At 44.6% G+C, this 144,179-nt stretch overlaps 1 long non-coding RNA gene across 1 annotated transcript; it reads right to left on the bottom strand.

The window, feature by feature from the left end:
* Positions 1-58,105: 58,105 nt before the first annotated feature.
* LOC138297266 (uncharacterized) lies at positions 58,106-112,449 on the bottom strand. Its single transcript, XR_011203985.1, has 2 exons — positions 112,316-112,449; positions 58,106-58,529 (listed from the first exon to the last, which is right to left on the bottom strand). It is a non-coding gene; the product is annotated as an uncharacterized lncRNA (long non-coding RNA).
* Between the last annotated feature and the right edge of the window lie 31,730 nt (positions 112,450-144,179).

The raw sequence follows: 144,179 nt of genomic DNA, 5'->3' as shown, positions 1-144,179 counted from the left end.
TTGTTGCATGCAGGGTTTGGTATTGGGATGGGTGGGTTGTGATGGTGGGGTATATGTGAGGTTGTGGAGTGATGGGGTGAGGGTAGGAGTTTGTAATGGCATGCAGGTAGGGTGGGGGGATATAATAGTAAAGATATGACTTACCAGAGTCCAGTCCTCCTGCTACTCCTGCGAGGCCCTCAAGATGCATAATTGCCAAGACTTGCTCCTCCCATGTTGGTAGTTGTGGGGGAGCAGGTGGGGATCCACCGCCAGTCCTCTGTACGGCTACCTGGTGTCTTGATACCACAGAACTTACCTTCCCCCGTAGGTCGTTCCACCTCTTCCTGATGTCATCCCGTGTTCTTGGATGCTGTCCCACTGCGTTGACCCTGTCGACAATTCTCCGCCATAGCTCCATCTTCCTTGCAATGGATGTCTGCTGCACCTGTGATCCGAATAACAGTGGCACTACCTGGATGATTTCCTCCACCATGACCCTGAGCTACTCCTCAGAAAACCTGGGGTGTCTTTGAGGTGCCATGATGTGGTGTGAGTTATGTGTGGGGTAATGTTAGATGTGATGTGTGGGGTGATGCTTTGAGGTGTGTGGTGTTTTGTGTGTGGATGGTGAATGAGTGATGGTGTTGTGTGCCTCTGGATGCTGGTGTGGTCTTTGCTTTTCTCTCTCTCTCTGCTTCTTCAAAACTTTTTGGTGTAAGGGGTTGTGGGTAATGGGGGTGTGTGTTTTATAGTGTTTTGAGTGTGTGTGTTATGTGTATGTGTGTCAGGTGTGTGTATTTTGAATTGTCCAATGTGGTTGTGTTTTTTAAGTGTGTATGTATGTGTGTATGTATTTTGAGCGCTGCAGTGTGTACCGCCAATGGTTTATCACAGTTGAATGACCCCCACATTGATTCGTGGGTGGTGATAGTGTGGGCGTATTCCTGTTGGCGTGATGGTGTGGGTTTTGGTTCCGCCAATTTATTACTGACCTTTGGTGTGGCGGACTTGTGTGGGTGTCTGTATTGTGGAGGATTTCTCAGTGTGGGTCATAATACCCGTAGCGGATGTATGCCGCGGACATGGTATGTTGGTGGCCATCGGCACGGCGGTCAGCGGCATTTACCACCAATGTTGTAATGAGAGCCGAAGTGTATGATTGTGTGTATGAGTGATTGTCTGAGTGCATGAGTGTGTGCATGAGTGAGTGACTGAGTGTTTGAAAGTGTGAATGGGTGAGTAACTGAGTGTATGAGTGCCTGTATAGGTGGGTCAGTAAGTGCCTGAGTGCATATGTGGGTGAATGGGTGAGTGCTTGAGTGAATGCATGAATGAGTACCTGAATGTATGAGTGTGTGTATGCGTGGGTGAGTGAGTGAGTACATGTATGGATAAGTGAGATAGTGCATGAGTGTGTTCATGATTGAGTGACTGAGTGTATGAGTATGTGTATGGGTAATAGTATGACTGTATGAGTAAGTGACAGAGTGGATGAATGCGTGCATGGGTGAATGAGAAAGGTCTTGAGTGCATGCATGAGTGAGTGATTGAGTGTATGAGTGTTGTATGGGTGAAATTGATTTAGTGTATGAGTGCATGTATGGGTAAGTCAGTAAATGCATGAGTGCTTGCATGACTGAGTGTATGAGTGTATGTATGGATAATTGAGTAAGTACATGACTGCTTGTATGAGTGAGGTAGTAAGTGCATGGGAGCATATATGGGTGAGTTAGTAACTATATGACTTTGTGTGGCTGATTGACTGACTGTATGAGTGTACGAATGGGTGACTAAGTAAATCTATAAGTGTAAGTACGAATAAGTGAGTGTGTGCACTGATGCCTTCATTGATTGAGTGACTGGATATGTTGCTGGGTGTATGAGTGATGGAGTGAGTGCATGAAGGTATGTATGAGTGAGTAACTAAGTATAGTGAGTACGAATAATTGAGTGCATAATTCCTTGTGTAGGTAAGTGTAAGAGTGGAACAGTGTGTGTGTATATGTGAGTGAATGCATGATTTAATATTTGGGTGAGTGACTGAGTGGAAGAATGCATGTATGAGTGAGTGAATGCATGAGTAGTGTATGGGTAAGGGCATTTGCATAGGATATGAACAGAGAAAATTATTACAAATATGTGGCAAGAGCACTGCCTATTTAAAAACACTGCCCATACATATCTGTAACCAATATGTGTATGTCAGAATAACTCTTTTCATAAAATGTCGTTCAACTACAGGGGCTATTGAAAAAGTAAATAAAAATATATTAGTATGTAATCTTCAAACATAGACTACTATTACAATAATCATTAGATTTCAAGAATGCATTGCACTGTAGTACATATATCATTTTGATTGTTTTACTGTTCTCAGCTTATATATGCCTTCATCTTAAACAATGGTGTGTATAAAGCATCCAAGAAAACACAACCACATGTGACTGCTATAAATAGAGAAACCAATTTCTGATTCTCCTTCTAGGAATGCTCCACCCTAGGTTTAAGTACAGGGTCTTAGCCAGTGGGGAGTCTTTCCTTTATGGAAGAAGAAGCCTCACACACCTAATAGCGTCATGCTTCATCATCGCCTCTCTCTCCCCACCCTGGCAGGACAGTGCCACCAGGGCTGACTCAACCCCCCAATGGATTCAATGCCAGAGGGAGTTCTTACATAAACAAAGTATAAAGCATCATCTTTGAACAGTGGGGAAAAACAATCAATAAAGCTGTACAGTGTCTCACTACAAATAAGTGATATTATGCTTCACACTCACCACATTTCATTCATTACTAGTCGTTGGTCTAATTACTACAGTAATCTAAACCAGCTGTTTGTAACTTTTTTTAGATTATTATATCTGGTAAAATATCTGAAAATAATATGAAGTACTCTTGGATTGTACAGATCCAATTGAAAACATAATCTCTGCAAGGCCAAATGATGTCTACAGTGCTGATAATCCATGCTCACAGAAACATATACAGTAGAATTGTTCGTTAAATAGCATGTAGATGTTTGGTTGGAGAAACAAAAGGGGACTTTTTCTTTAGTTTAGAATTAATTGTATCTTTCAAATTTGAGGCTGCTGTAATTGGAATATCCTTCCAGTTTCAGAATATAATTTGTCTATGTTACATTCATTATTATATTGACTTCTTTCTGGAGTATTAAAACGTCTCTTGAGATTTGAACATCCCTTAATAGGCCAGAATATATCTATTAAATAGATAAAGCATGTAAGGAAACATTGTGTCCACTTCTTTTCTCATTATTCTTTTTTAGATCTTTGGTTGGACTAAAAGAATATATTAATTTGGTAGGTTGAAGGCAAGATTCTGTTTGTATTTTAGGATGATGTAATTGCATTCTATCCATCTGCTTTTGTTATTCAAATACACAGTACAGTATCCAGAGGTTATGTTCATACTTTCATGAAAGATGATAACCAAAGCAGTAAAAGTTCTTCCTGAAAATGCTATTTGTCCAGCTTTGAAATTTGTAATATCAGTTTCTAATTTGGGACCATCTATTCTGCATCGTTGCAGCATTATAATAACGTATTTTCCTGTTCTTCGCAGAAATAATATAATAGATATACAGTCTGACCTGCTGTCGTGGCATGTGATATTTTGGTAAGCATTTTTATAGATTTTGTCAAAAGGTACGGCTTTACAATCTGGTAAGGTTACCTAAAGAAATCGTTCACAGTTTATGTAAGTGTTACATGTGCAGTAGTAGCCTTCACACTCATGAGTCCATTTGTAACTGAGTCCAAAAAGATCATTAATATTTATTTCTTCTTCTTCTAAGACTCCAAGCATCACCATAATACAGTCCTGTGCATCTTGCTGAATATTCAGAGTGAATATTATACTTCCAGTACATATGTCTAAAAGACCTCAGATTCCTGAAGCAGAATGTGTTATACTTCTGTCATTCATTAAACTTTACAGCAAAGTATATAGAGCAGAACACATTTTCTCATCTAACTTTTGTTCAAATTGGTTTACTATGTGGGGTAAATTAAATAGTAGGTTGAGAACGACATTGGCATAACAGTTGACACCTGAACTGTTTTCTAACTGGTATCCAGCAATGTCACTGTAATTTTACAGTTTTTTCTTCTTAGCAGTGTCTGTCTTGTCCTTTTGTGGTTTCTATTCTTGGGGGTCTGTCCACTGTTTTGTAATTGTACACATTTCTCATAAACAAGGAACTGCTCTAAAAGAAGAGTGTAAAGACTTCTTAGGGGATTATACTCTCATACACAATTTGCATCAGCACTAACCTTGCTTTCATCAAAGTCAATTAAAAACAACCCAGACAAACTTCTATTCCGTGACAATGCTACTTATGACATTCCTTCTTTGAAAACAGAGCTTCCAAAGTTAACTAAAGCTGCAGCTAACCTTAGACCTTGTGATTTATGGATCGTTAATGCATATGCTAACGACAGAGAAAACTGTTGTCTTCGAATATATGTATTTTACAAGCAAAAAGCATGCAACCCAAAGCCCAATCTTCTTAACATCTTCTAACTGATCTAATTTTATAGCCAAGTATTCCACCTCATCTCTATTTCGAAAACTAGTGAAATCAACAATGTTACCCATTGCACCATTTACTAAGCCTTCCTCAACATTTACATTGTGTTGTATACTAACAACAGTTTTTACAGACATGGAAAGACTTTCCTAGTCCTGCTGTCTTTGAAACTGATTTTTCCAAAGAATCCAACTGTTTATCTGGCAGTAAAATCGTAAGGCCTTGATGTGCCATTTTATCAATAGCTGTACATTCCAAAATGTCTTCTTTCTCCAGTTGAAGTAACTTTTCATTAAAGTTGGAGCACTCTTGAAGGGTTGGTAATAAACAAACCATAGATTTCTGTTCTTTGATGAATTTGAACATTAGTTCTGCTGCATTTATTGTGGATGAGAAGCGAGTATTTATTAGGTGACTTTGCAAATCATGTTGACTCTCTTTTGTAAGAACTCCTACTCTAATGTTTTTCAGTATGTGTCCAAATTCTGCATTCTTGACACAATTTTTTTTATTTATTCTTTGTACTCAAAGTTTAACTATATGTTTACATTGCCAATACTTCCTAGGGAATTCCTTTTTTCACTGAAGAGTTTTGAAAATTGGTTGTCATTTTACAGGAGTAAGTTGGAGTAGGTCACCAAAGACAATTAGATATTTTCCTCCAAATAATACATTGCAGTTTGTTCTGAAAACTTGTTGCATACTTAAGTGTATGAAAGCAAGCATTATGTCTGATACCATGCTTACTTCATCAATGATGAGAAGAGTCACGTTTTCCAATACTCTTGATACTTCATGGCAAGAGTCACCAGATAACTTCTGATACTCAATTTTACTGTTATATTCACCAGGTAGTATTAAGAGTCGATTCCTTTACTATAATGAACAGCTATTTGTATCAGTAGTCTTTTGTAGGTAACTGGTGAGAACTTTAATTAGGAAACTTTTCCTGGTACCACTGATATACAGTCCACTGATATACAGTAATATGGGTATATATGTTGAACAGTCACATCGTTTTTTATCAGAATGAAATCCATGTTAAAATTTTGTTTTAATGTCATTGAAATTTTCTCCCTGTTCATTATTTAGTTGTTCCACTAACTGTTCTAAATTCACAGTTTCCTCTCTCGCTTGCTTGCATTGCAATTTCTACTTCATTCATTGCTATGGCTGCCTCATTTTAAATTATTGTTCTCCAAGAGGATCTTGAGTTGTTAGTGCCGAACTTTGACAGATCTGTGAACTCGCCCTAGTTATTTAATCTGCAATAGTTTCATCTTGTTCAGCCTCATCTTTCAACATCTGAAAGTATGCTGGAAACACAGAACACTGAATGGTATCTTTTACAGCATTGAACGAGTCTTCATAGTCATAGTGTCCAAGTAACTCTGATTCATTTTCCATGGTTTGAAGAGAGTTATAAAAGGGCCAAGTAGAAAACATCTTTTCTGTCTGGAGTTTGGCAACTCAGCTTTCTGTGATTAATTAGGTTTCCTTTGTTGTGTCTTACCAGACAACCATTACATCCAGTAACTGCAAATCTTCCTTCTTCTATTTTTTCTGTGACATTAGTTCTATTGGAGTACTGCTGTAGTGCTTCATAGAGAGATGTATTTTCAAGATGGGGACTTCGTCTTGGGTAGTATGTATCCAGCATGTTAGTCTTCAGAATTTCTCTACTTTCGGGACCAACTTCTGTGAGATACTCTATTTCTGGTCAAGACTTGAATATTTGAGTACAACTACTTGCAAGGCCTAGGATTATCCAAACAATTCCTATAGACTTAGAGGACAAATTGCCAAGCTCAACCTATCTTCACATTCATAAGAACCAATTTCCCTGTGTGAAAGCACTTCCAAGCTAAAACTGTACTATTATATGTTGAGACTCTTTTCTGTTGAAATCTCTTCCCACATCTCGCTCATTTCTGTCTTTTATGCCTTTGTTATGTGAAAAGTGACGCAGTGAGCTATAGCGATAGACTTATCAGCAACAAATCGAATGCTCATATTTACATTCCACATCTTTAGAATAACAGGATTATAGTCATTCTTATATTTTGAAGCTTCTGTTCTTCTGATGTTGTAGGTATTTTTTGATGATTTCCTTGGCAAGGTGTGTCTCACTGCAGACAAAAAGCTATTCCTTCTGAAATGACAGGATGTGGAAATCCAATGAAACATTGTGTATAAAATATTCCTTTTGAGTTGTACTTCCGATGACAATATTTGGCACACCTGTGATTTTGAAATTGAAGAACTTGTCTCAATCTCTTCTCAGCATTTTCATTTGGAATGGCGCATGTCATATATATACTTCTATAAAATATAAGACAGACTCATCAGTGTCTGTACCAAACTTTGGGACATCTTTTACCCATAACAGCATATGAGTATATGGAGCCCCTCTAGCTTGGTACTCGTTGTGCCACAAGAAATCAGTGACTTCACCGTGAGGTGGATTTATTTTGTTGCAGACAAAAGTGATCATTGCCTTAAATTGGTGGTTAAAATATTTGCAAATGTTTGAAGGATCTAATGAACAGAGTTCTCCTGCTGATATATTTTATGTCTGAGTTTGCTTCACACAAAAGTTCAAGAAAGTTATCCCATGCATATTCAGCACAACTCAGTGTTACAAACCAAGTAGGTGATCCTAGATTCCTTAACATGCATTTTAATTCACCATGACATTGATACCAATGTTCATTTGTGCCACATTGACATGCTATCAAATTGATTAAGTTGTATTCAAGGTGTTCGTCTTTTCCTTGAACTTTATCAACAAATTCCCTTGCTGTCATATTCTGGCAGTTTACTCCTGTTTTTAAAATGTGATTTAGTGCCTAGGATAACCCAGACAAGTCGCTCTCAAATAGTGGGTGAAATATAATTGAACTACTCTGATAACGTCTAGGGTCTTCTGAATAATGTCTGTTAGATCTGTATTCAGCTCCTGGCATTTGTATAGGGCGGTCATCATACCTACGGCTAACTGCATTAGGAAACAGGTGTGGAAAACAACAAGCTTTTTTCCCAGAAACGTAATGGAGCTCCTTTTGCTTTTACATTTGAAATAGCTCAGTACCATCTCCATTAATCTCTTTAGAATGTAGAAGATGAATACTTTAGTGCTCATAATTTTCTTCGATTCTTGTTTGATCAGTCTTCTCAATTGGATCTGGACAATTCTGTACCATCATCTATATGTGAAATATCTTGAAAATAATTTACCTTTTTATAGTGAATGTCATTTTGTACCAGATATAATGCTGTTTTCTTCACTTTACTTACATCTACCAACTCTTGCCATGTCTTTTTACTCTTTGAAGGCACACCATTGACTAGAATCACAAGTCCATCTTCAAAATCTCTATCCACATCACCAGTTTCAGCATTCTCCTTAAAATCTAATGTCAAATAAACAGCTCTACCTTTTAGACATTTTTGGAGCTCAGTTGGAAGTAACTTTCCTGTCTTTGGCTCCATGCAAACTATTGCTTGGAATGGGTATACACATTATGGGGGTCATTTTGACCTCAGCGGTCTTTATTGAAGACCGCCGAGGGACCGCCGTGCTGAAGACCGTCATTGGTAGCGGTTTGCCGCTCGGCCTATTATGACCGTTGGCAGCTCTCCGTCCTTTTACGGACGGAGAGCGGCCAACAGCCATACTGGCGGGAGGCGGGGAAGTGGAGGTTGCTCCACCTCCACCGCCACGCCAACAGAACACCGCCCAGCGAATCACGTCCTGTGATTCGCCGTGGCAGTGTTCTTTTGGCGGTGTGGTGTCGGCGGAGCTTCCCCCATGGCTCCCGTCGGCTCCCGTCCCCTCCCAGAGGTTCGTCGGACCAGGTAAGTTGATCGTCCATGATGGGAGGGGGTGGAGGGGTGTTGTGTGTTGTGTGGGTGCATGGGGGTGTGCGTGTGTGTATGTAGAGGGTGGGTGTGAGTGCGTGTATGCCTGCGGGGGTGTTGGGTGTATGGGAATGAGTGCGTGTATGTCTGTGGGTATGTCTGTATGGATGTGTACGTGTATGTTTGAATGTGGGTGTGCGTGTATGACTGTGTGTGTGGATGTAGGCATGTATGTCGGCGTGTGTGCGTGTAAGTATGTAGGTGGTGCCTGCATGTGTGTCATGTGGGTATGGGTGAAGTGATGTTGGGGGTCGGGGTGGGGAGGGGGGTCCAGGCCTGCTTCTGTTGAACACCTTACAATGTTGAATTAGCTAGGCCTTGAAGAAATGTCTATTTTGCTTGAAACGCATTATGTTGCAAGGCTTGCTAAACTGACGGCCATCACAAGACACCACTGCATGCTAGCTTGTGAAATCCTCACTGCTAAAAATACTAACGTATGCACTTATGGTTCCTCTTTTTCCACATATAGATGTATCACAAGACATTTGATTCAGAGGACATTGTGCAAGCTTCTTGTCTATGATTCTAACCCTTATATGGAGCGTTATGAAGAATAAATGATAAGTCACGTGTGCTGTATAGCAAAATTAATCATACGTCAATATCAAGAACCAATGAATTTGTGTATTAATCACAAGACATTTGATTCAGAGGACATTGTGCAAGCTTCTTGTCTATGATTCTAACCCTTATATGGAGCGTTATGAAGAATAAATAATAAGTCACATGTGCTGTATAGCAAAATTAATCATACGTCAATATCAAGAACCAATGAATTTGTGTATTAATGTATTAATGTGTCTGCGGTTTAATGCTATAAAAGATCATGCATTACTTCCTTGTTCAGACTGTTCAAGCATGGTTTGCATGTTCATTCTCCGTGTACACGTATCTTTGTGATTATCATTAAAGCATATATTTCTTTGGAGGTGCAGGCTGGTCTTTGGTTTTGTATCCTGATTCCCCATGGACAGAATTGGCTTCAACACTATAACTGACGTTTTGTTCTCCTCTAATTTTTTATAACTGTACTTACATATAACTTGTCGTTTGCAACAATCAAAGTGTTCTTCTATAAATAAATGAGCTGCAAAATTTCACCATTTAATTCTATTGTCTTCTTCAGTTTTTGAAGACGGATTAACATAACAAGTTTGAGTTTTGTAGTGAGCACCTCAACAGCATATCTAAATACAGACTGTTTTTTCTGAACAGACCGTTTTAAACTTTCTAATTTCTTCATGAAAGTTATCAGGCGTAATAGATATCTCATGTTGTACTACACCGTCAGATTCCATGTGCTCATTTTCTATCAACTCCTCTTGAGGTCCAAAGAAACTGAACTGTACATCATAGTACATCTGTTCTAACTTTGCCACTGTTCCATACAAAAGAACTTTATTAGTTTCCCCTAAACATAGTGCTGGACTCTTCACATGGTAAAGTCTTCTAACTAGAGTATGCATTTGCGAGTGGTGTACAGCTAACATTCTAAAATGATGAAAGGTGCTTTAGCACACTTTCTTCGATAAACATTCTAGTGAATGACCCTGTAGATTTGTGTATTGTCTAACTTTGCATGGATCTAGTCTTTGTAAAGCTGCAATTTTCAGTTTAAGAGTTGTACATAGAAGCTTTCGTAAAAAGTCTCTGACTATGTCAATAGATTCCGGCTGAACAGTACAAATACTACTACACTTCCACTTACATACAGGAGCCTGTCTACACCTTCCTTGCAGTTCTTCAGCTATAATTTCTTCAACATTTCTAAGTACCATTACCTCTTTCTCAATAGGAGAACCATCTTTTATCTCATAATAGCATCCACATTCATCAACTGCATTCACTAGTTTATTCTCCTACAAGTAGATTTTTCCATTAAAGACAGGCTCAGCACTAGAAGTATGCATTCACTCCACACTAAAAACTTTGCAAAAGGTAGTTCTATTTATAAGTATTTTCTTTTGGCTTTGTCTACTCATTGTAAACACAATTTAATTCAGTGTTTTAAATCTATTCAAAACCAAAATAAATAGCTTCCTCTTCAGAACAAACATATTATCAACTATAGTCTCATCATATTCCTTTCTCATATCTTCTCTCCTCGTTTTATACTTCTTCATACTTTTCATTAGATTCTTGATTGCTCTGCTACAAAACATTCTAACACTTATTTCCTTGAACTGGTGCTGCCTTCTAGTCATAGTCTTCACTACTTTGTAGGATTTTTTTAATTCTAATACCATGAACTTTCACTCCTTTCTTAGTTGAACTCAAACTTTCTGGTTTGTGCCCTTCATATTGCTGTCTTTCAAGCTGATCACATACTATTTTAAGAAATGTTTGTATTCCCTTGCAAGCAAGTCAGTTTTTTTTCACTAGTTTTTCAACATTTTGCTCTTTTTGTTTCCAAAGAGGTAGTATTTCTGTTTTTCTTTATTGTTTCAATCTATTTTTGATGGCATTGCAACCCTGTGGAGCTGAGTAGAATCTTCCACCGAAAAACCAATAAAAAACACATTTAAAGTCTGTCTATTTAGTGGTATACTGCATATTTGAAACAGTCTATTACAACATAAAACATTGTGTCATTGTACTTCATTAAATGTAGGTAGCACATCACGCAGATGACTTACCTCTAGAAAAACATAGTTTAAGAATTTATAGAATGTGCTTCTGTACACCTAAATGAGGAGCCAATTATCCAACATACACTGATTTGACAATATTACATCTCACCCATCATTAAACCATAATTCTCATACATACATGCACTATTTGCATATTTACGTGAATGTATGCACATATACACCTTTAATGGTACTATGGCATGTTTTAGTTTATTAGTTCTGTTAGTAGTGGCCTTTATATCTAGGAAAATGTACCCCTCTACTTCTAGTAGTGCAATTATATTTTTTTGTACATCTGCCATTGTGTGACTGACTATCTTAGTACCACTATGACTCTGTAAATCTGTATATAACTGTCTCAACATATATGTCACTGCTTCTGGTAGGGAATAATGAGTTATGTCATTGTGTGTGCAATTGCTTTTCATATTACTGCTTATATCAGTGCTTTCTTAGTATGTCAGTGAATGTAGAAGTATCTCACTTTCTCTATCAGAGGCTAAAACACAACATTCATCCTTTGGAAACATAACTATAATTTCCTTGGAGAGTTCTATACTCTATGCAATGCTTTGCATAGGAGTCTGCAAGTGTACTACTAATTTTTAAAACCCAAAAGTACTGCTCTTAATTACACTGCAAGATGCTTCATGGCATTGCAACAACATATGACAGAAGTGAGATATTTGCACTAGCAAATGGTTTTTAGACTTCACAAACAAGTTTTACTGGTCAATTTCAGTGGCCAGTGACAGAGCAGAGACAGGGTCTGCTCTACTAGACTTCACCCTTTCTGAAAAGTAGTATTTGTCTGGATAGAAGAGAATGTAATGAGTTTGAGACTTGACAGAGGGGTTGTACAGGTCAATTTGACTAGGCAGTAACAGAGCACATACAGCCTGTTTACTACTAGGCTTCACCCACGCCTAAAGCAGTATTTGTTTGGCTACATGCCAATATTGTGTCAGTACTTGCCAATATATGCTAGTGAATGTGTGTGTTCATCAGTACTAGTGCCATGGGATGTTTTAGTACATCTGCTGATATGTGACTACCTGTTTTAGTACCTGTATGGCTTTGTAAATGTATATGTAACTGACTGAAAACATGCATTAGGGTCTGTGTTATTGAATATAGGGGTATGTGAGTGTGTGTGGTAATGACTTTGACAGCACTACATATATAAGTGACATCTGAGTATGTAACTGAATGTAGAAGTGGCTCTGTCAGTTTGCCTGTGCCCGACACACAGAATTGCTGGTTTGAAAACATGAATGTCAGTTGCTTGGTGAGCAGTATACTATGTGTAGTTCTTACCTTAGAGGTCTGCAAGTGCATTAGTAAGTGTTAAAACTGAAAAGTACATTGCTTAATCACTTAAGCTTAGTGCACCATGCTTGATGGCATACCTACAGCATACCACAGAGGCAGGTATTTGCACTAAAACGTGAGTTTGAGACCTGCCAAAGGGTTTTTACAGTCCAACTTTATTTAGAGAACACACAGGCTCTCCACTAATAGGCCTCACCCATGGTTAAACCAGTATTTGTCTAAATACATGACAAGATTGTGTCAGTACTTGCCTATATATCTCGATTAATTTTGGTCTCTACCTGTAGTAGTGGTTGGAGACGTTTCAGTATATCTCCCTGTGTATGAGTGCCTGTTTTCATAACTATATTGCTCTGTAAATGTGTACCTAAATGGCTGATCAAATACCCTAGTGCCTCTGTTAGGGAATACAGGGGTACATATGTGAGTGTGTCTGCAGTTGGCTTTGATAGTGCTGCATATATAAGTTTTTTCTCAGTATGTGAGTGAATGTAGAAGTCTCTGTGTCGCTCTGTCACTGGCTGAAACACAGGATCCTTGCTTTGGAAACATGATTGTCAGTTGCTTGGTGAGTGGTATACTCTATGTACTGCTTGGCTTAGGGGTCTGCAACTGCAGGAGTCAGAATCAGAAAATTACATTTCTTAATCACTTAAGCACTTAGCACTATGCTTGATAGCATACCTACAGTATATCATAGAGGTAAGTTATTTGTCTCAAAACATGAGTTTAAGATCTGACAAAGGGGTTATACAGGCCAAATTTAGATTGAGAACACACACAAGCTCTTCACTATTAGGCCACACCCATGATAAAAGCAGTATTCGTCTAAATACATGACAAGATTGTGCCAGCACCTGCCTATATATCTCAGTGCATATAGGTGCTCACATGGAGTAGTGCCAGGAGACCTTTCAGTACATTTCCCTGCATATGAGTGCCTATTTTAATACTTGTATGGTTTCGTAAATGTATACATAAATGGGTTAAGAAATGCCTTAGTGCCTGTGCTAAGGAATAGAGGGGTAAGTGAGTGTGTCTGCAATTGCCTTTGATAGTGCTGCATATATAAGTTCTTTCTCAGTACGTGAGTAAATGTAGAAGACTCTGGCCCTCATTACAACCCTAGCGGTCCAAGACCGCCAGGGCAGTTCCGGAGGAAGCACCGCAAACAGGCTGGCGGTGCTTCTCAGGGCATTACGACCGCGGCGGAAGCGCCAGCGGTTTTAATCCGCCAGGCAGCCTTTTCCTGGTGGTTTGAACCGCCAGGAAAAGGCTGGCGGTATGAGGAGTCGTGGGGCCCCTGGGGGCCCCTGCACTGCCCATGTCACTGGCATGGGCTGTGCAGGGGCCCCCTGACAGGGCCCTGTGCAGCTGAAAAGAGCGACGGGTGCAACTGCACCCGTCTCACGGCCGCAACAACGCCGGGTCCATTTGGAGCCGGCTCCTGTGTTGTGGCCGAGATCCGCGTTGGGTCGGCGGGGATCTCCAAATGGCCGCGGCGGGGGTGCGCCGCATTGGCGGCCGCCCGCCAGTCCGATCTTGGCGGGCGGCTGTAATGAGGTCCAGACTGTCAGTCTGTCACTGGCTAAAACACAAGATCCATGCTTTGGAAAGAACAATGTAGAGCTTGCCTTACAGGACTGTAATTGCAGAAGTAAGGTTCTAAAACTGAAAAGTCAATTTCTAAATGACTTGATCACAATGCACCATGGTTGATGTCATACCTACAGTGTATCTTAAAGGTGAGTTATTGCTACTAAAATGTGAGTTTGAAAATGACAGAGGGGTTTTACCATCAACTTTAGTGAGGAAGCTAGAGAGCATACACAGGCTTTCCGCTACTGGGCCGCACCCATGATTAAAGGAGTATTTGTCTAAATACATGACAAAATTGTGCCAGTACTTGACTATTTATCTCAGTGAATGTAGGTCTCTACATGGAGTAGCACCTTGAGAATTTTCAGTATATCTGCCTGTATGTGAGTGCCTGATTAAGTACCTGTATGGCTCTGTAAATATGTACATAAGTGACTGAACAAATACCTTAGTGCTTCTGTTAGGAAATACAGGGCTATGTAAGTGTGTCTGCAATTGACTGTGATAGAGCTGCATATATCAGTATTTTCTCAGTACGTGAGTAAATGTAGAAGTCTCTGTGTCAGTCTGTCACTGGCTCAATCACAGGATCCATAGTTTGGAAAGATGAATGTCAGCTCCTTGGTGAGTGGAGTACTCTATGTAGTGCTTGGCTTGCAGGTCTGTAAACCTGTAAAATGCAAGAGTAAGTTTCTAAAACTGAAAAGTACATTTCTTAATGACTTGAGCAAAATGCACCATGGTTGATGTTATACCTACGAAATATCACAGAGATGATTTTTTTCTGCTAAACATAAGTTTGAGACTCGAAAATGGGTTTTCCAGGCCAACCTTAGCTAGGCACTGAAAGAGCAGACACAGGTCCTGCACTACCAGACCTCATGCATGATTAAAGCAGTATTTTTCTACATAAATGAAAAGATTGTATCAGTGTTTGCCTATATATTTGAGTGAATGTAGGTGTCCACTTCTAGTAGTGCCTTGAGATATTTTTGTACATCTGCTGGTATGTCAGTGTCTGTTTTAGTACCAGTGAATGGTGAATACATTACTATGTGAGTGTGTGTACAACTGATTTTTATACTGTTGCATTTATAAGTACATTCTGAGTATCCCAATGAACATAGAAGTCTTCTGTTGCTCTGTCACTGACTGATACACAGGACCCATGCTTTATAAAGATGAATACCAGTTCCTTGGTGAGTGGTATAATCAACAAAGTGCGTTCCTTGAAGGTCTACAAGTGCATGAGTAAATTTCTAAAACTAAAAATTACATTGTCTAAGCACATAAGCCAGGGCACCATGCATATCACAGAGGCAAATTATTTGTACTAACATGTGAGTTTGAAACCTGAGAATGGGATTTTACAGGCCACATTTAGTTAGGCACTGAGAGAGCACACAAAGGCTCAGCGCTTCTAGGCCTCATACATGAATAAAGCACTATTTGTTTGCATACGTGACAAGATTGTGTCAGCACTTGCCTATATATCTACTTGAATGTAGGTTTCCACCTGTAGCAGAGCTTTGAGATGTTTTAGTACAGCTGCTGCTATGTTAGTGTCTGTTTTGATACCAGTATAGCTCTGTAAATGTGTACATAAATGGCTAAACAAATACGTTAGTGCCTCTGTTAGCTAACACAGCTCCATGTCAGTGTGTCTGCAATTTCATTAGATAATGCTGCATATATAAGTACTTTCTGAGTATCTGAGTGAATGTAGAAATCTCTCTGTCAGTCTGTCACTGGCTCAGACACAGGATCCATGCTTTGGAAAGATGAATGTCCGTTCCTTGTTGAGTGGTGTACTCTATGTAGTGCTTTGCTTAGGGGTTTGTGATAGCATGTGTAAGCTTGTGAAACTGAAAAGTACATTTGTTAATCACTGAAGCACAATGACCATGCTTGATAGTATACCTGCAGCATATCACAGTGGTGAAGTAGGTGTACTAAAATGTGAGTTTGAGGCCTGACAAAGGGGTTTTGCAGGCTAACTTTAGTTAGGCACAGTGGGCCAGATGTATGAAGCAGTTTTGCTGGTCACGAATGGCCCATCTGGCTGTTTGCGACCGGTCAAAGGCTTCTGGCCATGTACCATCCCTATTTTGGGAGTCGGTTACTTGTAACTGACTCGAAAAATAGGGATTGCGAGTCACTATTAGAAAGGGGCTTGCCAAGGGCATCCTTCCTAATAGCGAGTCGTAGGGCATGTAAGAATGCTTTCGGACCAGGAGTGCGGTCGAGAAACATTCTCAGTTCCCCTGTGCAAATGGGGATGCAAACACTTTTGAAGAGCAGTCAGTGGTCCCACGGACCACTCCCTACTCTACAAAAATGAAAAAAAAACTTTTCAGTTTTCTTTTTGTAACGCATCCCATTTTCCTTCAAGGAAAATGGGCTGTATTACAAAAAAAAAGACTGCTTTATTTAAAAGCAATCACAGACGTGGTGGTCTGTTGCCCCCAGCAGGCCACCATCCCTGTGATTGTGGCCATTCCCAAATGGGGTGCAAATCGCAACCTGCCTCATGAATATTAACAAGGCAGACGTCTTGAGACCCATTTGGGAATCGCAAACAGTGTCAAACACAATGTACTCCATCCCAGTTTGCGATTTCCTAATAGCAAATCGCAAAGATTTCGCAATTAGGGAAACGCAAACCATTTTTTACATATATATGCCCCTAGGAGAGCATACACAGGCTCTGCACTCCTGGACCTGATTAAAGCAGTATTTGTCTGGGTACATAAGAAGATTGTGTCAGTACTTCCCTATATTTGAGTGAGTGAACATGTCCATCTATAGGAGGGCCTTGAGACATTTTAGTACATCTGCTGCTATGTGAGTGTCTGTTTTAGTACAAGTATGGCTCTGTAAACGTGTACATAGGTAGCTGAATAAAATTACCAGCGCTTGTGATGAGGGGATACAAAAATATACTTCACAAACCTCTACAGTGCATGTTCTTTCATTTCATAACTGAATCCCATACATCTTCTCTAAAAAAGAAATAAATAAGATTACAAGTCCCAAAATTCAAAGCAACACATTATTTTTGAGCAGCACATTATGTATACACATGTAAAACATTCACATCTTCTAGTACATTATTAAGTATAAGTTTAACCCTTACTATGTACATTTTCCTACCAATTAGACCACACAGAAAAGCAGCACATGTATTGTATGCAGTTCTGTGGAACAGATTATGAGCTAACTTTTCACACACTTACTCTGCACCTCAGAGAAACTGTATCTTAGGGCCAGATGTAGGAAGCCTTTTGCGCGTCGCAAACTACGAAAAACACAGTTTGCGATGCGCAAAAGGCTTAACGCGATGCACAGCCTCAAATTGTGAGTCGGTACTGACTCGCAATTTGAGGCTGCAACTCGCAAATAGGAAGGGGTGTTCCCTTCCTATTTGCGACCGCATCGCCATGCTGAGTTGGTTTGCGACCACGAATGCGGTCGCAAACCAACTCGCAGTTACCATCCACTTGAAGTGGATGGTAACACATTTGCAAAAGGGAATGGGTCCCCATGGGACCCCTTCCCATTTGTGAATGCCAAAAAAACTTTTTTTCAGAGCAGGCAGTGGTCCTATGGACCACTGCCTACTCTGAAAAAAACGAAACCAAATGGTTTCGGAAGTTTTTCATTTTGCAGCTCGTTTTCCTTTGAGGAAAACGGGCTGCAAAAAGAAAAAAAAAACTGCTTTATTTAAAAGCAGTCACAGACATGGTGGTCTGCTGTCTCCAGCAGGCCACCATCCCTGTGAGTGCATTGACTCACTATGGGGTCTCCAAACTGTGTCCCACCTCATTAATATTCATGAGGTGGGTCTTTGAGACCCCATAGCGAGTCGCAAAAGGTGTCTGAGACACCTTTCTGTATAATATTTTGCGAGTTGCAAATTGCGAGTCGCTGTGACTCGCAATTTGCAACTCGCAAAATATTTTTTTGCTACATCTGGCCCTTAGTCACCTATAAATAAATATATAGAAGCACTCATTCTACCACACATAGATGGTCTCAGCTTATTTTAATACCTTTCTATATGTTGCATATTCTCTTTCAACAACCTCATATAGAAATATGCATTTGTAATCAACTTTCTTTTTTTTAACAAAATTAAAACTTATAGACATACCTGAAAATTGAGCACATTGGTAAAATACTTTTTTTGCTCTTATCAGATATGTTCAATACTTCCATTAATTGTCAAAACTAAGCATAAGAATGGATGGGCACTCTTACACATAACAACCATAAATGGCAATCTTTTCAACTTTGCACTGTTTGATATTACAGATAAGAGCAAATAAAAGCATACCTTTCAATTTTTAGTTAGGCAACACTTCTGAATGGTTACTATACTTTAACTGTCTCGTACTTTTCCGAAGAACTCACTATGGTAGACTTTTTTTTCCTGATCGCGACGTAATCGCAATGATCGCGACAAAATTGCGAAAAGATGGGTGTCTGAAACCACATGTAGCTTCATAGTTTTGTGAGTTCAACAGCATAGCACACTTTATTAGCATTTCCTCTCTAGAAAGCAAACACTTTTCATTAAATAATGAGTACTAACTCTTTTAAGATTTGGGAAGAAAGGAGTCTCTCTTTAACACCCTACCCCAAATACACTTTTAGCACAGTCTCCTTAGAGGTCACAAGTTGGCAGTGCATTCTACAAGAGGCATATTTGCTACAAGTTCACCTGCAGCAGGTGTGGTTTATTGTATAAAAGCAAAACCATATCTAAGTCTCCATTAGAAATTCTATTTTTCCCAGAGCCAATGAAAAATCTACTTACTAATCCTTTCAAAATACGACCTACATTCAGTCATTTACATACTCACAATACCCAATCAAAAATATGCCTTTTTTAAAACTTGGCAGCACAACTCCATTTTTAAGACATGTCATTTTCAACAGTGTCTCATTCAGCTCCAGACTTCGCCTGCTTGCTTCTACTGCTTCACTTCAGAATGGTTAGAGTGTGGATTGTTGGGCACAGCTATGTGTTTTGGGCTAAGGAGGCTGATAGAAAGTGTGGAATTGACAGGGACTTGGGGTTGCCTATTGAGGACATTAAGTGGATTGGCCAGAGAGGGTTAAAGTGCCAAAATCTGTTGCCTTTGGTTAGAAGCATTTGAGATTAACAACCCCTCACCTCATGTTTGTACACTGTGGTGGTAATGACCTGGGCACATTGACTGGGGTAGGAGTGGAAATTATAATGAAAGCTACTTTTGCACAATTAATGAGACTTTTCCCTTACACTGTCTTGGTATACTTCAACATATGCCAAAGACAGAAATGGAACTGGTCTACTCAATTCTGCCCACAGATAAAAAAAGCCAGGAAAAATGTTAATTAAACTGTTTTTGCATTTCTCATGGACCATAACATGGGCTATGTATACAACAACAACATACACTTTCACATGACTGGCATATATAGGGGTGTTGGTGTGTACTTTACAGATGAAGGCAACAGAGTTTTTCATTCAAACCTGAAACTCTGCATCCTGTCTTACATGTTACTATGTCATACTAACAATGAACACGAAGGATCTTCTTAGGGCCATCCTATTTTCCCAAATAATTGTTATATTTATTGTATAAAATCAAACAAAAAAGTCTGCATATTCGTGATGAAGTTGCGATGGTCACGACTATATCGCAAAAACTGAAAACAAAAGAACGTTTTAAATGCACGCCAGCCCACTCAAAATTTCAACATTTTATATGTATATATATATATATATATATATATATATATATATATATATATATATATTTATATATATATATATTATAGATATATAAAATGTTGAAATTATATATATATATATATATATATATATATATATATACACATATGCAATTGTCAATAACATACACCAAAAGTTAATTTTGTTCTAACTTCACAAACATATCTATGAGTATGTCTCTAACTCCATATATACAATTTTGAAACAATCTTTTATTGATCTAAAAATAGGTGTGAAAGTGTTTGGCTCTCAAATGGGTGTGTGGCAGTCTCACTAGGTCTGTGGATGGTTGTTTGAGGACGTAAGTGGGTCTCTGTATGGGTGGGATGTACTCAGCTTAAGCCTGCAAATGGGCGCATTATGCTTTTAGTGAATCTATGAATAGGTGCATGAGGGTGAGTCTGGAGTTGTGAATGGGTACACAGTGGTGTTACTGGGTCTCTCAAAGGGTTTGTGAGTGTCTGAATATATCTGTAAATAGGTGAATAAGAGTGTGAATGGGTGCATGACGGTATTAGTAGGTCTGTGGTTGGGTGCATCAGGGTGTGTGAGGGTATCTGCAAATAGCTGCATCCGTGTCTGAATGGATTTGCATATGGGTGCATCAGGATGTGAGTAGATCTGCAAAAAGAGGTGAGGTTACCTTTGCGAATGTGTCCATAATAATATGACTGGATCTGCAAATGGGTGCAACAGGGTGTCAGTGGATGTGTGAGCGGGTATACAAGGTTTAGACTGGGACTGCAAATGGGTGCGTCAGGGTGTGAATGGGTCTGCGAATGGCTGCGTCAAAGTATGACTGGGTCTGTAAATGGGCGCATGAGAATGTGGGTGGGTCTGTCAATGGGTGCATGAGGATTTAATTGGATCTGTGAGTGGGTGTGTGAGGGTGTGACTGGATCTCTGAATGAGTGGATGAGGGTGTGATTGGATCTGCAAATGGGTGTATAAGGGTGTTACTGGTTCTCTGAATGGATGCATGATGGTATGAGTGTGTGTGTGTATGGGTGCATCTGGCTCAGAAGAGGTCTGCAATTGGGTGCATTAGAGTGTGAGTGGATCTGTGAATGGGTGCATGACTGTTTGACTGGGTCTGTGAATGGGTGTATGACAGCATGAGTGGGTCAATATATGGGTGCACCAGGCAGTCTCTTTTAGACAACTTGCATGGGGCCACCGGACTACTTAACGGCCCTGGGAATCGCTTCATGCTCCCCGACTGTTAGTTCTTCAGGTCCCCAGTAGTGATTGGACTGTGTCTTAACAACCCAGTTTTGACCACTGTCTGATCTCCCAAAAGGGGATGTTTCTGTGTGGGCCTAGTCATTCTCCCCACTACTTCTCAGCCGGGGCTAGGCAGCAGGGACACTTCCTTTCCTGACATCAAGCATATTGGAGTGGAGCACATCAGAATTTCTCAGCCCCCCCCCCCACAGCAGCTGCAATCTTCCTCAGTAGGTTTTTAGTAGAAAAGGAGGGGAAGGCATATATTTAGTGGAGAGAATCAATGTGTCCAGACTGTGCTGAGTCTCTTTCATCAAACCACCACCTGCTGCCTTGTCCTTGCAGCACCTTTCTTGGGATGGTACATGTGGGTGTCACATGGTCGCATGTCTTTCTCTCAGAGGGCACTATAATGTGGCTCTGATCAGTGGTGCCCCCCCAGCAGTCACAGGTTTATGCTTCTCGTCGCTGCTCAACTCCAAACATCTCAACTAGGCCCAGATATTGCATCCCGTGCAGCCTTTGGATACTCCAGTCATGTGCGGCTCTTTAGCTCTCCGCCTGGCTTCCCCCACCTTTATTAAACATGGACACCACCTATCAGTGGTGGCACAGCTGGGGAGCACAGGGGGAGAGAGAAAGGGTGATATCCCTCGTTGCCACTTCACAAGGCCTCTAATTCTCACCCGTGGTCCTCTGGGCCCCTCACCTCGTGGGACCCATTATCAGCCACACAGTTGTGTGGGTTGTTGGATGAGCGATAGCACCACAACAGGATCATTGATAGCTTACTGGCACTTATTGCGAGCCTCATAGCGTCAGGCAGGACTGGAATATTGTGTGGAAGGTAGGGATTTTAATTCTGAAGCTGCAGAGTTCACTTAGTGTGCACCCATCTTGGCTGGTTTCTAGTCACGCCCCACCCCCAGCTCCTGTGCTTAGTCAAGCATTGACAAGATTAGTTTCTAGGAGAATATATCACCCATGTACTGCTCTGGACTACAGTCTAAGCTGTATAAATCACAACAAAGTTAGCATTCTACCACCTAGTAGCTCTAGATAGTAATATGTGTGCACATGTTTGTTGTATATTATTTACACTTATGAAAAAAGTTGTCAATGACATCTTGACATTAATGATGTTCTTCTTCTTCACTACGGTTATTTTCAGTTGGCAATAATTCAACCTTACTCTGCACCTCTTCATTGGAGTCATCATCATGGATGAAATGAATGTTTCACCGCAGGGCATTGCTGTGCAGCATACAACAAAGCATTGTTATCATGCACACTTTCTCAGGTGAGTAGAGCTGAGTTCCTCAGTAGTGATGCAGACACCAGGAACTTGCATTCAGGAGCCCAAAAGCCAGTTCCACAGGTTGACAATTTCTAACATGTGCCTCATTGTTGGATTTCTCAGTGGAGTAACAATTATGGTCTACTAGTTTAGGCAGAGTCTCCCACAATACATCAAATATGAAAGCATATTTAATCAATAGTATAGAGAGAAAGCACAGCTATCAAATTAGATGTACAAAATATTGAGCATAACACTTATCAACAAGCCAGGCCCTCCCAAGTTCAAGCTGCTGAATGCTGGTATTCTGTTGTACAAAAGAATCATGTGTGAATCAAGGGAGACACACCACTTGAACATTGATTGAATTAAAGTTTGCCCCATTGCCATATACCTGTCCTCTGTTGTGTGGTGACACCAGGTCAATGTGGGTCCCATCAATGTCACCTATTACATGTGGAATGCAACCCAAAACATAAAGGTCTCCCTTCACATTGGTTAATTTTTCGCAACTCCATGGAAATGGAATGAAACTGTTATGGTGTCTTAGCCTTGCTTCCAGGAATTCACTGAGCACACCACAAAAAGTAGCTTGGGCAATCACCTAGAGTGTCCTGGAATGATCCAATGGCAGCAAAATGGAGAACCGACCTATTTTCACAATTGGTGGTATGGCAGATGGATTTTGGTTAAGTGGCTGAAGTTGTGAGTTATGTTGATGGGTTAGATCTACTATTGCCTATCTGTTTAGGTGGTTTTTTAAATTATTTATATTTCTTGCATAATGGCAAGGTTTGGGACAGGACAGAACAGCCTAGATTGCCTTTTCTGCACCCTTGCAGGGTTGTTCTGTTGTAGGAAGATGTCTCTAGAAGAGAAAATGTATAGCTAGATTTATAAAGGGAACTTTATTATAAGTTCTAAGACATTACAATTCGCATACATGATTAGGGCATTTAAATACACAATGCTTACCTATATGTGTAAAGATAAAAGCAAACACATGCAATAAGTAGTTATTCGGCTACATGTGTTACCTTACAATAAACATTCCTCTCAATGGGCTATAGATATACATTCCGAGTTCCATGAGAGTTTCAACTAACACTCACTCATGTGCATATGTATTTTGAAACTACATTTTTACATTTGAAAAAAGAGTTTGTGACATTTATAAACAAGGATATTTTTTTAATTTCTTTTTTAAGATCCTTCAATGGAAGTGTAACTTATAACGTGCTCAGTATATGTGTACAATCCACTGCCGTCACTGTACATATATATATTTTTTAAATATAAATATAAATGATGTCATTTATGAGTCCACTGTGTTCAAAAACTTAGTTTAAGCCTAATAACTGTGAGTTTGTATTTCCAAATTATTTTAACACTGTTATAACTGTGCCTGACCTCTGCCTCAGGACAAACGGAAATAGTAAATCTCATACATTTAACCTGTTGCAACATACCTTACACCTATTGGTTAACATGGGGCGATTGCTTCCAAAATGTCCAATGGTTTGGAATATATCCGTTGATGCAGGTACATGTATCAATGACCTTCAAGTTTTCCAACAGATTCTCACTTGCCTCCGAACTTTAGTGCAGGCCAGGCCCCCTGAGAGTTACCGGATACACCTAAACTATTGGCAACGATGGTGGACCGTACTGCTGACACGGGCCCTAGCATCATCCTCAATTATTTGGATATTCTGACACACACAGGTATACGGGACAGTGCGGAACGAATTAAGCAAATTATAGCTCTAATGTTTTTATTAATCCAGTTCCTTCAAAATTTCACAGATCTGCCTACATTCAAATATTTATTAAATGTAGATGTGTAACAGGTAAAACATATTTATGCTGAAAATAAGTTGACTTTTGCGTTTCTCGTACTGCCTCTTGTCTGTTTCTTGCAACTGGTACTTGGTGCTTCCTTTTATTATGGAATATGAAATGTGTTGTCGATCTTGAGATTCTGACAAACGTTTTACAGTCTCTGTTGGATGTGTCATTTACTTACACTCAGGGTTGAATTGCATTGGCTTAATAAGGAGAAATATTTAATTCTGGAGTGTTCACTTGTTTACCTACATGGTGATGTGTTATCATAGACGTGCATTTACTTTCTGGGTTGAATGTTTCTTAATACATTATGCATGTTAATATAATGTCTTTATAGGCATAAAATATTTTGGAATGTGGATCATAAATTATGCTATTAGTGCAAAAAGAATGTTGTCCATGCTTTAAAAAAAAAGTTATATATAAATATTTGTATATCACAAAAATTAGTATTCTTAAAATCATGTTGCACAGTCTGTAAAATTAATGTTTTGTGATAATTTAAAAAAGATTCTCAGAAAAGTAAACAGCATTACCTTACAAGGTTTTGATATTTGAAATGCCACAATGCTGATATATGTCACAATTCGATATATTATTTTGTATGTTCCATTTCTTAGGTCAGCCCCATATGAAAAACGAAATGTGGAGGGAGCGTCATCACTGCTAAAGTGCGGACCCTGGGGGTCTATAAGAGCCATAGCCTGCACTGCTGTAAGCATTCCAGGAGCGTTGATGCTGAAGCAAGATGCTGACAAAGGATCAGCTAGGCAGGCCCTCCTGGCAGAGGAAGCTGGTGTGGTACACCCTGACCACTCTGATGGCCTGATACTGATACTGCTGGCCCGCCCTGATACTGCTGGTGACCTATCCACTCCTCGATGGGAAGTTGAAATCCGGAGAACAGCACCAAGGGAGTAAGTATGCTAAGTATATAGCCTGTTGTCTGACTTAACCTTTCCTCTCGTAGGTGAAATACATATTCAGGTGCATATGTTGTGGAATAGCAACATAGAGGTAACACATTTTTATGGTGCAATAAGTGTATCCTATGCACCTGTGTTTAGAATAGTATCTATTTTTATGAATTCACTCATTTGCAAGAGATGGAACTTAGTAAGAAGTTGTTTGGTTACAGGAACCGAACATATTCAAAATTGAGGATGTTTTGCTTTTCGATTTTGTGCTATTTATCACCTCAGTATTTGAAAATGTCCAGGAATTGCCTTTTGGCACACAGCAGTTGATGTACAGATCAGTTCAATGAATCTTATCTCCAAATTGTGTGTATCATAGTAAACCATTTTACTGACATATACAAATAGTAACTGTTACTTAATTGTTTTATACCTACCAACAAAACTGTACTTTGATATAAGTGTAAGTATGCAATAAAGAATCAGAAGAAGTACCGGAATATCATGGTAGCCTTTTATTTTACTGTGAGAGATTAATGTTGGCTAGATATCTTCCATGAGGCATACTTGACAGAAACAGCATTTCAATATTTTCATACATATAGGATTGCTCATACTTTTAGCAAAATGTCTAATGAATGACAAATGAATTTCAGGGACAGGATGGAAGCACTCATCACCTGGATGAGGGAAAGCTTCCTCAAGCTGAACTCCAACAATTCTGAGATCCTTATCCTGGGAACCTCCCCATTAGCCTGGGATGACTCCTGGTCGCCCTCAGCACTCGGCAGGACCTCCACCCCTACTGACCATGCACGAAACCTCAGCGTCATCCTTGACTCAACATTCACCATGCCAGACAGATCAACTCTGTCACCTCCACCTGCTTCCACACCCTCCGACTCCTATGGAAGATCTTCAGTTGGATACCAACTGGCTGCCGGAAAACCATGACACACGCCCTAATCACAAGCAGACTAAAATAAGGCAATGCCCTTTATGCTGGAACTTCCAAGAAGAACCTGAACAAGCTGCAACAAATTCAGAATGCCACCAGACTCATCCTAGACATACCCCTCTGAGAACACATCACAGAGCACCTGAAAAACCTCCACTGGCTCACCGTCAAGAAGAAGATCAACTTCAAACTCCTCGCACACCTGCAGAGCCCCCCATGACAGCAGACCTAGCCTCCTTAACCACTGCATCATCTGGTACTCCCCTTCCAGACCTCTTCGCTCATCCCAGCTGTTGCTCTCCAACATACTCCTCATAAAGAAATCCTCGGATGGAGGAAGAGCTTTCTAATACCTGGCAGCAAAAGGTTTGAACACCTTAGCTCCTCACCTCAGACAGTCGTCATCACTGCCTCAGTTCAGAAAGGACCTCAAGACGTGGCTCTTCAACTTATCTTTGAGGACACACCCCTCAGCACCTTGAGACCCTATGGGTGAGTAGTGTGCTTTGAAATACATGATTGATTGAATGATGTCATGATACAAACTTTGGAATTTACAGAGTTGACTTGGAATGGAGGCACAAATGCAATGTATGTCATTCATATCTTCTTCATATGTTCAGATTTAGGGAAAATACTGGTTGCAAGCCACATTCCATAAACTAAGTTTTCTTTGCAATTTGTTTGACCATCGCTGCACATATGTTCCAGCACACAAGTGTGAGTTTAACATTGACATGGTAGATCAACATGTGTTTCCTTAATATTTGAGAAACATAGAGTCAAATTTACAGTTTAAGCACATACCCATCCAGGATGGACATTTGACTCATATCCAGAAGGTATTAACCCTTACTTAATATATATAATGAAGATAATTGAGATATCCTACTGTTAGAAATTGGGTTGTTGGTTGACTGGGTTGTGAGCTCTGATCAAGCAACAACCACATTCCTTTGCAGGGTGAACCACAAAAGTCACAAAATTAACTGGTGCTTAACCCTGGTTAGCTTGGCAAAAAAAGGAGTCAGGCTTAACTTATAGGCAATATGTAAAATACTTATTCAGCACACCTCACAAACAGTAATAATGTGAAAGCAGAACACAAGAAAGCCCCCAAACCGATTTAGAGGGTAAATGGTAATACAATGGTTGACACCAAAACAACGGAAATCCAATCAGTAGCACTTGAGTTATAAACGTTTAAAGTTTTTAGGGAAAATGAGCTCCTAAAAGGTCAATTTGCAAACTGTGGACATCTAGTCATGCGAGATCAGGTTAAAGTTGAAACACATGGCCGACTGAGATAGATCATGGTCTGGATACCAGTAGCAGATTGGCCCATTCAATACTTACCTTTGAACTTAAAAATCTTCCTGTTAGGAATTTTCTGAGAAGGTAAAGTTCAGTGGGGCAAGGCTGCAGGAGGTGTCTAAAGATGGAGCGTAATCGCTGGATAGCCTTGGGAAGATTCAGAAATAGAAGTTGAAAATCCCTAGCAAGATGAGACAGAGGGCTGTAGCCACAGATAGTTCCATGAGTTCTGAGACCCCTTTGGCAAATGACTGATGAAACTGATTTGTTGCTGTGGAGAAGAACATTCAAAAACAACAAGGTGTTCAATAGAATGCTTGAATTAATCTCAGCCACTGGCAATCACTTCGGCCACATTCCAAACCATTGTTTCTTTGCCCACCATGTCACCTTAATTTGGACACAGCTATATGCAAATCAGTCTTGACCCTACTCACAAAGGGAACAGCTCAGCTCAAACTGTCACGTCAGGTCCTCAATGAACCAGAACACAAACAACCTAGGACCGGTTTAGCTCTAGTTAGGGCTCGTCAGACAGGTATAGCTTGGTTTCAGTGGCAAAGTGAAACCAGGACCCATGTCTGGGCATACCTGGCACACATAGGGCAGCAAATGCAAAAATAACAAGGTGATAGATGGACTGCATGAAATAATCTTAGCCACTGGCAATCGCTGAGAGCCGGGTCCAAATCCATCATGTTTTTGCCCACCATGCCACCTCAGTTTGGACCTTGCATAGGTTAACCAGTCTTACCCTGCTCCTCATGGGAACAGTCCAGCCCAAACTGACAGGTCAGGACATCCCTGAACCTGAACACAAGCAACCTAGGACCGGTTTAACCCTAGTTAGGGCTCTTCATCCAGGCATTGTCGTAGGACTCTTACAATGGGGGTAAGGCTGCTTGGTTTAGGGCAGCAGAACCACCATGTGTGGGTGAATGAGTCAGTCCCATAATGACTGGAACCCGTCAGCTTGACCTTCTCAGCTAGCTAGCAGCACCTCACCCAAACCTAGAATGTAAAGGTGATTTGTGTCAGCATAAAAACATGACACTCTGACTCGTCAGAGAAGTTGTGGTGGAACAGACCGTATCCCTTTCTCTCATCGCACAAAGTGTCATACATGCAGAGGCAGACAGAGAAATGCAGGATATGTTTCAATACATTTATTGAAGAAACTGCATTGTATGATAAAAGGCATGTGCTGCACTTAATAGGAAGATGAAACATAATACAGTAATGATTGTGAGCATTAGAGTAAAACCTAAACAGTCTCAGCATCCTGACATGATCATTAGTCGAAGAATTCCTACCTACACTTCTAGCATCTAGAGTGTGAGGATAGCAGTGTTAGCCCTTTTGCCTGTACTAGTCCATGTATGGAGTCCCCGACCCCATACCTAGAAAGCAAGGGTCTGCTTGTGGGCTGCTGGCAGTCCTCCAAGTGGCCGGAGAGACAAGGCCAAGACCTGCAAAGCTGCAACGAAATGACACACAGCGTAGGATGGCTGACTGGAATGTCCCATCTGCCCTCCTTCTGTCTGTCCGATGTTTTTATAACAAAACGTGTTGTGTTCTGAGAACAGGCCTGATGTGAAAATATGTGTAGGTTTAGAAGGTTGGCTCCGTAACTCTTGGATTGGTAATACTTGATAAACTATCACGTAAGGTCTTGATCAGAGGCCCAGGATAAAATGTCATGCAACGGAACCGAAAACACTGCTTTTGTAGAAACGCGGTTGATTACAAATTAAAAACATCCCTGCTAAAAGCAAGCCATGCTAAAATATACTAAAATTAATATACAAAAAAATATGTTTATGAATAAAAGGGCACAGCCGCAGGCCTTAAGCTAAAATAAGTGTGCCCAAGCAAGAAGCTAAGATGAACCCGCAATATCCTCCCCATTGTCAGTACAGGAGTGTAAAGTCCAAGACCTAAATTAATCTATGTTAAAAACTACTCTTTTGAAGGAAGCTAAAAATATTCATAAAAGACAAAATGTCCAAGTTTACAAGCAGGGCAAGCCAAGGACTGCCCAAATCAAAAGGTAATTTAGAATCTGAAAGAAATAATTTGAATAAAATATGCCAAATGTTAAATTTAACAGTAATCATGGTCCCACAGGAAATCTCTGATGTGAATAGTAATGGAATTTAGAAAAGACCCCACAGCGGCAGGCAATAAGTTGACCAGTGTATGAGATAAAAGATGGAAGGAGAATACATGTGCGGTACCTCAGCCAGCCTCAGGTCCGGCCAAGGAGGCAGCATTTCATGCAATGCCAGGTGTTTTAGCACCAGAAGCCAGCAAATCCACGAAGGGTGCCTCTCAGAAGGCATCCCGCAACAACACTATTCTCATTGGACAAGTCCAGCAATGAACCTTCATTGAGAACTTTATCAGATTTACGTCCATAGATGGTACATGCTATAAGGCAAGACACACCCCAGTACAGTTTCGAAAGGGCACCACAAGCAGCGACAGACAGACTGCACACAATTAAGAACTGGTCAAAATGAGAGTGACCAGTTCCTGTCCAGTTCTTCAAAGAGTGATGGTCCAAAGACAGGCATCAGGCAATCACGACACAGGTTGGCTGGTGGGAACACCATCATTTCTTGTTGTTGAGATGGAGCAGCCATTTCAAACGAAAAATAGCAACATCAGGATACAACCAATTAATGCCAAAGTTATTGGAAATTCTCCAAAAACACTCAAAAAGAGGAAATGGATGACTGAAGGTATAACTTCAATCTGGAAAGTGCTGACAAATCCAAAACCAACAGCCTTGAAAAAGTGTACAATCCTGGTGAAGTAAGATGCATTAACAATTCAACTAATCAGTTCATAGAAATGATTAGGGAAGTTGGTATTTAAAAGGGACTGTATCTCTGCTGACGATCTTGCCACTTAGAGGTCATAGGTTTCACAGGCTGATGTGAGAGCCATGTGTATTTGAAACAAAAAAGCATTCAGTCTGCTCAGTTTGTCAAGGTTTATATTATGAGTAGCAATGTGGGGCCACATATCAGCTACTTTTATCTCATGCGTGGGGGGGGATATGTTCCTGCAACAAGTCACAATTTTAGAGACCAAAACTAAGTAGGGAACACCTGGCCTCATTACACAGCAGCCTAAATAGCTCAAAATTAAGTAACTCCCATTTGAAAGAAACTGAAACACCAGGCAAATCAAAGAAACAGAAATACCCTTCAGATAACAAGCCAAACTTGTGACAGAAGCTGTGCATGCTCAGTGGAAAGACACCTGCTTACGAATCATAGAATGGCTTACAGAAGTCATGCATTCGCTACTGCTAAGAAAGACCTCTTCCTCGCTAATAAAGTGTCATGGACTCTCGATTTGGTAATGACACTGCTTGATTTTTAGGTGGCAACACCACTGAGATTGGAGGACTGAGTCTAATCCGAGGCCATGTGACAGCTGTTAGCCTAACCCACTCCAGCTAGCTAGCAGCACCTCACAAGTACCTGAGGGTAGAAGTGGTTTGTGACAGCCTATTGTATGACACTCAGATCCCTTAGAGGAGACGCGGTGGAGTGGATCCCATCCCTTTCTCTCAGATATATGACTCTCACATATGCAAGGACAGAACAGAAGCAGGTTTTTGGTTCAATAGGATTTATTGAAGCAACTGCATTCTACATGGGAGAGCATGAATGGTGATTATAAAGATAATGAAACACAATGTCATGACAAGAGTGAAACACAAGAAAAGGCTCACTATGCTGTCATGTTAGGGTGCCTGCTATTCTTACCTACACTACTGAGTTCCTAAATAAGAGCAAGTTGCAGTGTTAGCCCTAATTCACCCTTCTGGTCCTGGGAGTACCTGTGCTAAGGTTAGAAGAGGTCTCTTAGTCTGCTGGGAGTTCTCCCATAAAAATGAAGAGGAACCAAAAGGTTTCAGCAGAAGCTATGATGGCGTGCATCACATTAAAGGTGCTGTTCTGAACTCAGCCAATGACGTGTTCTTCTGGGACATTTTAAATATTTTGTCAATTGTCAAACTTAACTGGTGAGGGAATATAGGACGCATTCATTTTTTTTTATTTTCAGAAAGTCTAAACAAGCGGTGTTACAGTGTCATTGAGAAATATAATTTGTAATTAAATAACACACGCTCTGAATAAAGCTTCTCTGCCATGTATTTTCAAACCTCTTGTTCCCCACACACTTTTTAGGTCAATCAATTTCATTCTTTACACATAGCCTTCTTTAGCTAACAGGCAAACAAAGGTATCCGAATAAGTCACTTTGTTGTTTATTAGCAAATTATTTCTTGCTTTTGAAGGTGGTAATTTAAAATAATAAAACTCAGCATTTTTAACATCGTGCCCAGTAAAATAAGAAAATGTTTCTAAATATGTTTCTAAACTCCCCACTGGTGGATTTCAACAATGTTTCCATTGAGTATAATTATAAACTATTCTCGGAGTACGAGCTCGGTGTAGAAAATGTTGTCTGTGATGGTGATAAGAAATATAGAGGAAAGTGCCTATTTTTGACAAAGTTACCCCCCAGTTTTTTGCCTGGTATCTGATGTGATTTCGACTGAAAGTGCATTGGGTTCCTGCTAACCAGGTCACCAGTGCCAGATCTCTTTCCCTCAGCTGTACAGTTCTTTCCCCAATTGCCAAATCTTTTAGCACCCTCTGTAAGTCCCTAGTAAATGATACCTAGGGCCAGAGGTGCTAAAAAGGGTACCTAAGGGCTGCAGCATGAATTGTGCCACCTTAAGGGATCCTTCATCAAGCACATAACAGGCTGCCTTTGCAGGCTGTGTGTCTTGGTAAAGACAAAAGTGGAAACACGACAGGGAGCACAGTCTGTGTGCCATGTCACCTAACTCCAGAGCTTTGTGATTGATTCAAGCCCGGCAGGAGTTCAGTAAGAGTGATTTTTAACTGCACATAAGATTCAAAACCTTTGTGGCTGGAGTGTCAAGTTGGTGTTCTCCTACTGTCCCTTGGAAGTAAAGGGATTGGGGACTAGAGGGGTCACCAGTGCATTTGTGTAAAGACACTAAAAAATCTCTTTGTTGCTTTGCTCTCTTTTCTATATATTATTAGTGAATATATAAAAGTTCTTCAATTTTTTAGAAACAGATTACACTCTGGAGATTTATTCAATAATGGAATTTGATTGATGGGTAATTCCAACATTAATAGTGTTTAATATCACTGAAATATTTGTATGCAAATGATTCCTCCATGAACATTTGGTGCTTTATATGTCCCCTAACTTTGCATGCCATTAGGCCTGGGTGGAGTTCGTGGAATTCTGCTACAGGAAACTCCACGGAATGCCGAAACAACACCTACAGCTGAGTTTGGGTAAGTCGTGTTGTTGACGCTGATTTTCAGTGCCAGGATTTTCTCCCGCACTGTCAATAAGCATGCACAGCATCAAGCAGAGTGCCAGAGGGTGCTAACTTCTTTCTGCTGCTCGAGCGGCAACTTCCCAATGTGACCTGCTCCCTCAGCCCACATTCAGAAATCTCGCACCCCCAACTTAGTGATTTGTCTCGCTCACCAACTTAACAATGGTGAGCCGCGCGAGAGAAAAAACTCCACTCTGCATCACTTAGTAGAGTTTTTTGGAACTCAGTGCGGAGTGCAGAGTGGGGAAAACTCTGCGAACACGCCGGAGGAGTGGAATTCTTTGCTCACCCCTACTTGCAATATACGTAAGTCACCCGTACAGCAGGCCTTACCGCTCTAACATAGGGTGCATTCTATTACATTGCGGGCATAGCTGCAAGAGCATATATAACCCTGCTGTATCTTTGTCAAGTCTCAGACATTGTAGGTGGCTAGGGAAGCCATTTTAAGTGCATGTAATGGACACTGGTCCATAGACATTCCCCAGCTACATGATGGCTTCACTGTAGATAGGGATGTTTGGTATCAAGTGTTAGATTTTCCTAATACATGCACTCAGAGGGCACTTTAAGGGTGTCCGCTGAAAACTTACCAGCTTCTGGTATACTTACTGACTGGTTTCTGCCAGCTTGCCACTGATATGCTGTTCTGGCCCCCTAGGGTAAGAGTCTCTTCTCTCTGAATGTCCAGAACAAAAGATCCAAAGATCTTCTGGGCAGATTATTTAGTGTTCTCTGTGATGTAGCCAGCTATGATCTGAACCTAATACTCTACCTTTTAAGGATTGCTTTAAGTCTCATTTTTTCTGCTCCACAATTGTGTTTCCCTCAGAATGATGGGCAGGTGAGAAATGCACTTGAACACCCATCATTGCCATAGTGTCCCAGAATGCCCTGCAGGCAAAATCAGGGCCCGTCCCCGAGTAGAATGCTGAAACTGCATATATCTTGATAAAGACTTGCAAATCTTTAATAACAGTTTGAACGTCAGCTGATTGTTGTGGCCACACCCATAGAAATATAGAGCATGAATCAACAGTGACTAGAATATACTTGTATGCACCATCTGGTTGTAAGGGGCCCCTGTGGTCCAGGTACATACATTGTAATGGTGTGTTGGAAACTAAAAGGGGTGTCTGCAGTGGGCGTTTGATGGTGGAACCTTTAATTTGTTGGCAAATGTCACACTTAAGGACATACTGCTTAGTCTGTTTCTATAGGCCAGGCAACCAATAGCATTTTTGAGATAGAGAGATGGTAGCCACCACACCAGCATTGGCAGAAGCAACCCATTCATGAGCTGCTTTGAAAATATCTAATCTCTCGTCCTGACTGGGGATCACACGATCACCCATCCCTGGTATTGTTGCAAAAACTATTTTGGGGGGAATTAAGTCATAGGAATATTTTGCAAGGTATGCTTTTGGTAATGGCTTGCCATCAGCAGAGGCTTTCACGGCAGTCAGTGTTTCATCATCCAGTCTCGCATGTGAATGAGTTATCACAGCAACAGAAGCCGTAGCTACAGCAGATTTGTCTGCTTCATCAGTCAAAGGCCCTCATTTTGACACTGGCAGTAAATCTCGCTTACTGTCACGCTGACGGCCGCCAACTTACAGCCACGGTGGTGGATATTCATTCACCATATTATGACACACACACACCAATCTGACAGAATACAGCCACATACACTAATTCGCCCGACCAAAGGTCAGTGATAAACTGACAGTCTCAAAACCCACACTGTTGCGCCAACAGAACAACGCCCATCACATTATGACCCACGAATCACCACGGCAGACATTCTACGACAGTAACCCATTGGCGGTATATACCGCTGCTCTCACAATGGATACCCACAGACAAAACAACACCACATTGGACAATTCAAACAACACACACCTGCCAACCATACACACACCACACCCACACCACTATAAAACATACACCCACAACCCTTTACAAATACAAATCATTGCCACAAGACTGACACCAAGACCACTGCGACAAACATACCCTCACCAATATACATCCCATAACACCCATGGCACCACAAAGGCACCTCCGTTTCACTGAGGAGGAGTTAAGGGTCATGGTGGAGGAAATCGTCAGGGTGGAGCCACAGCTATTTGGAACGCAGGTGCAGCAGATATCAATAGCAAGGAAGAATCGTGGACAGGGTCAATGCCATGGGACAGCACCCCAGAACAAGGGACAACAGGAAGAGGTGGAATGACCTACGGGGGAAGGTACATTCCATAGCAGCAAGACACCAGCTGGCTATACAGAGGACTGGTGGTGGACCCCCCACCTCCTCCCCTACAACTAACAACATGGGAGGAGCAGGTTTTGGCAAATACTGCATCCTGAGGGCCTGGCCGGAGTTGGAGGAGGACTGGACCCTGGAAAGTCAACTTTTAACAATTATCACCCCACATACCTGCATGCCATCACACACAATCACCCTCACTCCCATCACTCCACCACATCCCACACACTCCACCAACACATCTCACTAATTCCAATGCCAGGCCCTGCATGCTGTACCAATGCATAGACACCCCTCACAGCCCTGCATGGACATTCATCACTAAAGCATGCACAGCATAGGGAATCTAAAAATCCCTAAATACACCAACATACACAAGTAAAAGCTGGCAGGGCAACAGCAACCATAGAGGGGAAGCCAGGGATGTGCAAATATCATACACATGAAGCATAATGCATAATTTACATCCCCACAGGTACCCCATCCAAAGTCACTGGAGAGGAGGTGCCATCACTATCCAGTCCCCCAACAGAAGAGGCCCACAGTGATCACAGTAATTGTGGTCTTCAGGATTTGAACCATCTACCTGGCCCATCAGGGACCACTGGACAGTTGGTCACCCAAGCCCAGTCACAGACCACCACAAAGCCTCCCCCATCAGGAACCAACACCACAGCACCCACCCAGCGTCCCCAAAACTCTGCCCCAGGACACGTCGATCAGCAGTGTGCCCCCCTCTACATGGTCCCCAGGCCACACCTCGCACACAAGTCAATCAGGAATCTGGAGTCAGTGGCAGTAAGCATGCCATTCAGGGGACAGAGGTACATGCCAACAGTGACACTGGGAGGACTGTAGTGTGCCAGGGGGAGGACAGGACCAGGGAACCAACTCTTCAGGAGGCACTTCCTGAGATCCTAGGAGCCTACCAACATTCCCAGGACACGATGGGCCAGATCCTAGACAATGTGCAGGAGAACAGGTGGCTGCAGGAGTGACAGTATCAGGGGATCAGGGTGGACTTGCAGGTCATCAACAACATCCTGATGTTCATAGCAGGGGTGCTGGCAGACATGGCCATCATTATGAGTAAGGCAGTGTCACACCAGTGGGCCCCTGCCACTAGCCAGTCATCTGAACAGCCCTCCACTTCTGCTGCCGCCAGTGGCCAGGAGGCCCTGCCACAGGACCAACAGACCACCAGCACCCCTCGCCCTGTAAAAGGTGAACCATCCCACAAACGTGCCATGCAAACCAGACAGAAGCCAGAGACACATGCCAAGACCACCGCCGGGAAATGAGACTCTCCTGATTGTCCGCCTTGTGTCCCACTCAGTCACCTTGTCCACCTTGAACTGCCATTGCTCCCCTTCCTTTGTCCCCATGGACAACGTACCTGTGCTACAAACAGATTGAAACAATACCCTGGACTTTCCTCCATCATCACCTCATCCCATTGCACTTTCCCCTCTATATATTAGCACTACAATAAACACCCTTGGAAAAAATTGGCTTCAAGTAATTCATAAATTTCGGATATGTATTGAAACAGCTACAACCATTGCAAATTAACTGTACACAGAATGAGCATAGAATGAATGACCTGTAGCTGGCTGTTGTGATCACACCAGGATAATTTGTCAAATCACCAACATCTGTAAAATTAATATCCAGAGGTAATAGTAAGTGGGCAAAGAATTGGGAAATGCCAGCATGCCAACACCACACAGAATACAACCAAAGTCATAGAAATGTAAAGTTGCACTGTCTCACCTGTGTGGCTTCGGAATTGCTGACGTATCACAGATGTTCTGTTGTCCACATCCTCATCCTCACTGTCCTCAGGGTCCACTGCTGCCACAGGGGCATCTCCAGTCTCCTCCTCCTGCAGAAAAGGCACATGTCGTCTGAGGGCCAGGGTGTGCAACATGCAGCATGCCACTACTATCTGGCAGACCGTCTTGGGTGAGTAGCACAGGGATCCACCTGTTAGTGGAGGCACCAGAAACTGGCCTTCAGGAGGCCAAGGGTTCTTTCTGGTTTGCCCATGTGCCTCATTATAACGTTCTTCTGCCTTTGTCCTGGCGTTCCTCACAGTGGTCAGTAGCCATGAAGGGTTTGGGTAACCAGAGTCACCTGCAAATATTGAGGGACAACATTTAGCCACAACTATCCTATTTGACCAACGCCATAGGATACACTGCCATATACTGGGTGGGAACCACGGCTCACCTATTAGTCACACCCTGTGCCTCTGTATTTGGGACATCCCATTTGGGATGCTGCTATTCCTCAGGACAAAGGCGTCATGCACCCGACCCAGGATACTTAGCATTGACGTGGGAGATGTACTGGTCTGCAAGCACACCATCTACACATTCAGTGGAAACTCTTACGATTCCTGAACACCTGTTCATTCTGGGGGGGCAAATGGTATATGTGTTCCATTAATTGCACCAATTATATTGGGTATATGTCCCATTGCATAGAATCCGGCCTTCACAATGGCCAAAACCTCAAACTGGGGGAATGCAATGTAGGTGCACATGTGTTTTATCAGGGCAGGCAACACACTTGTTAGCACATCTGAGAACAATGGCTATGACATTCCTACTGCCAAGCCCACTGTCACTTGGAAAGAACCAGTTGCAAGGAAATGGAGAACTGATAGCACTTTCACAAGAGGGGGATCACAGTGGGGTGACAGATAGCAGATATCAGGTCAGGCTCCAATTGGGCACACAGCTCTGTGATTGTGGCCCTGTCCAGTCTATAGGTGAGTATTATGTGCCTGTCTTCCAGTGTAGCCAAGTCCACCAGGGGTCTGTACATGGGTGTATGTCTCCGTCTCCTATTCATCCGCAGTGGTAGGCATCTAAGGGACAAAAGAGTGAGGAGGCTGTCACAAACTGAACAATGGAGCCACAACAGCAGTCTGCAATGTGCAAACATGTTATGAGACTGGATGGACGCTTGAAGGCATCACAGCAGCCACAAGGGGGTGAGTACAGTGGCTATCATTGAAACTCACGGCTGGAGGGGTGGTATCCAGGTGGTGGTCGTGTGTCAGTGGGTGCCCCTAGGCCAGGCCAGACATACCAGCGTAGGTCCTCTGGTGGCTAAGGGTTTGATTGTGAAATACTGCTTACCTAGCTTGTTACTATTCACTACTGGTCAGGGCTGAGTGGGTCCCAGGTGTGCTGCAGTTGGAAGTGTGTACCCCTCCTCATTCCTTGTTGAGTAGCCTTTTCACAGGTAGTGCCATGCATAGTGCAGAGGCCTGTTCCCTGAGTGAGGGTGCTGTGTACCCCAACAGTGGTGTTTGTGCAGTCATTGTCCCAATGTATCCTTTGTCTCTCACCCCCCCTTTTTTGTTTTGTCATCCTGTCCTTGTGTGCATTAGCATCTTCTGGCGGAGGAGCAGAGGCACCGGTGACAGAGGGAGCTTCATCCCACAGGACCCTGGAGGCAGAGTCCACCGATGCTGAGGGCACCAGTGGGACAGAGGGCGAGGGGAGCACCATGGCAGAGACTGGGGGTAGAAATACCTCCTCTGATGGGAGCTCTCTGGTGGTGGTGGACACCTCTGTGACCACCTCGGCTGCAGGTACAGCCGCCACCCCCTGTGCCAGCACCGCCCCCCAGCAGCCCCTCAGTAATTTGCCTGTACCCACTCACTCAGGAGGGTGGGCATATCTTTCGCCCCAGGCACCTCAGGCCCTGCCCCAGTGAGCTCTGCTGCCCTGAGTGAGGAAGCTATTGACCGCCTGAGCTCCATCTCTGTAGGGCAAACAACCATTGTGAATGCCACCAGGGGCTGGCAGCCCAGATGCAGCAATCTAATGCATTCCTGGAGAGCTTTAATGATGGATTGGTGGCCCAACAGAGATCGATTCAGGCTCTGGCCTCCTCTCCGATGGCAGCCATTGTCCCTGTTTCAACCGTCTCCCCTCCAACTTCCACTTCTCATCTTCAACCCCAATCCATCCTAAGCACACAGGCAGACAGGCATGCACACAAGGCAACACCCAAGAGTGTCACAAGCAAACACAAGCACCACACTTCATCCCACAGGCACTCACACAAACAACATCCATTTGCAGACACAACAATATCCACTATTTCCACTGTCTCCCCCACCTCATCCTTCTCCACCTCCCACCCAGTTATGTTCACACTCACACCTGCATGCACTACATCATCGTCCACTACCAGCATCATCACCACACAAAGCAGAACACACACCTCACTGGCAGACACCTCCACAACTCTCCCACTGTGTCTGTTCTCCATCCTAAAGTACACAAACACAAGCACTCAGACACCCAACAGCCATCCATCTCACAACAGCATACAGCCCATGCACCTGCACCCAAATCCAGCAGACAAACATCTCCAACAACCACTCCCTCATCCTCCACTCACATTACTCCTCCCTCTTCCCACCCCAACGTCCATAAAAAGCTTTTCCTTTCCCAGATTGACCTCTTCCTCACCCCTCCACTCCTTCCATCCTGCACATATGGGCAGGGTAGCAAGGACCGAGCCAAACACCTCAGCCAAACATTCCACGGGCCCAGTGGTAGCACCACCTGCTCTTGGAGGAAAGGATTCCAGGCCAACAATACTGAAAGGGAAGGAGCCTGCACCAGCTGCAAAGAAGGGGAAGGAGCCTGCACTAGCTGCAAAAAAAGGGTAAGGAGTCTACACCAGCTACAAAAAAGGGGAAGGAGCCTGCACCAGCTGCAAAAAAGGGGAAGGAGCCTGCACCGGCTGCAGAAAAGGGGAAGGAGCCTGCACTAGCAGGCAGAGGGGGAAGAGCCCAGTGCCAGGAAGGATAAGAGTCCCCAAACCCATGAGCAGGTGAAGAGGAGGCAATCTACACTAGCGGAAACTGCCAGCCATACACCGCCACCACCACCAGCTGTCAGAGAGCCCCCACCGCCAGCCGTACTTGGGCAGTCATCAGAGAGTGCAGGGGCTGAGCAGGAGCCTTCCACAACCACCACCACAGTGCAGCCATTGGAGGGTGCAGGGGCTGAGCAGGAGCCTCCCACAACCACCACCACAGTGCAACCATCGGAGGGTGCAGGGGCTGAGCAGGAGCCTCCCACAACCACCACCACAGTCAACTGTCACCGCCGGCCAATGCCATATAGTGCAGCCTTCCCCTCGAGATCCAGTGGGAAGTCAACCACTCCATGGATTGTGGCCTTGCACTCCCCAGGGCAGAGCAATGGGTATGTTGCCCCCTCCAGAACCAGTGGGCGAGTCACCCACTTGAGAGACTGTGGCCTTCCACTCCCCAGGACCAAGCACAGGGGCTGTTGCCCCTCCAAAACCAGTGGGCAAGTCACCCACTTGAGAGACTATGGCCTTGCACTCCACAGGACAGAGCAATTGGCATGTTGCCCCCTCCAGAACCAGTGGGCTTGTTTCCGTGTCCGGCTGAGGCGCCCCCCCTCCCTCTGAGGTGCCTACCTATGTGCCAACTGATGTCACTGCAGTGTTCCCTCTGGATTGGGGCAGGATTAAAGTGGTGCCTTGGATTTTGCCCTGTGGCCATGTGGGCCCCGTGAACTATGGACTGGGCTGTGTCCCTTTTTTTATACACGTGTACAAATCTGTATAATGTGTAAATCGGAATGTTGAATTTATTGTTGGACTGAATACAAACATTTTTGTAAATTCCTGTTGCCTTAGCATTATTCTGCAGATTTTCATCATCAAATTGCTTTTAATATGCAAATGGTTGTGTGTATGGTGTGTGTGTGTGTCGGCTGTGTGTTGTGCTTGTGTGTGTCACTCTGTTTTTCCTCCCACCCTCCCTTGTGTACCAGGCGTCTGTACTCACTGTTGTCGTCTTCGCCGGCTTTGGTGTCCAGGTGGAGCATAACATAGAAGATCATCGGGAAAACATGCAATTCGGTTTCCATGGCGGCGTGGTTCTTCCCTGTGTCTCCAATGGTGATTCCTTTGACTTTTGTGCTCTGTTTGTGCCAGGCTTTTGATGGCGTTGCTACCTTCCCAGAAAAGGTGGTGGTTTCCTATGTCCAAATATAATGGGTGGTACTTTGTCTTCCGCCTGGCTGTAGGTGGCTACCTCCATGGTGACTGTTGTTTCTGCCCTGGCGGTCGGTGTGGTACATTGGCTGTCTATTGGAGATATCACCGCCATGGTCATAATTTGGCGGTAGTTACCGCCAGTCTGTTGGCGGTGTTACCGCCACTTTATCACCCACCGCCAGGGTCGTAATGGGGGCCAAAGTGTTTCCTACAAAGTTCACTCCAAAGTGCTAATGACCCAATGTGCGTGCTACACGAGCCTCTGGCAGCTTGTCTTTTAAGATCTGCTACCTTGCGTCACAGAAATCTGTGTTTTATGGTGTTTCCCTTGGAGTCTCAGAACCTATTTAAGCACCAGTAGTATAGATATTCATTAAAGGACTAGACACAGTAGTACGAATCACACACAATCAAAGTAGAAAGTTCCAGATCCATGTGTTCCAGTGTCAAGGCTAGAGCCTTAAGCTCTGCAAATTGTGTTGTGCAGTCCCCTAGGGTCAGTGTGTACATTTTTTGAGGGAGGAATTTACCATCCCTCGTTACCAGGCAAACAGGTGCGCAAGTGGTGTAGCATTGGTGTTTGGTACCTATAGATGGTTGAGCTGAACCAGCAGTGTAAATGATCATTTGATATTGTTCAAGGGGCAAAATGCTGATGGGTATGAGGTATTCAGGTTTATATTGCAGGAGTTCTTGGGTTTGGAGTTTTGGATCAAATAACATCTGTGACAGTCACAGAGATACCCATTGAATCCAACGTGACAGTAATGCTTTTGTGTTCAGGAAACTTGTTTTGGTAATAGTCTCAAGTCCTGGTATTGGGGTAATGACAATAGTGCATTTCCCTTGTGCTAGTGGTCTCTCCTTTATGATAGCCATTTGGACAGCAGTCATTAATTTTTCTGTTGGTACAAAATGCTTTTTGGCTTTGGAGTACCAGTGAGATTTGTATGCTGTGAGTACAGTTTCACTCTCGTTGAATGTGATGTAAGTGAACCCGATGCCACCAGGAATTACCCGGAGGACCAAAATTGCTTTATTGTCATATGTGTGCAAATGTTTTGTTTCAAATATGTCTATCAGTAATGCTCTAATTATTCATGTGTGCTCAGGTGCCCAATGTTTGCTTGAGAAGTCTGGATGGATTAAATCATAGAGTGGTTTTCTGCGTAGTGCACATTCTGGAATGTTAGTTCTGCCCAAGTTAAAAAAATCAGTGTCATACTTATAACTTTCCACAGAATGAAATGGAAGTGAAGCAGGTAACCAGCCTCCCTATGAGACAAACAGGCTAAAGAAAGCCAAGTCTGGCCCAACGGGATAAAGGGACAAACATATCACCAGGACTTGACCAGGCGTAACCAAATTGACAGGCGCGACCTTTGGTTTCTAAAAGACATAAATGAGAAGGCGTTTTTGATCAATTGTATAACTGACAGACTATGGTATAGGATTGGTCTGAGTAAGGCTTACCCTGATGTCCCTTTTCCCTTTCTTTAAGGAGTTGAGCCTGGAATGCTGATTGGCAAGAAACTGGATGCAACTAAGAAAAAACTCAGACATTAGTAACTAACAGCAGGTAAGAACTCATATTATAATATAATGTTATTATATATATATGATTCCTGTACACATACCCAGATATGGTTCGTGTAACTGAATATAAATACAGTCAAAGAAAATATCAGTCTTTCTCTTTTCCCTGAAAATAGAAGGTATATCAGGTAAATGTTCTGAGAGCATGTTTTAACACAAATAATGATTGTACCTTAAATGTTCCTTACAATACCTGTATAGATCAGTACATAATGCATCTAATATCTTCTTAGAAGCTTCCAAAATCAATTGTCTGCTTTCAGGCCTCTAATAATTCTTAGAGGCCCCAGTCATAAAACATTCAAATGATTACTTTTCACTCTCTCTTTTCTCCTAGGTTGTAATCAGCATAAACCATGCTCACAAGGGAGTCCGTATCCGATAACTGCCTTGAAGTATCTATAACATATGTTGAGTAAATATTACCAGAGCCAAAGTGAAGTAACTTGTCTGTTGATTTCCTTCAATATGGAAACACGAAGAGAATCCAGGACCAAAAACAGTGCATCTGAAAAATCACCTAGTGTGAGCTGAGCACTCGGTAAAGCGGGAACAAAATGGAGCTGCGTCAGAGACTGACAAGTGAGGACAAAGAACTGATGACAAACAGTCATCAAGATGCAGCCCATAGCCTTAAAGGCTATGTCCTTCTTCTTAAGGCACCATGCCCGCTTTAAAGGCACTACGGCACCTGACACCCAACAATGAATGTAGTTACTTGGTGGTATTTAATAGTTGTAATTGCGTACATTTCTCTAGGAATTGTGGTGCCAGGCTCTTTCCCTCAATTGATAGTTGGTATCCTAAGACTAGGACATTTAGAAAAGCAATTTTTGAAACTGAATTTGTAGCCCTGTGTGGCGAATCCCAAAATAATGTGACCCACCACGTGTGTTGAGGCTATCATCTGTCAGATAGATGGCATTGACAAGAGACATCACCTCAGGATCAATATCAAGCAATATTGATGTTACCCAGCCTGAGAACAGTCCAGGACTTTTCTTATACCCTTTAGAGAGCCTACAACCTTTTCTTTGAGACTTAGGTGCTGTGGAGGCACTTAAATCCATGCTTTCAGGTTCTAGATATTGGCAGAAAAAAACACTGGAAATTTCCAGGCAGTTTTGCATGTTTTCTGCACTGTATTGTTGATAAGTGCTATGCTGTGTGAAATTTGTATTGCAGATTCTGTGTATGACTGTTTCGGTGTCTGTAATCTAAGGCTATTCTATATGAATGGTCTGGTTTAGCTACAGGAAACAAAGGGTTATTTATAGGAGATAGACAGGGGTTCAGTTACTCCCTGGTACTCACGTTGTGATCGAAATTCCCTCCCTGGTGCTTTAGCATAATTTTTTATGAAATATTGTGGTTGTATTTGTGGAGTGGATTTTATTGGTATAATGTAGTAAAGGGAATCCCTATCCCACCCCACATGGTTACAGTACAGCGCTGGTGCTTGCGCCAATGCCCAGTCTGCGGTGTACGCTTCTTTTACTACATCTTGAATGAGGACTGAGAAAGAGGCAAAGTAACGTCTTCCCCTTGTGGGAGCATACGGACAAATTCAGGTGGCCAATCTTTTTCTGCCAATAGCATGTCATAACGTAGTGTTCATCTTCCCCATAAGATTACTTTGATGGTCCACTCTGTCCCCCTCAATCTGAATTTTTAATTTGTAAATCCTATTGCGTGGGGAGATGTCGCTGCCCACAGTTTTGACTTTAAAGAAGTCGTTAGTTGCTGTAATTTCCAGAAGATCAGGAAAAGTCTGGTAAAATATCATGACCCCTGCTGCACTGTCTAGTAAAGTCACTGCCCATGTCCTGTTCTTCAATAAGGTTCTCAATATGTGTGGCGTGGTTAGATGAAATTGCCACAAACCTTTATCTTTTTGAATTGGGGTTTTTGTTCTCTTCTTTTTTGACTGAAACCTCCGATGAGCTTTGTGACTCCATTCTAGGTTTCACATACTTGTTTCGGTGATCTGACTACCCTCCTATCTCACTGCATTTGTTGGATGATTCCTGAAAGGAACGAGATGAGCGATGGTCAGTATATTGGTATTGGTATCTGTCAGGAGTTTTCAAAGGTTCCCTATTTCTAAGGTTGTAATGCTTATCTGAGGAGTCCAAATCCGGAGATTCTCCTCTTCGCTTTTGTTTATCTTTATTAATTTTCTGTCTATGCTAGCATTTTATAGGACCCTCTTATGCTTGTTAGGTACTATCCTTACTGGAATTTACCTTGCAGTTGAGGTTTACCTGCTCTGGCTCCCAGAATATCCCGATCTATACTAGTATAAGTCTAAGCTATAATCTTGGACGCTTGCATTCCTGTTCTTGTTGAGTATCGTTCCGGTGCTACTAGCGTACTGCCAGTGCTGCTGCTTCCACTTTAAGACTACTTAATATAATTGAGAACATTGTGGCAAAACTGCATTGTTCATTAATTGCAACCCCAAATCCAGGGCTAGGACTGCCCTGCATTTGTTTTGAATTTATTTGAACACTTCAGGACGATGTGCAAGTGTTGATGTGGCATGTGAGGTAGTGCAAATTGCAGCAATTACTAAATCCTATGTGGCTCAGTTATCTACCGAGGAAATCATTCAAAAGGGAAACAATTGTGAGAATTCTATGTTTATATTTGGGACCTGTATGTGGAAATAGTGCTTTCAGCATGTTTATTTTTTGCGCTAACCAACACAGAATTTCTTCATGTTTGGTGGGTACCTTACTCATTATTAAACGCACAGTCGCAGGATTTATCCCGGTTGTAGCCAAATGTGGTGCTGCTGGAGCATCCCTTGCTGGGGCGGTATTTAAAGTCTCCACTATGATTGTATTAAGAGTCTATATATCACTCTACTAATTAGGATATGTGGCATAAGTCCGTTATTGGCATGATTATTACATTGGCTGTGGTGTAGACATGGCTAATTCTGGCCATGTAGGTCCTTCATTACTTAAGTGACCTAATATAACATTTTGTGTAATGTGTGATAGGGCACCTTTAAACCAATTTTGGTGTTCTTGATAAGAAAGTCGTATTTCTAAATATGCAGAAGCTCTATATTGTGGAGATGAGTTTGATATTGTTTAATTATGGGAAAGGTGTGTATTTCCATCTATTGCTGGAAAAGTGACCCACAATTAGAACATTTCTCATCTGTAAGTCTCATGTCCCTCTACCACAGATGTAACATCCCCAACTTCTTTGGTGAGTCCATGTTTCATAAATGTTGTGTGAAAAGTTGTCTTATATTTACTGGAATTCCTCCCTGAGGGTCCACCATATTTTAGAATGGTAAGATAGAAGTACCAAATTCGGGAATCCTTTTAAGGTTATTCCCTTAATCCCACAGATGTCTTCATATAAGGTATTTAGGGTGCCTTTAGCATGCAGGAGACAGAGATATTTGGGTGACCGATTAAGTCTGTACCTGCCCAACATTGGTGGCGTCATGTCATGGGACCCTTACCAGGGGTTAAGACTGCTTGGTTTAAGATGGCAGCACCACCACTTGTGGGTGACTAAGTCAGTCCCATACTGACTGGAAGCTGTCAGCCTGACCTTCTCAGCCAGCTAGCAGCACCTCACACAAACCTAAAAAGTAAAAGTGATTTGTGGCAGCCTAAAAACATGACACGCTGACTTATCAGGGAAGTCGTGGTGGAACAGATCTTGGGCCAGATAGGTTTGCACATCGCAAAAAGCGAATTTTAAGAAATTGCAATTTTTTTACATTCAAGATGGGATGTACCATAAATGCGAGTCAGAAATAGCTATTTCTTAAAATTCGCAAATGCAATTTGGAAGGTCCAAATACTGAATCGCAAAATAAATAGCGATTCGGTATCTGAAAATCGCAAATTGAGAAAACGGCAAACCGGAACAGCCTGATGGCATCACAACCAGGAAGTGAGTCAGCCCATGCTGTTTCCAGGAGCACACCCACAGGAGCAGGGTGAAAGACACAGCCCAGCACGAGGGAGCCAGCTTAGTGAGACTGCCAGGTTCAAACTGCACCATGGCCAATGATGGGAAGGAGAAAGACAAGGGAGACAAAAAGCGCAAGATCAAATTCAGTGAGCAGGAACTGGAGGTGCTCACTGAAGAGGTTGTCAGGAACAATGACAGACTGTTTGAAAATAACTCACTACAGGTGCCAGAAAGTGCGAAAAGGAAACTCTGGTTGGAAATCCAGTCAAAAATATGCGCAGTGGGTACTGCACAAGGCACTGTGGGGAAGATACGCAAGAGGTGGTATGACCTGCATTCCCGTGCCAAAGAAAGGATAGCCAGCAGGCTACAGGAGGCAAGGAGCACTGGAGGAGGACCACCCACGATCTGCACCACTGGAGGACATGGTGGAGTCCACACTGCTCCCTGAAGCTGTTAGTGGGGTCACTGACATTGACACCTCAGGCACACCCAGCATCAGCAAAGGTAAGGCCAGTAATGATGTGTATCCCCATATGTGCATGTACACATTCCCCTTAGAAAATAGCTATCAGTGCAATGCAATGTTGTAGTGTGGTCAATTTTATGTATCCTTTGCGCGTTAGCTTCAGGCGTTAGGCCTTTGTGCACTTTGCCCTGGATGTATTTTATTCCTTTGCTCGCAGCATAGAGCCTCTGTGCACTTTGCTCTAAATGTATTTTATTCAGCTTCGTACTGTTATTTCTCAAATACCCAGTTCTACGGTCTTGTTTTATTTTTTATATAACACTGTTTAGCCTACTTCAGCACTGGAGTTTCAATAACACTTTCTTGCTCACTCTGTGCTTTAGTCAAGGATACAGTCTGGTACATTGCCGATAGATGTGGTAGGAGTTTAGTCTTTAGATTGCAGCTTGCGTAGGACATTTTGTGATCACACTGACATGTTAGTTATAAAAACACTTCCTTGTCCTAATACACGCAAGAGGGAGATTCCGACCAGGGAACCACAACGAGACGCTGACTTCCTTGTTGCAGATGCTGAACCAGATCACAGGCCTTTGCTCAAGTATGAGGGTTGATGGCTTCCTGGGGAATCTGAAAGGAAAGTTAGTAGCTTAACATGCTGTGCTCAAAATATAACTAACTGAGAGAGAATAGAATCCATTAACAACATGATAGCGTTGTTTTTATGTTTCACTCTCATCGTGACTATTTCAATCCTACTGTGTTGTATGGTTCTGGTTATTGCGGCTCATGCCTTATTATCTAAAATGCAGTCGTTTTATTAAAAACAATATATAAAACTCAAACTGCCTTTGTCATTTGTATATGAGATCATACTGTAAATGAGAGAGCTGGTTTGGATCTGAGTGACCACGACTTCCCTGAGAAGTTCCAAAGATGTCATGCGCTTGGCTGCCCAATCATCTCTCCCCCTTGGGAGAGATGAGGCACTGCTAGTTAGCCAGAGCAAAACCGGATTTGAGGTGACAGAGGTCCTTCCAAGTGGGTAAGACTTAGTCCCCCCCACCAGGAACAACCCTGCTACCTATAAATCCAGTAGTCTCATTTAGAATAATGAGACCCCACGTGACATGGCGCCGCCAACGATTGGTCTGGCTCTAATTTTCAGGTCCGGCTGACTTTCTCGGTCTCATATATATATTGACTCCTTGGTTCCGTTAACGGAGACGTCGGTGGTACTGAGGATTTCCACCACCGCAGTATAGGTAGATCCTATTATTTTGTGGTTGGTTGTTCAAGCTTGAACTCTGAAAGGAAAACCCCGATATTGGTGTGCCTTCTCTGAACTGGCGCTGTTTTCATAATGGCGAATCCCCATGTAATGAACATTGCAGTTAATATGCGACATCCGCTCACGATTCATCTGCTAGCACATGGTCTAACTAACCAGGGGGGTCCTGTCACATTTGTGGTGGACGCCCATGCAGCCTGTAGAACAGAACTTTTTTATTCCTGGGTCATATTTCCAGCAGTTGATGGGAATTCAAACATTTCACGATTACACTTTTGCTAATGTCCCTGAACAATACAGGGCATATGCATATTTAGAAATACCTCTATCTTATCAAGAACATTATAATTGGCTTGATGGCGCCCTACCCCACACCATAGCACCTGTTAGGCTAGGTCCACTAAGTAACGATGGTCCTACCTGGCCTTTATTGGCTACAAATACACCACATCCAGCGGTTGCTAATTTAACGGTGGCTGAAGTTCGTAGTTTATACACAGAATTAACGGCTACATATAGACGTTTAGTACAATTTGTGATGCAGACACTCAACACAAACCCAGCGCATGCTGCTCCAGCACAACCACATGCAGTAGTTCCGGGTATCAATCTGGCCACTGTGCACTCAGTTATGGGTAAAGTGCTGGCTAAACGAGAGGAGACTCCATTTTGGCTGGCGCAAAAAATGTATACGCTGGAAGCAGTATTTCACCGTTCGGGACCTCAGGATAAACATAGAATATTAACAATGTGTTTGCCGTTTGGTATGGTTCCTACAGTGGACCATTGTAATACTTGGGGCACGGTGTTTGCCTCGCTCTACACTACAGCACACGGTACACCGACATTGGCTAATTTACCGGAAGTGCTTAAACAAATTCAGGATGAATATGTGGCTGCCCCGGCCTTAGATCTAGGGATGCAACTGATTGGCAATTTTGCCACGGTTTCTTCCATTATACTGAGTAATCTAAAAGGGGAGGCAGTGGCACTAGCGGTGCGTATGCGTCTTCGTGACGTCCCGCAACTCGAACAGGAGCGGGAGTTGCCGAGAATAATAGCGGAAACATATTCCAGTATTGGTCGGGCGGGATAGCCTAGGGGCTAGACCACAGAAACCACAGTTTCAGTGTGAGGGTAGTAAAGATGCTGCTAAGCAACTGCAACCTGAGGGTACGAAAAAGCACTGGGAGAAAAAACAACAAATCCCTAAAAAAGAGAGGGGAGAATCTCCGCGACCGGAGACCCCGCAGACTAGGTATAATCTCAGAAATAGGGATAACTTGAAGACGCCTGATAGATATCAATATACTGATACATGCCAATCTTGTTCCTTACAGCACTTTTGGGAAAAGAGAAATGAGAGAGGTGGGCGGTCAGAGCAGAGAACAGAGTACGTGAAACCGAGACAGGAATCACAACGCTCATCTGAGGTTTCTGTCAAGAAAGAAGAGAAACCGACCCAACAAAAACAGCAGTTTAAAAAGAAGAAGGTGGCAGCAGTTTCAGTTAGACATGCCACACAAGAAGAGAGTTCTCTTGAAGAACAAGACATGGGCATTAGCACTGTTAGACAGCGCGGCAGAGGTCACAATAATTCGCCGGAGTCTTCTAGAGCATCTGGAGGTGAAAGCAACTGATGACTTCTTACAAGTCGAAACAGCAGATATGCGTGTCTCTGATCCCGATACAGTTTATACAGTAACTTTGCAATTAGAAGGGGACATTGAGCGCACTATAAACGCCATCTTTTGGGATCGTGTAGTCAAATTGTATGACATTCTGCTAGCGGAACAGGATTGGCCCCCAGGCTTTGTTCGCAACTGTCCAGTTGGGGAGGAGGTTATTACACCTTCGTTCTCACCACTTGTTCCTGGAGAACTAGCAGAGTCCTATAGCATTAAATGGGCTGTGGCATAGGCACCCGCCTTATATAGAAATTATGAGGGGTGGGATAGGGATTCACCTCATCATGTAATTCTGATTAAGGGCGAACCTCAGCCGCAACCGCAATATCCTATAAAATTTAAAGCAAGGGCATCTGTTATGAAAATACATAAACAATTGGAGTACCAGGGAGTAATTGAACCCTGTGTCTTGCCGATGAATAATCCCTTATTTCCTGTAGCTAAACCGGACCATTCCTATAGGATAGTGGTGGATTACAGACATTTAAATGGACATACACGCATATATGCAATACAAAATTCCCACAGCGCAGCGCTTATGAATAATATTGTGCGTAAGAAATACAAAACAACTTTGGATATCTCGAATGGTTTCTTCTGCCAGAATATAGCACCCGAAAGTAGGGATTTTACTAGCCTTAGTGCGTTTGGCTCTCAGAATTTTTTTTGTCGTTTGCCTCAGGGGTATAAGAATAGCCCAGGACTGTTTTCGGCTCATGTGACTGAAATTTTGCACGGGTTGGATCCTGAAGCTTTGTCATATGTCGATGATATATATCTGACAGATGACGAGTTACTACAACATTTAAGGTGGGTAGCCCGCATTGTTGTGGGATTTGCTGAAATTGGCTACAAATTTAACTTTAAAAAAACGAAAATTGCCTTCCTCAGCGTCATTTTCCTGGGATATGAGCTGTCGAATGAGGGCAAGAGCTTAGCGCCACACTTTTTGGAAAAATGTGCACAGTTGCAACCTCCTAATACGATTAGAAAACTCCAGTCGTTATTGGGATTTCTAAATTTTGGCAGAACTTACATTCCTGATTATGCTACACGTATAAAGCCATTGTACGAGTTGATTCGCCCACATTTTTTGAGTAGATTTTGGACGATTGAGCATACACATATTCTTTGAGATTTGCAAACTGATCTCTTAGCAGTATAGCATTTACATACACAGGACAATAAGACACATCTGATCATCAGGCTTATAGCTGGGGTCGTTGGGTTTACATATGTCACCTTTAATGAGGGTGAGACAGTCCAGATAGCATACAAGTCCCACTTGTATTCTCCTGCAGAACAACGTTTTGCACAAAATGAGAAAATTCTCACTGCTGTACAGATGGCTGTGATTAAAGAACGACCTCTTGCCCAGGGCCAACGCATCATTGTCGTTTCCCCGGTTCCAGCCTTAGAGGCTGTTACAAAAGCGAGTGTTCCTAATTCGAAAGCATTACACCTGCGATGGATACAATGGGCAACGTCTTTGACAGCCACTGATGTAGATTACATATTTGACCCTAAACTACAGACTCAGGAATTTCTTCAATATGAAATGGAGTACCCAGTTCCCACTGGCACATTGCCTATTGATCAATATCAAGTGGTCATGTACACCGATGGCTCTGCGCAACCAGCGGTTGGGACTAAGCAACAGTATTCTGCTGCATGTGCGGTGGTGAGCGGCTATATGGAGGGGGAGAAGTTCTGCCCCTAACATACTTATACACAGACCTTGGGAGACTGTACGACACAGTTGGCTGAACTAAAAGCTCTGTTGTTGGCCTTGGAACATGCGGATCCGGCACAATTCACACTGCTGGTTTGTGATTCCTATTACTGTGTTCAGTCTTTCAATGAATATTTACATTACTGGAGGTTGAATGGGTTCAGAGATTCCAAGGGTAACACCATTAAACACAGGTTGCTGTGGGGGAAGGTTGCGGATCTGAAGGAGACACTTCCTAAAGTCCAAGTTGTGCATACACTTGGACACCAGCGCGTTGGAATACACGTTGCTGGAAACACTTTGGCGGATGAAGCCGCAAAATCGGCAGTGGCAGTTGCCACTGTGGCAGCAGTAACTCGTTCGAGTTACAAACCAGACACAGAGATTTTGGCTGCCATACAGGCCACGGCTGATGGCACGCCTTATCCTAAAGGATTCCCTTCTAAATATCAATACTCCATGGGTGGTATGCTGAACGCTGAAGTTAAAATACCAGGCGTTGGTGTACGTGAAGTGCCCAATAAAATTGTGCAACCTCAATTGATTACTGTAGCTCATGAGGGGGCGGCATCTGCACATCCTGGTGTGGCAGCCACAATTTCACTCTTACAGGCCCGTTACTGGTGGCCTGGTCTCTATAAAGAGATGAAGCAGTATGTCCTTTGTTGTGACATCTGTCAGCAAATGAAAGTTTCCACGGCTAGACGCCCGCAGCAGACGCCCCTTCTGATATCGAATAAACCTTTGCAGTGTGTGTACTTGGATCATTGTGGTCCGCTGACACCAGATAGTGCATACAAATATATATTGGTAGTTGTAGATTAGTGCTCCAGATTTGTGTGGGTCTGGCCACAGCACTCGGCTGACGCTCGAACTGTTATTAAAGGTTTGCCCATCTTTGTCTATACATATGCAGTTGCGGCTTTTCATTCTGACCAGGGCCCTGCTTTTGCCTCTAAGGAATTCAGGGACAACCATGGCTTAGTTGGGGGTCCAGCTCCAGTTCTCGTCTCCATTTCATCCCGAGGGAAATTCTGTCGTGGAGCATTTAAATCGCGATTTAAAGCAATCCTTAACGGCCAGAGTTATAGGTACGGGTCGTAGTTGGCTATGCCACCTGTATGGAGTACAGAGAGCACTTAATAACTTGCCTAGAAGGTCCCTGGCGGGGGTCGTACTTCATATGAGTGCCTGTTTGGAACACAAATGTATGTTCCTGATCTAGATGGTCCTGGTGTGGAGGCGGCAGATACGCCCTTTGACATAAATGATCGTGTCACTGTTTTGCAGGATTTACAACAATTCAGTGAAGATAACTCTTCTGCCAGTGCTGCCTCCACAGGAATTAAGGATGAACCAGTAACGCCTACTGGTTGGATTCCCAGAGTTGGGGATCTTGTGCGTGAAATGGTCGCAGTGAAAAAATAATTTGGCCCTTCGTATTGAGCGCCTGTCCCTGTACTAGGGATCCACGGCACAAGAATTGTGATTTTGCCGCCGTTGCAAGGGGCCAAAGGAAATCGCTTTGTAGCAATCGACAATGTCAAGTTACAACATGTGGCCGATTCTGCACAGCAGACCAAGAGGAACGCCCAGTAGTTCCCGGATCCCTCTCACTACTGGGGAAGATGTTCCGCTGCAGGTGATTTGCACCAACGCTGTTTCCTCTCCGAGCTTGGGGAGGGTGGAAGCTGATCTTGCGATTGTTCCACTAACGACAAGTAATTTGGAATCTTTTGATCAAGTTTCTGTGACTAATGATGTCGCTGAAGGTGTTATCTACAGCGTACCACGGTGAGAGACACAATCTGCTCCTTTGTTTACGGTTGTACCTTTTGCGGGAACTGCCTCCGGCTGCTTTAATAACAATGATGATACCGTGTCAGACTCTTCGTCCTCTTCGACACCAGCCCTGGGTCCACGTAAGCTGCTGTGTTGGCTCAAACACACATATTTTGTTGTGCCTTGGAACTTTCTGTGGCTTTTCATGACTGATAACTTTTTTCCTATGGCTGGGGTTTGTTGTTACCTTTTTTCTGGTGATACATGGTCATTTTCTTCCTGAACGGTCTGAGATTGAGCAGGTGGAGAAGGTGTTGAAACCGCATTTTTCATCATATATGGTTCGAAGAGACTTGTCCTTCGTGAACATTTCTGCTGTACCAATTCCGGATGGGATTGTGTGGGAGAGAGTAATGTTTGATATATATGGTCCCACTGAAATAATTCAAATACCGTATGTTCTCACATTATCAATGAATGATATCGTTATACCAGGCATTGTATCTGATGATTGGGATGTGATGACAGTTGATTCTATGTTGACAGAATTGCAATATTATACTGTATATGAAAATGAAGATGCTTACCAGTTTAGAGATAATTATGGTGACATGTTTTGTTACAAATATTATGGAAACCACTTTATTCATAAAGCTAGTAGCCCTAAATCAATATTTGAGTGTATGCAATGGGAACATTGCCCGACTCCTCCACAGGGGAGTTCTAAAACGTATTCTGATAAATTTGCATATTTTTCTGGGCATCATCAACAGAGTGCTAAGTCTTACTATTTTAAGGTTACTCTGCATGCTTATAAGCAAATGTTGTTGACTGATACTAAATTACTGTATTCTAATTTGTTTATATCCAAACTATCGGTTGAGGGGTATGAATACTGGTCCAAAACTGTTGATTTGAAAAGTGTTTGGGGAACGAAAAATTGGCAAATGCGGGGTAGGGACACATTGTCTAGGGCATGTATTATTCCTGTCCAAATGATTTTCTTAAATGACACTGTACAACAGACTAGCTGTTTGGGCTTAGCAACAATTAGAGACTTGAATTTGCCTAGCATACCTGTCCCTTCCAAATTGAAAAATTGGCAGCAATATATTAATGCCATGTTTAGTGAGCTTACAGACTGGGTCCAGAATGGTACGCTTAACACTTCATTGACACGTCCAGGCGGGTGGTTATTGTGGCCCATAGACACTAATGGGTGTCATCAGCGTTTTGTCACCTCTTCATGGGGGTTCAGGACTAGTAGGGCAGACCCTCGCTACATATCACCAGAACATGCTGTTATCATTACTACATATAGCGTGGGGAAACTTTGTCAACAATGGTTAAAGTCATCCACGCTGGATGCAGTTAAGACACATCTCACGTTACTGTCTAATTATACTGACTTGCAAGATTTTTTGTAAGGTCCAAAAGTGCCACAGAAGAAACGTTTTTTGTATGAAGTGTACAATGAGATATGGAAACTTTCACAACAGGAGGTGGCGGCCCGGTTGAGGCAGATAGATCAGGAGAATTTGAAACAAGCATTGTCTGTTGTGGATAATGGAATGCATACCCTATCTGACCGTCTATATACGATTGATAACATTGTTTCCTCTGCTATAGACATTATTAGATCAAATATGTCTTCTTTATATCATGGGCAGAGTCAAACGCGGTCCATTATGCAGTTGGGGTGGACTCTACAGACATTAAAGGCAGGTCGCGTTCCGTGGCAGCACATCCGAGCCAGGGAGATATTTTTTTCCTTTAATTTGACACGTCAACAACAGCTGATGGCTAAAAAGGAAGCGACATATGTTATGTTAAATATTGAAAAGTTGGAGAAGTTGTCTTTTACTGTGGCTGAGATTCCGTCTGCTGAGTGGTTGATACACGGGGTTATAAATTTGCCTATTTCCAATCTGCAATTCACTTCTTGTTTGAAGCATATTCCGGTGGGCAGGTATGAGAAATTGGGAGACAGTTACACACATGAGGTGTGGGAGCTTCCCTTTTTATACAGATGTCTTAATGGTATGAGGGAGGTTTTTCTTAGCGGTAGTGAATGCGTAACTTCTGTCAGCCATTCGATGGTTTGTAAGCAGCTGTCCTTGCATGGGGCGTGTAATGCCTCGGTTGCGAACTTGGCTTGCTATCTAAAGGGAGTTCCAGTCCCCGTGATTAAAAACACATTCCAGGTGCTTTCTAACGGCAGCTACGTCCTTCTTAACAGTGAAGCCTGTTGTGGCATGCATGCCGGGATAGTTTACGTGGTCGTTGTCAACAAGGCCGTTACGTGCTGCGGGAATGTGTTGTTTCCCCCCACTCAATTTAGGGAGGTAGCGGACATCTGGCCTCACATTGCTACTTCCAAGGTGAATTTCGACAAGTTGAGTCGACTAAAGGCTCTATTGTTTCAAAAGCATGTGGCCCTTACATCTTCACGCGAGACCTACGCACTTCAGGTGGCAAGGTCATCAGCAGAAATACAGTCCCTGTTAAATACTAACTTTCCGAGCCACTTTGGTGAACTCGTGGGACGTATATTTAATGCGTCCAGCACTGCTGGAATTGCATGTTTTTTCAAAGCCGTTGGTGTTGGTTTTGATCATACCTTCTCTTCCATATTCGGTTTGATACCTTCGGCCATTCATTCTATTTTCTGAAGCATTTTTGGGGGATTTCCGATTACTTTGGCTTTATTGGCTGGTGTTTTGCTGTTGCTGTTGTTCTTCCGCAATGGCTGTCCCACCGCAACTAGATCCAATGTTGGCGCTCCCATCAGCGCAGCTGTGTCGTGAACTGGTCTCTGTCATTCCGACCAGTTTTGGATTGTGTGCAACCCATGTTTCGGTGCCTTTGGAGCTCGTTTGAACATGCACTGTCTCTATGTCTCTCACGGCAGCGCCCCCCAGTGGTTGATGCTGATCTGTTGATGTTCCTGATTAGGGCTCATTCCCAGACGTGTGCACTGCGGTTGCGTTTGTTTTGTGAGGCAGTTTACGAGATTCCCTTCCTGGAGGAAGATGGTATTGTCTCGTGGTGCCGCATTGGATGGTTCTGGGGCTTTTGAACACACCTGCTCCATGATAGTATTTGGCGTGGATTTTCCAGTGTTGACATCTGCCGAAGTAGAGGATCTCCTGCTTTCCGTGGCTTCCATTTGAAATTGGGTTTCTTCTAAATTGACATTGTAACTATTTGGCTTTTCCGTCACATGCGTACAAATTTATATTTAGATTTTGCTTTGGTGTCCTCTGGACTTGTCGAAATGTATTTTTTTATTTATCTGGGGCATATTTGTTATTATCGTTTTGGTTAGAACCACTTGCTACCGACAAGGGGAGGGTGTAGTTTGGTCAATTTTATGTATCCATTGTGCGTTAGCTTCAGGCGTTAGGCCTTTGTGAACTTTGCCCTGGATGTATTTTATTCCTTTGCTCGCAGCATTGAGCCTCTGTGCACTTTGCTCTGAATTAATTTGATTCAGCTTCGTACTGTTATTTCTCAAATAGCCAGTTCTAAGGTCTTGTTTTATTTTTTATATCACACCGTTTAGCCTACTTCAGCACTGGAGTTTCAGTAACACATTCTTGCTCACTCTGTGCTTTAGTCAAGGATGCAGTCTGGTACATTGCCGATAGACGTGGTAGGAGTTTAGTCTTTGGATTGCAGCTTGCGTAGGGACATTTTGTGATCACACTGACATGTTAGTTATAAAACACTTCCTTGTCCTAATACACGCAAGAGGGAGATTCCGACCAGGGAACCACAACGAGACGCTGACTGCCTTGTTGCAGATGCTGAACCAGATCACAGGCCTTTGCTCAGGTATGAGGGTTGATGGCTTCCCGGGGAATCTGAAAGGCAAGTTAGTAGCTTAACATGCTGTGCTCGAAATATAACTAACTGAGAGAGAATAGAATCCATTAACACCATGATAGCATTGTTTTTATGTTTCACTCTCATCGTGACTATTTCAATCCTACTGTGTTGTATGGTTCTGGTTATTGCGGCTCATGCCTTATTATCTAAAATGCAGTCGTTTTATTAAAAACAATATATAAAACTCAAACTGCCTTTGTCATTTGTATATGAGATCATACTGTAAATGAGAGAGCTGGTTTGGATCTGAGTGACCACGACTTCCCTGAGAAGTTCCAAAGATGTCATGCGCTCGGCTGCCCAATAATCTCTTCCCCTTGGGAGAGATGAGGCACTGTTAGTTAGCCGGAGCAAAACCGGATTTGAGGTGACAGAGGTCCTTCCATGTGGGTAAGACTTAGTCCCCCACGCCAGGAACAACCCTGCTACCTATAAATCCAGTAGTCTCATTTAGAATAATGAGAGCCCACACGACAAAGTGATGCCACTTCTTACATACAACGCACTAATACCTTAAGGGAGTGCTAGTCCACAACTCTAACCTGCAAATACCACATAGATAGCAAGTAAGTGTACAGCCACACAGAGGAACAACACACACAACTCACAGTGATATGATGTAAGTGTACATTTATTACTATTGTGCAACATTTTGTGGTACATCCATAAATTATATGCTGCACATTGTCATTGCAGATGTCTCAGGCCCTGCCGCAGCAGAATGTGGAAATGTGGGGGATGCTGAAACACAGCCACAGTCCGACTCGAACACAAGTGAGTCATTGAGTATTGCACCAACTAGGCGCAGGGCAAGGGTGTTAACTCTCCCAGAGTTGAACATGGACTCAGACGAAATGCCGGATGAAGTCCACACACCACCCCCAGAAGCTACATCCACAGGAAGACAGCAGTCCCTGCCCCAGCGTCAGTCAACTCCCCTCAGGAGATGTCATGAAGCAGGCAGACAGTGCACAGATGAAGGAGAGGGCCCATCAATCTTTGGCGGCCTTGAAGCGTCCATGCTGAAAGTGCAGCTCCTGCAATGCAAACGCATGAGGTTAATGCAAAGGCAGTTGGTGTCTATTGATCATAACATGGTCGCAATGCACAGGCAGTTGGAGTGTCATAATGACAATATGGGAGTACTGCACAAGCAGTTGGAGTCTCTGCATAAGGAACAGCAAAAAAGCTGCAGAAAACACTAAGGAGTTGACAAACGCCATTAAGGAACTCTGCACTGAGATAAAACATGAGCATGTCAACCATCGCAGGCGCCATCACCAGTTCATGGGAATGTTCAACGGGTTCTCCAGATCCGTCAATCGGCTCGCTAGTTCAACTGCCTTGATCTCACAATGTGCTGTGGCCACACAGGTGGAGATGGCACATTGCAGTCGGGACGTTGCACAGGGATTGGTGCAAATAACCAACATTCTGGATGCAATGCAGACAGCACGCAGTGCTACAACCAGCAAACTGGGTTTTGGGGATAGTGATAGTCACATGTAGCAATACAGTTATACTATGATGTTAATAGTGTGACACCGTTAATCGCTCATGTCTGCCTATAGTGCATAGATATGTCCTATTGTCACATATGTTACCTGAGGTCAAGGTAATAAAGATGATTACAGGAATACATATTATAGAGGTTGTGTTTACATTACTTACATCAGAAATGGTTGTGCATGATGTCTGTATGCTTTTACCTGTCCTCTGTTGCAATGGTCCTGTCTGCTGGCTGTTGGGGTGATATGGGATCATCACCCTCATCTGAGTCTGGCTCTGTTATTTCCACTGGTATGCCCCTGGTGGTTGCTATATTGTGCAAGATCGCACATGTGGCCACTATTTTACATGTTGTCTCTGGGCTGTACTGTAGTGCGCATCCACTTTTGTGAATACACCTGAAGCAGCTCTTCAGCAGCCCAAAAGTGCACTCCACCACATTGCGGGTTGCCCTATGTGCTGAATTGAACCTCCGCTCTATTGGTGTTGCAGGGTATGTAGCTATAGTTAGGACCTAGTATCCATCGGAAAAATTTTTTTTTACTTGGCTATATCTTTGGCTCTGTTTGACAAATCTTGATGACATTGTCCCCAAAAAGTGTCCTATAGGGTCATTTTGTACACGAAAAGTTTCACAGCGAACTGTCAAGTGGGGGTAAGAAAAAGGGGACTAAAAAAAGTGTGTTTCCCATGTTAATTCCCATGGAGATTTTAGACGTTAATACAGCCTGAACCGCTTGACAGGATTACACCAGATTTAGCAAAAAAGGTAGGTCTTGTCCTCAAAGTGCCTTTTTTGTTATTTGGTGTAAATCCGATCAGTATTTTTTGAGAAATATAGGAAATCCAAATTTGTATATCTAGGGTTGCAACAACTTCACAAATACTCTTGATCATGTACAGATATACCCTAACCCCCTAGCCTTGGTCTTATACCCCATGTGACAGTGCCAGGGCAAACAAAATGTTTTAATTTACTGTGAAATTGGTGAATATTTATGAATTTCACAGTGAATTAAAAATAAATGTGGTCCTGCATGGGTCAGTGACTGGGGGTATGCAGACTTTATTAGAAAAATGGAGGGGGGGGCGCATGGGGCCACCCTTTAAGGGCTTTTATATGCCCAAAGGACCCTGACCTCTCTGGGGCTTTTTTATTTTAAAGTAAGGGGCCACACGGAGCTCCCTCCTGGATCTTTCAGAAGCCCCAGGGACCACCACCACCTCGGGGAATAATTGAAAATGAAAGCAGGGGTCCATGTTGACCCCTGGCCCTGAAGACCACCACCTCCTCAGAACCAACTACTTCTGTAAAAAGAGGAAGAGAAGTTGTGAGGCCTCCCTCTCTGGCCCTATGTGGCCCTAGGACCACCATCTCTCTGTGGCTGGCCTGTGTACAACAAAGGAGGGGGTCTGCACAGCCCTCCTCCGAAAAGTCATTTTTGGCCCTGGATACCACCACCCCCCAGGGCCAGCTCCTGCTATCTCCCAAGGTGCCTACCCTTGGGATAGAGCTGTTTGCTTTTGTATGGTGGAGCTGTGACAGCTCCTGCCAAGCAAAAGCAAAAACTCAGCTTCCAGCAAGTTGAAGCTGTCAATATGCTCTGCTTGCTAGAAGCAGAGTTTTCATATCTTTCAGGGAAAGAGATGAAAGTATTGCTTCCACATGGAGTAGCTACATTTCCTGCAGCTCCCTGCATGCAGGAGTAATGCTGACTCCCACAGGAGGTGGGGAGCCAGCCGAGGCTGAAGGGGCCTTGAGGCTCCCCCGAAGTCCCTGTGAATGACCAAGGCAAAGCAAGTGTTTTTCTTTGGATTTCTACAATAAAAAAAGTTAGCTATAATTCTTGATGGAAGGGCTTGATCCTTGCTTTTCATGAGTGCAACATCTATGCAGTGATTATGATGAGTGGGTTCTTTCTTGTAATTTGTTGCAGACACCAGAGATCGTGTCTCCCTTTTAAAAACTACAAGTATGTAAAAAAGCACTTAGGGCCTGATTTATACTTTTTTAGCACCGCACTTGCATCATTCTGTGATGCAAAAGTGGCGCAAACTTACAAAATGAAATTATATTTTGTAAGTTTGTGGCGCTTTTGCGTAAAAAAATCAGGTGCTAAAAAGGTATAAATCAGGCCCTTAGTTCTGAAATGTACAAATCATCCAAGTGTGTTTTCTCGGCAATTCCTCCTTGAAAATGTATCTGATGAAGATGCTTGAGAAACAATCACAATGGCACAGTTACAGACACACAAGGTAACTGGATGAATTACCTTGGCGTCCCTCACAAAACTTCAATGTAGGAGATGAACTATACATTTACCCTACGAGGTAGCACTTACTAACTAGCCAGTTGAAAGTACTCTTTGTGGGTAGATATTCAGCAAAAAATGGTAGCCTCTTCTTGGATAAATAAGCAAGGCAGGACTCATTCTGGCATGATGATCATTTCACAGAAATGAAACCTCAATGGGAAACACTCACATATATAAACAAAGCAGGTGACCACGTTAAAGTTCCTCCTCTGCAAGCTTCTAATCATCCTATTTTCTTGCACATGGTCTAGGGAGCAGAAGTGTTTTTTCTCTGCATTTCCACCTTGAAACGTTATCTGGAAACCTTGATCGAGGTGTTTGCATCCTTGCTTTTTTCAAGTGCAATATCTCATGTAGTGATTGTGACGAGAGGATTCTTTGGGTCATCTTCTGCTGATACTAGAGATTGTTTTCTCCCTTTTAAAAACAGCAAATACGTAAAATGCCCTAGAAGCTATGCCCTTTTGGCCCCACCCCATATAGATTAGTGGTATACAAAGTCTTGCTTCCATTTTCTCAGGCTGCTTGCAGCATACAAAAAGATCTCTTGAGGGTGCTTCCCTCCAATTTAGGAGACATTTTTTTGATGCACATGAACATGATCGCATCTCCACGGAACAAAGAAGCACTTCTTGAGTGGGGTGGGGTGATTGGATGGTCATGGGGGTAGGTCAAGCCTTGCGATCTAATCCCTGCTGCGCACTGCCTAAGGCCGTGTGTGATGCAGGGTTGGGTGGTCATAGTGAGTAGGCTGCATGGCCTGGCTGCAAAACAAGCCATGCGGACAACCACTTCCATGCATGGGGAAAGTCCATTCTTGGTTGGGTTGGTATAGGGGCTAAGCCACAGTCCCTGCAGTCAATCCCCGCACACACTGCCAAAGGCCATAGGTGACACAGGGTTGGGTGGTTATACGGGGTGGCTGCAGAGCCTGGATGCAGGCCACACCCTGTGGGCAACCCCCCACCATGCTGGGCCTTCCTTTGGAGGTTTGATTAATGAAAAGTAATTAAAATTACTTAGAATGAAAGAAAACATATAAATTCACTGAAAAAAACAACAAAGGTTACAGTGGCGTTATAGTTAGAAAATAGAATTTAAAAAAAATAGAACAATTCAATCAAGAATCCAAAAGTTATAGGGACGTCATAGTTATGCTCACATTTCGAACAAATAAAACCTAAGTAATTCAAGTAACTATAACTTGTGCCCTAAGGTAAATATAACTTGCACCCCCACCATGCACAGTTATCTAATCAATAATTTTACTACAAATGTTACAGTGACATTATCAATGTTAACAAAGATGTCGTGAGTGCTGATTTTGTAGCGCAATTAGTAGTGCATGGCGAGGGTACCAGTTGGAACTACCTTAGGGCACTGATTTCACATGTCTAAGTACATTCAGTAGACACGTATGTACAAAATCCCTAACCACACGTTACAAATGCAGGGAAAACGCCATCACACTCTATTGTCTCTGATTTTCAAATTTTATTACGCACTCAAAACGACAAACTCCAACAGACCGTGAACAAGACTCTTGGGGTCAGTGGTTATACAGTTCACTGACACATGGTGCAATGGTACAGTATTGCTATAGTTTCGCAAAGAAAGGGAGCACACTGCCTACACTCCAGCAACAAAATATGACCCTAATGCATCATGGTGAATGCAGTCGAATTTGTAGTCCGTTCAGAAAGTAATAAAGTCTTTCAACTCTGTAGGTGCAGCAAGTGCTGTATATCCCTGTACACGTGTTTCTGGGTTTAGCCCGTCATCCACAGGGAGCAGCATGGATAGGGGCTTGCTTGAAATGCCGCCAAATGTCTTCTGGACATGGTGTACAGTATTTCAGGTGGACACACTGCATTGTTGGTTGCCATCCAGGGACTGAGTCAACAGTTGACTGAATTACTAGTCTTCCAGGATGGCATCCACAGTTCTGTGTGTACCATATATAGGGGTATGGCACATCTCAGACCCCCTCAGACCTCACTGCCCCAGCCAACAAGCCCTGCCCCTTCTGTTATCAATCTTTCCTGTACCATAACTCCTCCCATCCCCTCTATACCACACCATCCACCTCAGTTTGTCTTTTACCCAGTACATCCACACTACCACACACCCTGCCAAAAAAAAACACACAGACATGCACACAGTCATACAATACATCATAAAGTTGATTACAAACCTAAACCTATGGACACTAACACTACCACCCCAACCACCACCACTACATCCATAACCAGCACCACCACCACAGCCACCACCACACCTACCACCACAACACACACAACCACCACCGCCACCACCACATCTGCCACCACAGACCCACAGCCATCATCATACCCACAACCAGCACCACACCAACGGCAACAACCACATCCACCACCCCCCCCACAGAAGGCAAAACACCCACCACAACATCACCCAAAAGGACTAATTTATCACAAGAAACACCACTACAGAAACAAAAATCAACAGACAAGCACTCAACATCAGCAACACATACACCACAAAAGGACAAACCCGCAGACCAGCAAATAACATTAGGAAAGTTCACACCACCCAAACACAAATCTGCAGGCATGCACCCAACATCAGCAACACATACACCATAAAAAGACAAAACCACATGAAGGCACCCAACTTCAGCCAAACATACAACACAAAAGGACAGACCCACAGAGAAGCCCCCAACATCATCCAAACATACACTACAAAAGGGCAAAGCCACGGGCAAGCACCCACATCAGCCAAACACAAACCTCCAAGGCATACACCAAAAGCAACAACATCCACTCCAGACATTCATCCAAATTACAAAGTACACATTCACTGTAGAAAATAACACAACACACCCAAACACACAACTAAACCTCTCCATAGCACTCTAGACACACACTCACTTACACAACAACACCCACCTACCACCACTGCAACTGCTCCTACATCCTCTGCTTCTCACACACCTCCTATATCCACCCCGTACTATATCACTACTCCTTCCCCAACCACACCTACTACTCCTAATCCCTTGAAGAAAAGGTCCACCCCTCCTCCCGATTGGTAACCAGAGGTGCTTGGATTCCATTCTGTTCATGGAAGAACATATGCCCCTTTCGTAGGAGGTCTTTAGTGTGCCACTGAGTCTCGATGCAAGGTTCCTATATGGGAACATGTGGCCAGAGTCTGGTCTGAGACTATGATTTTTTTTTCTTCTAATTTATCGTTTGGATTTCTTTATTATTCAATGAGAGGGGACTTCCATTTTCAAATAAATTATATTTTTAGCCTAATATGTATTCTCTCATCTTGTACAAATATCTTAATGTTCAATGGTCAAATATATATGTTTTAAACACATTAATAAGTCGGGCTCCATAATCCTATTATTCAATGTGTAACATGCCCTGGGAGATTATGGACCGTAACCATTGTGCTTTAGGAGCCATTAGGTGATGACACATCCATTCTTACTTATTGAGACCCTTGCAGTTTATTATCATGCATTGTCAATCATAATATCCACTTTTCCATTATCATAATGTAGTATCCACTGCAAGAGTTTTTGTGACACATGTGAGATCAGATGCATACAATGCCTACATTAATTTCAATAAATCACGACTTGTAAGCATCAGTGTGATATTTATAATAGGTGTTAGCAAAAAAAAAGAAAATCTTTACCTGGAATTACATTGGTAAAGGGTCAATATTTAATACAAATTGCAGGCATGATAAGATGCCATTAGAGATAATGGTGAGCATTAATTTTGGCAACACAAAAGGATGATGGACGGAGTGCTGAACAATGCAAACACTCACCCCTAGTCACATATCTGGGTTTAATCCATCGTTCTTTTGCTCATCATGCCACCCCAGTTTAGACGCAGCCTTCTACAAATCAGTCTTGACCCTGTGCCTCATGGGAACAGTCCAGCCCGAACTGCCAAGCCAATTCCTCCCTGGACTGGAAACAAGCATCCTGGGACCGGTTTCAGGGTATTACCCTTCATCAGCCAGGCTAGTGAATCCAGTGGCAGATTGAGCATTGGACCCACGTCTGGGCATACGCTTCCCATTTAGGGCAACTTTGGCAACACAAAAGGATGATGGATGGAGTGTGGAACAATCAAACACTCACCCCCAGTCACAGATCTGGATCTACTCCATCATTCTTTTGCTCACAATGCCACCCCAGTTTCGACCCAGCCATATGCAAATCAATCTTGACCCTGTTCCTCATGGGAACAGTCCATCCCAAATTGCCAAGCCAGGTCCTCCCTGGACCAAAAACAAGCATCCTGGGACTGATTTCAGAGTATCATCCTTCGTCAGCCAGGCTAGCTTGAGTCCAGTGGTACACCGAGCATGGGACACACGTCGGGGCATACTCTTCCCACTTAGGGCAACTTTAGCAACAGAGAAAGATGATGGACGGAGTGCTGAACAATGCAAACATTAATTTTGCTCAGCTTCCAGAAGGGGCCTGGAGTTTGAAATATAGACAACAATATCTTCCTTACAATAATCTGCAATCGTATAAATATGTGTTGAGGGTTTTTTATGGGAGCTATTGTTAGAACAAATGCGAGGTCAGGATATATGACATGCACGCACAATTGTAGGGATCTTTCATATTTAGGTTTTCTTTAAAATTTGTTCTTATCAATTTAGGGAGGTAATGTTGCTAGTTATTCTAGTTTCCCATCGTGCATTCCCTTCCTGATGACAAACAATGACACCACAAACATGTTTTTCAGTAATTTTGATATGTTCAGACTGTATCAGCATTTACCCACACTACATTTAACTTGAATTTACTTTGGACATTACAGTTTTCTTCAGGACATGAGGCATATGACAATCGTGAGTTTATTTTTACATGTTCTGGTGAATATAACAAAAAACACAGTACATTTCATATCTTGAAGACCACAGTAATGTGGGTTGCTCTTATTACATACATTTATATGTACATTCCTCCTATGAGGATGCAGACATGGTAGGTAGTCATTGTGATCGACAAACAGATATGCTATTCCTCCCAAAGCAAGTTCATTGTGTCTTGGACAATGCAAAACGTTTGTAGAGGTTGTGGAGTTTGTTTATCCTCTATATTGGAAGGAAACTGCCAGTTGTGATATGGAGGTTTGGCAACCATGGTGCTGCAGATGGAAAGCAATATGGTGATAGTGTGGAGTTGTGATTGTTATCCCGCCGTCTGCCGCTTTATGGCTGTTCATTAGTTCGATGGGCGAGTCTGCACTTCACAGTGACAGCTGGTCCCTGACGGACTTTGGTCCATCAAACTGCCACCATATAGATCAGGCAGTAGTACACTTCTGATGGCGGATGGACAGATCGTTGAAATTCGATGGTCTGTCAGCATCCGCCAAGATGTAAATCAGGCCCAAAGACAGGAGATGTGATGAGTCGCTTATATAATATTCTTGCTCATGGAAGCGCCCTATAAGCCCCTGCAGGGGGCTAATTTACATGCCTTGTTGCTACGTTGTTGTGAGAAGTGTTTTGAGGGCTGCAAGAGGTGCAGTGGTCAGCCAATATGTGCCCCAACAATGCACCTAAGGTCTCAGGGCCATTGCAGATATAAACCCCAGGAAAGGCTTATCACTATTTTTTTAGGTGTTGATTTTGATTTTGTTTTTATTGATAATGACAGTTCGAATAATACAAGGTTTCCCATTATATTAAGTGTAATTGAATATTGAGATTGTCACCATTCATTTCTGCAATGTTGAATCTAACATGTTCCTGACAAAGTCCGTAAGCTTGGCATGTTTAAAATGACACCCCTTATGTTGCGATGTTACACATAATATAGTTGGAGTTTACTTTGATGATAAGGTTCAGGACCCACTCGGTGTGGAATGCGATGTGAGGGTGTCAGCAAAGGCATTTCCATCAACCCGATGTACATATTTGTAATTTAGAGTGGATTATTTAGTAGTGTGTGTATATTAAAAGTGGTTCCCCTACTAAAAGAAAAAGCACTTACTGGACAATGATTTATTGAGTGTTTTTTTGTGTGTCAGTGTGCTAAGTTTACTAGCCCACTTCACCTCCCCTGATTAGGCCTTGAACGGCTTCGCCTTGCTACACTGAAAGTCAAGTTCTACAATAGGGTACTTGATTCCCAATAAAAAGACAATTACAGGCTTATTACTTGTAAAGGACACACATTCTTCGCAACTAACAATCTTATTTCTGACATCAACTTTTGTAACCTGCCATCATTTTGCTCATTGCAAAAATGCTTTGCGTTGCGACAGCATTACCTCAATCCCCATATTGCCTAAAGTGCTAGAAAAACCTTTTCACATCACCTTGTTGGCAGGGACAAGAAGTTCCAACAAATTACAAAAAATATGCACTGCAAACAACATTTTACTTGAAGCATTAAACGTGTTTACACACGGCACCAATTTAACAAGATGTGAGGTCGCGCTTAACCGGCAAAGGAAAAACACCAGGAGCACAAGGATGCCAGATCATTATTTGAGTTTGAAGGGCCAGACTGAGCGCTGTTTTTGCAGGAATGCTGTCACAGCACTGTACAACTCCAACTGTGTGTTTTTTAATAGGGGATGAACAAGAACTTCTGGGCAGTTGGGAATATTTGGCGTACTCTCCTGGCACGCATTGACGTTCGATAAAACCCTATTAAACAGTCTAGATATATCTGAATGCAAAGTCATTGTATAAAGCAGATACTGTGGGGCATATTTATACTCTGGTTGCGCCGAATTTGCGTCGTTTTTTTCGACGCAAATTCGACGCAAAACTAACGCCATATTTATACTTTGGCGCTAGACGCGTCTAGCGCCAAAGTTCCCGGAATGTGCGTCATTTTTTAGCGTGAACCCCTTCCTTGCGTTAATGATATGCAAGGGAGGCGTTCCCGTCTTAAAAAATGACTCCCAGGCCTTTACGTGGTATTTATACTCCCGGGCAAAAATGACGCCCGGGAGTGGGCGTGGCCAAAAACGGCGCATTTGCGCCGCTTTTTAACGCCTGAGCCCAGAGTGCCCTCCCCTGCCCCCAGGGACCCCCCCTGCCACCCTTGCCCACCCCAGGAGGACACCCAAGGACGGAGGGACCCATCCCATGGACATTAAGGTAAGTTCAGGTAAGTATTTTTTTTTTTTTTTTTGTGGCATGGGGGGCCTGATTTGTGCCCCCCTACATGCCACTATGCCCAATGACCATGCCCAGGGGACAGAAGTCCCCTGGGCATGGCCATTGGGCAAGGGGGCATGACTCCTATCTTTACAATGATAGGAGTCATGTTGATGGGGGATGGGCGTCGAAAATAAATGGCGCAAGTCGGGTTACGATGATTTTTTCGACGTAACCTGACTTGCCCCATTTTAAGACGCCCATGCGCCATTTTCCCCCTACGCCGGCGCTGCCTGGTGTACGTGGTTTTTCTCGCGCACACCAGGCAGCGCCGGTCTGCTTGCGCCGGCTAACGCCATTCAATAAATACGGCGCCCGCATGGCGCTTCAGAATGGCGTTAGCCGGCGCTAATTTTTTTGACGCAAAACTGCGTTAGCGCAGTTTTGCGTCAAAAAGTATAAATACGGCCCTGTGTGTTTTCAGTGCACATTTGCTGTTGTGAATAACAGCAATTGTTTGGCTTGTTCTGTCTTTGTGCTGGTGCCAGCTGGCAACGAATAGCGCTGTGACACATGATACTACAGCTGTGACACGTTTCTTGGTTGCAGCATCCACTTAAATAATTTGCTTTTTTTGATCAACAGATGAACTGTTCAAGAGAGCAAAATGTTTTTTTTTCATGAACAGCTAGGCTATTTTAGTGAGCTCATTGGGTTACATGTGCTTGTTGTTCTAATTAGAATGCTTATTTTGCTCTTTACCCACGAATATGAATTAATTTGTACTGATTATCGGACTGCTGCCATTTGATGAAGATGTTCATTACTTTAGCCTCGTTCTCACTGTGCAAAAAACTGCAAGTCAATAGGTGGATTTTCTCACTTTGGCACTTTTACAATTTGGAATCCTGGCAGGGACGGATATATATTTTTTACTTTTCCTATTGGTCACCCGGATTTTCTTATTAGTAGTTGGCATTGCAATTCTGACTGAGCGGTGAGAAGTCGGCTCAAATTTAATATGTCCTCGGATTGTCGACCTGCACCAGTAGCGTTGCCTTTGCGGAACTTTGTTTAACATTGCTGGTAAACTGGAAAGAAACAGCTTAGTTTGAAATAGATCCAAATCAACCGCCAGTTTCTATGACATTAGGCGGAAAACACGTCTGGGTTCCAACTTCATAAAAGCATACCTCGGAAAACATATTTATACTTCCACACATGTGCTTTGGCAAGCTACACATTTCTTTTTTTCACCACAATTTGATGTTCTTCATCACCGAAGCCCCCCTGAGGCAGGTGGCGCTAAAGGCTCGGGCAATTTGCACATCTTACAAATTCCTAAAATTGCTACCTTTTCTGTATGCTTGACCTGAAAGAAAATTAGCCGGAACAGAAGAGTTTAGATCTGCCAAGATCGTAGATTTGAGATTTAGGGCTCATGGTTGGAATTTTGACACCCTTTTCACATTATATGCTCTGAGGCGTCATTAGTCTAATTCTTTGCGATGTTGCTTGTTGAAATTCAGCTTCATAGACCAACGGGTTGCATCTCTGTGGTTGACATAACATTTCTGGTATGCTGTGAGGCACGTTTGGCTACAAGAATGTGCTGTACATTACACAGATTGAATGACTGAAGATAACAAGGGGAAGCATGGTACCACCTGACACACCACATTTGCAAGTGCACTCCCCCTGCTGGCCAGCTCGGTAGGAACATTGGCAGAGCTATCAAAGTAGATTTAGGAATCCAGACTTCAAATGAACAAAATGTGCTAGGACTGGTGTCTGGTTTCTATTAATAAGCAGAACATACACACTGAAAATTACGTTTGAGTTAACACTCCCAGACATGACAAAAATGAAAAAAGAAAATGTCTCATATCCAGATAGAAGAGAGCGGCTGTTTCCAAGATATTTTGTTCCAGGACCCAGCACGTGAACATTATTTCCTCTAATCCGCAAGCCGGAACTGTGGAACAAAAAGCAGCCCGGCAACAATGCTCAAACCAGTCCCCCTCCCTTCTCCTCCTTGCTCATACTCTCTCTTTCCATCCACCCACTCCTCCTCTCACCTCTCTTTCTTCTCCTTCTTTGGTTGTTTTCTCTCTACTGCCATCTCCTTCTCTTTCACTCTCTCTCTCTTGAAGACTATACAATTAAACTCAGGGAGCTGAGTAAATTGAGAGAGGCACCATGAGCAGCCATGGGCTTTCAAAACTGGCATCCAAGGGTCCAATTTACCAGGGAAATCCCCGGTAGCACAACATGCCTGTCTGGCCCTGCTAATCTGAGGAATGTTCTCTAAAGGAGGAGGGTACCAATTCGCAAAAGTAAACTTAGATGCTTGGTTTAACCTTAGACCAAAGGTCTAAGTTTAAGAATTTGGGAATTCACAAAGGGCTTTTACCAGTAGTATCTTTACGTCCACACTCACTTTATTCCTTTTGTTTTCGCAGAGTATGATTGATCATAAAAAATGAAGGATCTAAGGGACACTGGTTCAAAAGGATTTAAAAGTTGCCAAGCCTGTGATTCACAGTCACTAAGGCCCTCATTATGACATTGACAATAAGTGCTGCTTACCGCCATGCTGACTGCCGCCAACATACCATGACCACGGCGGTATACTGCTGCGGGTATTATGACCCACACATATAAATTTGCCACTATACAGACACACACATAAGTCCGCCACCCCAAAGGTCAGTGATAAACTGGCGGTACCAAAACCCACACCGTTACACCAACAGAAATACACCCACAGCATCATGACTGACGAATCACCGCAGCAGTCATTCAACCGCGGTAAACCATTGGTGGTACAGACCTCTGTGCTCAAACTACACACACACTTACAAAACTACACAACATTGGACAATTCAAACTACACACACCTGACACCCACACACACACCACACCCACACACCCACTCACACACACCAATATAAAACACACACACACTACCCACAACCCTTTACGACCCAAAGAATTTGACAACTGAGAGACAAGCCACGAGCACCCACTGAATCTGAGCCACAAAACACCATCACTTATTCACCATCAACGCACCTCACAACACACACCCCAACACATCACCCCACACACCCTCACACACACCACTCACACTACACCCATGGCACCATAACTACACCCCAGATTCCCTGAGGAGGAGCTAAGGGTCATGGTGGAGGAAATCATCCGGGTAGAGACACAGCTATTCGGATCAAAGGTGCAGCAGACGTCCATTGCTAGGAAGATGGAGCTATGGCAGAGGGTCGTGGACAGGTCAATGCCGTGGGACAGCACCCCAGAACAAGGGATGACATTAGGAAGCGGTGGAACGGCCTACGGGGGATGGTGCGTTCTGTGGTTGCAAGACACCAAATAGCTGTACAGAGGACTGGCGGTGGATCCCCACCTCCTCCCCCACAACTAACAACATGGGGGGAGCAAGTCTTGGTGATCATGCATACTGAGGGCCTGGCAGGAGTAGCAGGAGGACTGGACTCTGGTAAGTCAAATCTTTACTACTTTATCACCCCCTACCTGCATGCCATCACAAAGTCCTACCCCTACCCTCACCCCATCACTCCACTACCTTACCTATACCCCACCATCACAACCCACCCATCCCAATACCAAGCCCTGCATGCAACACCAATTCATGGACCCCATCACAGACCTTCATGGACACCCATCACTACAGCATGCACACTAGTGACAATCACTTAGCCAACCAAATCACAACTCACAGAAGCCAAAGCTGCCTTGGTAATAACAACCATAGAGGGAAACATACCCATGCACAAGATGTCACATGCAGAAACAATAACACTGCATTTACATCCCCACAGGACCCCCACACAACGTCACTGGAGAGGAGGTGCCAGCAACATCCAGTCCCTCCCCAGAAGAGGCCCACAGTGAAAATAGCAGCTATGCATGCCTGGATATGGATGAACAACCTGCCCCATCTGGGACCTCTGGACAGTTGGTGAACCAGTCACAGTCCCAAACCACCACAGAGCCTCCCCCCCACGAAACACCAGCACAGCACCCACCCAGCGGGCCCATCCCTCTGTCCCCAGGACACTTCATTCAGCAGTGTGTCCACCACTACAGGGACCCCAGCCAACCACACAAGGACAATCAGGGACCTGGGGTCAGTGGGCACACGGTTCAGGGTGTCAGAGGCACAGGACAACAGGGAAGCTGGGAGGACTGCTGTGCAACAGGGCGAGGACAGGCCAAAGGAACCGACTCTCCATGAGGCACTCACCAACATCCTGGGAGCATACCACCATTCCCAGGAGACCATGGGCCAGATACTGGCCAAGTTGCAGGAGACCCAGCGGCTGCAGGAGGGTACCTGGGGATCAGGGAGGACCTGAGGGACATCCACACCACCCTGGTCACCATTGCAGGGGAGCTGACAGACATGGCCAACACCATGAGGGAGGCAGTGGCACACCAACGGGCCCCTGACACTAGGCACACAAAAGAACAGCCCTCCACCTCCGCCAATGCTAGTGGACAGGAGGCCCCGCAACTTGAATACCAGGCCACCAGCACCCCACCCCCTGCAGAAGGACCACACAAAAGGTCCCTGCGATCCTGGCAGAAGCCAGAGAACATTATCAAGACCCCCACCAGGAAATAGGACTCACCTGATTGTCACCCTTGTGTCCCGCTCTGTCACCTTGTCAACGTTTAACTGACATTGCTCCACTTCCTATGCCCCCTTGGACAATGCACCTGTGATACCAATAGACTGGACTCTATCCTGGACATTTCTCCACCATCAACCCAGCCCATTGCAATACCTCTTACACATATTATCACAGAAATAAACACCCTTGGAACAAATACAAGTATGGAATCTGTCAATTGATTGAAATGTGTATTACTTAAACAAGCTGTAAAATTTGCAATCCAAATGTACAGTTATATTTACATAGGTATGGCCTGTAGTGGGCAGCAGTAAATACACCAGGAGCCAGAGTGGGGCACAGATATCTAAAAATAGAGATGCCAAAGGGTACATACAGTAAATAGCCATGGAAATAGGGAAATCAGGCTGCCATGTACAATGTCCAACACAAAACTGCAATGGAAGGTGAAGTTACAGTGTCTTACCTGTGGGTCACTGGAAGTACTGTTGGATTAATGTAGTTCTGTTGTGCACATCCTCTTCCTCTGTCTCCTCTTCGTCACTGTCCACAGGCTCCACCGCACAACCATCCCCAGGCTCATCCTCCAGCAGAAAATGCACCTGGCATCTCAAGGCCAGGTTGTGCAACATGCAACATGCAATATTCAACAATGATCTGGCACACCTTCTTGGGTGAGTAGTACAGGGATCCATCTGTCAGATGAAGGCACCGGAATCTGGCCTTCAGGAGGCCAAAGGGGCGCTCAATGATCCTCCTTGTTCACCCATATGCCTCTGCCCTTGTCCTGGCATTCCTCACTGGGGCCAGTAGCCATGAGTGGTTGGGGTAACCAGAGTCACCTGTAAATATTGAGGGATACCTGTTAGCAAGACACTCAGCCTTAGGGAGAACCCCACACCTATATACCTACATTAACTGGGTGGGGACCATGGGCTCACCTATTAGCCACACCCGGTGCCTCTGGAGTTGAGCCATCACATATGGGATGCTGCTATTCCTCAATATAAAGGCATCATGCACAGAGCCAGGATACTTTGGATTGACATGGGAGATGTACTGGTCCGCCAAACACACCATCTGCACATTCAGAGATTGAAAGCTCTTTCGATTTGTTCACACCTGCTCATTTCTCGAAGGCGGGGGCAAAGGCAATATGTGTATCATCAATGGCACCAATGATGTTGGGGATATGTCCCAGTGCCTTCACTGGGGGCAAATCCTCCACCTGGGGGAATACAATGTAGCTGCGCATGTGTTTAAGCAGGGAAGACAACACTCTGGTCAGCACGTTTTGAGAACATAGGCTGTGACATCCCTGATGCCATGGCCACTGTTGCTTGGAAGGAACCACTTGCCAAGAAATGGAGCACTGACAGTACCTGTACTAGAGCGGGGATACCTGTGGGGCGGTGGATAACTGAAATCAGATCTAGCTCCAATTGGGCACACAGCTCTTGGATTGAGGCCCTATCAAGTCTGTAGGTTAGGATAATGTGCCTGTCCTCCACTGTCACCAGGTCCACGAGGCGTCTGTACACGGGGGATGTCTCCATCTCCTATTCATCCTCAGTGAGCAGAATGTCACATTCAAACATATACTCAGATTAATATGCAATTTTTGTTTTACAGAAACAGTATGTGATCTTGTAAGTCAGTTGATGTGCCTATGTCTGATGTGACGCAGTTAGGTGCCATGGCCTGTGCCCCCCTGAAATGGCAGCTGCCTGACCTGTGAGGAGGCAGAAGTGGAAATTAGGTAATTCTGCTGCCTTTGTGCGCCGTTGCGGTCAGCGGTCGACAACCGCCGTGCAACACTGCATTGGTTATCATTGGGGCCTACGGGTTCCAGGAGCCAATGGTGATGTACGCCGGTGGTAACAATACGCACTGCCGTGGACGTAACCGCTATTTTCCATCTGTTCACTCAGTTGCTACCTGACGTTCAACAGGAGAGGACCTACACTGCTAGTGCTGCTGTGACCTGTGTCTGGAAGCGACCATGGCTCGAGTGTCTGGGGAAAGGGCCCCTGCCTTCACTTCAAAGGAGTGGGAGAGACCGGTGGATGGGGTCCTACTCCAGTACCCTTTACTTTATGAACCTCCAGACCAACAGGTGAGTCACTGTGAGCATTATGCGTGGGGCATGAATGTATGGAGTGCTGTGTGTTTAAGCCTCATGTAGGCGGGGGGCTGAAGGGTCCTGGGCAGAGTGCTGCATGTATGGTGGTCAATGTCTGTGTGTAAGGGGATGGGAAGGGTATGGTGGGCCATGAGTATGACAGTCTGGATGGTATGCCCAATACTTTTTCTTCTGTATTTTTCTTGCAGGTCAGTGCCCATCAGAAAAAGGGTATTTGGCAAGCCATCGCCAAGGAGGTGCGGACCTTGGGGGTCTTTGACAGGCAGAGCACCCACTGCCGCAAATGGTGGGAGGACCTGCACCGCTGGGCAAGGAAGACGGCGGAGCCCCAGCTGGGGCTGGCCTCCCAATGAGGAAGGGGTGCCCGTCGTACCCTGACCCCTCTGATGTTTCGCATCCTGGCGGTGGCCTATCCGGAGTTGGATGGGCGCTTGAAGCATCACAGCAGCCACAAGGGCGGGAGTACATATTCAGATTATTGACTTTGCACGTATTACGGTGTTATGTGGGTGGGGGATGTGGGCTGTGGGTGCCCCTAGGCCAGGACAAACATAGCAGGGTAGGTTCCATGATGCATTCCAACCACAAAAATGTTGGTGGGCATCTACTACTGGGCAGGGTCCTGTGGGTTTCAGGTGTGCAGCTAATGGCATTAGGCATTGTACCCCATGGGCTGGTGACTAGCATTGTAACTGGTAGTGCATGGCCTAGTTCATAGGGCTGTTCCCTGTGAGTTGTGTTCGCCAACGGTAGAGTTGTTGCTGGCATTGACCAAGTGTATCCTCTGTCTCCCCACCCCGTTTTTGTTTTGTCACCCTGTTCTTGTGTGCATTAGCATCATCTGGCGTAGGAGCAGAGGCACCGGCAACAGAGGGAGCTGCATCCCACATGGGCCTCGAGGCCGCATCCACTGACAGTGAGGGCACCAATAGGATGAAGGGCGAGGGGAGCATCACGACAGAGACAGGAGGGGACAGCACCAACAGTGACTCCTCCTCTGATGGAAGCTCTGTGACCTCTATGCCCACCCCAACTACAGGTACATTTGCCACCCACGTGTTTCCGGTGCCCGCTCACCCAGGAGGGTGGGCATCTCCTTCGCCCCAGGCACCTCAGGCCCTGCGCTAGTCAGCCCTGCTGCCCTCACTGAGGAGGTTATTAACCTTCTGAGATCCCTCTCTGTTGGGCAGTCAACCATATGGAATTCCATCCAGGGTCTAGCAGGGCATTTGCAACAAACAAATGCATACCTGGAGGGCATTCACTCTGGCGTGGCGGCCCAACAGATAGCATTCCAGGCTCTTGCCAACTCACTAATGGCAGCCATTGTCCCTGTCTCCAGCCACCCCCTCCAACTTCCTCTACCCAGTCCTAATCCCCTCAACCCCAGCCTATCCCAAGCACACCTTCAGACCAACATTCACCCAAATCAACACACAGAAGTGGCTCAGGCAAACACAAGCACCACACTTCATCCCACAGGCACTCACACAAGCACCATCCAAATGCAGACACACCAACATCCACTGCCTCCACTGTGTCCCCCTCCTCGTCCACCTCCCTCCCAGTAGCGTCTCCACTCACACCTGCATGCACTACATCCTCATCCACTACCTCCATCACCAGCATGCCTATCACTACATGCCCCTCACTGGCAGTCACCACCCCCACATCCATGCACACGTCCCATGTGTCCTCTCCCACTATGTCTGTGACCCCTCCTCCCAAAGTACACAAACGGAAGCAAACAGACACCCAACAGCCATCCACCTCACAACAGCATCCAGTCCATGCACCTGCACCCAAACACACCAGACTGACACCTCCTACAGCCACTCCCTCTTCATCCACTCCCAAACCTTCACCCTCTTCCCACCCCAGTGTACCTAAGAAGCTTTTCCTCGCCACCATTATCCTATTCCCTGCCCCTCCTCCCCTGTCCTTCAATTTGGGCCAGGGTGGCCAGAACCCAGCCCAGCACCTCACCCACCCAGTCCATGGCCATTGTGGTTTCTGCAGCTACTGCAGGTGTGAGAGGCTCCAAGGAGGCACTCGTCAGCACAGCCAGTGTGCCAGCACCACCTGCCAAGGGCAAGAAAGAGCCACCACCAATCAAGGCCAAGAAGGGGACACCAGTCATTCAGGGGAAAGAGGCACCACCAGCTGGCAGAAGGAAGGAGGCACCACCATCTGCCAAGGCCAGGAAGGGGTACACAACACCAACAATGGCACTTCTGCCATCCAAGGCTGCAGGGGAGGGGCTGGAGCCTCCCCCCACCACTGACAGCACCGCCACCTGCACCGTAGCCAGCACCACCACCCGCCCCGGCGACAGCAGCACCACTGCCAGCAGCAGCAGCCCCAGTGGGCAGCCATCCGAGGCTGCAGGTGAAGGGCTGGAGCCTCCCACCACCACTGACAGCACCGCCATCTGCACTGTCGCCAGCACCGCTACCTGCACCACCGCCAGCACTGCCACCTGCCCCGCCACCAGCAGCACCACAGCCAGAAGCAGCTGACCCAGTGGGTCGCCGTCTGAGGCTGCAGGTGAAGGGCTGGAGCCTCCCACCACCACTGACAGCACCGCCACCTGCAGCGCAACTGCCATCCACTGAGCAGCCATCACCGCCGGTGAGTAGTGTGTAGTAGTGACTACATGGGCTGCATTGCCTCCTGGCCCTGCAACACCTGTCGGTGTGACACCCAGGAGAGACTGTGACCTAGCCCCATCCAGGATGAAGCACAGAGGGCACAGAGCCCCCTCCAGAACCAGTGGAAGAAGGCATCCACTCACCCCCTCCATGGAAGGATGAAGCACTCTGGGCAAAAGGCCCCCTCCAGAACCAGTGGAAGAAGGCATCCACTCACCCCCTCCTTGGCAGGATGAAGCACACTGGGCACAAAGCCCCCTTCAGAACCAGTGGAGAAGCCACCCACTTGAGAGACTGTGGCTTTGCACTCCACAGGACCAAGCAATGGGCAAACCACCCTCTAGACAGGCTGTGGATTTGTACTCCCAGGACCAACCAGTGGGAAAACCACCCACTTGAGAGACTGTGGCTTTGCACTCCCCAGGACCAAGCATTGGGCAAACCACCCACTTGAGAGACTGTGGCTTTGCACTCCCCAGGACCAAGCAGTGGTCAAACTACCCACTTGAGATACTATGGTTTTGTGCTCCCCAGGCAAAGCAGTGGGCAAACCACCCACTGGAGAGACTGTGGCTTTTCACTGCCCAGGACCAAGCAATGGGCAAACCACCCACTAGAGAGACTGTGGCTGTGCACTCCCCAGGACCAAGCAGTGGGCAAACTACCCACTTGAGATCCTATGGTTTTGTGCTCTCCAGGCAAAGCAGTGGGCAAACCTCCCACTGGAGAGACTGTGGCTTTTCACTGCCCAGGCAAAGCAGTGGGCAAACCACCCACTAGAGAGACTGTGGCTTTGCACTCCCCAGGACCAAGAAGTGGGCAAACCACCCACTAGGGAGAGTGTGGCTTTGCACTGCCCAGGACCAAGCAGTGGGCAAACCACCCACTTGAGAGACTGTAGCTTTGCACTCTCCAGGAGCAAGAAGTGGGCAAACCACCCACTAGATAGACTGTGGCTTTTCACTCCCCAGGAGCAAGCAGTGGGCAAACCACCCACTTGAGAGACTGTGGCTTTGAACGCCCCAAGAGCAAGCAGTGAGGAAACCACCCACTTAAGAAACTGTGGCTTTGCACTCCCCAGGACCAAGCAGTGGGCATCGAGCCCCCTCCAGACCAGTGGCGTTGTACCATCTTCTGGCTTAGGTGCCCCCCATTCCCCATCCCCCTGAGGTGCCTGTGTTTTTTCGACTTGATGCCCCTGCAGTGTTCTCTCCGTATTGAGGCAGGAGTCAAGTGTTGGCTTGGCCTCTGTGTTATGGCCCGTGGGCCAGGGACATTTTGGAGTGGGCATTGTCCCTCCTTTCGTATATATTGTACATACTGTTTATTGATTTAAGGACGTATTTATCTAAAACTGTACTATTCCACTCATTTTAATCCATTCCTTTTGTCCTTGCGTTATTCCTGAGGGTTATGGGGTATATATGTAATGATGTAGCATCTGTTTGTGTGTATGGTGTTGGGCGTGACAGTGGTGTTGGCGGTGTTGCATGTGTGTGTCACTCTCTTTTTCCTTCCACCCTCCCTTGTGTGCTAGGTGCAGTACTCACTGTGGTCAGCTTTGCCGGCGTTCGTGTTCCTGGTACATGAGGAGGTATACCAGCATTGGAAAAATGTGCAGCTCGGGCTCCATGGTCTTGTGGTTCTTCCTTGAGTGTCGAGAGGTGATTCATTTTCCTTCAGTGTACTGTTTCCGCTGTGCTTTTGATGGCGGTGGTACGCCCCGGAAAAGGTGGCGGATAGGCCTGTACTAATGATGTGGGCGGTGCATTGTCTTCCGCCTGGCTGTTGGCGGTTACCACCACTGTGATTGTTGCTACCACTGTGACGGTCGGTGTGTGTTAAAGTGGCTGTCTGTGTTGGCGGTTTCTGCTGTGGTCATAATTCAATTTTTTTTACCGCTGGCCTGTTGGTGCTATTACCGCCGCTTTATCACCGACCGCCTGGGTTGTAATGAGGGCCTTAGTGTACAACTAAGCAATACCTTTTTGAAATGTAAAAACCATCTTCTGCAAGGAAGAAAAGCTTTCTTCACTCTCAAAAGGGATTCTGTGACTCTTTAATAATTGCAGTTATGAGTGGCCATGAAAGGGAATCCCCTCCTTGTTGTGATTTGCAAAGACATATATCAATGGTTTGTCATTGCAACTGGGTTTGTAAATCATTAATCAGACACCAACCCCCAAGCTGGGATGCTCTTTGAGTTGAAAAGTGAAGCAGATCCGTTTGGACAGCTTCCCCATTGTGAAGGTATCGAGTGACCTGGTGGAGAGGAGGCTGTTGACCAGAGGGCCACTGTCTGCTCCCCTGATGTCTTCTCAAACAGGTAACAGAATATTTTAGAGCTCCACCTGTCCCTTTAGATGGCAAGAACTGTTTAAAAATATATATATTCCCATTCAGTAATTAAAATGTATGCATGGAGGTCTACATTTACGGACAATCTTAGGAGGTCGCAAATAGAGACTTGGGGCCAGATGTAGCAAAAGACAATTTTGCGAGTTGCAAATTGCAAGTCATACCGACTCGCAATTTGCAACTCGCAAAATTGTATGCAGAAAGGTGTCTCAGGCACCTTCTGCGACTCGCTATGGGGTCGCAAAGACCCACCTCATGAACATTAATGAGGTGGGTCACAAATTGCGACCCCATAGTGAGTCCCTGCACTCCCAGGCATGGTGGCCTGCTGGAGACAGCAGACCTCCATGTCTGTGACTGCTTTTTTTAATAAAGCATTTTTTTTTTTGTTGCAATTCAAAAAAATAATGAAACCATTTGGTTTCATTTTTTCAGAGTAGGCAGTGGTCCATTGGACCACTGCCTGCTTTGAAAAAATATTTTCAGCGACATTCACAAAGGGGAAGGGGTCCCATGGGGACCCTTTCCCGTTTGCGAATGAGTTACCACCCACTTCAAGTGGGTGTTAACCGCGAATTGCTTTGCGACCGCTTTCGCGGTCCCAAAGCAATTCTACATCGCGGTGCGAGTCGTAAATAGGAAGGGAACACCCCTTCCTATTTGCGAGTCGGATTCACATTTTGCGAGTCGGTACCGACTCGCAAATTGTGAATCTGCATCGTGATGGCCGTTTTGCATGTCGCAAACTGCATTTTTCGCAGTTTGCGTCATGCAAACCGGTTCCTACATCTGGCCCTTGATGTAGGAAACAAGGTTATTCGTTGTGTGGCCTGCACAAGTAATAGGTCCACAATCCAGTTAGAACAGTAAGGCCTACTCAGGGGAGGTGGTGTGGGCTAGTAATCACCATTCTCGGGCACAGAACAATAACACTAAGTAAGTTAGTGTCCAGTCAGAACTTTTCTTTTAGAAAAGAAGAAGTACATTTATTCACACACATACTACTAAATGCTATGCGATAATGTACAAATATGTACATTGACAGATGGAAAATACCACAGATAAAATTATATAACCATCTTTGACCACCTAAAGGGGTCACACCAACATATGAAGTGAGTGTTTTGGTTATGTCAAGGTTCGAGAGCAATAAACCACACGCTAACATCATCACTTCGCACCTAAATGTAATTATCAAAAATAATAATCCTGGGTAAATGGACTTAATAATGCTTATAGGCATGTGCACTATGAGCAATAACCATTGTCAATATTATACAAAACCAATAAAGCATTAAAAGTAAGCAAAACGTGTACATATGCAATTTTTTATACATTTTCCATTCATACCTGCAATTCTAAAAGCATTCCCTAGAGTGCATCACATTATAATGACAACAAACTGCAACCACAACCTAGGTCCATAGATAGAGATTCAAGACATGTATTTTCTTAACCACTTTCAGGCATTTCAGACCATAACAGCCACAGCCACAGCCACAGCCACAGCCACAGCCACAGCCACAAAGGCTGCATTACTTCCCGATGGCAAGCAAAATCACCAGACTTGGGATCCTCTTAAAATAGAGAGGACATGCTTAGGAGGTTAGTCCTTCAGAGTCCCAACCCACTTAGAGCGGGGACTCCTCAAATCATTTTGGGGGGATCCTCCACTGGTCCTGCAACTCCTCCAGCACCTATAATCTTGTTGCTGGTGGCCCCTTAATCCTTGGGTCACCACAAAGGGATGAATAGTGCAAAAAAATGATTAGGTCACGCAGGGCATTATGGGACACTCTTCAGAGCACGTGCATATTTTATTGGTGGCTCTCCCATTGTGCTGGGGAGAGCTGCGCCTCATTGGCTTTTTTTTATTTTTCCTGCAATGTGGCATCCTGCCATGCAGCCTTTTTTTAGCGGTGTCCTAGTTCCAGCTGGGCACCGTGCACTCTGTTTACATTGGGGGAAGCCCAGGGAGCCCACCCCTGCCCACCCCTGCCAACTCTGTGCCTGGGCAGCACTCCTCCAAATTGGTGGTAACCCATTCGCCAAAAGGAGGGGGTCCCCGAGTGACCCCTTCCCCTTTGTGAGTGGGGGCGCCAACATTTGTTCAAAGCAGACGGTGGCCCAATGGACCACTGCCTGCTCGGGAAAATAGAAAAGGAAACGTTTCATCTTTTTTGGAATGCACCACATTTTCCTTATGCATGTTTTAAAAAAAGCCTGATTTATTTAAAAAGCAGTCACAGACATGGTGTTCTGCGGACCCTAGCAGGCCACTTTCCCTATGAGTGCTGGCTATTCCCAAATGTATAACAAAATAGGGGGGCAAACCCTGTAACCCATGGACCAAGGTAAATAGATTTAGGAACAAACAAATGCTCAGTGCAGGGAAAGTTTCAGCCTTGACTTCCACAACAAAATTCACCCTCCCAAAAGGTAAGGTACATATAGATTAATTGTATATATCTCAAATCAGATCAAATCAAATCAGGGTTTCAAAGCGCAACTACTCACTCGTAAGGGTCTCAAGGCACTAAGGGTGTTTGTCCTCTAAGCATCAGTTGAAAAGCCAGGGTTTAAGGTCCTCTCTGATTTGCGGTAGCACTGGTAACTACCTGAGGTTGAAGGCAGGATGTTCCAGCTCTTTTCCACGAGGTGGGCAAAGGATCTTCCACCAGCCAAAGTCTTCAGGGGAATAGTGGCTAGTGCTTGTTGAGTGGAGCAGAGAGGTCTGGTGGGGGGAGTAGAAGGTGATCCAGTGCTTGAGGTAGACAGGTCCTAGGATGTGGAGGGCCTTGTAAGCATGGACGATGAGCTTAAAGTGAATTCTTTTCTCGATCAGAAGCCAGTGGAAGCTTCTTAGGTGATTGGAGTTTTGTTCGTATGTTTGTGTCAGGGAATGTTCAGGATGAGTCGGGCGGAGGCGTTTTGGATGTGCTGTAGTTTTTTCAGGATCTTCTGGTTGGCACCGGTATAGAGGGCATTGCCATAGTCGAGGCTCCTGGTAACCACAGCATGGGTTATGGTTTTGCTGCACTCCTTTGGGATCCATTTGTAGATCTTCAGGAGAAGTCGGAGTGTGTGAAAGCAAGAAGATGCGACTGAGTTGACGTGGCGGGTCATGGTGAGCGATGAGTCCAGGATGAAGCCGAGGTTGCATGCATGGTTTGTTGAGGTTGTGGGGTGCTGAGGGTCGATGGTCACCAGGAGTCCTCCCAGGCTGAAGTGGTTGGTCCCAGGATGAGGATCTCGGTCTTGTCAGATTTGAGTTTGAGGCAGCTGTCCTCCATCCAGGCATTGAGGTCTTCCATCTCATTGTGGATATTCTTCTTGGCAGTAGTAGGTTTTTGGATCAGTGAGATGATCAGCATAGGAGATGACGTTCCACCTGTGGTACCTGACAATGGATGCAAGCGGGGCCAGGTAGATGTTGAAGAGTGTTGGGTTCAGGGAGGAGCCCTGTGGAATTCCACAGCTAATCTCTGTAGGTTCTGACAGGTAAGGCAGGAGTCTGACTCTCTGTGTTCTTCCAGACAGGAAGGAGCGTACCCATTGTAGGGCCTTTCCGTGGATGTCAACTGCATGAAGTATGGAGAAGAAGGTGAGGTGTGAGACTGTGTCAAAGGTGGACGATAGGCCCAGTTGGATGAGGGCTTCTGTGTGGCTGCGGTCGAGGATGTCATTTGTGGTGGTGAGGAGGGTAGTCTCCGTGCTGTGATTGCTCCTGAAGCCTGACTGGAAGGTGTCCAGGATGTTATTGTCCTGAATGTGCTTACGGACCTGAGCATTGATGGGCTTTTCAGTGACCTTGACTGGGAAAGGCAGCAGAGAGTTGGGGTTGGTAATTCTTGAGGTCCAAGGGGTCAGCTGTGGGCTTCTTAAAGAGTGGGCAGATCTCGGCGTGCTAGCAGTCCTCTGGGAAGGTGGCTGAATATATGGAACAGTTGAGGGTGTGTCGGAGCTTGGGTGCAATGGATATGTTGGCCTTATTAAAAATGTGGTTAGGACAGGGTTTTTTTGGGGGCTTGGGAGTGAATGCTGCTCATGATGGTGTGAGTCTCGTCTGTGGTGAGGGTGTTTTGGAGGTGCAGGGTTTCTGGTGGCTCAATGGGTCAGATCTCAGGGGCTGTTGGAGGGCTCAGAGAGTCTTGGAATCTGCAGCTGTTGTATGTGTCTTTGATTTATTGGTAGAAGAAGTTGGCTAGTATGTCAGCATGGAGGGCCTCAGCGCTGAAGCGATGAAAGGTCAGAGGACCAGGGTTCATGATGTTGGGCGCGGTCCAGGCATGGACGGAGCAGACGGGCTTGCCTTTGGTGTGCCTTCAGTGCACCTGCAGCGCGGCCACACAGCAGCCCCCATAAAGAGGGGTGGGAGGCGGGGAGTCCGGTCAGCAGGGAGGGAGAAGGGCGGGTGTGAGAAACTGGGGCTGATTGCAGAGGCCCCATAACTTTTTGCCCCCATTTTCCACTTTATGCTGGTGTTTTCCTGACTCTGATGGTGCCCTGGGTACTGCTAACCAGTCCCAGGGCCTGTGCTCTGTGTAAAATGGATATGCAAATTAGGCTAATTATAATTGGCTAAGTTAACCTACCTATAAGTCCCTAGTATATGGTAGGGCATGTAGGTTTAGGGACCACAGCATAAGTGGTGCACACCTAGGTGCATTGCTGAGGTGCCCAGTGTCATTTTAAAAGCAAGCCTGCCTTGCTGGCTGCTTTTAAATTAAAGTTATATGCAAATTCGACTTTGGAATTAAAGGTACTTCCAAAGTCTTAAACTACCTTATTTTTACATATAAGTCACCCCTAAGGTGTGCCCTATGTGCCCCTAGGGCTGGGTGCCATGTAACTATAAGCAGGGACTTTATAAAAATAGATTTATAAGCCCTGGTGAGGTAAAAACAGCCAAATTCGTTTTTCCCTCATTGAAGTAAATGGCCTTCATAGGCTAGAATGGGCAGACTTTATTTTAAATTTTAAAGTCTCCTTAAATGTTACATACCAAGAATTTGGTATCAAATTGATTGTTATAATAAATCCCACAACTTCCAGTTGTTGGATTTAATATAACTAGTGCAGGTAAAAAGTTTAGACTTTACCTAAAAAGTTGCCAATTTCAGCTCTGCATTGTTTTTGCTGCTGTGCTCTGATTGGCCAGCCTGCAGCAGCTTCTGCCAGGCTACTTTAATGAGGTGTGAAGTGGCCTGACTTCACACAAAGGAATGTGCTTGGGGGAGAGAATCTCCCCTCAGCAGATGGTGAGGCAGGAAGGGGGAGGGCTGCCAAACTGGTCTTCAAAGGCAGAGAAGGACATCTGGAGCACCCAGCAACACCCCCACATCCTGCAACCCCAGACAATTAGGTGCCCCCTTGATTAGATTAGGAGAGGGCAGGAGAGGGGTGTGTTTATGATTTTTAGCCACACCAGTGGGTGGGCTCAGCCAGATCTCTCCTCCAAAAATCAGATTCATCCATTTTGGATTTTTAGAGACTGTTGCCTTCTGGGATGGATTTTTGCCACACTTCCCAGGAAGTGGTCATCACAGGGGGACGACCCTGTCCCTGATTGGAGAACCAGGGCCCCCCTGCTTTTCACCCAGGAGCCAGGATAAAACTGGCAGACCTGCACCCACGCCTCAGATCCCCACCAAATTTCAAGAAGAAAGAACTACAAGGAGAAGAAGGACTGCCCTTCTGGACCCCTGGCCTGCACCTGGACCCTGCACTCAGAAAGACTGCACCAGCTGCACACTTGGGCTTCACCACAAGAAGGACTTTGCCTGGCTTCCACTGGTTCAAGGAGGGACTCCCTGTTTGCTACAGGTGAAAAATTGCTAACCAGAGTCCCCTGCACCAACTCCTGAAAAAGTGACCAGCTGACCACTGTCCAGTGGCCAAAAAGGAGTTTGCGCCAGGTGCATTCTGGGAGTTGAAGTCCGCACTTCCCAAGGACCATCACAGAACTTCTGGACCCTTGGGGTGAGCTGTGGACCCCAAAAGAACCTTAAAAGAACACCTGGGTGAAGCCCCAGAAGTTTGGAAAAGATTGGAGAAATTTTGGAAAAAAGCTCCATAAAGTGACCGACCCGACGCGGAAATTCTAGCCGGCTTGCCTCAACCGCGACCCGGCCTGACTTCGTGGTTCGTCCCGGTAAAGAAAAACATCCAAAAAAGAGACTAAGTCCGAACGTAAAAAGTTGACCGGGACCTTCCAGCCATCGTATCCGAGAAGGGCTCCACGGACGTCGGATCAAGATCCAGGTTTACCCCGGTCGAAGGATTTTCATCTCGAAAAAACGACTAAGTCCGAAGGTAAAAATCACCACCGAGGAAACCGACTTCGCGTATCCGGACAAGGGCTCCAGGAGGTCGGATCCAACTGGCAGGTTCGTCCCGGTGAAGAAAAACTTCAAAATAAAGACTAAGTCAGAAGGTAACTTTTTAACCGAGGCCTCCCGCGACCTGTAGCCGAGCAGGGCTCCATCGCGGTCGGCCAGAAAGTTTGACTTTGCCCCGGTCCTGGTGCAACCAGATGACCCGATTGGCGCTTTTTGTTTCTAAGCGCTAGAAAATAATAATACTTTAAAAATTCATATCTCCGGTTCCCCTGAACCGATTTTAATCGTTTTTGTGTCATTTTAAAGATAAAAATATAAGCTATTTTTATAAATTGGTTTTGGATTTTTAAACTGTTTCCTGTGTTTTATTTAATTACTGTTTTGTGATATTTGAATGCTTTACACTTTGTCTCCTAAGTTAAGCCTTGACGCTCAATGCCAAGCTACCAAGGGTAGAGCTGGGATTAATTTACTGAGACCTAACTGTACTTTTGTGGAGGTTTGTGGCTTGTTGCTAGGTGTAGGTACCTACCTGCCCTACCAATAACCCATTTTCCACTGCAGGGAGAGAGAAAGAGACAAAAAAGAAAGAAAATAAAAAATAAAAGTGACAGAAAAATAGGCAGAAGAAAAAAGAGGCAGCAAGATTCTTACATACCGATTGCCACTAGGCCAACAGGGTTGAGGTGCAGGCAAGAGCCTACAGGTGCAGTTAGGCCTCAAAATGAGAGTCAGACAGGATCTCAGTTTGAAACGCAGCAGAATCAGAAGCAGTGCAACAGGTGGAGCTGAGTAGAGGAGAGTGAGCAGATGCTGACCAGGAGGTCAGAGGAGTCGCTTTCTTAGTGTGCAGGGGCTGCCATTAAGAAGAGAAGGGAGGCGGGGGTCCGGTCAGCTGGGAGGGGGAAGGGTGGCAAATTGCTTTGCAGGGAGCGAGGGGCAGACCTGCAGGGGCAGCAGCAGCATGGGACATGCGGGGAGAATGAAAGGCTGAAGGAGAGAGAAAGAGACAAGAAAGAAAGAAAAAATAACAGAAAAATAAGTAGAAAAAAAAGAGAAAGCAAGATACTTGCATACAGATGGCCACTAGACCACCAGAGATGCGGTGCAAGTGGGAGCCTGAGGGTGGACGTGGGCCTCAAACTGAGAGTCAGGCAGGCTCTCAGTTCTAAATGTGGCAGAGGCAGCAGCAAAAGGTGGAGCTAAGCAGAGGAGAGTGAGGAAACGCTAACCAGAATGTCAGAGGAGTTTCTTCTTTATTATTCTCAAACAGTCAAAGTCTTTAATAAATCCTTTTTAAATTACAAAAAAACATATCAGGAACAGACTCCACGTATAATGTCCATGGTGAACATCAAATTCTTAAAGTGAAAATGAGAATCAGGTGCTCCTACAAGGTGATGGTGCAGTGCAAAAGTAAATAAGTGAGTGTAAAGTGCATCAGTGTTATTTACAAGAATGTACATGCAGAAATGTGGCTGTCAAAAGATTCCGTGTTCAGGTAATGCACCATCCATTACTTGCATATCATAAATCAACAGCTATATGTTTAGCTACAGTCCCCATTAAATTATTGTCAACGGTTCAACACTAACAGTAGATCAATTACCAACTAGTCATCATTAGCACCAAGAAATACAGTGGGAAGCACCAACAATGCACTACGTGAATCAATCACCTCAGAGTCATGATGGATCATAACCATCAATCATATCTGAACTGGTATACAATGGATTATGCAAGGAGGGCACCATCTGTGCCCTTCAAAGCATTTGCAGATCCCAGGAGAGGCTACTCCTCCCAGGCCCTTCACACCTACTTCCAAAGGGAGAGGGTGTAACACCCTCTCTCAGAGGAAATCCTTTCTTCTGCCTTCCTGGGACTGGGCTGCCCAGGCCCCAGGGGGGCAGAAACCTGTTTGAGGTTTGGCAGCAGCGGTAGCTGCAGAGAAAACCCCGGAGAGTTAGTTTGGCAGTACCCGGGCTCTATGCTGGAGAATGTTATTGGGGGGACAATTCCATGATCCTAGACATGTTACATGGCCATGTTCGGAGTTACCATGGTGACACTACATATAGGTTTTGACCTATATGTAGTGCATGCGTGTAATGGTGTCCCCACACTCACAAAGTCCGGGAAATTTGCCCTGAGCAATGTGGGGTCACTCTGGTTAGTGCCAGGGTTCCCTCACACTAAGTATCTTTGCACTTAACCTTCACTAAGTGAGGGTTAGACATATAGGTGACTTATAAGTTACTTAAGTGCAGTGTAAAATGGCTGTGAAATAACGTGGACATTATTTCACTCAGGCTGCAGTGTCAGTCCCGTGTAAGAATTGTCTGAGCTCCCTATGGGTGGCAAAAGAAATGCTGCAACCCATAGGGACCTCATGGAACCCCAGTACCCTGGGTACCTAGGTACCATATTCTAGGGAATTATAAGGGTGTTCCAGTGTGCCAATAAGAATTGGTAAAATTAGTCACTAGCCTGCAGTGACAATTTTAAAAGCAGGGAGAGCATAAACACCAAGGTTCTGGTTAGCAGAGCCTCAGTGATACAGTTAGACACCACACAGGGAACACATACAGGGCACAAACGTATGAGCACTGGGGTCCTGGCTAGCAGGATCCCAGTGACACATATCAAACATACTGACAACATAGGGTTTTCACTATGAGCACTGGGCCCTGGCTAGCAGGATCCCAGTGAGACAGTAAAAACACCCTGACATATACTCACAAACAGGCCAAAAGTGGGGGTAACAAGGCTAAAAAGAGGCTACCTTCCTACACAACCCCCCCAAACAAAGGACAATAAGGCTAACCTTGGCCATTTGAGTCCACTAAGTGGTGAGAATTGGAGAGTAGCTCTGCAATATATTGGTTACTCCCTTTATCATTCACTATATGGTTACTTCCATGTGGGGATGTAAACCACCCTATTTGAAGTTTCTTAGCTAGCCAACAATGTGAAGTTATATTCTCAGAGTTCCTATTAGTATGTTTAAGTTTAGAGTAGTGGGAATCGTCCACTGGACCTATATCAAGTGATGAGAATGCCAGACAGGGATGCTGTCTCAATAAAGCCATAGCTGGGCAAAAGTGTTGTCCATATGGCTGTAAGGGAGAACAGGGTTGCTGTTTCTCTTGAGTTGAAGCAGGGCAGGGATGCTGTCCTATGAGCTCCACACTAGGGCATGGCTGCTGTCCTAAGTGTTGTGAGGTAGTGCAGGGTTGCTGCACTAAAGTTTCTCTGGGAGGGTTGGAGGGATGCTCCATGTTAACTAAAATGGTGCACTTTTCCCCACCAATATTAGTTATCCCACAGAGAGGTACTTCTACCTCAGGGAGTACAGCTGTGCTAGCTGCCGGTTCCCTTGGCACAGGTGCCACCCCAGGAGAGGTTTCTCCCACCACAGGAATGGTATCCTGAATGGCAGGGTGGGTAGGGAATACTTTGATGCCCTTTTGTACCTGTTGTTGGAGAAGGATCCTGAGTTTTCAGGACTTTTTCTCTCCTTTGCTTTTTCATTTCAGCTGAAATAAGAGGAAGCAATTCCTCAGGGATACCCAGCATGGCTGCATGGGTATTAAACTCTACCTCAGCCCAACCTGAGGTCTCTAGGTCATTACCTAAGAGACAGTCTGCAGGTAAGCTAGGTGATACTACCACCTACTAAGGGCCAGTAACTCCACCCCAACTAAACTGAATTATTGGTAAGGGAAGAGACATAGTGCAGTTATGGACATCAATAATCTTGTACTGTTGTCCAATGATGTGTTGTGCTGGAGACACTGGGTTTTCAGTCACCCAAGTGATACTGGCACCTGTGTCCCTGTAGGCCTGAGCCTCAACACCATTTATTGAAACTGTCTGCCTGTACTTATCCATTGTAAGGAGACGAGCAGCCAGTGTGGCACGGCCAGTGCCACCAGGTGTGATATAAACTGTCTTGGGACTAGCTACCCCAGTTTCTATGATGGACCTATAAGTGAACCCAACTACACCCTTATGTTGACTGTTGCCAGCAGTCCCACCACTATTACCACTACTGCTAGGGGCACTAGAGTTTGATGTATTAGTGGTGGTAGGCTCAGGGGGTTTACCTGGGCAGGACTTATCCCCTGGCCTATGGCCTTTATTTTTACACACATAGCACCAAGCCTTTTTATTGTGTGTGGGTTGTGAAGAAGAGGAAGAAGATGATTTATCCCCACCCCTGAAGAGTGTTTAGGTTTTGAAGAGGGATCTTTAATTTTACCTTTATCCCCATGCTTAGCATGAGATTTCTCACCATCTTTCTTCTTGCCATCCTTGTCACCTCCTGTGTGAACTTTTCTGTTCACTCTTGTTCTGACCCATTTGTCTGCCTTCTTTCCCAATTCTTGAGGAGAGGTCAGATCTGAGTCTACCAAGTACTGGTGCAACAAATCAGACACACAATTGTTCAAAATATGATCTCTCTGGATTAGATTATACAGGCTTTTATAGTCAGTCACCTTACTGCCATGTAACCAACCCTCCAAGGCCTTCACTGAACAGTCTACAAAGTCTGTCCAGTCTTGAGAGGACTCTTTTCTGGTGTCTCTGAACTTAATCCTGTATTGTTCAGTGGTTAAGCCAAATCCATCCAAGAGGGCATCCTTCCAAACTTTGTAGTTGTTAGCATCACTTTCTCTGACAGTAAGGAGCCTATCCCTACCCTTACCAGTGAAAGATAGCCACAAGATAGCAGCCCACTGCCTTTGAGGGACCAACTGTACCATACAAGCACTCTCAAGTGCAGCAAACCACTTGTTAATGTCATCCCCCTCCTTATAAGGGGGGACTATCTTATGCAGGTTTCTGGAATCTTGCTCTCTAACAGGATTATTATAAAAAATGCTGCTGCTGCCACCATGGGGAACTAACCTCAACGTCTGCCTTTCCCTTTCCACATCCAGAGATTCCCTGTCTAAGGCCAGCTGCTGCTGTTTAAGCTTCAGCCTGGCCTCTTCCAACCTCAGCTTTTTGAGTTCCCTTTCCATTAAGTTATCTTCAGGGTGGGAGGCTTGGGAATTGTGAGACACAGAAGTTATGTAGGAATTGGCAGAGTTGGACCTGTCCCTAACTGACTGGACTCTTGTAACCTGGCCTTTAGGAGTGAAATGTGCCCTACTAATGTGTGACCCCCTCCCACTACCAGTGTCACTAGATGGCTTGTTAGCTGACAGGTCCTTTGAAGAACCCTCCCCAGCAACCTCAGGGGACTCCTCTGAGTCTGACTAGGTACCCCCCTCCTCTACCTCCTGATCTTGGGATGGGCCAGACTGGTTCTGGTCACTTTCTAGGAGAAGGCTAAGGAGAAGATATTTTGTAGGATTCTTACCAACTGCTAAACCTCTTTCAAGACCCCTCAAACTTTTAAAGTTTAGATTCCCATATGTTGCCTGGACAACTGTGGGGGTAAGCTCTACTGCAGACATGACAGAAAAGGTTTAGGACAGAGAGGGAAAAAAGTTTTTAGAACTTTTGAAAGAACAGAGAAAAACGTCTTCAAACTTTTGAAATTTTTTAAAAGTTTTCAGAAACTTTTTAGAAAGTTTTAGAGAAGGAAAGTTTAAGCTGTTTAGTTTACTGTGTATATTCTGAAGTATTTGTAATATGTTTTTCTTATGAAAAGCACCAATGACAAAGTGGCAAAGCAGTTACAAGTACTTATCCCACCGCTGCCACCAATGTAGGAAGCTGGCCTGGCTTATAGTGGGTACCTTGTGGTACTTACCCCTTGTGCCCGGTCCAGTTACCCCTTATTAGTAGATTAGAAGTGTTCTAGCATCTTAGGCTGATAGAGTTAGCTATAGCAGAGCAGCTTAGGCTGGAGTAGGAGACATGCAAAGCTCCTACTATACCACTTATATCACTTAGCACTATATCATAAGAAACACAATACTCAGAGTTACTAAAAATAAAGGTACTTTATTTTAGTGACAATATGACAAAGTATCTTAGAGGGTATGCTCCCTTAGGAGGTAATTAAAATACACAAAATATACACACAGACCAAAATCAGGTAAGTAAACAGTTAGAAAAGTAGTGCAAACACTGTAGAACACAATACAATGCAATACGAGACAATAGGCCTAGGGGCAACACAAACCATATACTCCAAAAGTGGAATGCGAACCACAAATGGACCCCAGGCCTCGTGTAGTGTGTAGAGGGTTGCTGGGGGTGTAAGAAAACACTAAGGGTGTCCAAAATACTCCACCCCAAGACCCTGAAAAGTAGGAGTAAAGTTACCCTGCTACCTCAGAAAGACAGTAAAGTCCAGATAGGGGATTCTGCAAAGACAACAACTGACTGCAAAGCACTGAAGATGGATTCCTGGACTTGAGGACCTGCAAAGGAAGGGGACCAAGTTCAAGAGTCATGCAAGTGTCCGGGGGGCAGGAGCACACTAAACCCTGAATAAAGGTGCAAAAGGGCTGCCTCCGGTTGGAAGAAGCCAAAGATTCTGCAACAACGGAAGCTGCCAGGAACTTCTCCTTTGGTCAGAAGATGTCCCATGACGTGCTGGAGTATGCAGAGTTGTTCCAATGCAGAAAGACCACAAACAAGCCTTGCTAGGTGCAAGAGTTGCAGTTAAGGGTTTTGGGTGCTGGCAGGGTCCAGGAAAGACCAGGAGGTCACCTCTTGGAGGAGGAGATAGAGGGGGCACTCAGCAACATGAAGAGCCCACGCAAAAGCAGGCAGAACCCACAGAAGCACCTGAACAGGCATTCAGAAGATCTGAGCATGATGGTTGACTCAGCACAACAAAAGAGGGTCACACGAAATCGGAGTCCAACTCAGCGAGTTGGGCAATGCAGGACAGAGTGCTAGGGATCTGGGCTAGGCCGTGCACAAAGGAAGTCTTGCAAAAGTGTACAGAAGCCCTAGCAGCTGCAGTTCATGCAGTACGCAGGATTACTGTCTGGCGTGGGAAGGCAAGGACTTACCTCCACCAAATTTGGACAGAAGGGCCACTGGACTGTCGGGGACACTTGGACCCAGCTCCTGTGTTCCAGGGACCACGCTGATCAAGATGAGAGGGGACCCAGAGGACCGGTGATGCAGAAGTTTGGTGCCTGCGTTGGCACGGGGAAGATTCAGTCGGCCCACAGGAGATTTCTTCTAGGCTTCCAGTGCAGGATGAAGGCAGACAGCCCTCAGAGCATGCACTACCAGGAAACAGTTGAGAACGCCAGCAGGATAAGGCACTACAATGTTGCTGGTAGTCTTCTTGCTACTTTGTTGCGGTATTGCAGGTGTCCTGGAGCAGTCAGCGGTCGATCCTTGGCAGAAGTCGAAGAGGGAAGTGCAGAGGAACTCTGGTGAGCTCTTGCATTAGTTATCTGGTGGGATACTGTAGGAGGCTGGACTGGCTTGTAGTGAGTACCAAGGGGTACTTGCACCTTGCACCAGGCCCAGTTATCCCTTATTAGTGTATAGGGTGTCTAGCAGCATAGGCTGATAGATAATGGTAGCTTAGCAGAGCAGCTTAGGCTGAACTAGGAGACGAGTGAAGCTCCTACAGTACCACTAGTGTCATATGCACAATATCATAAGAAAACACAATACACAGATATACTAAAAATAAAGGTACTTTATTTTTATGACAATATGCCAAAAGTATCTCAGTGAGTACCCTCAGTATGAGGATAGCAAATATACACAAGATATATGTACACAATACCAAAATATGCAGTAATAGTATTAGAAAACAGTGCAAACAATGTATAGTTACAAACCATATACTCCAAAAGTGGAATGCGAACCACGAATGGACCCCAAACCTATGTGACCTTGTAGAGGGTCGCTGGGACTATTAGAAAATAGTAAGGGTTAGAAAAATAGCCCACCCCAAGACCCTGAAAAGTGAGTGCAAAGTGCACTAAAGTTCCCCAAAGGACATAGAAGTCGTGATAGGGGAATTCTGCAGGAAAGACACAAATCAGCAATGCAACAACGATGGATTTCCTGTTGAGGTTACCTGTGGAACAAGGGGACCAAGTCCAAAAGTCACAAGCAAGTCGGAGATGGGCAGATGCCCAGGAAATGCCAGCTGTGGGTGCAAAGAAGCTGCTACTGGACAGTAGAAGCTGGAGATTCTGTAGGAACGACAAGGGCTAGGAACTTCCCCTTTGGAAGACGGATCCCACACGCTGTGGAGAGTCGTGCAGAAGTGTTTTCCTGAAGAAAGACCGCCAACAAGCCTTGCTAGCTGCAAATCGTGCCGTTAGGGTTTTTGGGTGCTGCTGTGGCCCAGGAGGAACCAGGATGTCGCCAATTGCGTCTGGGGTCAGAGGGGGCGTCGAGCAAGACAAGGAGCCCTCTCAGCAGCAGGCAGCACCCGCAGAAGTGCCATAAACAGGCACTACGAGGATGCATGAAATGGTGCTCACCCGAAGTCGCACAAAGGAGTCCCACGTCGCCGGAGGACAACTTAGGAGGTCGTGCAATGCAGGTTAGAGTGCCGTGGACCCAGGCTGGACTGTGCACAAAGGATTTCCGCCGGAAGTGCACGGAGGCAGGAGTAGCTGCAAAAGTTGCGGTTCCCAGCAATGCAGTCTGGCGTGGGGAGGCAAGGACTTACCTCCACCAAACTTGGACTGAAGAGTCACTGGACTGTGGGAGTCACTTGGACAGAGTTGCTGGATTCAAGGGACCTTGCTCGTCGTGCTGAGAGGAGACCCAAGGTACCAGTGATGCAGTTCTTTGGTGCCTGTGGTTGCAGGGGGACGATTCCGTCGACCCACGGGAGATTTCTTCAGAGCTTCTAGTGCAGAGAGGAGGCAGACTACCCCCACAGCATGCACCACCAGGAAAACAGTTGAGAAGGCGGCAGGATCAGCGTTACAGAGTTGCAGTAGTCGTCTTCGCTACTTTGTTGCAGTTTTGCAGGCTTCCAGCGCGGTCAGCAGTCGATTCCTTGGCAGAAGGTGAAGAGAGAGATGCAGAGGAACTCGGATGAGCTCTTGCATTCGTTATCTAAGGAATCCCAAGAGACAGAGACCCTAAATAGCCAGAAAAGAGGGTTTGGCTACCTAGGAGAGAGGATAGGCTAGGAACACCTGAAGGAGCCTATCAGAAGGAGTCTCTGACGTCACCTGATGGCACTGGCCACTCAGAGCAGTCCAGTGTGCCAGCAGCACCTCTGTTTCCAAGATGGCAGAGGTCTGGAGCACACTGGAGGAGCTCTGGGCACCTCCCAGGGGAGGTACAGGTCAGGGGAGTGGTCACTCCCCTTCCCTTTGTCCAGTTTCGTGCCAGAGCAGGGCTAAGGGGTCCCTCAACCGGTGTAGACTGGCTTATGCAGAAATGGGCACCATGTGTGCCCATGAAAGCATTTCCAGAGGCTGGGGGAGGCTACTCTTCCCCTGCCTTCATACCATTTTCCAAAGGGAGAGGGTGTAACACCCTCTCTCAGAGGAAGTCCTTTGTTCTGCCATCCTGGGCCAGGCCTGGCTGGACCCCAGGAGGGCAGAAGCCTGTCTGAGGGGTTGGCAGCAGCAGCAGCTGCAGTGAAACCCCGGGAAAGGCGGTTTGGCAGTACCAGGGTCTGTGCTACAGACCACTGGGATCATGGGATTGTGCCAACTATGCCAGGATGGTATAGAGGGGGCAATTCCATGATCATAGACATGTTACATGGCCATATTCGGAGTTACCATTGTGAAGCTACATATAGGTAGTGACCTATATGTGGTGCACGCGTGTAATGGTGTCCCCGCACTCACAAAGTCCGGGGAATTGGCCCTGAACAATGTGGGGGCACCTTGGCTAGTGCCAGGGTGCCCACACACTAAGTAACTTAGCACCCAACCTTTACCAGGTAAAGGTTAGACATATAGGTGACTTGTAAGTTACTTAAGTGCAGTGTAAAATGGCTGTGAAATAACGTGGACGTTATTTCACTCAGGCTGCAGTGGCAGGCCTGTGTAAGAATTGTCAGAGCTCCCTATGGGTGGCAAAAGAAATGCTGCAGCCCATAGGGATCTCCTGGAACCCCAATACCCTGGGTACCTCAGTACCATATACTAGGGAATTATAAGGGTGTTCCAGTAAGCCAATGTAAATTGGTAAAATTGGTCACTAGCCTGTTAGTGACAATTTGAAAGAAATGAGAGAGCATAACCACTGAGGTTCTGATTAGCAGAGCCTCAGTGAGACAGTTAGTTATAACACAGGTAACACATTCAGGCACACTTATGAGCACTGGGGCCCTGGCTGGCAGGGTCCCAGTGACACATACAACTAAAACAACATATATACAGTGATAAATGGGGGTAACATGCCAGGCAAGATGGTACTTTCCTTCACAACCCCCCCCCCCCCCAAACGAAGGACAATAAGACTAGCCATGACATGATGAGACTTCATTGTCTAAGTGGAAATATCTGGAGAGTCCATCTGCATTGGAGTGGCTACTCCCAGGTCCATGTTCCACTGTATAGTGAGGTATGGCCTCAACTTCTTCAGTGCCCAGACCACAGCAAAGGCCTCCCTCTCAATGGCAGACCAACGCTTTTCTCTAGGGGTCAACCTTCTACTAAGAAAAGCAACAGGTTGATCCTGGCCCTCAGAATTAAGTTGTGATAGGACTGCCCCTACTCCTAATTCAGATGTATCAGTTTGGACATACAATTTTTTAGAGTAACAAGGGCTTTTCAGGACAGGTGCAGAGCACATGGCCTGCTTCAGCTCCTCAAAAGCTTTCTGACAGTTTGCTGTCCATAAAACCTTTTAAGGCATTTTCTTGGATGTGAGGTCATTAAGAGGGGCTGCAATGGAGCCATAGTTCTTAATGAACCTCCTGTAATACCCAGTGAGGCCTAGGAAGGCTCTCACCTGAGTCTGAGTAGTAGGGGGAATCCAATCTATAATAGTTTGGATTTTCCCCTGAAGTTGTGCAATCTGTTCCCCACCAACAAGGTGTCCCAGATAAACCACCTTCCCCTGCCCCATCTGGCACTTTGAAGCCTTGATAGTGAGGCCTGCCTTTTGCAGGGCCTCTAAAACTTTCCATAGGTGGACCAGGTGATCATCCCAACTGGAGCTAAAGACAGCTATATCGTCCAGATATGCTGCACTAAAAGTTTCCAGCCCTTGCAGGACTGTGTTCACCAACCTCTGAAAAGTGGCAGGTGCATTGTTCAATCCAAAAGGCATTACTGTGAATTGGTAATGGCCTCCAATGGTTGAAAATGCAGTTTTAGGTTTAGCATCTTCTGATAATTTGATCTGCCAATACCCTGCAGTCAAATCAAAAGTGCTTAGATACTTGGCAGATGCCAGTGTATCTATGAGCTCATCTGCCCTGGGTATAGGGTGAGCATCAGTTTTGGTTACCTGGTTGAGACCTCTGTAGTCAACACAAAACCGCATTTCTTTCTTTCCATCCTTGGAATGAGGTTTTGGTACAAGTACCACAGGAGAAGCCCATGGACTTTCAGAGTGCTCAACCACTCCCAGTTCTAACATTTTCTGCACCTCTTGCTTTATGCAGTCCCTGACATGGTCAGGCTGCCTATAGATTTTACTTTTGAAAGGCAAGCTGTCTCCAGTATCTATAGTGTGCTCACACCAAGAAGTGGTACCTGGCACAGTAGGGAAGAGTTCAGAAAACTGACCCAGGAGATTTATGCAATGGTCTTTCTGCTCAGCAGTAAGACAATCAGCCAAAACTACACCTTCCACAAGAGCATCTTGTTCTGTGGAAGAGAAGAGATCAGGTAGAGGATCACTGTCTTCTTCCTGTCCCTCATCAGTTGCCATGAGCAGGGTGAGATCAGCCCTGTCATAGTAGGGTTTCAGGCGATTGACATGGAGCACCCTAAGGGGACTCCTGGCAGTGCCTAAGTCAACTAAGTAGGTGACTTCACCCTTTTTCTCAACAATTGTGTGGGGTCCACTCCATTTATCTTGGAGTGCTCTTGGGGCCACAGGCTCCAAGACCCACACTTTCTGCCCTTGTTGGTACTGAACCAAAACAGCCTTCTGGTCATGCCATTGCTTCTGGAGCTCTTGGCTGGCCTGAAGGTTTTTACTGGCCTTTTTCATGTACTCAGCCATCCTTGATCTGAGGCCAAGAACATAATCCACAATATCTTGCTTTGGAGCTTTTAAAGGTTGTTCCCAACCCTCCTTGACAAGTGTTAGTGGACCCCTAACAGGGTGTCCGAAGAGGAGTTCAAAGGGGCTGAAGCCCACTCCTTTTTGGGGTACCTCCCTGTAGGCAAAAAGGAGGCATGGTAAAAGGATATCCCATCTCCTGCGGAGTTTTTCAGGGAGTCCCATAATCATGCCTTTGAGAGTTTTGTTAAATCTCTCCACCAGTCCATTTGTTTGTGGATGATAGGGTGTAGTGAACTTGTAAGTCACACCACACTCCTTCCAAATGGCCATTAAGTAAGCAGACATGAAATTGCTTCCTCTGTCTGATACTACTTCCTTTGGGAAGCCCACCCTAGAAAATATTCCCAGGAGGGCCTTTGCCACTGCAGGTGCTGTAGTGGTCCTTAATGGAATTGCTTCAGGATATCTTGTGGCATGGTCCACTACCACCAAGATAAACCTATTGCCTGAAGCAGTAGGAGGGTCAAGGGGGCCAACTATGTCAACCCCTACCCTTTCAAAGGGAACCCCAACCACAGGCAGTGGAATAAGGGGTGCCTTTGGAGTGCCACCTGTCTTGCCACTGGCTTGACATGTTTCACAGGACTTACAAAACTCTTTTGTATCCTCAGACATTCTAGGCTAATGAAACAAGGGAACAAGCCTGTCCCAAGTTTTCATTTGTCCCAGATGTCCAGCTAGGGGAATGTCGTGGGCTAGAGTTAGGAGGAACTTTCTGTACTCCTGAGGAATCACTAACCTCCTGGCAGTTCCAGGTTTAGGATCCCTTGCTTCAGTGTACAAGAGGCTGTCCTCCCAGTAAACTCTGTGAGAGTCACTGACATCCCCATTAGCTTGTTTGACAGCTTGCTGTCTTAGACCCTCTAGTGTGGGACAGGTTTGCTGTGCCACACTCAGCTCCTCCCTGGCAGGCCCCCCTTCACCCAAAAGCTCAGCAGTGTCTGCTTCCAGCTCCTCTGGTGTAGGTTCTGCTCAGGGTAGAAATTCTTCTTCCTCAGAAGTAGAATCCACTGTAGAGGGAGGGATAGTAGGAAGTGCTTTACTTCTACTAGCCCTAGCTTTAGGGAGCACTTGTTCCATTGTTCCAGGATCCAAGTCACCCTGTCCTTTTTGCTTTTTGGCCTGAGCCCTGGTTAAAGCAAAAATATGCCCTGAGATGCCCAGCATTGCTGCATGGGCCTCCAACTCCACATCTGACCAAGCTGATGTCTCCAAATCATTTCGTAGTAGACAGTCTACAGGCAAATCTGTGGCTACCACAACTTTCTTTGGACTAGTAACCTCCCCCCCCCCAGTTGAGATTTACAACAGCCATGGGGTGGCTAAGTGTGTTGTTGTGAGCATCGCTTACTTGGTACTGGTGACCAAGTAGGTGTTGTTCAGGGTGGACCAGTTTCTCTATCACCATTGTGACACTGGCACCTGTGTCCCTGTAGGCCTGAACCTCAACACCATTTATTAGGGGTAGCTGCTTGTACTTATCCATATTAAGGGGACAAGCAACTAAGGTGGCTAAATCAATAGCCCCCTCATAGACTAACACAGCCTCTGTGGTCTCCCTAACAAGACCATCCCCAACTAAGTTACAAAAAGTGAGCCCAGCTACTCCCTTGGATTGGCTATTAGTAGGTTTGCTCCCACCACCACTGCTATTAGTAGGGACACTAGGTGTAGCAGTAGGGGTTATAGTGGTAGGAGGCTTGGTGCTTTTCTTTGGACAACTGGGATCTGTTGTCCAATGGCCTTCTATTTTACATAAATAGCACCATGGTTTCTTTTCTTTGTTTTGATTAGAAGAGGATTTGGGCCCACCACCCCCACCAGAGTGTTTTTGTGGGCCTGATGAAGACTCATTTTTTAGATTTGTCCCCACCCTTGTCAGAAGACTTACCATCCTTCTTCTTGTTGCCATCTTTGTCACCCCCTGTATGAACTTTTCTGTTCACCCTTGTTCTGACCCATTTGTCTGCCTTCTTTCCCAATTCTTGGGGAGAGGTCAGATCAGAGTCCACCAGGTACTGGTGCAACAAATCAGACACACAATTATTAAGAATATGCTCTCTCAGGATCAAGTTATACAGGCTGTCATAATCAGTAACTTTACTGCCATGTAACCACCCCTCCAAGGCCTTCACTGAATGGTCAATGAAATCAACCCAGTCTTGTGAAGACTCCTTTTTGGTCTCTCTGAACTTTATCCTGTATTGTTCAGTGGTTAAGCCATAACCATCCAGGAGTGCATTCTTAAGAACTGTAAAATTATTGGCATCACTTTCTTTCACAGTAAGGAGCCTATCCCTACCCTTTCCACTAAATGATAGCCATAGGATAGCAGCCCACTGCCTTTGAGGGACATCCTGTACTACACAGGCCCTCTCAAGTGCAGCAAACCACTTGTTAATGTCATCCCCCTCCTTAGAAGTGGGAACTATCTTGTGCAGATTCCTGGAATCATGCTCTTTTGCAGGATGACAATGGGGAATACTGCTGCTGCCACCATGGGTTTCAAAACCCAACTTCTGTCTTTCCTTCTCTAGTTCTAAGGACTGTCTATCCAAATCCAGCTGTTGCTTCTAAAGCTTCAGTCTGGTTTGTTCCACTCTCAACTTATTGAGTTCCCTTTCTAACATTCTGTCATCAGGGTTGGTGGGAGGGACATGTCTTGAAACAGAGGTATGATGAGAATTGACAGAAGGAGACCTGTCCCTTACAGAAGGCACCCTAACAGCTTGGTTAACAGAAACATCACTTCTACTGTGGTGAGAATGAATGCTCTTGCTATGATGTGAGACAACACTATCTGTATGGTGTGACTCAACCTCAGTACCAACTATGCTAGGCTGTCTAGTATTGGGCAGGCTAGGAAGTTTCTTTCCTGAATCTTTTCCTAGGGGAGTCCCTGGATCAGATTGGAAACCATTAGCTACTTTTTCAACAGATGGGGCCCTTTTGGCCTTATCTTGTTCTCTAAGCATGTTAAGCTATAATTCCAAAGAAGGATTCTTCCCTACACTCAAACCGCTTTCTACACAGAGACTCCTTGCTCCTTTCCAGCTAAGGTGGTCATATGCAAGTTTGGACAGATCAACATTTTGGCCTGTGCCAGACATTTTTTAGAAAGGGAGTTTAAGTGATAGAAAAAGAGAAAAAAGTTTTCAGAACTTTTAGAAAGACAGAAAAAAAAACTTTTTAAACTTTTAAGAACTTTTTAGAAAGTTTAGAGGTACTTTTCAGCACTTTAGAAAAGAGGTGAGAAAAGAAATGCAAAACCTTTTGGTTAGGTGTACATACACTGAACTTGTTTTGTATATTTTTCTCTTATGAAAAGTACAATTACAAAAGTGGTAAGTAGTCTCAAAGCACTTATCCCACCGCTGCACAACCAATGTAGGAGGCTGGACTGGCTTGTAGTGAGTACCAAGGGGTACTTGCACCTTGCACCAGGCCCAGTTATCCCTTATTAGTGTATAGGGTGTCTAGCAGCATAGGCTGATAGATAATGGTAGCTTAGCAGAGCAGCTTAGGCTGAACTAGGAGACGAGTGAAGCTCCTACAGTACCACTAGTGTCATATGCACAATATCATAAGAAAACACAATACACAGATATACTAAAAATAAAGGTACTTTATTTTTATGACAATATGCCAAAAGTATCTCAGTGAGTACCCTCAGTATGAGGATAGCAAATATACACAAGATATATGTACACAATACCAAAATATGCAGTAATAGTATTAGAAAACAGTGCAAACAATGTATAGTTACAATAGGATGCAATGTAGACACATAGGGATAGGGGCCACACAAACCATATACTCCAAAAGTGGAATGCGAACCACGAATGGACCCCAAACCTATGTGACCTTGTAGAGGGTCGCTGGGACTATTAGAAAATAGTAAGGGTTAGAAAAATAGCCCACCCCAAGACCCTGAAAAGTGAGTGCAAAGTGCACTAAAGTTCCCCAAAGGACATAGAAGTCGTGATAGGGGAATTCTGCAGGAAAGACACAAATCAGCAATGCAACAACGATGGATTTCCAGTTGAGGGTACCTGTGGAACAAGGGGACCAAGTCCAAAAGTCACAAGCAAGTCGGAGATGGGCAGATGCCCAGGAAATGCCAGCTGTGGGTGCAAAGAAGCTGCTACTGGACAGTAGAAGCTGGAGATTCTGCAGGAACGACAAGGGCTAGGAACTTCCCCTTTGGAAGACGGATCCCCCACGCCGTGGAGAGTCGTGCAGAAGTATTTTCCTGAAGAAAGACCGCCAACAAGCCTTGCTAGCTGCAAATCATGCGGTTAGGGTTTTTGGGTGCTGCTGTGGCCCAGGAGGGACCAGGATGTCGCCAATTGCGTCTGGGGACAGAGGGGGCGTCGAGCAAGACAAGGAGCCCTCTCAGCAGCAGGCAGCACCCGCAGAAGTGCCAGAAACAGGCACTATGAGGATGCGTGAAACAGTGCTCACCCGAAGTCGCACAAAGGAGTCGCCGGAGGACAACTTAGGAGGTCGTGCAATGCAGGTTAGAGTGCCGTGGACCCAGGCTGGACTGTGCACAAAGGATTTCCGCCGGAAGTGCACGGAGGCCGGAGTAGCTGCAAAAGTCACGGTTCCCAGCAATGCAGTCTGGCGTGGGGAGACAAGGACTTACCTCCACCAAACTTGGACTGAAGAGTCACTGGACTGTGGGAGTCACTTGGACAGAGTTGCTGGATTCAAGGGACCTTGCTCGTCGTGCTGAGAGGAGACCCAAGGTACCGGTGATGCAGTTCTTTGGTGCCTGCGGGTGCAGGGGGACGATTCCGTCGACCCACAGGAGATTTCTTCAGAGCTTCTAGTGCAGAGAGGAGGCAGACTACCCCCACAGCATGCACCACCAGGAAAACAGTCGAGAAGGCGGCAGGATCAGCGTTACAGAGTTGCAGTAGTCGTCTTTGCTACTTTGTTGCAGTTTTGCAGGCTTCCAGCGCGGTCAGCAGTCGATTCCTTGGCAGAAGGTGAAGAGAGAGATGCAGAGGAACTCGGATGAGCTCTTGCATTCGTTATTTAAGGAATCCCAAGAGACAGAGACCCTAAATAGCCAGAAAAGAGGGTTTGGCTACCTAGGAGAGAGGATAGGCTAGCAACACCTGAAGGAGCCTATCAGAAGGAGTCTCTGACGTCACCTGATGGCACTGGCCACTCAGAGCAGTCCAGTGTGCCAGCAGCACCTCTGTTTCCAAGATGGCAGAGGTCTGGAGCACACTGGAGGAGCTCTGGGCACCTCCCAGGGGAGGTACAGGTCAGGGGAGTGGTCACTCCCCTTCCCTTTGTCCAGTTTCACGCCAGAGCAAGGCTAAGGGGTCCCTGAACCAGTGTAGACTGGCTTATGCAGAAATGGGCACCATGTGTGCCCATGAAAGCATTTCCAGAGGCTGGGGGAGGCTACTCCTCCCCTGCCTCCACACCCTCTCTCAGAGGAAGTCCTTTGTTCTGCCATCCTGGGCCAGGCCTGGCTGGACCCCAGGAGGGCAGAAGCCTGTCTGAGGGGTTGGCAGCAGCTGCAGTGAAACCCCGGGAAAGGCAGTTTGGCAGTACCAGGGTCTGTGCTACAGACCACTGGGATCATGGGATTGTGTCAACTATGCCAGGATGGTATAGAGGGGGCAATTCCATGATCATAGACATGTTACATGGCCATATTCGGAGTTACCATTGTGAAGCTACATATAGGTAGTGACCTATATGTAGTGCACGCGTATAATGGTGTCCCCGCACTCACAAAGTCCGGGGAATTGGCCCTGAACAATGTGGGGGCACCTTGGCTAGTGCCAGGGTGCCCACACACTAAGTAACTTAGCACCCAACCTTTACCAGGTAAAGGTTAGACATATAGGTGACTTGTAAGTTACTTAAGTGCAGTGTAAAATGGCTGTGAAATAACGTGGACGTTATTTCACTCAGGTTGCAGTGGCAGGCCTGTGTAAGAATTGTCAGAGCTCCCTATGGGTGGCAAAAGAAATGCTGCAGCCCATAGGGATCTCCTGGAACCCCAATACCCTGGGTACCTCAGTACCATATACTAGGGAATTATAAGGGTGTTCCAGTAAGCCAATGTTAATTGGTAAAATTGGTCACTAGCCTGTTAGTGACAATTTGAAAGAAATGAGAGAGCATAACCACTGAGGTTCTGATTAGCAGAGCCTCAGTGAGACAGTTAGTTATAACACAGGTAACACATTCAGGCACACTTATGAGCACTGGGGCCCTGGCTGGCAGGGTCCCAGTGACACATACAACTAAAACAACATATATACAGTGAAAAATGGGGGTAACATGCCAGGCAAGATGGTACTTTCCTACAGATACCCACAGGAGAGACCCTAAATAGCCCTCAGAGGAGGATTGGCTACAGAGAAAGGTAAGCACCTATCAGGAGGGGTCTCTGACGTCACCTGCTGGCACTGGCCACTCAGAGGTCTCCATTGTGCCCTCACACCTCTGCATTCAAGATGGCAGAGGTCTGGGACACACTGGAGGGGCTCTGGGTACCTCCCCTTGGGAGGTGCTGGTCAGGGGAGTGGTCACTCCCGTTTCCTTTGTCCAGTTTCGCGCCAGAGCAGGGCTGGGGGGATCACTGAACCGGTGTAGACTGGCTTATGCAAGGAGGGCACCATCTGTGCCCTTCAAAGCATTTCCAGAGGCCAGGAGAGGCTACTCCTCCCAGGCCCTTCACACCTATTTCCAAACGGAGAGGGTGTAAAACTCTCTCTCAGAGGAAATCCTTTCTTCTGCCTTCCTGGGACTGGGCTGCCCAGGCCCCAGGGGTGCAGAAACCTGTCTGAGGGTTGGCAGCAGCGGTAGCTGCAGAGAAAACCCCGGAGAGTTAGTTTGGCAGTACCCAGGCTCTCTGCTGGAGCCCTGGGGATGCATGGAATTGTCCCCCCAATACCAGGATGGTATTGGGGTGACAATTCCATGATCCTAGACATGTTACATGGCCATGTTCGGAGTTACCATGGTGACACTACATATAGGTATTGACCTATATGTAGTGCGTGCGTGTAATGGTGTCCCCGCACTCACAAAGTCTGGGGAATTTGCTCTGAACAATGTGGGGTCACCCTGGCTAGTGCCAGGGTGCCCTCACACTAAGTAACTTACCACCTAACCTTCACTAAGTGAGGGTTAGACATATAGGTGACTTATATGTTTCTTAAGTGCAGTGTAAAATGGCTGTGAAATAAAGTGGACATTATTTCACTCAGGCTGCAGTGGCAGTCCTGTGTAAGAATTGTCTGAGCTCCCTATGGGTGCCAATAAGAATTGGTAAAATTAGTCACTAGCCTGCCGTGACAATTTTAAAAGCAGAGGGAGCATAAACACTGAGGTTCTGGTTGGCAGAGCCTCAGTGATGCAGTTAGGCACCACACAGGGAACACATACAGGGCACAAACTTATGAGCACTGGGGTCCTGGCTAGAGGATCCCAGTGACACATATCAAACATACTGACAACATAGGGTTTTCACTATGAGCACTGGGCCCTGGCTAGCAGGATCCCAGTGAGACAGTAAAAACACCCTGACATATACTCACAAACAGGCCAAAAGTGGGGGTAACAAGGCTAGAAAGAGGCTACCTTCCTACAGGTCACCCCCAGATCTGTGCCTTTCCCCCCACTTTTTGCTGAATTTGTTATTGTTGGCTTTAGGATTCGGAGCGCTTTACCACTGATGATCAGTACTAAAGCACAGGTGCTCTGTACTCTAAACATGCTGAAATGTATTTATCCCCAATTGGCATATTTATTTTAGATGTAAGTTTCTGGTAAAGTGCACTATATGTGCCCATGACCTGTAAATTAAATGCTACTAGTGAGCCTACTGCACTCATTGTGCCACCTAATACAGTAGCCCTTTAAACATGTCTCGGGCGTGCCACTGCAGAGCCTGTCTGCAGTTGTAAATTGACATTTTAACCTGGGAAGTTCAACCACTTGCTGGGCCCAAAACCTCTTTTTTATTACATGTAAGTCACCCCTCTGGTAGGCCCTAGGTAGTCCAAAGTGCAGGGTGCAGTATATTTAAAATGTTGGCCATGTACCTTTAGGTTTAACATGACCTGGTAGTGAAAAACTACAAAATTTGTTTCTCCCTATTGCAAGGCCTATGGCCACCATAGGTTAACATTGGGATTACCTTGATATAGTTCTTAAGTGTAAATTCCAATTGTAAAAAGATACAAATTAGGAGTTTAGTGCCTCTTAACTCACAATTTAAAATCACAACTTATGGTGAAGTCAGATTTTAAATTGTAAGTCTGAAAATGCCACTTTTAGAAAGTTGACATTTTCTTACTTTAACCATTCTGTGACTCTGCCTGTTTTTGAACACACATCTGGGGTGGGTGACAGCTGGGCTTTGTGCATTCCCTCTAGACCAGTGGTCTCCAAACTTCTTAATGCCACGCCCACCCAAGTTGAAAAATAAAAATCTATGGGCCCCCCCTCAGAATTTTTCACAAATATTTTATGAAGATGGCAATGTTCAAATATGTCGAGACCTATTTAACCATTGCAGTTAGGTACTGTTACCTTTTTAAAAATGCAATAACATGCTTTTGTTTAAAACAAAGGTCTGTTATCTGTATAATGCTTCTTTTGGCCAGAGTTTGGCACCCCCCATGGGACCACTTGAGGCCCCCCTAGGGGGGCCCGCCCCCCAGTTTAAAGACCTCTGCTATAGACAATCATACAATGGGAGCTGACGTGTGTCACTTACATTATGATGGCCCATCACCAGGCTTATGGGTCTTTCTGAGCTAGATGGGCGGGAGGTGCTGACACCTGAATGGGGCTGTACCTGTTCCCACACACAGAGCTGCATAACCCTGTGGAATGTCTGGACCCAGGGAATGAAGGGCAGGGACCTTGAGCACTCTGACAGTCTATTTTTGAAGTTTCTCCCACTTCAAAGGCTCAACTGGGTGTAAGTACTGGACCCCATCATAAAGTACACTGCTAGATCTGAGGACATTCTGCCAGGAAAAAGGACTTCTGTGCTGCCAGGAGGGACTGTCACTCTGCTAAACTGCTTTTCTGTGCTGGACTTCTGCCTCTTTCCTGGGAGTCAGAAGGACAAGACATTTCTCTCTACATTCTCTAACAAACTTAAGTGACTCTAATGACTTGTCAGCTTGACTCTATTCCACAGCTCTTGTTTTATACAGAAAAATAGTACTCATTTTTCTAAACTGATGTAGACACCTTTTGTGCTATTTTCACTGTGTTACTATAATTTAAGTGTTGCCTCTTAAGTTAAGCATGGCTGTTCTGTGCCAAGCTACCAGAGGGTGAGAATAGGATAATTTAGTAATGAGCAAAACAGACCACAGCACACAGTGTAAACAGCAGTATGATGTAGGTAATAGGATCCGCAGTGCATGAGTTCTGTTAAACAGAAGAAGAAGGAGGCACGTAGGTATTCCCATGTTCTTACAAGAAAGTCTCTTTATTTGAAAGCACAGTTAGATTCACTGAGAGAGAACATTCATCCAAACACAGTCAACACATGTTTCATCACGCAGGTGACTTTTTCAAGGCTGCAGAAAAACATATATATATACTGATACTTTATTTTGTTCTTAACTGAACAGCATAAAGATAGAATCGACAGATAGGAAATCAGAAAAAAGTCTAGGTCCCCAAATAAGGAACCTAAGGTGAATAAAGAGCTCCATGTGAAGAACAGCTAAGTACAGAAAACGTGGACATGGCAAATCAAAAAGGGAGAACCTGGCCTGGCAGTTTGGGCTGGACTGTTCCCATGAGGAACAGGGTCAAGACTGATTTGCATATGGCTGGGTTCAAACTGGGGTGGCATGGTGAGCAAAATAATGGATGGATTAAACCCAGATCTGTGACTGGGGGTGAATGTTTGATTGGTTCTGCATTCCGTCCATCCACTTACGCTATCCCACAGCGTTTGTGTTTTGCTTTGCTTTTGCTGCCCTAAGTGTGCCGGGTATGCCCAGACGTGGGTCCCGGGCTCACTGTGCCACTGGATTCAAGCTAGCCTGGCTGATGAGGGGTGAAACCCCGAAACCGGTCCCAGGATGCTTGTTTCCGGTCCAGGGAGAACCTGGCCTGGCAGTTCGGGCTGGACTGTTCCCATGAGGAACAGGGTCAAGACTGATTTGCATATGGCTGGGTTCAAACTGGGGTGGCATGGTGAACAAAATAATGGATGGATTAAACCCAGATCTGTGACTGGGGGTGAATGTTTGATTGGTTCTGCATTCTGTCCATCCACTTACGCTATCCCACAGCGTTTGTGTTTTGCTTTGCTTTTGCCGCCCTAAGTGTGCCGGGTATGCCCAGACGTGGGTCCCGGGCTTACTGTGCCACTGGATTCAAGCTAGCCTGGCTGATGAGGGGTGAAACCCCGAAACCGGTCCCAGGATGCTTGTTTCCGGTCCAGGGAGAACCTGGCCTGGCAGTTCGGGCTGGACTGTTCCCATGAGGAACAGGGTCAAGACTGATTTGCATATGGCTGGGTTCAAACTGGGGTGGCATGGTGAGCAAAATAATGGATGGATTAAACCCAGATCTGTGACTGGGGGTGAATGTTTGATTGGTTCTGCATTCCGTCCATCCACTTACGCTATCCCACAGCGTTTGTGTTTTGCTTTGCTTTTGCCGCCCTAAGTGTGCCGGGTATGCCCAGACGTGGTTCCCGGGCTCACTGTGCCACTGGATTCAAGCTAGCCTGGCTGATGAGGGGTGAAACCCCGAAACCGGTCCCAGGATGCTTGTTTCCGGTCCAGGGAGAAGCTGGCCTGGCAGTTCGGGCTGGACTGTTCCCATGAGGAACAGGGTCAAGACTGATTTGCATATGGCTGGGTTCAAACTGGGGTGGCATGGTGAGCAAAATAATGGATGGATTAAACCCAGATCTGTGACTGGGGGTGAATGTTTGATTGGTTCTGCATTCCGTCCATCCACTTACGCTATCCCACAGCGTTTGTGTTTTGCTTTGCTTTTGCCGCCCTAAGTGTGCCGGGTATGCCCAGACGTGGGTCCCGGGCTCACTGTGCCACTGGATTCAAGCTAGCCTGGCTGATGAGGGGTGAAACCCCGAAACCGGTCCCAGGGTGCTTGTTTCCGGTCCAGGGAGAACCTGGCCTGGCAGTTCGGGCTGGACTGTTCCCATGAGGAACAGGGTCAAGACTGATTTGCATATGGCTGGGTTCAAACTGGGGTGGCATGGTGAGCAAAATAATGGATGGATTAAACCCAGATCTGTGACTGGGGGTGAATGTTTGATTGGTTCTGCATTCCGTCCATCCACTTACGCTATCCCACAGCGTTTGTGTTTTGCTTTGCTTTTGCCGCCCTAAGTGTGCCGGGTATGCCCAGACGTGGGTCCCGGGCTCACTGTGCCACTGGATTCAAGCTAGCCTGGCTGATGAGGGGTGAAACCCCGAAACCGGTCCCAGGATGCTTGTTTCCGGTCCAGGGAGAACCTGGCCTGGCAGTTCGGGCTGGACTGTTCCCATGAGGAACAGGGTCAAGACTGATTTGCATATGGCTGGGTTCAAACTGGGGTGGCATGGTGAGCAAAATAATGGATGGATTAAACCCAGATCTGTGACTGGGGGTGAATGTTTGATTGGTTCTGCATTCCGTCCATCCACTTACGCTATCCCACAGCGTTTGTGTTTTGCTTTGCTTTTGCCGCCCTAAGTGTGCCGGGTATGCCCTGACGTGGGTCCCGGGCTCACTGTGCCACTGGATTCAAGCTAGCCTGGCTGATGAGGTGTGAAACCCCGAAACCGGTCCCAGGATGCTTGTTTCCTGTCCAGGGAGAACCTGGCCTGGCAGTTCGGGCTGGACTGTTCCCATGAGGAACAGGGTCAAGACTGATTTGCATATGGCTGGGTTCAAACTGGGGTGGCATGGTGAGCAAAATAATGGATGGATTAAACCCAGATCTGTGACTGGGGGTGAATGTTTGATTGGTTCTGCATTCCGTCCATCCACTTACGCTATCCCACAGCGTTTGTGTTTTGCTTTGCTTTTGCTGCCCTAAGTGTGCCGGGTATGCCCAGACGTGGGTCCCGGGCTCACTGTGCCACTGGATTCAAGCTAGCCTGGCTGATGAGGTGTGAAACCCTGAAACCGGTCCCAGGATGCTTGTTTCCGGTCCAGGGAGAACCTGGCCTGGCAGTTCGGGCTGGACTGTTCCCATGAGAAACAGGGTCAAGACTGATTTGAATATGGCTGGGTTCAAACTGGGGTGGCATGGTGAGCAAAATAATGGATGGATTAAACCCAGATCTGTGACTGGGGGTGAATGTTTGATTGGTTCTGCATTCCGTCCATCCACTTACGCTATCCCACAGTGTTTGTGTTTTGCTTTCCAAGTGTTCGTACTTAAGGAAAAAGAAAGACTACCCAATAGTCCGAACCAATCCACTGATTAAAAATTGCTGAAATAATTGTGTATTAACGCCGAACAAACACCATGCGTAGGTTAGTCTATACCTTGAATACACATAAACTAAAATAAAATAAATGTGAGTAAACAAGGAAATAAGTGAAGTAATGTATGTATTCAGAAAGGAACAGAAAATGTTGTCTTGTAACCATACCTAAAGGACAATGTAATTGTACAAGATCATTAAGTCCATCCAACTTAAAGTGTATTTTTCATATCTGAAACTGGAAGGAGAAAATAAATAAGAGCAGTGCCAAACATTACTGCAGGTTAGGGAAAGGGGCAACTAGTACTAAGCAGTACCCAGAAAATACGTATTACATGAATAGGTAATGATTACTAAACTACCTGTAATCGGGCTGTTGGGTATAACTGTACTGCAGTAGGAAAAAGTCATACCGGATGAGGAGTAACCGTAAGTAGGGGACTCTGATAAGTCTGAGGTCGTAATTCTAAAAGTAGATACAGAGCCATTAATCCACGAGATATGGTAGAAGCCCTAAATTCCCAAAGAATCTGCTGGTATGTTTCATAAATGATTTGATAACCCAAATAGGAAAATTGCCATGAGACACAAAATGCCCTAAATGGCCGAGTGCTGTAAAGCTAATTGTGTTTGTACGAGTCGACAGAGCAGTAAGCGCGGAGACACGCTGTTACAGAAAGCCCTACCGAAATACATTCTAAAAAACTAAGAATAATGTTAGTAAAACACTCACCAAACGCAGTCGAGTGTTAACGGCCACAAATAATCACACGGAAATCAAAAGCATTAGTGCTGCGTGGTTTGGGTTTAATGATCTAAAGCAGAAGAAGTCGTCCTGATAAGCAGATTGACCGTGTGTGGCCGAGTGCCAGAATAGTAAGTGTTGGTTACTAAAGTACAAAACAACAGTGAGCGCGGAGATGCGCTGTTGCAAGAAACCCATCACCGTAGTCCTCTATAGACAACTAAGAATAACACTGAGTCGCAGAGGCGCACTGTTACAAGAAACCCCTGACCGTAGTCCTCTATAAACAACTAAGATTAACGCCGAGTCAGTGACTCACCGTAAACGGCAAAGTGCCGTAGACCCGAGTTGTTCCAAAGCAGTTTGAAGAATTGGAGAAGCGTTGTATGCGCTATTTTAGGTCCATGTACTTAACAAGGAAAGTGAAGAAAGACTAAAGTACTAAGGAACCGGGAGACATAGAAAGCGCAGTATTCGAACAAGGTGCAGGTGCCCAAGTGGCGGCCATATTGTAATGGGAAAAAAGAAGAAAAGAAACAAAAAATGGTGGGGAGACACAAAAGGAAACACAACACAAAAAATTATAACTACAATAGTGAGTGTGTATGATAGTTAAGAAGAAGCTGTAAAAAACAGGGAACACCATTGTGCAAAAACTATATAGAGGAAAAGATCGCTGCAGTAGATGAAAGCCCTCAAAATAGAGAGGGACATCTATAGTGCATGAATTTAAGAGAAAAGGTTCAATTAAGATCAAGATCAAAAGTTTACAAGTAGAGCGCCCGTAGGCTACGAATTATACATTAAGAAACATGTATATAAAAAGTAATGGTGCAAATGGGTAGGAATCTTATCGAAAAACCAGGTAATACAAGTATAAATGAGCAAACATAAAAATTGCTCCATTATAGAAATGTGGCCAATGTCCCATAATGCCACCCATACATATTGACACCAGACATCTAGAGAAATGTAATCAAACTATGTGCAAGTAAAACGCCCCTAGGCTAGAAATATACATAATGATACATGTATATAGACAGTGACAGTAACAAATGGCAAGCAATATTATTGGAAAACTAGGCAACCTAATTACAAATGAGCATAACTACTAATGCTCCACCATAGAAGTGTGGCCAATGTCCCATGCTGCCACACATAAATATTGATTCCGACATCCAGAGAAAATATAAAAGTATAAAAAACAAAAACCAGTTTGTAAGTAACAAACACTGTAGAAGCGATACAGAAATACAGAGTTGGTTTAAACACAAGATGGATAATATGAGGAAATTATTATGACAAAATGGCTACACCTGCTGCTTAGGCTGAGGCCTGTTGCCTCAGACCCTCAAGATTGGGGCACTCCTTCTGCGCTTTTCAGAACTCATCCCTGTTTGACCCACTCTCCCCTTGCCAGCCAGCAAGCTCAGGCAGGTTATCCAGGTCGGCAATATCCTCTCCAGTTGGCTCAGGGGTCTCCTCCTCTGGGACCCCGTCAACCACTGCGGAAATATCTGGGGCTGGTTTCCCGCACCACTTGCCCTTCCTCAGTGCATCTGTCTGGGCCATTGTTTAAGGCTACAGATGCTCTTGACTCCTTTCCCTGGCAGCCATGGACCATGTGGTCATGCAGACCCATTTAAGCAAACCTAACATCTCTAGGTGGGATATGAGCTCTACCTCCTTCCAGGCAGTGTGCTCAAGATCATTGCCTAACAGACAATCTTCAGGCATGGCAGGACTCACAACTACTTTTAGACTACCAGAGACCCACCCACTCAAAGGGAGCCAGAGCTACTGGTAGGTGGCTCTCACGATTGTCAGCGACTATGACCTGGTGGAATGTATTAGGGATGACTTGCTCTGCTGACCCTAGCTGACCCCTGACAGTAGTCATACTGGCTCCTGTGTCACGCAGAGCATCCACCCTTTGCCCATCAATGGTGACCCACTGCCTATACTTGGAAGTATTGGCAGGCATGTGGGCTTTTGGCACCATTTCCTTATCTCCCAGGGACAGTAGTGATACCTCTATCTGTTCCCCCAAGCTAACTGGGACCATCTCCCCCCCGAGCGCTACACTAGCCAAACTAGGTGTCTGCCCTCCAGTGGAGGGCTGTGCCCTCCTGGGACACTGGGAGTCACCCTTAGAGTGTCCAAACTTGAAGCACTGTAAGCATTTGGGGAAGAACTTCCCTTTCTTTTTGTCAAAGAACCCTGGCATCCTCTCAGGCTGGGACTGGGTACCACCACCCCCCCCTGTGAATTGTTTTGGGGGCCTTTTGAGAACTCCTTGTTTTTAAGTTTTTCTCCCCCCTCTTTCTTCTGTTGGTAACCCTGACCACCTTTGTGGGAGTCCCCCCCAGGTACCGTTTTGGACACTCTGATGCTAACCCTAGAGGTCCGCTTCCTCAGCAAGCTTTCTAGGATCAGTCAGCTTACTGTCAACCAGGTGCCGGCGCAACTCTGTAAAGCAAACACTGAACATATGCTCTTTCAGGATCAAATTATATAACCCCAAATAGTTGTCTACTTTACTGCCCCAAACCCATCCATTCAGTGCCTTACTGGAGAAATCAAAAAAGTCTACCCAGTTCTGTGTGGAGAGTTTGGTGCTGTCCCTGAACCTCTGGCAGTACTTGTCAGCCCAAACGTGGCAAGCAAAGCAGTTTTCATGGGTATGTATCTGTTTTGATCCTTAGGATCCAATGCAAGGAGTGTATAAGCAGCCAACCACTTGTCAATGTCATCTCCCACCACATGAGTTGGCACTACATTTTTGGGTATACGAGCCTTCCTTTCCCCAGCAGGTCCTGCATGTATGCTGCCACCATCACTGCTGGACTCAGACTGCCTCACCTTGATATCCAGCTCTTTGAGACTCAGTTCATGAGCCAGAAGAATCTTCTTCTCAGGCAAGGCCCTTTCAGCCTCAGATTGTTTGGCTTCTCTCTCTGGTTTCCTTTCCTCTGCTTCCATGTTTAACTTTGCCATTTATAGTTGAAATTCTCTCTCCTCCCTCCTTTCCTCTGCAGTCAGGCCATGGTTAGAGACACTGCTCTCTGGTTTACTAGGGGGCACAATTCCAGGGGTAACATCCCCCAATACTGCAAGAAATCCTCTGAGGGGCCATCCTCTTGCTCCTCCTCCTCAACATCTGCCTCTGAATGGGTTTCTACCCAGGCCCTCAATGCCTTTTGGTACTCCTCCTTCTTGAAAGCACCCTGGGTGGGTACTCCAAACCCCTTGGAGAATCCCTTCAGCTGTTTGACAGTGTATGTCTCCAGCTTGGCTAGGTCAAAATCTTAATCTCCTGCTTGAGACCCAGCCAGAGATATGTTGAAAGAGGATTTAGTTAAAACTGTCAGGCAGAAAACAAAATTGCTGAAAAAGATAAAAAATCAAGTTGACCTTCAACTGTGGGTAGGTAGTGTACACTTAGCTATTGTATTTCACTGCACAAATACAAGTCCTAGCCCACTGCTGCCACCAATGTTAGAAAGGGGGCCTTTGGTTGGCAGTCAGGTTACCCCCTGTGCAAGCAAGGACCCCCACTCTAGTCAGGGCATGGCACACACAATCCAAATTATCCTGTGCCTACCCTCTGGAAGCTTGGCACTGACCAGTCAGGCTTAACTAATAAGGCAATGTGCAAAGTATTTGTGCAATAAATCATGCAATGACACAGTATAACAGCACAAAAATACACCACACAGTGTTTAGAAAAATATGTAATATTCATCTAGTTAAATGCAGGTCAAAATTATTAAGATTTGAGTACACTTTGAGTTATCACTGTAGGAAATTATAAAAGAAGTATTTAGGCCCGTATTTATACTTTTTTTGCGCCGCATTTGCGTCGTTTTTTGACGCAAAAACGGCGCAAACTTGCAAAATGCCATTGTATTTTGTAGGTTTGCGCCGTTTTGCGTCAAAAAGCGGCGCAAATGCGGCGCTAAAATAAGTATAAATACGGGCCTTAGTCTTTAAAAAACAACCAATGTCTCTTGCAAGCACAAACTACTTGGTTTGCGTTCAAATTCTCCGCAAGGGGCCGCAGAGGAAGAGATGCGTGGAAAACGATGAGGTGGAGCCGGGCTGCGTCGTTCCGGTTCGGTGTGTGGTGATTTTCTCACCACGATTCAGGCTGTGCGTCATTTCTTGCAGGCTGTGCATCGATTTTCACCGCAGGAGGAGTTCTTTTGCAGGGATGAAGTCTTTTTGGTCCTGAGACTTCAAGGAACAGGAGGCAAGCTCTATCCTAGCCCTTGGAGAGCACTTCTCAGGAGATCCAGAGGGCAGCAAGGAGGCAGGGCAACAGTAGAGCATCAGTCCTTTGCAGAAAAGCAATCAGGTGAGTCATATGGGCAGCCAGGCAGTTCCGCTTGGCAGGTTGCAGGTTCTGGTTCAGGGTTTCTTCTCCAGTGGTATCTTGTCATGAAGTGTCTGAGTTGGTAGGGTCAGGGATTCTGCTTAAATATCCAAATGTGCCTTTGAAGAGGGGGAGACTTCAAAAGTGGTTTAAAAGTGCACAAGGTCCCCTTTCAGTTCCATCCTGTGGATGTGGTAGTCCATTGTGTGAGGGAAGGCTACTGTCCTTTGACATGTAAGTGTCAGGCCCTCCACCCTCCCAGCCCAGGAAGACCCATTCAGTATGCAGATGTGTGCATGTGTGACTGAGTATCCTGTGTTTGGGGTTTGTCTGGGTGGAATGCACAAGGAAGCTGTCAACTAACCCAGCCAGACGTGGATTGTAAGGCACAGAAGGTTTTAAGTGCAGAGAAATGCTCACTTTCTAAAAGTGGCAGTTTTAAAATAGTAATATTAAATCCAACTTTATAGTAACATTAAATCCAACTGTACCAGTCAGCAGGACTTTGTATTACCATTCTGGCCATACTAACTCTGACCTTGTTACTCCTTTCAGATTAGAATGTACCACTGAAACAGTATATGAGGGTAGCCCTAAGGTTAGCTTATGAAAGGATCAGGCCTCACAGCAGCGTAAAAACGAATTTAGGAGTTTTACATTACCAGGACATATAAACTGCACAGGTACATGTCCTGCCTTCTATCTACAGAGCACCCTGCCCTAGCGGTTACCTAGGGCCTCCCTTAGGGGTGACTTATATGTAGAAAAAGTGGGAATTTAAGGCTTGGCAAGTACGTTTAATTGCCAAGTCGGAGTGGCCGTGAAACTGCACACACTATCCTTGCAATGGCCGGCCTGAGGCATGGTTAAGAGGCTACTTCTGTGGGTGGCACAATCAGTGCTGCAAGCCCACTAGTAGCATTTAATCTACAGGCCCTAAGCACATGTAGTGCACTTTACTGGGGTCTTACAAGTAGATTAAATAAGCAAATTGGGTATGAACCAATGTCACCATGTTTTAAGGGAGAGAGAGCATATGCATTAGCACTGGTTAGCAGTGGTAAAGGGCACAGAGTCCTAAAACCAGCAAAAACAATGTCCAAAAAGTGGAGGGAAGCAGGCAAAAAGTTAGGGGTGACCACCCTAAGGCTATCAGGTCTAACAGTCACTACTCAGCAACCCCTGGATTTTGGTAGGGCAAATGGTTCTGCTCCTATACAGGTAGAGGTTTTCAGAAAGAATTTGTATATTCTTGGGTATTATAAAGGCCCAGCTGTGGGACTGTATTCATACAGTTACAACTCTTTCTGTGTTCATCTCACAATGGTCTAGCCATGATCTCTGCCTTCCAGTGTCAGCAGAATGGTTGGGTATATTTGGGAGTGCCCTGACAGGGAGACTCAAAACAAAGGCACAAAAGAGACAGGTTATTCTCCATTTAATCACCACTTACCCTGGTATAACACTTCCGGGAAAGAATGAAGCAGAAAGGGGTGTACCCATTTCAACGAGCCTCCTTAGTCATCATCAATGTGTCACGTGAAGGGAGAAAAGGATTTTCGGACATTTCACAATGTTTTGCTTCTTTTTTTGGCGATGCCCCGTGTCCCTCCCATACCTATGCTGCTCTTCTCCCCCCTGTCCACTGGCATTTCACCAACTCCTTACTGCAGCACTGTCTAGTTAGTAGTTGCAGTGTAGGCAGCAGAATGTCATTTGGAAAAATAAATACGACACAAAGTGCACATACATAAGCGAAGGACCTCATTGCAAAAGACTGATAGACCAACTTAAAAGCTTGGAAGTGTCTCTCCAAGATGAGAGGAAAAAGGCCTTTCCTGTCGCTATAATCTGTTGCTACCACCACTGTTAGTTTTCTGAGTCCGATTCAGCTGATTGTACACATGCTCAGGAAAGCAGTGTGTAGATGGCATACCCCTCGCGTCGCATTTTGTGCCACTAAAATCCCCCACTGCTCATGCATGATTGTAATGCCAGGGAACTTTTTCATCGCAACCACTTGTGTACTCTAAAGGGAGAACTGTGGTGGTTCTGATTTAGATTAAGTATATGTTGACTTAATTGTTAGAGTTTAAAGCATGGGTGAAGCCCAAGCTGTCTATGTCAGTGATCACCCTTTGGGTTTATGTGCTAGACGGGCCATCAACCCAGATGATCATGTTATCAGGTGTAATATGAGCAACTCAACCTTGACATGAAATATTGGGCGACGTTAGGGAGGCTTTAATAAATGAGTTTAAATATTTGGAGAAATGAATGAGAACGCTATATTGCTGGAGGAAGAGGTAAGTGGGAATGAGAGCCTGAACCCAATAGCTATAAGATGGAGATGGACCCAATATAGAACCCTGTCACACCACATCTGCACCATGTTTCTACACTATTTCTGAGGATAATGGAAATTGCACAAGGAAAGTTTGTGGAAAACAAGTTTTGATTGTGCCAAAACAAAGAGAGATTTGTTGAAGAGAAAATTGTGGCGGTCATGAACATTTGTAGGTTAAAAAAAACGTACATAACAAATCACATTAATTCTAATAAAAAGGTCCCAAAACATAAAATGCAGAAATGAACTTCTAATTTGTGATGGAGTGTGACTCACACTAAAGCATGTAAAAAACTATGATGCCTGCTGTGCAATAACACAGTTATTTCATTCTTTCTATCCCACTGTGCGGAAAATGCCATTTCATCCTCAGATGCAGGGTTTGGGTTGTACAGACTCAGAGATTCCATACCAAGCAAGTGGAAAACGATCATTGGTGAGCTGCAGGGGGACACTACTAACGAGGTCTAAATGTGGACAGTCATCTTTGAACTGGTGGTATCAAATCTCAGTTTCAGAGTTCAAACGCTATATAAAATAATCTTTGACCTGCTAGCCCTTAGTGAATCTGACATACAAAATATATCATGTTAGATGAAAAAAGAGAACAATAAAAGTAAAACAAATCACACATATCATGGGGTACAAGGTTGTGTACCAGAATATCAACCCAAAATTACCAGAAGAAAAATTATATTGTGTGAAAACATTGGGTCTTCAAAAATATCAAGAGATAGAATTTTGAGGGTAGCTACATTGTTTTATTTTTGTAAAAAAAGAATGATGATTAAGATATAACATTCTGAAATACTGTTGAATATAACATCATTCATATGTTAAATTACTTTTATTTACATTTCTATTTATCTCTAAATATTGGGTTGATGGGACGTGGGTGGTGAGTGTTTTTATTGTTTAATTTTCGAATGTGTAATTTATTAAAAATTATACGATTAATCAGGTACTTTACTTCTTTTTATTTAGGTTTTCGTTCAAAATTAATACAATCATTATTTGTTTTAAATGGGTTATCAGAATTATTGAAGGATTGAATGGGAAGATTTTCATAATAGTTTAATTGGTCAGTTTATTAATACTAATTAAATAATTATAAAATATTTGAAATAATTATTTAATGTGTTTATAAACAAAAATAATACCGAGGTTCATCTAATTTGCAAGAGCTTTGGAAGTGTTTTAAGTGGAGGTTGCACAGCACTGAAACTTCAGACTATCTGCCTTTGGTATCTTTGGCGTGTCTTAAAAAGTTTTTAGAATTAATATATTCAAATGATTGCTTCAGGGCAATAGCAGACCTTGTCTACCTTTTTTTCAAGTAATGATTTGCAAAGTAAAGTTATATTCCACTGCTAAAGTAACACTGATATTATGAGTGCTCTAGAAGAAAAAAAGTCATTGAAGTTTATCAGAAGTCTAAGACTATTTCGCAGTCATTTAAATGGAGTCTTGAGTAGGGCAGCAAGTCAATTACCCCCTAAGCCACGCATCCACAAACCATCTGTTGTGCTCAATAACGGCTCGAATGTGTATATTACAGCTATTGGTGGTAAACCTCCAGTCACTGACTGCGGCAGTCACTGCCTGGCAGCTAAACGAGGGCACGTTAGACGTAAATGATCACAGGTCTCTGATGAGGCTGCATCCATTATCCACAGGGCAGGCAGAGAAGTGTTACAGTCAGATGATAGAAGGAATTTAAGCGCGCTGCCCCATTGATGCAAGAGCAAGCGGGCTTTTTTAATGTTGCCCGTGCCTGCATTTTTTACTCTACAGCTGTGTGAAGATTTGGACTCTGCGCGAAATCTAATAACACCCACAAACACTTTTCACCTCATATAATTAAAAACCCAGGATTCTCTGCAATTTAGAAAAGCAAATTGTTAGATATCTCAAGAAGCTGCTTTTCCCTCTAATGGCATTCGCTCGGATGATTTATGTTGTACATTATTTGATATCAAAGTACAATGAAACAGGCATTACCGAGGGGAATTTCGGTAATGTCTGGGAAGGGATCTGTATACGCAGTCCGGCAATGAATGTTGTATTTAAAATGCAGAACCCAGAGACATTTTTGTGTTTTTGATTTCATATGCCACAGCTTCCCCTGATCTATGATATTACTAGCACAGCTAAGATAGTGCTTTTTACGAGTGTTGCAATCATAACAGAAGGGGGAAATAAAATATAAAGTTTGATTTTATGCAGGAATTGTTATCGGAGGACAGATAAAATAAAACAGCAAAATCAGACAAAAAAGCAATTTGATGTTGTACACACTGGTATGAAGTGAAAATTTGATGACTTTTATATTCTATAGTTTAACCTCTGAATTAATTAATAATAACACAAAAACATAAAACCTACGCAGACATATAGACCATTAAATTTGCCTCTGTTATACAGAGATGATTGCTGCCTTCAGTGAGAGTCGTCATCATTCTGCGTTGATGCATATGCCAATCAATCACACTTTTGCGTGTAAAATGATTTTGTACGGCGGTAGAGCCGGTTTGAAAAGAAGAATATTTTTTGCAGTGCTTAAATTGCAAATAAAAACGTGCCGGTGCCCAAAGTTCTCCTTTGAAACACGAGGATACTGCAATTAAATGTGCGAGCACAGATTATTGAGGCAGCGTAATCCTGAAGCCATCTCGGGCCTCTTTAATCCATTAGCAGGCACTCCCGGCCACTTTAGCACACTTTTGCAGCTTTCTGCTTTCTCCCTTGGTGACTCTTTTTCGTTTTTCTCTTCCTCCGTCTTTCCCACGTGTGTCTTATGATCGCAGAAAATGTTTGAGGCAGAAAAATAAGTGCTGGCCCTCAAAAATAAGTGTTGGTGCCCTGCATTGGAAACCACCGGCTCAAATTAAGCACTGATTTTTTAGTTATCATCATCTGATTTGTTTTATTTATTTTGAGAAATTTAAACTGTGCTATTTATGAAGCCTGAGGTTTTCAGAAGAGAAGTGTAGAATGGCAAAAATCCGAAGAAGCTTTCCTCACTGACCCCCTATAATTTCCTTGGGATAGTTGTTGTGAGGCAGCTCTTTTAAGCAGAATGTGACATACAAAACCACCCATATGCCAGAGCTGTGACCCTGAAACAGAGGAGTGGTTCCTTTGTTCAGAGGGGTGGTTCACATAGTAATATTGGCATGCATCAAAACATGCTGGCTGCTGTGCATGATATGCCTCCCTAGGGGTTCTACCTTAGCCCATGGCACTAGCACTGAGTGGGTGCAGGAGTGACCAAAGCACAGCCAATGTCTGAGGATGATGAAGTATTGGCTGCAGCCAGCTCACTTATCACCCTGTCTTTAAATCATTGCCATCTTTTCTGCTTGCAAGGTAGAAGCTGTGTGTAGGCCTTCTCAAAGCTTATCTTATCACCACTCAAGAAATTGATGAAATGTCAAAAGATAAACGTTTTACTCAACAGAAGAATCCATGGTGGCCATTGTGTATATGTGGGAGACCTTGATGCCCATTTAATTCCTCAGAAAAATTAGAACATGAACGATTTATGTCATGCCAAGTCACTCTGTGGCTATACAGTGCCGCTGGATTGCCAAGTTATATTGTCTCACTCTAAGAGAATCATGGGTGTCTCTGGAGCTGATGAAAGAGCTAGCGAATTCGCATATGGTGTCATGAAATAGGGTAACCCTCAGGGAGTTTCTTCACATGGTTCTCAATCAAGATGTAGCTACCTGACATGATGGATAGGATGGAAACCTGAAAGAAACATCACTCCCAGATCAAGAAACAAAGCCTGTCTGCTGCAAACAAAGCTTTGGTTGCTGCACCGCCTTGTGTGATGTTTTTGTAAATCTGGGCCTAAATATCTCCAGGGCACCAGCACTTATTTTTGAGGGGGGGAACTAATTTTTCTGCCTCAAGCCTTTACTAAGAGGAAAAGACACCTTTGAGAAATATGGAGGAAGAGAAAAACGAAAAAGCTCCACAAAGGGAGAAAGCAGAAAGCTGCAAGAGTGAGCTGAAGGGGCAGGGAGTGGGTGTAAATGGATTAAAGAGGCCCGAGATGGCTTCAGGATTACACAGCCTCAGCATTCCATGTTCACACATTTAATTGCAGCAGCCACATGTTTTAGAGGAGGGCTTTGTTATTTACAAATTAAGCACTGCAGTTCATCAAACATCATATTACTGCTACGAACATTCCTATCTGGTTAATAGCTACTGGTGCCACAAACGTTTTTTTCTTAGAACTTCCTCCATGTGACCATACTCAAAACAAAAATGTCACTAACCAATAGCCTTCAGCTTTAGGATTCAGGTAAAGCACAACTCAGTAGCCCTTCTTTAAAATTGTGGTAAGTGTAGTCCCTCTATGTAAAGTTGTAGTTCTTCCAGTTAGGCAAAGCTTGATAACTATTCATTTATACACCAGGAAAATAAAATGCAAAAAATATACTCACTGCAAATGTTACCTCTGAAATATTTTTTGTTTGTGCCGCAATAGATTGTGAGTGTGCTTTTTTCAGAAGTGTGCAGCATCAACCTCCAAAAAGCAGTCTTCAGTAATTATAACATTAGAGAGGGACAGGGAAATGGGTTCCCTCCAGTAATACAATATAATGGCAAAACATGGTAAGATTTGAAATTAGATATATTCCTGATGTTGCTTGTTTTTATTAGTATCTTCTTCTTCCGACAACAGTACGAAGTGGAGTGTGGCCTGCCTGGGACCCAAATGCATGTTTCCCCGCTGTGCTCCCGGGACCGTGCACCCAGGCAGCATTCATAACCGGCTATAGTTGGAATATCGGACCGACAACAACCTGCGGTGAGGCGATTTACAGGCGTGGGTGCGGGAAAGGAGACTGCAGGACTCCAATGTTCGCTCTGAGCTGGGTTTTACTATAAAAGAAGCCTGTGGTCCGACCCACTCCTCTGACCTCTAAGAAGCGACTGAAATAAGGAACTGTAGTGCGCACTGCACTGCACTTCGCAATGGCTCAGGAAATACCGCCCAGCCCAAAGGTTTCGGACTTGTAACATCATTTATTGGCCCTAAGGGCAAACTGTGCTGTTCCTGTTGCGTTATGACTCTCTATTGCCTCTTTTATTAATATGCACCTATCATAAGCTCAGATCCCGCACATATGCCAAGCAAGCTCCTCATTGAACTTTCTGTCAAAGAATAGTAAGAAATTGGGGCTTGCCCACCACTTAGGAGGGCTGATGTTAATTTGACTTGTGGTGAGGCCACCCTTAGGAAATAACTGTAACTGACCCAGTATCTACCGACGACATCACAAGAATATTACCACTGCTTCAAGTATATATTGATTACAACTTAAAATAGTGAATAAAAACAAAAAAAACTAACACCTCAACAATAAAAGATACTCTTTTGCCTCAACGTACCTCGACAGATAACTGAATGTCCCCTCAGTTGCTGCAGTTGCCCCAACAACTACAAAATAGGAATTACATTCACCAGCTACAAAAGCCGAAATTTAGATACTAATACTCTGTAACTATGAAAAGATATTACTTCACTGCTTCAAGATGCCTCCAAGTCCCAATCAGAACTTGATTGCTGCTTACATAAGATTGAAACCAGAGAGCATAGTCTGGAATCAACTTCGACGGAAGGTAACCACAACCAGGAGATGCAAGAAAGAATCAAATCATTCTAGAAAGCTAATCGATTCTGCAAAACAAAGTTGAAAGTGATGAGAATCGCTCACAAAGCAAAAACCCATGGATCAGAGGCATCGCCATATCAGTGCTGGATGCTCATCTGTGGATCATGTTCGGAAATTGCTCAGCGCCCTAGTCATTGTGGCAGATGATACTAGAATAACATTACACTGAACTCACAGAATATGCTCGCTTTCTAATGGCAGAGAAATCTTCTTCCTTCATTTTTTCAGGTTAAAAGAATATATAGCGGCAGTGGCAAAACAACAAGATAACATCCAGTTCTGAGGGGACACTACTACTATTTTCCAGGATGTCTTCTCTTGTATGTTAAACAGGCAGCAGGAGCTCAAATACATTGCTATGCACTATTGCATGACAAATGTTCCCCACTATTAGGGTTTTTCTTTTCATTTACTGTTTACACAGTTAGGTAAACAACACACTTTCACTATCAGACAAAAAGTCCAGCAACTACTGAGCCTACAACGAAGAGGGAGACCACTCTGGCCCCTCTAGATTAGATCAAGGTCAGTGGCTGAAACAACGCTCAAATAAAACTAAAGCTGAAGCAAGCCAACTCTGCTAGATTTAAGACAAAGATAAGTGAGGAGCATTCTCAGAATATGACTGAAATCATATGGGTTAAGCCCCCTCACACATAAGAGCCTGATTTGCTTTGTTGCTGTTGGTAAATGTAATCTGGGGGCACTTTTTATTTGGTAGCTTCTTATTTGGGAACTGTAGTACTATGAATCACTTTTGAACTAACTAAAGTTTAAGGCCATATTACTTACATAGTTATTTTTATTCACATCTCGATCATAGACTGCTTAGGCCTGGATCATGTGCGGAAAGCTACCCTTTCTCTGTTAGGTTGGAACTGGGGTTCCACACATCACCACCTTGGGATTTCGGGCTTCAATCTTTTTTCCCTTACCTAGCTTCTCGGTTTCTTTTTTTTCCAAACTTTTAATAACAACTTTAATTAGGAAGCAAGTGCATCGAACAATTGGAATCCAAGGTAGTACAATGCCTCAAGAGCAAACAGACCAGAGCTCTGTTGGGGAGAATGTGAGTGGAGGAGTGGAGGCCATCAGTTTTGAACATGAATGGTGGCAATCTCACACGTAATTTGTAGATCACCACTTTAAACGCTCAGGGACTAAATTCCCTTCTTAAACATAAAACACTTTTGAAGCAACTTATTAAAAAAAATAACAGTAACTTTCTTTCAAGAGAGTCACCTCTGGTAACAGGATGCTTACCGTTTTTGATCACCCTCATGCTCTGTCCAGTTTCATGCTTCAGCCGACACTTAAACAAAAGGGGTTTCGATACTGTGCAGAAGGAGTACTCACTATAGTGCAAATGATTTGATAAGAGGGGAAGATGAGAGATCCCTTGTTATTGTCCATGGAATTCCACTGAGTTACCTAAAAACTGTGCGAGAATTCACAGAGTTCCACCAGCGGCAGAATTCTAGCCCACCATACATGCTTAATTGGGAATACCTTATAGCAACCAATGATTACATTGTGTTGGGGCATTAGCAAACAGGAAATGTTCGCCTATAACACTCATGATACTGATAATACCTGAAATAAGAATTGGTGTGATGCTTTCAGGAGTATTGATAAAAAATCTAAACTACAATGATGAAATACAGTGGTGATGTGGCTTCACTGCGAATCAACATCACTCGGTAGCAGTGCGCTATAAAAATTCAAAGTCAAAATTAACATCGGCATATTGTAGCAGTTCATTGACGAGAGAATACAATCATAAATCTATCAAATTAATGGGCACATACAGAGATAGACACTAACAGAATTGAAATTCTTACAAGTTTGGACAATCCAAATCAGTGAGGCCAGTGGTCCTATGCAGAATTCAATGAAGGAAGAAATCCCACAACCCCTAAAGAAATTGTGTAAATGAAAGTTAGGGAAGTTTTGCTAGTCATGGGGAGTTTAAGTAATGTTAACTTTTTAGGGAATTTTAAATTAGCAAGGTATATCTCGGGACACAGCTGCTAAATGCTCCCTGAGTCTACTGTGTGGTGGTATGCAGCGATTCAACTTTAACCCCATCTCCTACCGCAAGTAAAATAAATAAATAAAATGTGCTGTGCTATTTTGGACCAGTAAGGGAGACCAAGTGGGGTGGAACTGTAGAAAGTGACACTTAGTACTACTAGTCCCTGAACACCCTTGATTTTCCTGCAGGCGAAGCCCAGTTTAGAGCAGCTGTAAATCCTCTTGATGTAGTGGAAGAGGTGCTGGTGAGGAAAGATGGACCTGGGGTTCCCAAGACAGCAACGAGTACCCAGAGCCTAAAGGGAGAGTTCTCCCCCAGTGCAGCCAACTTGTGGTATCCGCTGCTCCAGGGCCGGCTCATGTGCAGGCACTGATGACTCAGGTACCTTTTTATGGCTACCTATGTCAGCCCTGTGCTGTGCAGCTCCTCTTGCTCCTACAGCAATCCATACCTAACCCCCATCTCTCGCCAGTGTGACTAAGACTTTAGCCTTCAACCTGCAGCATGTGCCATCACATGATCAGAGAACCACACATACAATTGGTAGACACAGAGTTACGGCTCAGTGAATATCAACTTCTTAAGGGTGAATGTATGAATATCCGGCGCTCAACCTCAATATTTCCCTATGTAGAAATCTGGCGGTGCCAATAGCTAGGACCTCACCCCAAATAGAGTCCCAAATGACAATAAAAATTGTCACTCAAACATTTTACTGCCACGGCACACGCTACAAATACAATACTTTCAATAGTTCATATCCTTGCAATTTAAAGACAGTCCTCCTCCAAATGACTTCATAAGTTGAATCAGATTGTATTTTATTCCTCTTGTAAATATGGCTCCCAATACTTGTTCACAATTCCAACCATGAATAATTGTTCACAATTCCATCTGTCAACACGTGTTTCATCTGGGGAATACCCCTTGACTTCATCAGGACTTCCTACAACAAACATTTACATTATATATACAATTAACAAAAAGTAATACATTGCTAGGCAAATCCCTCAATCTCCAAAGTGACACACTTACTACATAGTTGCAATGTGGAAACCGTGATCATTTATGCGTGTACATCAATATATTTATATATATGTGATAAAAGCCAGAAATGCCCATATTTCCTATATGTATAATAGTGCGTTTTATGTAATAGTGTTTTTAGTATTCACATCCAATCGTTGATGTATACAACCCCACACAAACCATAGAATTAGAAAAACTGTAACCGCACAGTTGTGGAGAGCATGCAATAAATTATAACCATATAATAAGTACCCCTAAATGCCTTACAAGATACATAGCGATACAATGAAAACTTATACCTCATAATAATCCTTATGTCTCAAATGCTGCCAAATTAATCTTCTATATTAGAAAAGATATACTTCCTCGTTAATATTTTCTCATAATCTAATTGCATGTGAGATGTCAGAAATTATAGAATATAAATTAGAAATTATGTTGCCCCCATGCCGCTTACCTTACTACATGTATTAGAGCCCTTATCTTTTATTTATGTGTGCCCTTAAGCCAAATGACCGGTGTATCGGAGTTTGTGGACATATTTGTACAACCTTTTGTTTGCAATCTCCCCTCATGACACCATCCTTCAACACCTGTCAATGAGCAGCCATCCAATTTCGAGTGCTACCACCTTTCAACAAGCTGACTGAATACCTTCCTTGATTCTATTTGTTCTTTCCACTAGTCCATTTGAAGATGAGGAATAGAAGGCAACTCACAAATACTTCGTATCACGTAGCTTCCAAAAATTACATATGGATTTTGAAACAAGATAGACGCCAGTATCAGGACAATTGGCAATTAACTTTTTTAACTGAGTGAGTGTCCAAAAATGGCAACCTGTAGAACTGATTCAACTTTTTGCACATTTGCGTTATTCCTAAGTGCCTATCAATTTCTCCCTCAAATTATTAGGTGGCACAAATAGATGCTGTCTCCTCGGGAATCCAATTGACAGTTCTTTTGATGCTTGCATAAAAATTTTCAATTTACCAGTTAACTATCTACTGTTTGGTCAACCTTACCTATCAGATTATTTTATCTTCTGCATTTTCTCATTGTTCACCAACTCATTCATCCACTCACCCTCTGTGATTATCTGACTACATTCTTCAACAGCATCCACTGCTGTCACAGCACACTCAGGCCCTCATTACAACATTGGTTGTAACCGCCATGCGGCCGCCAATGCGGCCGCACTCCCGCGGTGGCCATTTGGACATCCCCGCTGGGCCGGCGGGCGGAAACCGAGTTTCTGCCCGCCGGCCCAGCGGGGATGTGGGCCGCAACATGGGAGCCGGCTCCAAATGGAGCTGGCGGTGTTGCGGCCGTGCGATGGGCGCAGTTGCACCAGTCGCGCTTTTCACTGTCTGCATAGCAGACAGTGAAAAGCTGCATGGGGCCCTGTCAGGGGGCCCCTGCACTGCCCCGCGACTCCCCGTACTGCCATCCTTTTCGCTGGCGGTCTGGGACTCGTTATCACCGGCGGGGCAAATGTGGCGGGAAACCGCCGGCCCGGCGGTGCGACCGCGGCGGTTCCAACGGGGTCATAATGCCATGGGAAGCACCGCCAGCCTGTTGGCGGTGCTTCCGTCAAAACAGCCCTGGCGGTCTTTGACCGCCAGGGTTGTAATGAGGCCCTCAGTCTCTTCAAAAAGTTCCACTTCTCAGTCGTTCTCATTGGGACCATGTGACAGGCAGTCTGCATTACATTTTTCCCACCAGGCAGGTATTTCACAACAAAGGTATACTCTTGTTGTCTAGAAAGCAACCTTTTTAACGCTGTAGATGCCATGTTTGCTCCTATACCACTCAACATGTGCACTAAGGGATTATGGTCTGTAAACAATTAAAATTCACTTGCCCATACATAGATTTTATATTTCATAACAGATTATGTGCATGGCAAAGCATCACGTTCTATGCTATTGTTGTTCTTTTCAGCTTTTCTCAAAGTTCGGGACAGGAAAGCCACTGTTTATTCCTTTCCAGAAACCCACTGACTAAGAATGGCTCCAACAACTATCGAACTAGCATCAACCATGCTCATACATTTCTTACGCAAAATGAACACCCTAATTGCAGGCACATTTTCAATCAATGTCAAAACCTTTGCAAATGCTTCATCTATCTCTGTTGTCTAGACACACTTCACACCCTTCTTCAATAAATATTTCAAGGTTTGACTACTTGCGCATTATTTTGAACAAATCATGTGTAATACTTGCTCAATCCTAAGAATGAGTGCATTGTCACCAGAGATGGTGGGGGTTGGTCATGGGGCCTTATGTTTTTTGAAGGGGAGAGCGGCCACATGAGCCCCCTCACGGAGTGTTGTGTAGACACTGGGGACCACATCCCCAGGTTCCTTTTTCTTAAAAGAAAAAAGGGAAGTGGGCCATGAAACCTCCCTACCCAAGACTTATTAGGCCCTGGAGACCTCATCCACTTTGGACCTTTTTTGAAAGGGGAGGGGGCCACATGGCTCACCTCCCCAAGCCTCCTTAGGCGCAAGGGACCCCTATTTTAAAGGGGAGTCAGGGAAAGAGGCCCCCCCTCACCAAGCATTGTTAGGCTTTTAAATGGCCATGGGGACCCCATCTCCCAAGGCTGTGTATTTTGTAAGGGGAGGGGGGGCAAGTAGCCCAGCTCCCTGAGCCTTTAAAAGGCCCCGTGGACTTCAGCCCCCATGGCCATATCTCTTTTAATGGGGAGGGGGCCATGTGCCTCCCCAACCCAAGTCTTCCCAAGACCCTGGGAACCCCATCTGCCAAGGCCTTTTTGTTAAAGGAGAGGGTGCTGCTGCCCCCACTTCAAGCCATTACAGACCGCGAGGAGCCTACAGTAGAGCCAAAACTTACACAAAAGGGAAGGGGGCACACGGCTCCTCTACCTGAATCTATTTAGCCCCTGGGGACCCTATCCTTCAGGGTTTGTTTTTATTAAAAGGGAGGAGGGTTGCGTAGGGTCGCTCCTGGAGCCTTATTAGCCTTTTTAGGCCCTGGGGACCCCATACCCATGGGACTTTTTTATTAAAGGGAATGGGGGCTACATGGTCCCCATCCCTGAGCCAGATTTGGCCATGGGGACCCCACCCCTGAGGGCCTTTCTTTATGAAAGGGGAGGGGGATGTGTGGCCCACCACCCTGAGCCTTATTATGCTCTGGGGACCCCATCACCCTGGGCTTTTTTTTTTATTAAAGGGAAGGAAGCGTCCATAGCCCCCCTTCTCACACTTTATTAGTCCCTAGGGACCCTATCCCTCAGAGCCTTGTTAATAGTGGAATAGTCAATGTTGATGCACACAATGATATATTCACATATATGAATAAAGTTGCATCACCACTATTAGATTCCCCTGTCATGAACCCTCCATCAACCCCGGCTCTACAATATGTGCTCAAGCAGGCTCAGAGACCTAGTCCTGAGGTTACTGCCTGACAGGTCACAGGTCGGGTTGGGAACAGCTTCTGCAGTCCCGCATTTCCCAGAATTCCGCAAAGTGGTTAAAAAACTCAGTGAGCTGCACAGAATTCCACCATTGGGCAGAGTTGCTCAGCGCGTCGGTTCACTCTAGGTTTTTTACGTTCAGGAGTGCAATTTGCATTCTTGTAATGTAAATATTGCATGACTGCACCACACTGTTCACCTAGACATGGCCATTTTGTTTTCTCTGTCTCTCTGTGCATGGTGCTGGGACTAACTTTTAATCCTCACTAAATTGGGGAATCCCACCTTTTTCTAAATTATCCTCCCGTCATTTTCCTTTCTTTCATCAGTGTGTGTCTTTGTGTTTGTTTATTTTACGTTTCTTTCATTTTTTTGTGACTTTTGAATACTTTATTTTTTTTGCTTTTCCTTTTACTTCTTTATATATTTTTTTCTTTCTTCCTTCCTCATATTTCTTCCCTTTTCTTTTTTCAACCAGCCCCATGGCAGAGGGCGACAGAGGGAGAGGCAGCACCGGTGTGGCTGCTAGCTGCTTACCTTGTGGACATCAGCGAGGTCAAGGGGTGCAGTCCTGCCCCATTTTCACAGAGGCAAACGTGGCAGCACTTTTTTTGTGCATTGCCACCTCCCCTCCATGCTGGTAGCAGGTGGCAGGCCTGGGAGTTGTTTCACCCTTAGAGAGTGTTGACTGCTGTGGGGGAGGTTGTGCCAGTTTGTACGTCGGCACACTGGGGCCCAGCACACCCAGCAGCAGTTGACGCACCATGGGGTGGACATAATGGACCACGAACAGGACCTGCTTGACCTGCTGGGTGTCGAGGTGTCGGGGCTTGGTGAGTAACAGTTAGTTATTTATTGTGTGTGCTCCACAATTCTAATTGTTTTCTAATAGCAGTGCTGACTCTAAGATGTAAGTTAAGTTTATGTTACAATGAATATGTATTATGTGATCCAGTTTCAGCTGGCCAGACACTCAGTCAGTGCTTACTGACAAGTCATCAGCAAAGATATGAGCTGATTATTTAAGAAGCCATGCAGACTCAGAATCCTTCTGTCACCAAGAATAAAATAGTGGTAGTAGTACTAAGTCATATCAGTGAGTTAGCATTCCCTTCTCTGTCTGTGTCTTTCTTTGTGTAGCTTTTGCAGTCCCTCCCAAACGCAATCGTCCAGTACTGTGTGATATCATTATAGTGTGCATCTATGCATTGAAAATAAATCGAGGTTGAGTTACCCCATCAAAGGTGGTTGTGAAGTAAAGACCATTCATGAAATATGAATACATTGTTAGTGGTATATATTTGTGAATGTAGTTTAGGAAATTTGGAGTAGGGCTTAGATGTTGGAATTAGGATAATAAAAGTAATAGGTCAACTAGAGTCTAGTCGATACTAGTCAATGTGATTTAGAAACGTACAATGTTGCTGTGTATTTGCCTCTGTCTGTCAAAATATTTTTGGGGAGATTAACTGTACCACTAATCTTTTTTTTAATCTTCTTTATTTCTTACCACAGTACCCCAGGGGAAGAAGAGGGCAACATCTGAGGTGGGTCCAGGAGGAAACAATAGTGCAGTGTCACCACCAGGGTGAAAGCTGGGGGATCTGCTGGCCCCAGTATGTCTTCCTGATATGTTATTATTATTATTTCCCTTACTTTCACCTCTCCTTATTTCAAATAAATTTTCTTTCATTTTTCCTTCCATTTTTACTGTCCCTGTTTACATTTTATGTACTTATTTTCGTTCTCTCTAAGCTTTGCTAAATTCTTATTATCCCTACATTTATCTATTTTTCATGTTTCTGTACCTGACTTCCTCCTGTCTGTACTAGCTTTCTTCTGCTTTGTTACTAAGCTTAGCTTTCCTTTCCCCCTTTTAAATCTTGTGGACTAGTACTTTAATACCAAGAAGATAGATTTTTAGGGCAAGTACTCTACCAACAAGATTGCATGTGCAAGTCAGCTTTTGTATGAAGTTTGCAGGTTTTTTTTTTGCCTTGCAAATGCCCATTGTATTTGCCAACCAAGGCCTCACCATAGGTCCTACTGGATTGACCAAAGTATTCCACCCCTTTATTGCACTTCAGTGACTTAGCTCTGACCGTCCATGACAAACCCTGTGGGGTTGATTTGTCTACCTGGCTTTTCTAAGATAATCAACCAACAAAATTCATTCCTAAAATGAATGATAAAGGAAGATGGAACTGCAGTGAGCTGTTGCATTGTATTTTGTTGAAATCTAAAATGTGTAATGTTTTTTCCAGCCACACAGACCACCAGTGCAGGGGTCAGTGGAAGCATTAGTGCACCAGGCCTGGCAGCAGTCAGAGGGGCAGCATGGATGGGTGTTGGTAAGTCATATTGCTGTTGCTCGTTGACAATTGCTAGTACACTCACTGCTTGTGAGCCCCTTGGTTTAGCAGCTACAGCAGGAGATGAGGTCTTACTGGCCTCTTATTTCTGCAAATCAGCAAGCAAAATCTCATAATAAATGGACGCTACAAATGATGGCTTAATGGAAAAGCAAACGAAGGAAGGATGGTTAAAAGAATGGGTGAAATGGTATATGAGTGAGAGGATGCGTGGGTGAAAGGAAAGGATGCATGGGTGAGTGATAGGTAATGCATGGGTGGGTGAAAGTATGGATGAAAGCGCTGAAAGTGCACCTCCGTGGGTGAAGGAGGGATGGTTAAAAGGATGCTTGGGTGGGGATGGGAAGATGGTAATGAACACTGCATGGGTAAATGGATGGAAAGGTGAAAGCAGGGTGTTCAAAAGGGTGGATACTGGATAGTTGAGTGTACAAATGGATTGGTGGACATATAGATGGCTGGATTGGAATGGTGAAAGACTGGACGAGAGAATGTAAAGCTTAAATGGTAGGTATCAGAAGGTGAATAGAATAGATGTATGAAAAGATGAATGCATAGTTGCTTCAATCAAGAAATAAGGGAGCTCCTCTGGAGAAGGACATGTCTGTTCAACTACTTTGCTTGGTTTGCATGGTTATGAAAGCTTTGGTTCAAAGTGGGGGTATGTTAATTTTCTGCCTTCTGCCCTTAACTCACTGTATTTGTTAAGCAAAGGCAGATATGTATCCTCCCTCTCATCATCATACCTCTATCCCCATTAGTCACCCCTACTACTATGACGTAACTGCAGTGTGGTTCAATTCAACAGTACAATAGTGTTGTTTGTGTAATGTGCATCTGCTTCAGTTAATGCAGCATTTACAAAGTTGTCAAAGCATTGCAAACTTAAAACAAGGTGTGTTTCCCTTCCCTCCGAGTGCCCACCCTGTCACTTCCTAGTACTTTAGTCCTTTATTCTTTCCAAAGTTTTGTCCCGGCCACCCATAAAAAACTGAAAACTCCCTATTGGCATGTACCACATTTATGTGCAATGATTAATATTTAATGGCTTCCATAACAGATTCATAGCAGTTCAAATGTTACCCTTTTGACATTTGTCAACTACAGTGACACGCTTGAGGGTAACAAAATGGCCCTGTCTGTGACTCGTAATCAGCCACATCAAATTCCAGTGGCCCTGCAAGACCAGAAATTTACTAGCACTGTGCCACTCTACTTTAAAAAAAATAGTTTACACAGAGCACTGTTTATAATTTGTCATTCATCTCACCAGGAGATAGCAGCCTGGTTTTGGTGACAGAGGGAGGGCCTCCACAACAAATATTGGCGGCTAGTGGCTTTTCAGGAAGAGGAGGATGGGGTCCAGGCAGTGGCAACATGCCTACCGTTCCAGGCTCCTCCAACCAGCCGCCTGTGCCTACAGCCCCAGCGGCACCATCAGCACCACTGCCAGCTGGCACCCCATCCCATCACTGCTGCCTTCTCCTTCCTGCTTGAAATGCAACTTCCAATGTTGTGTCCCGCAGCACTTTGCACGCCTGGACTGTCAGGTAGCAAACATCGAGACAACTCTGTATGCTCTCTGAACCCATGTGGAGAGTGCCCTCTTCTGACTCTTTTTTTGTTTTGGTGGGAGTGACATGTTGTGGGTGGAAAGGGTGGGAAAGGGAGTTGGGACTGTTTTTTTTGTTGCAATTTGGACTTTTTCTTTGAACTCTCGTTTTGGACCTTTGTTACTTTTGTAGTGGACGTTCGTTGGACTTTTTGTCACAGGCCATTTGTTTGTGGAAAGGGCAGGCCTGCTGTGGATGAAAAGGGTAGGTTTTCTATTTGTGAAAATGAAACGGTATAATATATTTTCCTTCATTTTTACCTCAAATCTTTATTTAGGTGTTTTAGTTTTCACTGCTGTCTTTTAGTGTAGCCTCTTTTTTAAATCTGCTAAAAAATGTGTATGTCAGTTACTTATACCCTTGCTCTACTGCCCTCTGTAACTATATTGGCCACGAGGAGATGATTGCCATTGCCTATTTTGCCTATAAAAACCTAGACACACACATGCAACATCTTCGTCAGTAGAAGTTAATTACTACCTAAACAAATTCACTTCAATCCATAGATCTTCTCTTAGCTGAGTAGATGAAGCTAGGACCGATACATCAGTCTTCGTACTGAAGGGTTTTCCCATGGTAGCATCTTATCTTAAGGGGGTGATAGTAGTAGTAGCAGGCTTGCACGCTAACAAGGAAGACAGAAGGTGCCACTCCCACCAATGCAAACTCCAACTGCAGGGTTATTCAAAGGGTTATCAATCACTGTCAACTGGATTGAATGAAAACAGAGAGTTAATGGGTTCTATATTATTGTCGTAGAGACTCCAGTTGCCCTACAAGACCAGCAATTTACTAGCACTGTGCCACTCTACTTTTTAAAAAAGTTTACACAGAGCACTGTTTATAATTTGTCATTCATCTCACCAGGAGATAGCAGCCTGGTTTTGGTGACAGAGGGAGGGCCTCCACAACAAATATTGGCAGCTAGTGGCTTTTCAGGAAGAGGAGGATGGGGTCCAGGCAGTGGCAACATGCCTACCGTTCCGGGCTCCTCCAACCAGCCGCCTGTACCTACAGCCCCAGCGGCACCATCAGCACCACTGCCAGCTGGCACCCCATCCCACCACTGCTGCCTTCTCCTTCCTGCTTGAAATGCAACTTCCAATGTTGTGTCCCGCAGCACTTTGCACGCCTGGACTGTCAGGTAGCAAACATCGAGACAACTCTGTATGCTCTCTGGACCCATGTGGAGAGTGCCCTCTTCTGACTCTTTTTTTGTTTTGGTGGGAGGGACATGTTGTGGGTGGAAAGGGTGGGAAAGGGAGTTGGGACTGGTTTTTTTGTTGCAATTTGGACTTTATCTTTGAACTCTCGTTTTGGACTTTTGTTACTTTTGTAGTGGACGTTCGTTGGACTTTTTGTCACAGGGCCATTTGTTTGTGGAAAGGGGCAGGCCTGCTGTGGATGAAAAGGGTAGGTTTTCTATTTGTGAAAATGAAACGGTATAATATATTTTACTTCATTTTTACCTCAAATCTTTATTTAGGTGTTTTAGTTTTCACTGCTGTCTTTTAGTGTAGCCTCTTTTTTAAATCTGCTAAAAAATATGTATGTCAGTTACTTATACCCTTGCTCTACTGCCCTCTGTAACTATATTGGCCACGAGGAGATGATTGCCATTGCCTATTTTGCCTATAAAAACCAGACACACACATGCAACATCTTCGTCAGTAGAAGTTAATTACTACCTAAACAAATTCACTTCAATCCATAGATCTTCTCTTAGCTGAGTAGATGAAGCTAGGACCGATACCTCCGTCTTCTTACTGAAGGGTTTTCCCATGGTAGCATCTCATCTTAAGAGGGTGATAGTAGTAGTAGCAGGCTTGAACGCTAACAAGGAAGACAGAAGGTGCCACTCCCACCAATGCAAACTCCAACTGCAGGGTTATTTAAAGGGTTATCAATCACTGTCAACTGGATTGAATGAAAACAGAGAGTTAATGGGTTCTATATTATTGTCGTAGAGACTCCAGTTGCCCTACAAGACTAGCAATTTACTAGCACTGTGCCACTCTACTTTAAAAAAAATAGTTTACACAGAGCACTGTTTATAATTTGTCATTCATCTCACCAGGAGATAGCAGCCTGGTTTTGGTGACAGAGGGAGGGCCTCCACAACAAATATTGGCGGCTAGTGGCTTTTCAGGAAGAGGAGGATGGGGTCCAGGCAGTGGCAACATGCCTACCGTTCCGGGCTCCTCCAACCAGCCGCCTGTGCCTACAGCCCCAGCGGCACCATCAGCACCACTGCCAGCTGGCACCCCATCCCACCACTGCTGCCTTCTCCTTCCTGCTTGAAATGCAACTTCCAATGTTGTGTCCCGCAGCACTTTGCACGCCTGGACTGTCAGGTAGCAAACATCGAGGCAACTCTGTATGCTCTCTGGACCCATGTGGAGAGTGCCCTCTTCTGACTCTTTTTTTTTCTTTTTTTCTTTTGGTGGGAGGGACATGTTGTGGGTGGAGAGGGTGGGAAAGGGATTTGGGACTGTTATTTTTGTTGCAATTTGGACTTTTTCTTTGAACTCTCGTTTTGGACTTCTGTTACTTTTGTATTGGACGTTCGTTGGACTTTTTGTTACAGGGCCATTTGTTTGTGGAAAGGGGCAGGCCTGCTGTGGATGAAAAGGGTAGGTTTTCTATTTGTGAAAATGAAATGGTATAATATATTTTACTTCATTTTTACCTCAAATCTTTATTTAGGGGTTTTAATTTTCACTGCTGTCTTTTAGTGTAGCCTCTTTTTTAAATCTGCTAAAAAATGTGTATGTCAGTTACTTATACCCTTGCTCTACTGCCCTCTGTAACTATATTGGCCACTAGGAGATGATTGCCATTGCCTATTTTGCCTATAAAAACCTAGACACACACATGCAACATCTTCGTCAGTAGAAGTTAATTACTACCTAAACAAATTCACTTCAATCCATAGATCTTCTCTTAGCTGAGTAGATGAAGCTAGGACCGATACCTCAGTCTTCTTACTGAAGGGTTTTCCCATGGTAGCATCTTATCTTAAGGGGGTGATAGTAGTAGTAGCAGGCTTGCACGCTAACAAGGAAGACAGAAGGTGCCACTCCCACCAAGGCAAACTCCTACTGCAGGGTTATTCAAAGGGTTATCAATCACTGTCAACTGGATTGAATGAAAACAGAGAGTTAATGGGTTCTATATTATTGTCGTAGAGACTCCCATTATAGTAACAAGACTGCTGGATTTGGGTGGAAGCATCAACAAGCGTGGGGGACTGAGTCTGATATTGTGCCATGTGACTACTGTCGGCTTAACACTTCCAGCCAGCTAGCAGCACCTCACCAGTTCCTCAAGAGTAAAGGTTATTTGTGGCAGCCCTTCTCATGACTGTGAAAGTGTGGTGGAGCAGATCTTACCCCTTTCTCTCAATCATACAAAGGCAAAAAAGAAGTGGGACTAGGATCAATAGTTTTATTGAATTATCTGCATTCTATGTAAAAAGGCATATATTGTGATTATAAAGGTGATAAAACATAATAAAAGCAAGGCAGTGACAAGGAAAGTGAAACAAAGGAAAAGGCCCACCATACTGTCACAAAAATGGTTCTAGAATCCCTACCTGCACTATTAAGATTCTATACAATAGCATGGCAGTGACAACCCTAATCCGCCCATCAGGTTCCCCACAAGAAACTCATCCCCATACCTATGATTTTAGGTAAAATAGAGGTCTGTTTGTCTACTGAAAGTCCTCGCACATGGAGGGAGAGAAGGTGTCAGGACTCAGGAGAAAATCAGCAGAAACTACAAAGGCAACATGAAACCTATGATGGTGATTGTTTGGAATCCCCCTCTATGGTGTAGGGGGCAGTGAGGAGTTTTATAATAAAACATTTGTACCCATATTTATACTTTTTTAGCGCCGCATTTGCGCCGCTTTTTAACGCAAAAGCGGCGCTAACTTACAAAATCCTATTGTATTTTGTAAATTTGCGCCGCTTGTGCGCCAAAAACCTGCGCAAATGCGGCGCTAAAAAAGTATAAATATGGGCCTTGGTGTTCTCAGAAAACTGCCCTGACGTGACAACATGTATCTTTCTGGGGGCATGATGAATGCTTTATGCTGGCAATAACTTGTAACGTATCATGTTTAGCCTTGAATGAAGCGCAAAATTAAAATGTTGTGCAGCAAAAAGAATTACACATTTCTGTGCGAAAGGATAAGCTGATAAAATAATAAAAACATCTCCACTAAAATAAACTTTTTGCTAAAATAATAAGGCAAATAAAAAAGCATGTCTTGGAGTGAAAAGGTACAAGCTGCAGGCCTAAGCTAAAATAACATGCCTTTGTCATAGCTAAAGTAATCTCACAACATTATATCATAACTTTAGGATCACTAAGACCGGACTACCACATGGACAGTATTTGACACATAACGAAGAATATCTGATATGATAATAAAAACTAGCAGTATCAACTTCTTCTGAACAATGAGGAGCTAGTATTTAATGAAAACTAAGCTTAGGCAAAGAAATTCCCCAGTCAGGAGAATGGAACTTAGAGTCAGGAGTGGCTGGACAAGGTTAAGCATTGATGCAACACACAACACAAAGCCTTAATGATGATGTTGATGGAACCGTTGTGGAATATTGCTCAAGTAATAGAAGGTCGTGCAGTGATTTGGTGTTGCTTTCACCACTTCCCCCCAGCAAGTGTGTGATCCATTTATGGTGTCAAAAGTCACACCTCAGTAAATCGCACAGATCAGTTAGGGGCCAGCAAGTGTGTGATCCATTTATGGTGTAAAAAGTTATACCTCAGTAAATCACACAGATCGGTTAGGGGCTTGATGAATGGATGGGAAAGGGGATTTCAGGAAAGGTGTGACAAAGTTAAACACTACCCAAAAGAAACAACAACAATATTCATTATAGCACTCGTTAAGCAGCACACCATCATGAATCTCCTGTGGAAGGAAATTATGAAGGCATAAGCATGAAACAGTTCAGTTAAATGCTTCGCAAACATTCCTTCAGCCATAGAGAAAACCAAGATATTATATCTCTAAAAGTTCTATCTTCTAAGTTTGAAAAAATTAATTATGGGGGTTTGAAAGTAATGCACCCAGTTCTAAAAAGTATGATTGTTAGAAGGAAAATGATACTGTTTTGCCAAATTGAGCAGTGCATCTCCATTCTTCTCAGAATGTCCGTCACTCTTGGGTGCCTTTCTGAACCTGTCCGGTAGGTAAGCTGGAGTGTTGAGCTTTCACCAAGTTTTGTTCATGGAAGTGAGGACTAAGAAAAGGCCTGCGTATTGAGGAATAGTAACTGTATTATAGAGTAAAGGAGAAGGACAAAAGGAAGCAAGGTAAGTTTCATGAAGACTCAGAGGCAGAGCAAGAACATGAAGAGGAGTTTCACTTTTGAACCAGCAATGCAGTAAACACGCACTCAGCAGCTTTTCCCAAATCAGCACACCTCTTTCCAGTCCACAGAGCTGATTCAGTAATAGGCCTCAGAGTCTTTGCAATTATCATGGTTTCTCTTTGAAGTCAATACATTTCTCCTTCTCCTTCTACCCTCCTCTTTCTTCTCCTGCTTCTGAGTAACTCTGTCCCAGTTCCAAGCCGAGCGAGGTAGACCTATGTAGTTAACTGATGCAGAAGAACACATAGAGAAACAGAATTGGAGTACTTTATGTAGATTTGTGTTTGGTAACTAAAGTGACTGATCTGGTCTCTGAGGAGCCAGAAAAAAGGAGTGGAGCCTCTAGGTAAATGTTGCTAAGTTTCAAAGGCCAATCACTTTCAGGAAAATTATCACCCATCAGCCCCCAAACATTGCAAATCACCGAAATCAAGTAAAAAAATGTCTTGAGCTCCCTCCCTCACTGTCATCCGCCACATTAATCAATCATCACTCACATTCACTCAATATATCACTGCTCATTTGTGTAATAGTTAGTAGTTACGTCTTTGAATCCAACCATGCACTTTGGTTGAGACAAAATATTATCTCCTCTTTGATGGTAATAACACATTGGAATTTGGCATTGGCACTTGGCATTGGCACTAATCAATGATCTTCTGGGGCAGCCCTGCTAGATGATGTAAAAAAGGATATGCAATGGCATGTGAAGGAGGGAGGCCTTGCCTCCAATGTCCTGAAAGGAATATAGGGACTTCTTCACTGCAGATAGGTCAAACTCCAATCCGGTCGTATGTGTGACAGTGAAAATGTGGGGCAGCATAAATCCTACACAAACGCAGTGTTCCACCAGCTATTATTTTCTGAAAGAAAGAAAGAAGTTCAACAAGAAATAATTCAAAAGTTCTACCATGGCACTAGCATATTCATTCTGTAAAGTTGAGTGCATCCTCATACTCATGTGGTTAACCCAGAAGTTGGTCAGCAAACGCACTTGATTCTGACCAATCATCCTCTTCCTCTTCCTCTGGTGTTTCAGGAACAGTGTAATCAGGTGGTATAAAATTGTGGTTCATTTTGATCATGGTTATGCTCTCCACGGTTTGAGGCAACAGACTGGTCCTTCTCACTGTAACAGCTGAATCAGCATCCAGTAATGCTTTTTCCATTTTAACGGCTTGGTTAACAATCCACCTCTTGTATTTTGAAACATCCCCTTCAGAAAAAGGAATATAACTTGGATGAGTTTTTTGTAGTGTGGATCAAGTATGATGGAACAGATATACTCTTTGGATGAGATAAGTCATTTTTCAGCTTTCCTTTACAAGTCAAGTGATAGCTTAGGCTCTTCTGAGTTTTCGTTCACACCTCCGAGTGCAAACCTTTCAGACACCTTTATTAGCTGCTCCTGTAGCAGATGCAAATATGGGATAGCTTGCCCATCGTACTGTCCTTCTTGCTATCTTCCCACATGAATACCACAAAAGGGAGCAGCCTCTGTGTCAGGCATTTCACTAGGGCCCATTTGTCCGCATCTATGGTCAAAGCTTTCCCAACTGCATCCCTACCTCTTTAAATGACATAGGCATTTTGTGGGAGGTGTTTACCTGGGATGGGATGGGGAAACTTTATGTGGGTTCTTATTTGAGTTGGAGTTCTGTATTTGACACTGTGAACACTGTGGGCATTTTTCTGTTTAGGGGGCATCGACTTACCTGGTTGTGCATGCGCCAGACCGGGGGATTGTGTTGTGGGGGCTTCGTGTGGGTGGGGGATGGATGGATCGGTGATGCGGAGGGGTGAGTGGATTGGATCAGACTATGGTGGGCACCCTGACACACATAGTTACATGGAATGTTAGGGGGATAAACTCGTTTGTGAAGCGCTATTGAGTACATACATATCTTAGACGGCTTGGAGTAAATATTGCTCTTCTACAGGAGACTCCTTTGGTTGAGAATGAAGCAAAAAAAGTGCAGAAAAAGTGGACAGGGCAGCTTTATTCGATGACCTATTCCTCCTACGCTAGAGGGGTTTCTATTTGGGTGTCCCCTGGGACTCCCTTTATATTACAAAGCCTAAAAGTAGATGTGCAAGGTCGATCCATATTTCTACATGGCAAAATAGATGGCCGTGAGGTCTGTCTGTTGAATATTTACATCCCTAACACTGATGATGAGGGGTTCTATCATCAGCTTCAACATGAATCAATATCTTACAATAGGATGCCCATCCTGTGGGCTGGCGACTTTAATTGCGTCTTAGATGGAGTGCTAAATAGGGACCCGCCGAAGGTGAACACGAAAACGCATATGACTGCCAAACTGCGGAGCGTTATGAGGAATCTCCACTTTGTAGATGTGTGGAGAGAAATGTACCCCACAGCTAAAGTATTTTTGTGTTATACGCCCACCTATGCGGCTTACAGCTGTCTGGATAGATTTCTCCTAGCCAATGATGGCACACTGGACATTCGCCGAGTCATTTACCATGTCCGTTTTTTGTCGGACCATGCCCCCCTCCTTTTGGAATATGAAATGCACATGCCCAGGCCTGCGATCCCGCTGTGGCGTTTGCGTCCGGACTTACTAGGTGATCCTGAATACAAAAAAGATCTTCAGGGTGTGCTGGATGGATATCTTCATAGGAATTGGGGTATGGCAATGACTCGAGGCTTAGAATGGGAGGCACTGAAAGTAGTTATCAGAGGGGAAAGCCTTAGTAAAATATATGGTATCAGGCAGCGCCTGGACAGGGAGCTCACACAGCAGGAGGAAGTATTGGCAGCCACACAGCGCCAGGTCGATAGTGGCGACGCTTCGGAAACGGATTGCCTTGAGGTGCGAGGTAGAATTGTGGACCTCTGAGATAGACTGGATTGTCCGCCGGAACAATAGGCAGCGACTATTCTGGGAAGGAGACCGTTCCGGGCGTATGTTGGCTTGGCTCCTCCAGCGGGGGCAGCCCATTCCCATTATCTAGATGCTCTGCGGTTCTTCTGGGGAAAGGATTTTAGGGCAATTGCAGGTGAATATACACCTTCGTGAACACTTGCAAAAAATCTATACCTCATCATGGAGTGTGGGCGTGACCCAGATTCAGGAATACTTGGATGGTCTCTGGAAACCTCGCCTTACGGCGGCCCAGGTGGAGGAATTAGAGGGAGAGGTTTCATTGGAAGACCTAGTGGAGGCGTTGGGTGTTATGGCGACTGGGAAAGCACCTGGTCCAGATGGGCTACCAGTCGAATTTTATCATGCTTATTCTGCTGTGCTTCTTCCACGGTTGTTGAAAATACTCCATGAGGCACGAAGTGAGGGTCTGCTACCGGAGCATATGCGAGAAGCTTTGAAAGTTATGCTACCAAAGCCAGGAAAGGAGGCTGATGACCCGGGCTCGTATAGGCCATTGTCCATGCTGAATGTTGATGTTAAATTATAAGCTAAAGTTTTGACCTCTCGTTTGAGTCGAGTGGTGATGCATTTAATGCAGGGAGATCAATGTGGTTTTATACCGGGGAGGAGGACTCATATGAATATACATCGCTTATCGCATACACTGCACGAGACTCATGGCTCTGCGTTTAACGCAGTGCTAGTGGCTCTAGATATGCAGAAAGCGTTTGACACCTTGTCCTGGGACTACCTATGGGAGGTGATGCGCAGGATCGGCATAGGCCCGTCTTCTTATCCTGGGTGTGTCTTTTGTACTCAGCGCCCCAGGCGAGAGTGCGTACGAGGGCAATAGTGTCAGATTCCTTTATTATCAAACGAGGCACAGGCTGGGATGCCTCTTGTCACCACTGCTGTTCGCGTTGGCCATGGAGCCTCTAGCCATACAATTATGGACTGGCTTGAA

This window comes from Pleurodeles waltl, chromosome 5, assembly GCF_031143425.1.
Source record: "Pleurodeles waltl isolate 20211129_DDA chromosome 5, aPleWal1.hap1.20221129, whole genome shotgun sequence".
NCBI lineage: Eukaryota > Metazoa > Chordata > Amphibia > Caudata > Salamandridae > Pleurodeles > Pleurodeles waltl.
This window is presented reverse-complemented; position numbering and strand designations above follow the sequence as displayed.